The sequence below is a fragment of the Heptranchias perlo genome, chromosome 18 (assembly GCF_035084215.1).
Source record: "Heptranchias perlo isolate sHepPer1 chromosome 18, sHepPer1.hap1, whole genome shotgun sequence".
NCBI lineage: Eukaryota > Metazoa > Chordata > Chondrichthyes > Hexanchiformes > Hexanchidae > Heptranchias > Heptranchias perlo.
This window is the reverse complement of record NC_090342.1, coordinates 56,394,643-56,538,821: the sequence shown is the minus strand read 5'-3', so window position 1 is coordinate 56,538,821 and position 144,179 is coordinate 56,394,643. Positions and strand designations below refer to the sequence as shown.

The 144,179-nt window shown below is 45.6% G+C and overlaps 1 protein-coding gene across 1 annotated transcript; it reads right to left on the bottom strand.

The window, feature by feature from the left end:
• Window positions 1-42,884: 42,884 nt before the first annotated feature.
• On the bottom strand, window positions 42,885-142,352 carry ddx11 (DEAD/H (Asp-Glu-Ala-Asp/His) box helicase 11). Its single transcript, XM_067999940.1, has 27 exons — window positions 142,323-142,352; window positions 136,265-136,408; window positions 129,560-129,805; window positions 128,081-128,167; window positions 109,522-109,676; window positions 108,313-108,355; window positions 105,681-105,788; window positions 102,184-102,271; window positions 98,610-98,821; window positions 96,058-96,210; window positions 91,380-91,426; window positions 89,721-89,800; window positions 89,019-89,063; window positions 87,024-87,091; window positions 84,392-84,430; window positions 83,364-83,493; window positions 73,096-73,230; window positions 71,677-71,789; window positions 64,410-64,482; window positions 60,198-60,301; window positions 59,344-59,493; window positions 56,474-56,542; window positions 55,677-55,777; window positions 47,380-47,464; window positions 44,483-44,558; window positions 43,308-43,462; window positions 42,885-43,066 (listed from the first exon to the last, which is right to left on the bottom strand). Exons 2-27 carry the CDS (start codon window positions 136,403-136,405, stop codon window positions 43,028-43,030), a joined length of 2,742 nt encoding a protein of 913 aa, XP_067856041.1. The 5' UTR covers window positions 136,406-136,408; window positions 142,323-142,352; the 3' UTR covers window positions 42,885-43,027.
• Window positions 142,353-144,179: the final 1,827 nt, after the last annotated feature.

The following is a 144,179-nucleotide window of genomic DNA, read 5'->3' as shown; positions in this document are numbered from 1 at the left end:
TATTCCCCACGGCAGCAATAGTTATTCACCCAACATGGACAGTATTCCACATAGCAGCAATAGTTGCTTACTCAACATGAACAGTATTTCACACTGCAGCAATAGTTCATCACCCAACATTGGATGTATTCCACAGAGCAGCAATAGTTGCTCAACTTAAATGGACAGTATTCCACACAGCCGCAATAGTAACTCAGCCAACACAGACATTATTGCACACAGCTGCAATAGTTACTTATCCTACAAGTACAGTACTTCACCAAGCAGCAATAGATACTCACCCATGAACAGAATTCCTCACTGCAGCGAGAGTTACTCACACAACATGAACAGTATTCCATGTGGCAGCAATCGTTACACAACCAACATGGACAGTATTCCATAAAGCAACAATAGTTACTCAACAAATACACAGTACTCCACACAGCAGCAACAGTTATGTTCCCAACACGTACAATATTCCACACAGCCGCAATATTTACTCACCCAACATGGACAGTAATCCACACAGTAGCATTATTTACGCGCCCAACGTGGACAGTATCTCATGCAGCAGCAACAGTTACTCACACAACATGGACAGTATTCGACACAGCAGCAATAGATGCTCACCCTAAATGAACAGTATTCCACACAGCAGCAATACTTGCTCACCCTAAATGTAGATTATTGCCCTCAGCTGCAATAGTTGCTCAACCAACATGGACAGCATTCCACAGAGTAGCATTAGTTACATACCCAACAAGAACAGAATTCCACACAGCAGCTATTGTTACTCACCCAACATCGACAGTAATCCACACAGTAGCAATAGTTGCTCACCAACATGAAAAGTATTCCGCACAGCAGCAATAGTTATTCACTCAACATAGACAGCATTCCACACAGTAGCAATAGTTGCTCACCAACATGAAAAGTATTCCACTCAGCAGCAATTGTTACTCAGCCAACGTGGATTGTATTCCACAAAGCTGCAATCGTAACTCACCCAAAATGGACATTATGCCACACAGCAGCAATAGTTACCCAACACGGACAGTATTCCACAAAGCAGCAATAGTTGCTCACCAACATGAACAGTATTTCACACAGCAGTAATAGTAACTCACCCAACATGGACATTATTCCACACAGCAGCAATAGTTACAAACCCATCATGGACAGTAATCCACACAGCAGCAATAGTTACTCACTCAACATGGACTGTATGCCACACAGAAGCAATAGTTGCTCGCCCTACATGAGCAGTATTTCACACAGCAGCAATAGACGCTCACCCAACATGGACAGTATTCCACAAAGCAGCATTAGATACTCACCCAACATAGAGAGTATTCTTCACAGTAGCCATAGTTACTCACCATGCATGGACAGTATTCCACACAGCAGCGATTGTTAGTTTTTTTTATTCGTTCATGGGATGTGGGCATCGCTGGCAAGGCCAGCATTTATTGCCCATCCCTAATTGCCCTAGAAAAGGTGGTGGTGAGCTGCCTTCTGGAACTGCTGCAGTCCGTGTGGTGAAGGTTCACCCACAGTGCTGTTACGTAGGGAGTTCCAGGATTTTGACCCATCGACGATGAAGGAACGGCGATATATTTCCAAGTCGGGATGGTGTTTGACTTGGAGGGGAACGTGCAGGTGGTGTTGTTCCCATGTGCCTGCTGCCCTTGTCCTTCTAGATGGTAGAGGTCACGGGTTTGGGAGGTTTTGTTGGAGAAGCATTGGCGAGTTACTCAACCAACATAGACAGTATTCCACACAACAGCAATAGCTACTCACACAACACAAACAGTATTCCAACAAACAGCAATAGTTACTCACCCAACAAGAACAGAATTCCACACAGCAGTTATTGTTACTCACACAAGATGGACCGTATTCCACTGCAGCAATAGTTATTCATCCAACATGAACAGAATTCCACGGAGCAGCTGCTGTTACTCATCCAACATTGGCAGTATTCCACACGGCAGCAATAGATACTCACCCAACATGGACAGCATCCCACAGAGCAATAGATTCTCACCCAATATGGGCAGTATTCTACACAGTAGCAATAGGTGCTCACACAAAATGAACAGTATTCCCCACAGCAGCAATAGTTATTCATCCAACTTAGACAGTATTCCACACAGCAGAAATAGTTACTCACCCAACATAGACAGTATTCCACACAGCCACAATAGTAACCCACACAAAAGAGATATTATGCCACCAAGCAGCAATAGTTACCCAACATGGACACTATACCTTACAGCATTAACAGTTATTCACCCATCATGGACAGTATTCCACTCAGCAGCAATTGTTACTCTCTCAACATTGACAGTATTCCACACAGCAGCAATTGTTACTCATAAACATGGACAGTATTTCACAGAACAGCAATCGTTACTCACACAACATGGACAGTATTCCACACAGTAGCAATTGTTACTCATAAACATGGACAGTGTTTCACACAACAGCAATCGTTACTCATGCAGTATGGGCAGTATGCCACACAGGAACAATCATTACACACTCAACATGAACAGTATTCACCACAGCAGCAATAGTTATTCACCCATCATGGACAGTATTCCACACAGCTGCTATAGTTACTCAACGAACATAGACAGTATTCCACACAGCCACAATAGTAACCCACACAAAAGAGATATTATGCCACCAAGCAGCAATAGTTACCCAACAAGGACACTATACCTTACAGCATTAACAGTTATTCACCCATCATGGACAGTATTCCACTCAGCAGCAATTGTTACTCTCTCAACATTGACAGTATTCCACACAGCAGCAATTGTTACTCATAAACATGGACAGTATTTCACAGAACAGCAATCGTTACTCACACAACATGGACAGTATTCTACACAGTAGCAATTGTTACTCATAAACATGGACAGTGTTTCACACAACAGCAATCGTTACTCATGCAGCATGGGCAGTATGCCACACAGGAACAATCATTACACACTCAACATGAACAGTATTCACCACAGCAGCAATAGTTATTCACCCATCATGGACAGTATTCCACACAGCTGCTATAGTTACTCAACATGGACGTTATTTCACAAACCTGCATTAGTTGCTCACTGAACAGTAATCCACAAAGCAGCAATAGTTACGCACCCAACATGGACAGTGTTCCACGCAGTATCAATAAATACTCACGGTACATGGAGAGTGTTCCACATAGAAGCAATAGTTACTCATACAAGATGTACAGTATTCCACCAAGCAGCAATTGTTACTCACCCAGCATGGAAAGTATACCACACAGCGGCAGTAATTCCTTGTACAACATGGACAGTATTCCACACAGCATCAACAATTACTCAAATTACATGGATAGAATTCAACAAAGTAGCAATAGTTTCTCACCAATCATGAACAGTATTTCGTACAGCAGCAAGAGTTACTCACCCAACATGGACAGTATTCTGCACAGCAGCAATAGTTGCTCACCCAAAATGGACAGCATTCCACAGAGCAGCAATAGTTACACACCCAACATTGACAGAATTCCACACAGCAGCAAAAGTTATTCACCCAACATGGACCGTATACCACCAAGTAGCAATAGTTGCTCACCCAACATGAAAAGTATTCCACTCAGCAGCAATAGTTCCTCAGCTAAGGTGGACAGTGTTCCACAAAGCTGCAATGGTAACTCATCCAAAATAAATATTATGCCACAAAGTAGCAATAGTTACCCAACAAATATCTAATTCCCTACAGCAGTAATAGTTAGTCACCCAATACGGACTGTATTCCACACAGCAGCAATAGTTATTCTCCCAAATTGGACAGTATTCCACACAGCAGCAATAGTTACTTATTCAAAATGGACAGTATTCCACACGGCAGCAATAGACATTCACCCAACATGGACAGTATCCCACAAAGCAGCATTAGATACTCACCCAACATGGACAGCATTCCTCACAGTAGCCATATTTACTCACCCACCATGGACAGTATTCCAGACAGCAGCAATAGTTCTTCACCCAAAATGGACAGTATTCCACAAAGCAGTATTAGATACTCAACCAACATGGACAGTATTCCACACAGCAACAGGTACTCATCCAACATGAACAGAATTCCACACAGCAACTGCTGTTACTCGTCCAACATTGGCAATATTCCATACGGCAGCAATAATTCCTCACACAACATGAACTGTATTCCACAGAGCAGTAATCGATACCCACCCAACATGAGCAGTATTCCTCACAGTAGCCATTGTTACTCAGCCAACATGGGCTGTATTCCACCCAGTAACAATAGTTACTCACAAATTATACAGAATACCATATTGTAGATATTGTTACTCTCCCGACATGAACAGTATTCCACACAGCCACAAATTTACTCACCCAACATCGACAGAATTCCACATAGCAGCAATAGTTACTCAGACAACATGGATAGTATTGCACATAGAAGCAATAGTTACCCAACAGGGACAGTATTCTGCACAGCAACAATAGTTACTCACCCAATATGGACATTATTCCACAAAGCAGCAATAGTTACTGAGCTATCTTAGACTGTATTCCCCACAGCAACAAGAGTTACTCACCAAATACACAGTATTCCACACAGCAGTAAAAGTTACTTTCCCAACAGGGACAGTATTCCACGCAGCCGCAATAGTTACTCACCCAACGTCAACAGTATTCCACACAGCAGCAATAGTTACTCACCCAATAGGGACAGTATTCCACACAGCAGCAATAGTTACATAAAAGTAATACACGCAGCAACAACAGTTACTCACCAAACAAATAGTATTCCACACAGCAGCAATATTTACTTAACCAACATCGACCCTATTACACACAGCAACAAGAGTTACTCACCAAATATATAGTATTCCACACAGCCGCAACAGTTACTCACCCAACATGGACAGCATTCCACATAGCAGCAGTAGATACTCACCAAAAAGTAATCCACACAGCAACAATAGTTACTCAACAAGTACACATGTATTACACACAGCAGCAATAGCTACTTTCCCCACACTCATAGTATTCCACACAGCTGCAAATGTTACTCAAGCAACATTGACAGTATTCCACGCAGCAGCAATAGTTACTCACTAATAAGTAATCCACACAGCAACAATAGTTACTGACCCATCTAGGACAGTATTCCACACAGCAGCAATAGTTACTCACCAAAAAGGAATCCACACAGCAACAATAGTTATTCACCAAATACACAGCATTCCACACAGCAGCAACAGTTACTTTCCCCACACGCATATTATTTCACACAGCCGCAAATGTTACTCACACAACATGGACAGTTTTCCACATAGCAGCAATAGTTACTCACCAAAAAGTAAACCATACAGCAGCAATAGTTACTGACCCATCTTGGACTGTGTTCCATACAGCAGCAATTGTTACTCATCAGACATGGAATCTATTCCACACTGCAGCAGTAGTTACTCAACCAACACTGGCAGCATTCTACACAATAGTTACTCACCCAACATGGACTGTATATCACCAAGCAGCAATAGTTACTCACCCAACATGATCAGAATTCCGCACAGCAGCTCTTGTTACTCACACAACATGGAAAGTAAACCATACTGCATCAACAATTACTCACCCAACATGGAGAGTATACCACACAGCAGCAATAGTTACTCATCTAACATGGACAGCATTCCACACAGCCACAGTAGTTGCTCACCCAAAATGAACAGAATTCCCCACAGCAGCAATAGTTACTCACCCAAAATGGAAAGTATTCCACACAGCCACAATAGTAAATCATACAACATAGATATTATCCCACACAGCAGCAATAATTACCCAACATGGACACAATTACACACAGCAGCAATAGTTACTCATCCAACATGAACAGTACTTCAACAAGCAGCAATAGATACTCACCCATGAACAGAATTCCACACTGCAGCTATAGTTACTCACCCAACATGAATAGCATTCCGTACTGCCGCAATGATTACTCATCCAAAATGGAGAGTATTCCACACAGCAGCAATAGTTACTCAGCCAACATGGACAGTATACCACAAAGCTGCAATAGTAACTCACCCAAAATAGACATTATGCCACACAGCAGTAATAGTTACCCAACAAGGACACTATTCCCTACAGCAGCAATAGTTATTCACCCAACATGGACTGTATTCCACACAGCAGCAACAGTAACTAACCCAAAATAGACATTATGCCACACGCAGCAGTAGTTACCCAACACTGATACTATTCCTGACAGCAGCAATAGTTATTCACCCAACATTTACAGTATTCTACACAGCAGCAATAGTTACTCACTCAACATGGACTGTATTCCTAACAGCAGCAATAGTTGCTTGCCCTACATGAGTAGTATTCCACAAAGCAGCAATAGACACTCACCCAACATGAACAGAATTCCACACAGCAGCTGGTGTTACTCAACCAACATTGGCAGTATTCAATAGAGCAGCAATAGTTCCTCATACAAAATGAAGCGTATTCCACAGAGCAACAATAAATACTCACCCAAAATGGACAGCATTCCACAGAGCAGCAATAGTTACTCAGCTAACATGGACTGTATTCCACACAGTGGCAATAGGTGCTTACCCAACATGAACAGTATTCCCCACAGCAGCAATAGTTACTCACTCAAAATGGACACTATTCCACACAGCAACAATAGGTGCTCACACTACATGAGTAGTATTCCACAAAGCAGTATTAGATACCCCCCAGCATGGACAGTATTCCACACAGCAGCCATTGTTACTCACCCAAGGACAGTATTCCACACAGCAGTAATAGTTACTCACCCAACAGGAACAGTAGTCCCAATGGCAGCAATAGTTATTCTCCCAACATGGACAGTATTCCATACAGAAGCAATAGTTACTCACCCACGCAGCCACAATTGTAACACAGTCAAACTGGACAGTATTCCGCACAGCCACAATGGTAACTCACCCAAAATAGACATTATGCCTCACAGCAACAATAGCTATGCATCATGGACACTATTCCCTTCAGCAGCAATAGTTATTCACCCAACATGGACAGTATTCCACACAGCCGCAATGATAACCCATCATGGACATTATTCCACATGGCTGCATTAGTTACGCACCAAACAGTAATCCACAGAGCAGAAATAGTTATGCACCCAATATGGACAGTGTTCCGTGCAGTAGCAATAGATACGCACGCAACATGGAGAGTATTCCACATAGAAGCAATAGTTACCCACACAAAATGAACAGCATTACACACAGCAGCAATTGTTGTTCACCAAACACATAGTATTCTACACAGCAGCAATAGTTACTCACACAAGATGAACAGTATTCCACCAAGCAGCAATAGTTACTCAACAAACATGGACAGTATTCCACATAGCAGCAGTAGTAACTAACCCAAAATAGACATTGTGACACACTTAGCAGTGGTTACCCAACAAGGACGGTATTCCTCAAAGTTGCCATAGTTATTCACCCAGCATGGACGGTATTCCACACGGCAGCTATTGTTACTCACCCAAGATGAGCAGTATTCCACATAGCACCAATAGTTACTCATCCAACATGAACAGAATTCCACACAGCAGCTGCTGCTACTCATCCAACATTGGAAGTATTCGACACAGCAGCAATAGTTCCTCACACAACATGAACTGTGTTCCACAGAGCAGCAATAAATACCCACCCAACATGGACAGCATTCCACAGAGCAGCAATAGTTACTCAGCCAACATGTACTGTATTCCACACAGTAGCAAAAGGTGCTCATCCAACATGAACAGTATTCCCCACAGCAGCAATAGTTATTCCCCCAAATTGGACAGTATTACACACAGCAACAAGAGTTACTTACCAAACATATAGTATTCCACATAGCCGCAACAGTTACTCACCCAACATGGACAGCATTCCACACAGCAGCAATAGTTACTCACCAAAAAGTAATCCACACAGCAACAATAGTTACTCAACAATTACAAATGTATTCCACACAGCAGCAATAGCTACTTTCCCCACACTCATAGTATTCCACACAGCCGCAAATGTTACTCCAGCAACATTGACAGTATTCCACGCAGCAGCAATAGTTACTCACTAATAAGTAATCCACACAGCAACAATAGTTACTGACCCATCTAAGACAGTATTCCACACAGCAGCAATAGTTACTCAACAAAAAGGTATCCACACAGCAACAATAGTTATTCACCAAATACACAGCATTCCACACAGCAGCAATAGTTACTTTCCCCACACGCATATTATTCCACACAGCCGCAAATGTTACTCACACAACATGGACAGTTTTCCACATTGCAGCAACAGTTACTCACCAAAAAGTAAACCACACAGCAGCAATAGTTACTGACCCATCTTGGACAGTGTTCCACACAGCAGCAATTGTTACTCATCAGACATGAACAGTACTTCACCAAGCAGCAATAGATACTCACCCATGAACAGAATTCCAACATTGGCCGTTTTCGAAAGAGCAGCAATAGTTCCGCACACAAAATGAAGCTTATTCTACAGAGCAATAATAAATACTCACCCAAAATGGACAGCATTCCACAGAGCAGCAATAGTTTCTCAGCCAACATGGACTGTATTCAACACAGTGACAATAGGTGCTCACCCAACATGAACAGTATTCCCCACAGCAGCAATAGTTACTCACTCAAAATGGACTCTATTCCACACAGCAACAATAGGTGCTCACACTACATGAGTAGTATTCCACAAAGCAGTATTAGATACCCCCCAGCATGGACAGTATTCCACACAGCAGCCATTGTTACTCACCCAAGGACAGTATTCCACACAGCAGTAATAGTTACTCACCCAACAGGAACAGTATTCCCCACAGCAGCAATAGTTATTCTCCCAACATGGACAGTATTCCACACAGAAGCAATAGTTACTCACCCATGCAGCCACAATAGTAACTCAGCCAAACTGGACAGTATTCCACAGAGCCGCAATGGTAACTCACCCAAAATAGACATTATGCCTCACAGCAACAATAGCTATGCATCATGGACACTATTCCCTTCAGCAGCAATAGTTATTCACCCAACATGGACAGTATTCCACACAGCCGCAATGATAACCCATCATGGACATTATTCCACATGGCTGCATTAGTTACGCACCAAACAGTAATCCACAGAGCAGAAATAGTTATGCACCCAATATGGACAGTGTTCCGTGCAGTAGCAATAGATACGCACGCAACATGGAGAGTATTCCACATAGAAGCAATAGTTACCCACACAAAATGAACAGCATTACACACAGTAGCAATTGTTGTTCACCAAACACATAGTATTCTACACAGCAGCAATAGTTACTCACACAAGATGAACAGTATTCCACCAAGCAGCAATAGTTACTCAACAAACATGGACAGTATTCCACACAGTTACAAATGTTACTCACCCAAAATGAATAGGATTTCACACAGCAGGAATAGTTATTCACACAACATGGACAACATTCCACCAAGCAGCAAGAGTTACTCACCCAACATGGACAGTATTCCACATAGCAGCAGTAGTAACTAACCCAAAATAGACATTGTGACACACACAGCAGTGGTTACCCAACATGGACAGTATTCCTCAAAGTTGCCATAGTTATTCACCCAGCATGGACAGTATTCCACACGGCAGCTATTGTTACTCACCCAAGATGAGCAGTATTCCACACAGCACCAATAGTTACTCATCCAACATGAACAGAATTCCACACAGCAGCTGCTGCTACTCATCCAACATTGGAAGTATTCGACACAGCAGCAATAGTTCCTCACACAACATGAACTGTATTCCACAGAGCAGCAATAAATACCCACCCAACATGGACAGCATTCCACAGAGCAGCAATAGTTACTCAGCCAACATGTACCGTATTCCACACAGTAGCAAAAGGTGCTCACCCAATATGAACACTATTCCCCACAGCAGCAATAGTTACTCACTTCACATGGACTGTATTCCACAAAGCAGCGTTAGATACTCACCCAACATGGACGGTATTCCTCAAAGTTGCCATAGTTATTCACCCAGCATGGACGGTATTCCACACGGCAGCAATAGTTACTCACACAACATGAACAGTATTCCAACAAACAGCAATACTTACTCACCCAACAAGAACAGAATTCCACACAGCAACTATTGTTACTCACACAAGATGGACCGTATTCCACTGCAGCAATAGTTACTCATCCAACATGAACAGAATTCCACGGAGCAGCTGCTGTTACTCATCCAACATTGGCAGTATTCCACACAGCAGCAATAGATACTCACCCAACAGGGACAGTATTCCTCAAAATTGCCATAGTTATTCACCCAGCATGGACAGTATTCCACACAGCACATATTGTCACTCATCCAAGATGAACAGTATTCCACACAGCAGCTACTGTTACTGATCCAACATTGGAAGTATTCCCCACGGCAGCATTGATTCCTCACACAAATGAACCATATTCCACAGAGCAGCAATAGATACTGACCCAACATGAAAAGAATTCCACGCAGTAACTATTGTTACTCACCCAATATGGACACTATTCCACACAGCAGCAATTGTTACTCACCTGACATGGACACTATTGGACACAGCAGCAATTGTTACTCACCCAACACGAAAGGTATTCCTCACAGCAGCAATAGTTATTCACCCAACATGGACAGTATTCCACATAGCAGCAATAGTTGCTTACTCAACATGAACAGTATTTCACACTGCAGCAATAGTTCATCACCCAACATTGGATGTATTCCACAGAGCAGCAATAGTTGCTCAACTTAAATGGACAGTATTCCACACAGCCGCAATAGTAACTCAGCCAACACAGACATTATTGCACACAGCTGCAATAGTTACTTATCCTACAAGTACAGTACTTCACCAAGCAGCAATAGATACTCACCCATGAACAGAATTCCTCACTGCAGCGAGAGTTACTCACACAACATGAACAGTATTCCATGTGTCAGCAATAGTTACACACGCAACACAGACAGTATTCCATAAAGCAACAATAGTTACTTACCAAATACACAGTATTCCACACAGCAGCAACAGTTATGTTCCCAACGCGTACAATATTCCACACAGCCGCAATATTTACTCAACCAACATGGATAGTAATCCACACAGCAGCAATAGTTACTCACCAAAAAGTAATCCAAACAGCAATAGTTACTCAGCAAATACACAGTATTTCACACAGCAGAAAAAGTTACTTTCCCAAAACGGACAGTATTCCACACAGCCGCAAAATATACTCAGCCAACATTGACAGTGTTCCACACAATAGCATTATTTACTCACTCAACATGGACAGTGTCCTATGCAGCAGCAACAGTTACTCACGCAACATGGGCAGTATTCCACACAGCAGCAATTGATGCTCACCCAAAATGAACAGTATTACACACAGCAGCAATAGTTGCTCACCCTAAATGTAGATTATTGCCCTCAGCTGCAATAGTTGCTCAACCAACATGGACAGCATTCCACAGAGCAGCATTAGTTACATACCCAACAAGAACATAATTCCACACAGCAGCTATTGTTACTCACCCAACATGGACAGAATTCCACACAGCAGCAATAGTCACTCACCCAACATGGACAGTATTCCACACAGCAGCAATAGTCACTCACCCAACATGGACAGTAATCCACACAGTAGCAATAGTTGCTCACCAACATGAAAAGTATTCCGCACAGCAACAATAGTTTTTCACTCAGCATTGACAGCATTCCACACAGTAGCAATAGTTGCTTACCAACATGAAAAGTATTCCACTCAGCAGCACTAGTTACTCAGCCAACGTGGATTGTATTCCACAAAGCTGCAATAGTAACTCACCCAAAATAGACATTATGCCACACAGCAGTAATAGTTACCCAATATGGACAGTATTCCACAAAGCAGCAATAGTTGCTCACCCACATGAACAGTATTTCACACAGCAGTAATAGTAACTCACCCAACATGGACATTCATACGCAGAGGTACAATAGTTACTCACCCAACATGGACAGTATCCCATGCAGCAGCAACAGTTACAAACCCATCATGGACAGTAATCCACACAGCAGCAATAGTTACTCACTTAACATGAACTGTATGCCACACAGAAGCAATAGTTGCTCGCCCTACATGAGCAGTATTTCACACAGCAGCAATAGACGCTCACCCAACATGGACAGTATTCCACAAAGCAGCATTAGATACTCACCCAACATAGAGAGTATTCTTCACAGTAGCCATAGTTACTCACCATGCATGGACAGTATTCCACACAGCAGCGATTGTTAGTTTTTTTTATTCGTTCATGGGATGTGGGCATCGCTGGCAAGGCCAGCATTTATTGCCCATCCCTAATTGCCCTAGAAAAGGTGGTGGTGAGCCGCCTTCTGGAACTGCTGCAGTCCGTGTGGTGAAGGTTCACCCACAGTGCTGTTACGTAGGGAGTTCCAGGATTTTGACCCATCGACGATGAAGAAACAGTGATATATTTCCAAGTTGGGATGGTGTGTGACTTGGAGGGGAACGTGCAGGTGGTGTTGTTCCCATGTGCCTGCTGCCCTTGTCCTTCTAGATGGTAGAGGTCGTGGGTTTGGCAAGTTCTGTCGAAGAAGCATTGGCGAGTTACTCAACCAACATAGACAGTGTTCCACACAACAGCAATAGCTACTCACACAACACGAACAGTATTCCAACAAACAGCAATACTTACTCACCCAACAAGAACAGAATTCCACACAGCAGTTATTGTTACTCACACAAGATGGACCGTATTCCACTGCAGCAATAGTTATTCATCCAACATGAACAGAATTCCACGGAGCAGCTGCTGTTACTCATCCAACATTGGCAGTATTCCACACAGCAGCAATAGATACTTAACCAACATGGACAACATCCCACAGAGCAATAGATTCTCACCCAATATGGGCAATATTCCACACAGTAGCAATAGGCGCTCACCCAAAATGAACAGTATTCCCCACAGCAGTAATAGTTATTCATCCAACATGGACAGTATTCCAGACAGCCACAATAGTAACGCACACAAAAGAGACTTTATGCCACCAAGCAGCAATAGTTACCCAACATGGACCACTATACCTTACAGCACCAACAGATATTCACCCATCATGGACAGTATTCCACACAGCAACAATTGTTACTCATAAACATGGACAGTGTTTCACACAACAGCAATCGTTACTCACTCAGCATGGACAGTATTCCACACAGGAACAATGGTTACACACTCAACATGAACAGTATTCACCACAGCAGCAATAGTTATTCACCCATCATGGACAGTATTCCACACAGCTGCTATAGTTACTCAACGAACATGGACAGTATTCCACACAGCAGCAATAGTTGCTCACCAAAAAGTAATCCACACGGCAACAATGGTTACTCACCAAATACACAGCATTTCACACAGCAGCAATATTTACTTACACAACATGGGCAGTTTTCCACGTAGCAGCAATAGTTACTCACCAAAAAGTAAACCACACAGCAGCAATAGTTACTGACCCATCTTGGACAGTATTCCACACAGCAGCAATTGTTACTCATCAGACATGGATTCTATTCCACACTGCAGCAATAGTTACTCAACCAACATTGGCAGCATTCTACACAATAGTTACTCACCCAACATGGACTGTATATCACCAAGCAGCAATAGTTACTCACCCAACATAATCAGAATTCCGCACAGCAGCTCTTGTTACTCACACAACATGGAAAGTAAACCATACTGCATCCACAATTACTCACCCAAAATGAACAGAATTCCCCACAGCAGCAATAGTTACTCACCCAAAATGGAAAGTATTCCACACAGCCACAATAGTAACTCACCCAACATAGATATTATTCCACACAGCAGCAATAATTACCCAACATGGACACTATTACACACAGCAGCAATAGTTACTCATCCAACATGAACAGTACTTCACCAAGCAGCAATAGATACTCACCCATGAACAGAATTCAACACTGCAGCTATAGTTACTCAGCCAACATGGACAGTAATCCACAGAGCAGCAATAGTTACTCACACAACATGAACAGTATTCCACACAACAACAATAGTTACTCAGTAAATACACAGTATTCCACAAAGCTGTAATAGTTACTCACCCAACATCGACAGTATTCCACACAACAACAATAGTTACTCACTAAATACACAGTATTCCACACAGCTGCAATAGTTACTCACCAAAAAGTAATCCACACAGCAACAATAGTTACTCAACAAATAGACAGTATTCCACACATTAGCAATAGTTACTTTCACCACACACATAGTATTCTGCACCGCTGCAAAAGTTACTCACGCAACATCGAAAGTATTCCACGCAGCAGCAATAGTTACTCACCAAAAAGTAATCCACACAGCTGCAATAGTTAGTCAACAAAAAGTAATCCACACACCAGCAACAGTTACTTACCCATCTTGGAGAGTATACCACAGAGCAGCAATAGTTACTCACACAACATGAACAGTTTTCCACATGGCAACAATTGTTACATACCCATCATCGATAGTATTCCAGACAGACGCAATAATAACTAACACAACATAGATATTATTCCACACAGCAGCAATAATTACCCAACATGGACACTATTACACACAACAGCAATAGTTACTCATCCTACATGAACAGTACTTCACCAAGCAGCAATAGATACTCACCCATGAACAGAATTCAACACTGCAGATATAGTTACTCAGCCAACATGGACAGTAATCCACAGAGCAGCAATAGTTACTCACACAACATGAACAGTATTCCACACAACAACAATAGTTACTCACTAAATACACAGTATTCCACACAGCTGCAATAGTTACTCACCAAAAAGTAATCCACACAGCAACAATAGTTACTCAACAAATAGACAGTATTCCACACATTAGCAATAATTACTTTCACCACACACATAGTATTCTGCACCGCTGCAAAAGTTACTCACGCAACATCAAAAGTATTCCACGCAGCAGCAATAGTTACTCACCAAAAAGTAATCCACACAGCTGCAATAGCTACTCAACAAAAAGTAATCCACACACCAGCAACAGTTACTTACCCATCTTGGAGAGCTTTCCACAGAGCAGCAATAGTTACTCACACAACATGAACAGTTTTCCACATGGCAGCAGTTGTTACATACCCATCATCGATAGTATTCCAGACAGACGCAATAATAACTAACACAACATAGATATTATTCCACACAGCAGCAATAGTTACACATCCAACATTGACAGTAGTTCACCAAGCACCAATAGATACTCACCTGTGAACAGAAGTCCAACAGCATGGACAGTATTTCACATCACAGCAATAGTTACTCACACAATGTGAACAGTATTCTACAGAGCAGCAATTGGTGCACACCCAACATGGACAGTATTCCACAGAGCAACAAAAGTTACTCACCAAATATACAGTATTCCACATAGCAGCAATAGTTACTTTCCCAACATGGACAGTATTACACACAGCCGCAATAGTTACGCACCCAACATGGACAGTATTCCACATAGTAGCAATAGTTATCCAACTTGGACAGTATTTCACACAGCACCAATAGTTACTGACCCATCTTGGACAATATTCCACATAGCAGCAATTGTTAATCACCCAACATTAAAACTGTTACACACCGCAGTAATAGTTACACAACCAACATTGGCAGCATTCTACACAACAATAGTTAGGCACCCAACATGATCAGAATTCCATACAGCAGCTCGTTACTCACCCAAAATAGACAGTAAACCATATTGCGACAATAATTACTCACCAAACATGAAGAATATACCACACAGCAGCAATAGTCACCCAACATGGACACTATTACACACAGCAGCAATAGTTACTCATCCAACATGAACAGTACTTCACCAAGCAGTAATAGATACTCACCCGTGAACAGAATTCCACACAGCAGCTATAGTTACTCACCCAACATGGATAGTATTCCACACAGCAGCAATAGTTACCCAACATGGACACTATTCCACACAGCAGCAACAGTTGCTCATCCAACATGGACAGTATTCCACACAGCCACAATAGTAACACACCAACATAGGCATGAGTACACACAGCAGCAATAGTTACCCAACATGGACAATATACCAGCCAGCAGCAATAGTTACTCATCCAACATTGACAGTACTTCACCAACAGCAATAGGCACTCACACGTGAACAGAATTCCACACAGTAGCTATTGTTACTCACCCAACGTGGACAGTATTTCACATTGTAGCAATAATTACTCACACAGCATGAACAGTACTCCACATGGCAGCAATTGTTACACACCCAACATGGACAGTATTCCACACAGCAGCAAGTTACTCACCAAATACACAGTACTCCACATAGCGGCAATAGTTACTTACCCAACAAGGACAGCTTACCACATAGCAGCAATATTTACCCAACATGGACACTATTCCACACAGCCGCAATAGTTACTTTCCCAACACGGACAGTATTCCACACATCCACAAAGGTTACACACCCAACACGGACAGAATTCAACTCAGCAGCAATATTTACTCACCCAACATGGACAGTATTCCACATAGCAGCAATATTTACCCAACATGGACAGTGTTCCACAAAGCAGCAATATTTACCCAACATTGACAGTGTTCCACAAAGCAGCAATAGTTACTCACCAAAAAGTAATCCACACAGCATCAATAGTTACTGACCCATATTGGACAGTATTCTACACAGCAGCAATAGATATTCACCCAACATGGACAGTATTCCACAAGCAGCTATTGTTACTCACCAAACGTGGACAGTTTTCCACACAGCAGCAATTGTCACTCAGCCAACATGAATAGTATTACACACTGCAGCAACAGTTAATCTAAAAACATGGGCAGCATTCTACACAACAACAATAGTTACTCACCCAACATGGACAATATTCTACAAAGCAGCAATAGTTACTCTCCTAACTTGGACAGTATTCCATTCAGTAGCAATAATTAGTCACCCAACGTACACAGTAGTCCACACTGCAGCAATAGTTGCTCACCCTACATGAATAGTATTCCACACAGCAGCAATAGATACTCACACAACATGGACATTATTCCTCAAAGAAGCAATGGATACTCCCCCGACATGAACAGTATTCCACATTGTAGCAATAGTTGCTCACCCAACATGGACATTATTCCACCAAACAGAAATAGTTACTCACCCAACGTGAACAGAATTACACACAACAGCTATTGTTACTCAACCAACATGGACAGTATTGAACAGAGCAGTAATAGTTACTGACCCAATATGGACAGTATTCCAACAACAGCAATTGTTACTCACCAAACACAAAGTATTCCACACAGCAGCAATAGTTACTCACACAACATGGACAATATTCCACACAGGAGTAATTGTTACTGACCCATAATGGACAGTATTCCACACTGCAACAATAGTTGCTCAAACAATATGGACACTATTTCACACAGCAGCAATTGTTACTCAACTTACATGGACACTCTTGGACACAGCACCAATTATTACTCAACCAACATGGATTGTATTCAACAGAGCCGCAATAGTTATTCACCCAACTTGGACAGCATTTCACACAGTAGGAACAGTTATCTCAAAAACATTAATCCACACAAGAGCAATAGTTACTTACCCAACACAGACAGTATTCCACACAGCAGTGAAAGTTATTCACCAACATGGACAGTAGTCCATACAGCAGCCATTGTTACTCATGCGACATGGACACTATTCAACACAGCAGCCATTGTTAATCATCCAATGTGAATAGTATTACACACAGCAGCAACAGTCACTCACCCAACATGAGCAGAATTCCACACCGCAGCTATTGTTACTGACTCAACATGCACAGTAATCCGTACTGCAGCAATAATTACTCACCCAACATGGAGAGTTTTACACACAACAGCAATAGTTACTGACCCAACATGAGCAGTATTCCACACAGCAGCAATAGTTACGCACCCAACGTGGACAGTATTCAATATAGCAGCAATAGTTACCCAACAGAATTGTTACTCATCCAACATGGACAGTATTTCACAGAGCATCAAGACATACTCACCCAACATTAACAGCTTTCCACACAGCAGCTATTGTTACTGATGCAACATGAACAGTAATCCATACCGCAGTAATTATTACTCACCCAACATAGAGAGTATTACACACAACAGCAATAGTTACTGACCCAACATGAACAGTATTCCACACAGCAGCAATGGTTACTCACCAAGCAGTAATCCACACAACCTCAATAGTTAATCACCCAATGTGGACAGTATTCCACACAGCAGCAATATTTACTCACCCAACATGGACAGTATTCCACGCAGCAGCTTTGTTACTCACCCAACATGGACAGTATTCCACAGAGCAGCAAGACTTACTCATCCAACATGAAAAAAATTCCACATGGTCGCTATTGTTACCCAACATGGACACTATTCCACATAGCAGCAATTGTTACTCATCTGACATGGACACTATTGGACACAGCACCAATTTTTACTCACCCAACATGAATAGTATTCCAAACAGCAGCAATTGTTACTCACCAAACATGAGCAGAATTCCACACAGCAGCTATTGTTACTCATCCAACATGATAGACAGGCGTTTCTGCGGACGCAACCGAGACTCCAGGATGGTATGTTGCCTCCCTGGTGCAAGGGTCAAGGATGTCTCGGAGCGGCTGCAGGACATTCTGGAGGGGGAGGGTGAACAGCCAGTTGTCGTGGTGCATATAGGCACCAACGATATAGGTAAAAAACAGGATGAGGTCCTACAAGCTGAATTCAGGGAGTTAGGAGTTAAACTAAAGAGTAGGACCTCAAAGGTAGTAATCTCAGGATTGCTACCAGTGCCACGGGTTAGTCAGAGTAGGAATGACAGGATAGCTAAGATGAATACGTGGCTTGAGAGATGGTGCAAGCTGGAGGGATTCAAATTCCTGGGCCATTGGAACCGGTTCTGGGGGAGGTGGGACCAGTACAAATTGGACGGTCTGCATCTGGGCAGGACTGGAACCAATGTCCTAGGGGGAGTGTTTGCCAGTGCTGTTGGGGAGGGTTTAAACTAATGTGGCAGGGGGATGGGAACCGATGCAGGAAGTCAGTGGGAAATAAAGTGGTGACAGAAACAAAAGGCAGTAAGGGAGAGTGTACAGAACATGACCGGACAGATGGTCTGAGAAAGCAGGGCAAAGACCAAGGGAAGTCTAGATTAAACTGCATTTATTTCAATGCAAGAAGTCTGATGGGCAAGGCAGATGAACTCAGGGCATGGATGGGTACAAGGGACTGGGATGTTATAGCTATTACTGAAACATGGCTAAGGGAGGGGCAGGACTGGCAGCTCAATGTTCCAGGGTACAGATGCTATAGGAAAGATAGAGCAGGAGGTAAGAGAGGAGGGGGAGTTGCGTTCTTGATTAGGGAGAACATCACGGCAGTAGTGAGAGGGGATATATCCGAGGGTTCGCCCACTGAGTCCATATGGGTAGAACTGAAAAATAAGAAGGGAGAGATCACTTTGATAGGATTGTACTACAGACCCCCAAATAGTCAACGGGAAATTGAGGAGCAAATATGTAAGGAGATTACAGACAGCTGCAAGAAAAATAGGGTGGTAATAGTCGGGGACTTTAACTTTCCCAACATTGACTGGGACAGCCATAGCATTAGGGGCTTGGATGGAGAGAAATTTGTTGAGTGTATTCAGGAGGAATTTCTCATTCAGTATGTGGATGGCCCGACTAGAGAGGGGGCAAAACTTGACCTCCTCTTGGGAAATAAGGAAGGGCAGGTGACAGAAGTGTTAGTGAGGGATCACTTTGGGACCAGTGATCATAATTCCATTAGTTTTAAGATAGCTATGGAGAAGGATAGGTCTGGCCCAAAAGTTAAAATTCTAAATTGGGGAAAGGCCAATTTTGATGGTATTAGACAGGAACTTTCAGAAGTTGATTGGGAGAGTCTGTTGGCAGGCAAAGGGACGTCTGGTAAGTGGGAGGCTTTCAAAAGTGTGTTAACCAGGGTTCAGGGTAAGCACATTCCTTATAAAGTGAAGGGCAAGGCTGGTAGAAGTAGGGAACCTTGGATGACTCGGGAGATTGAGGCACTAGTCAAAAATAAGAAGGAGGCATATGACATGCATAGGCAGCTGGGATCAAGTGGATCCCTTGAAGAGTATAGAGATTGCCGGAGTAGAGTTAAGAGAGAAATCAGGAGGGCAAAAAGGGGATATGAGATTGCTTTGGCAGATCAGGCAAAGGTGAATCCAAAGAGCTTCTACAAATACATAAAGGGCAAAAGGGTAACTAGGGAGAGAGTAGGGCCTCTTAAGGATCAACAAGGTCATCTATGTGCGGAACCACAAGAGATGGGTGAGATCCTGAATGAATATTTCACATCGGTATTTACGGTTGAGAAAGGCATGGATGTTAGGGAACTTGGGGAAATAAATAGTGATGTCTTGAGGAGTGTACATATTACAGAGAGGGAGGTGCTGGAAGTCTTAACGCGCATCAAGGTAGATAAATCTCCGGGACCTGATGAAATGTATCCCAGGACGTTATGGGAGGTTAGGGAGGAAATTGCGGGTCCCCTAGCAGAGATATTTGAATCATCCACCGCTACAGGTGAGGTGCCTGAAGATTGGAGGGTAGCAAATGTTGTGCCTTTGTTTAAGAAGGGCGGCAGGGAAAAGCCTGGGAACTACAGACCAGTGAGCCTGACATCTGTAGTGGGTAAGTTGTTAGAGGGTATTCTGAGGGACAGAATCTACAGGCATTTGGAGAGGCAGGGACTAATTAGGAACAGTCAGCATGGTTTTGTGAGAGGAAAATCATGTCTCACGAATTTGATTGAGTTTTTTGAAGGGGTAACCAAGAAGATAGATGAGGGCTGTGCAGTAGACGTGGTCTACATGGACTTCAGCAAAGCATTTGACAAGGTACCGCATGGTAGGTTGTTACATAAGGTTAAATCTCATGGGATCCAAGGTGAGGTAGCCAATTGGATACAAAATTGGCTTGACGACAGAAGACAGAGGGTGGTTGTCGAGGGTTGTTTTTCAAACTGGATGCCTGTGTCCAGCGGTGTGCCTCAGGGATCGGTGCTGGGTCCGCTGTTATTTGTTATTTATATTAATGATTTGGATGAGAATTTAGGAGGCATGGTTAGTAAGTTTGCAGATGACACCAAGATTGGTGGCATTGTGGACAGTGAAGAAGGTTATCTAGGATTGCAACGGGATCTTGATAAATTGGGCCAGTGGGCCGATGAATGGCAGATGGAGTTTAATTTAGATAAATGTGAGGTGATGCATTTTGGTAGATCGAATCGGGCCAGGACCTACTCCGTTAATGGTAGGGCGTTGGGGAGAGTTATCGAACAAAGAGATCTAGGAGTACAGATTCATAGCTCCTTGAAAGTGGAGTCACAGGTGGATAGGGTGGTGAAGAAGGCATTCAGCATGCTTGGTTTCATTGGTCAGAACATTGAATGCAGGAGTTGGGATGTCTTGTTGAAGTTGTACAGGGCATTGGTGAGGCCACACTTGGAGTACTGTGTACAGTTCTGGTCACCCTATTATAGAAAGGATATTATTAAACTAGAAAGAGTGCAGAAAAGATTTACTAGGATGCTACCGGGACTTGATGGTTTGACTTACAGGGAGAGGTTAGACAGACTGGGACTTTATTCCCTGGAGAGTAGGAGGTTAAGGGGTGATCTTATAGAAGTCTATAAAATAATGAGGGGCATAGATAAGGTCGATAGTCAAAATCTTTTCCCAAAGGTAGGGGAGTCTATAACGAGGGGGCACAGATTTAAGGTGAGAGGGGAGAGATACAAAAGGATCCAGAGGGGCAATTTTTTCACTCAAAGGGTGGTGAGTGTCTGGAACGAGCTGCCAGAGGCAGTAGTAGAGGCGGGTACAATTTTGTCTTTTAAAAAGCATTTGGACAGTTACATGGGGAAGATGGGTATCGAGGGATATGGGCCAAGTGCAGGCAATTGGGACTAGCTTAGTGGTATAAACTGGGCGACATGGACATGTTGGGCCGAAGGGCCTGTTTCCATGTTGTAACTTCTATGATTCTATGATCTATGATTCTATGATTGGCATTCCATACTGCAGCAATAATTGCTCACTAAACATGGAGAGTATTACACACAGCATCAATAGTTTCTCAACCTACATGAACAGTATTCAACACAGCAGCAATAGTTACTCAGCCAACATGATCAGTATTCCACACAGCAGCGACAGTTGCTAACCCAACATGGAGAGTATTCTACACAGCAACAATAGTTACTCAAACAACATATACAGTATTCCAACAAGCAGCAATAGTTACTCAGCCAATGTGAAAAGAAATCTACACAGCAGCTATTGTTAATCAACCAACATGGACAGCATTCCACAATATAGCAATATTTACTCACACAACATGAACAGTATTCCACACAGCAGCAAGAGTTACTCACCCAACATGAACAGTATTCCACTTAGCAGCAATAGTTACTCACCCAACATGAACATAATTCCACACAGCAGCAATAATTACTCACGCAAAGTGAACATTATTCCACACAGTAGCAATTGTTACTCAACATGGACATTATTACATACAGATGCAAAAGTATCTCACTCAACATGGACAGTACTCTACATAGCAACAATAGTTACTCACCCAACATGGACTGTGTTCTACACAGTAATAATTAGTTACTCCACCACCATGTACAGTATTCCACACAGGAGCAAAAGTTACTCTTTTATCAATGGCAGTATTCCACAAAGCAGCAATAGTTGCTCCCCAATGAACAGAATTCCAACCAGCAGCTATTGTTACTCAGCAAACATGGACAGTATTCCACACTGCAGCAACAGTTGCTAAACCAATAAGGACACCATGCTGCACAGCAACAATAGTTACTCACCCAACATGTAGAGTATTCCACGCAGCAGCAATAGTTACCCACCCAAAATGGACAGCATTCCTGTAATTGTTACTCAGCCAACATGGACAGAATTCCACACAGCAGCTATTGTTACTCAACCAACATAGACAGTATTCCACACTGCAGCAATATTTACTCACCCAACATGGACAGTATTCAACACAACAGCAATAGTTACTCACCCAACATGGACAGTATTTCACACAGCAGCAACAGTTACTCACCCAATATGGACAGTACTCCAGGCAGCAGATATTGTTACTCACAACATGGACAGTATTCCACACAGCAGCATAGTTTCTCACGCAACATGGACAGTATTCCATACAGCAGCATTAGTTACTTACCCAACATGGACAGTATTCAACACAGCCATAATAGTTACTCACCCAACGTGGACAGTACTCCACACAGCAGGAATAGTTACCTAACAGAGAATGCATTCCACACAGCAGCAAAATTACTCAAAAACAATAAATCACACATCTGCAAGAGTTACTTACCCAACATGGACAGTATTCCACACAGTCACAATAGTTACTCACCCAACATGGACAGTATTCCACACAGTCACAATAGTTACTCACCCAACATGGACAGTATTCCACACAGTCACAATAGTTACTCACCCAACATGGACAGTATTCCACACAGCCGCAATAGTTATTCACCCAACGTGGACTGTATTCCACAAAGCAGCTTTTTCTACTCACCTAACATGGACAGTAGTCCATACAGCAGCAATAGTCACTCATCCAAAATGAACAGAATTCCACACAGTAGATATTGTTACTCACCCAACATGAACCGAATTCCACACAGCAGCAATTGTTATTCACCTGACATGGACACTATTGGACACAGCAGCAATTGTTACTCACCCAACACAAAAGGTATTCCCCACTGCAGCAGTAGGTATTCACCCAACATGGACAGTATCCCACATAGCAGCAATAGTTGCTTACTCAACATGAACAGTATTTCACACTGCAGCAATAGTTCATCACCCAACATTGTATGCATTCCACAGAGCAGCAATAGTTATTCAGCCTACATTGACCGTATTCCATACAGTAGCAATAGTTGCTCACCATACATTAGTATTCCACACAGCAGCAACAGAAACTGACCCAACATTGACAGTATTCCTCAAAGTTGCCATAGTTATTCACCCAGCATGGACAGTATTCCACACAGCAGCTATTGTTACTCACCTAAGATGAACAGTATTCCACCCAGCACCGATATTTACTCATCCAACATGAACAGAATACCACAGAGCAGCAATAGTTACTCATCCCACATGAAAAGAATTCCACGCAGTAGCTATTGTTACTCACCCAATATGGACACTATTCCACATAACAGCAATTGTTACTCACCTGACATGGAAAGTATTCCACACAGCAGCAATAGTTGTTCACCTAGCATGGACAGTATTCCACAGAGCAGCAATAGTTGCTTAATCACCACGAACAGTATTTCACACAGCAGCAATAGTTGCTCACCCAAGATAGACATTATTCCACACAGCAGCAATAGTTACCCAACATGGACACTATTCCACACAGCAGTAATAGTTACTTATCCTACAAGGACAGTACTTCACCAAACAGCAATAGATACTCACCTATGAACAGAATTCCCCACTGCAGCGAGAGTTACTCACACAACATGAACAGTATTCGACATGACAGCAATAGTTACACACCCAACATGGACAGTATTCTATATAGCAACAATAGTTACTCACCAAATACACAGTATTCCACACAGCAGCAACAGTTATGTTCCCAACATCGACAATATTCCACACAGCCGCAATATTTACTCAACCAACATGGATAGTATTCTGCACAGCAGCAATAGTTACTCACCAAAAAGTAATCCAAACAGCAACAATAGTTACTCACCAAATACACAGTATTCCACACAGCAGAAATAGTTACTTTCCCAACATGGGCAGTATTCCACACAGCCACAAAAGATACTCAGTCAACATCGACAGTTTTCCACACAACAGCATTATTTACGCACCCAACATGGACAGTATCCCATGCAGCAGCAACAGTTACTCACACAACATGGACAGTATTCCACACAGCAGCAATAGTTGCTCACGCTAAATGTACATTTTTGCCCTCAGCTGCAATAGTTGCTCACCCAACATGGACAGCATTCCACAGAGCAGCCATAGTTACAAACCCAACAAGAACAGAATTCCACACAGCAGCTATTGTTACTCACCCAACATGGACAGTAATCCACACAGTAGCAATAGTTGCTCACCAACATGGAAAGTATTCCGCACAGCAGCAATTGTTATTCACTCAACATAGACAGCATTCCACACAGTAGCAATAGTTGCTCACCAACATGAAAAGTATTCCACTCAGCAGCAATAGTTACTCAGCCAAAGTGGATAGTATTCCACAAAGCTGCAATAGTAACTCACCCAAAATGGACATTATGCCACACAGCAACACGGACAGTATTCCATAAAGCAGCAATAGTTGCTCACCCACATGAACAGTATTTCATACAGCAGTAATAGTAACTCACTCAACATGGACATTATTCCACACAGCTGCAATAGTTACTCACGCAACATGAAGAGAATTCCACACAGCAACAATAGTTGCTCACCCAGCATTGAGAGAGTATTCTTCACAGTAGCCATAGTTACTCACCATGCATGGACATTTTTTCCACACAGCAGCTATTGTTAGTTTTCTTTTATTCGTTCATGGGATGTGGGCGTTGCTGGCAAGGCCAGTATTTATTGCCCATCCCTAATTGCTCTTGAGAAGGTGGTGGTGAGCCGCCTTCTTGAATTGCTGCAGTCCGTGTGGTGAAGGTTCACCCACAGTGCTGTTAGGTAGTGAGTTCCAGGATTTTGACCCATCGACATGAAGGAACGGCGATATATTTCCAAGTCGGGATGGTGTGTGATTTGGAGGGGAACGTGCAGGTGGTGTTGTTCCCGTGTGGCTGCTGCCCTTGTCCTTCTAGGTGGTAGAGGTCGTGGGTTTGGGAGGTTCTGTCAAACAAGCCTTGGCGAGTTGCTCAACCAACATGGACAGTATTCCATACAGCAGCAATATTTACTCACCCAACATGAACAGTAATCCAACAAACAGCAATAGTTACTCACCCAACAAGAACAGAATTCCACACAGCAGCTATTGTTCCTCACCCAAGATGGACTGTATTCCACTGCAGCAATAGTTACTCATCCAACATGAACAGAATTCTATGGATCAGCTGCTGTTTCTCATCCAACATTGGCAGTATTCCACACAGAAGCAATAGATACTCACCCAACATGGACAGCATCCCACAGAGCAATAGATTCTCACCCAATATGGGCAGTATTCTACACAGTAGCAATAGGTGCTCACACAAAATGAACAGTATTCCCCATAGCAGCAATAGTTATTCATCCAACTTAGACAGTATTCCACATAGCAGAAATAGTTACTCACCCAACATGGACAGTATTCCACACAGCCACAATAGTAACTCATACAAAAGAGATATTATGCCACCAAGCAGCAATAGTTACCCAACATGGACCACTATACCTTACAGCACCAACAGTTATTTATCCATCATGGACAGTATTCCACATAGCAGCAATAGTTACCCAACATGGACACTATTCCACATAGCAGGAATAGTTACTCATCCAAGATGGACAGTACTTCACCAAGCAGCAATAGATACTCACCTGTGAACAGAATTCCACACTGCAGCTATAGTTACTCACCCAACATGAACTGTAATCCACACAGCAGCAATAGTTACTCACACAACATCAACAGTAATCCACACGGCAGCAATAGTTATTCACCCATCATGGGCAGTATTCCACACAGCAGCAATAGTTCCTCACCCAACATTGTATCTATCCCACACATCAGCAATAGTTGCTCAGCCTACAAGGACAGTATTGCACTCAACTTCAATCGTAACACACCCAACATGGACAGTATTCCACACAGTAACGATAGTTACCAAACATGGACACTATTCCATGCAGCAGCAATAGTTACTCACACAACATGGACAGTATTCCTCACAGCAGCAATAATTACCCAACATTGTCACTATTCCACAAAGCAGGAATAGTTACTCATCCAAGATGGACAGTACTTCACCAAGCAGCAATAGATACTCACCTGTGAACAGAATTCCACACTGCAGCTATAGTTACTCACCTAACATGGACAGTAATCCACAGAGCAGCAATAGTTACTCAGACAACATCAACAGTATTCCACACGGCAGCAATAGTTATTCACCCATCATGAACAGTATTCCACACAGCAGCAATAGTTACTCACACAACATCAACAGTATTCCACACAGCAACTATAGTTACTCAATGAACATGGACAGTATTCCACACAGCAGCAATAGTAACTCACCCAACATAGATATTATTCCACACAGCAGCAATAGTTACCTAACATGGACAGTATTCCACACAGCAGCAATAGTTACTCACACAACATGGACAGTACTCCACATGGCAGAAATAGTTGCTCACACAACATGAAGAGTATTCAACACAGCAGCAATTGTTAAACACCCAACATCGACAGTATTCCACACAGCAACAAGATTTACTCATCAAATACACAGTATTCCACACAGCAGCAAAAGTTACTTTCCCAACATGGACAGTATTCCACAAAGCCGCAATAGTTACTCACCCAACATCGACAGTATTCCACATAGCAGCAATAGTTACTCACCCAACATGGAGAGTATTCCATACAGCAGCAATAGTTACTCACCAAATACATAGTATTCCACACATTTGATAGTCATTTTCCCAACACAAACAGTATCCCACACAGCCACTAACGTTACTCACCCAACAGTGACAGTATTCCACACAGCAGCAATATTTACTCAACCAACATAGATAGTATTACACACAGCAACAAGAGTTACTCACCAAATACACAGCCGCAAAAGTTACTTTGCCAACACGGACAGTATTCCACACAGCCACAATAGTTACTCACCAAAAATTAATCCACACAGCAACAATAGTTACTCACCAAATATACAGCATTCCACACAGCAGCAACAGTTGCTTTCCCCTCACGCATAGTATTCCACACAGCAGCAATATTTATTCACACAACATGGACAGTATTCCACAGAGCAGCAATAGTAACTCACCCAACATAGATATTATTCCACACAGCAGCAATAGTTACCTAACATGGACAGTATTCCACACAGCAGCAATAGTTACTCACACAACATGGACAGTACTCCACATGGCAGCAATTGTTACACACCCAACATCAACAGTATTCCACACAGCAACAATAGTTACTGACTCTTCTTGGACAGTATTCCACACAGCAGCTATTGTTACTCACCCTACATGAACACTATTTCACACAGTGGCAATAGTTACCCAACATGGACACTATTCCGTACAGCAACAATAGTTGCTCATCCAACATGGACAGTATTCCACACAGCAGCAATAGTTACTCATCCAACATTGACAGTACTTCACCAGTAGCAATAGGCACTCACACATGAACAGAATTCCACACAGCAGCTATTGTTACTCACCCAACGTGGACAGTATTCCACATGGCAGCAATTGCTACACACCCAACATGGACAGTATTCCACACAGCAGCAAGTTACTCACCAAATACACAGTACTCCACATAGCGGCAATAGTTACTTTCCCAACACGGACAGTTTACCACATAGCAGCAATAGTTACCCAACATGGACACTATTCCACACAGCAGCAATAGTTACTCACCAAAAATTATTCTACACAACAACAATAGTTACTCACCAAATACACAGTATTCCACAAAGCAGCAATAGTTACACACCCAACATGGACAGCATTCCACACAGCGGCAATATTTATTCACCCAACATGGACAATATTCAACATAGCAGCAATATTTACCCAACATGGACAGTATTCCACACAGCAGCAATAGTTACTCACCAAAAAGTAATCCACACAGCATCAATAGTTACTGACCCATCTTGGACAGTATTCTACACCGCAGCAATAGATACTCACCCAACGTGGACAGTATTCCACACAGCAGCAATTGTCACTCAGCCAACATGAATAATATTACACACTGCAGCAAAAGTTAATCTAAAAACATGGGCAGCATTCTACACCACAACAATAGTTACTCACCCAACATGGACAATATTCCACCAAGCAGCAATAGTTACTCTCCTAACATGGACAGTATTCCACACAGTAGCAATATTTGCTCACCTGAAATGAACAGTATTCCCCACAGCAGCAGTAGTTACTCACCGAACATGGACAGTATTCCACAAACCAGCAATAGTTACTCACCTAACATGGACAGTATTCCACACAGCAGCAAAGGATACTCATCTAACATGGACACTACTGGTCACAGCAGCAATTGTTGCTCACCCAACATCAATATTATTTCATACCGCAGTAAAAGTTACACTCACAACAGAGACAGAATTCCACTAAGCAACAATAGTTACAACCTAACATGAATGTAATTCCACACAGCAACTATTGTTACTCACCCGACATGGACAGGATTCCATACTGCATCAATAATTAGTCACCTAACATGGAGAGTATTCCATACTGCAGCAATAGTTGCTCACCCTACATGAACAGTATCCCACACAGCAACAATAGATAACACCCAACATGGACATTATTCCTCACAGAAGCAATGGATACTCCCCCTACATGAACAGTATTCCACATTGTAGCAACAGTTGCTCACCCAACATAGACATTATTCCACCAAACAGAAATAGTTACTCACCCAACACGAACAGAATTCCATACAACAGCTATTGTTACTCAACCAACATGGACAGTATTGAACAGAGCAGCAATAGTTACTGACCCAACATGGCCAGTATTCCACACTGCAGCAATAGTTGCTCAAACAATATGGACACTATTCCACACAGCAGCAATTGTTACTCAACTTACATGGACACTCTTGGACACAGCAGCAATAGTTACTCACCCAACTTGGACAGTATTCCACACAACAGGAACAGTTACTCAAAAACATTAATCCACACAAGTGCAATAGTTACTTACCCAACACAGACAGTATCCCACACAGCCATGAAAGTTATTCACCAACATGGACAGTATTCCACACAGCAGCCATTGTTACTCATGCGACATGGACACTATTCAACACAGCAGCCATTGTTAATCATCCAATGTGAATAGTATTACACACAGCAGCAACAGTCACTCACCCAACATGAGCAGAATTCCACACCGCAGCTATTGTTACTGACCCAACATGACCAGTAATCCATACTACAGCAATAATTACTCACCCAACATGGAGAGTTTTACACACAACAGCAATAGCTACTGACCCAACATGAGCAGTATTCCACACAGCATCAATAGTTACGCACCCATCGTGGACAGTATTCAGCACATCCGCAGTAGTTACTCACCCAACATGGAGAGTATTGCACATAGCAGCAATAGTTACCCAACATGGACAGTATTCCACACAGCAGCAATAGGTACTCACACTACCTGAACCGTATTCCACACAGCAGCAATAGTTACTCACTCAACACGGACAGTATTGCACATAGCAGCAATAGTTACCCAGCAGAATTGTTACTCATCCAACATGGACAGTATTCCACAGAGCAGCAAGACATACTCACCCAACATTAACAGAATTCCACACAGCAGCTATTGTTACTGACGCAATATGAACAGTAATCCATACCGCAGCAATTATTACTCAACCAACATAGCGAGTATTACACAGTTACTGACCCAACATGAGCAGTATTCCACACAGCAGCAATGGTTACTCACCCAACATGGACAGTATTACACATAGCAGCAATAGTTACCCAACATGGACAGTATTCCACGCAGCAGCAATAGGTACTCACACTACATGAACAGTATTTCACACAGCAGCAATATTTACTCACCCAACATTTACAGTATTCCACGCAACAGCTTTGTTACTCACCCAACATGGACAGTATTCCACAGAGCAGCAAGACATACTCATCCAACATGAAAAGAATTCCACATGGTAGCTACTGTTACCCAACATGGACACTATTCCACACAGCAGCAATTGTTACTCATCTGACATGGACACTATTGGACACAGCACCAATTTTTACTCACCCAACATGAATAGTATTCCAAACAGCAGCAATTGTTACTCACCAAACATGAGCAGAATTCCACACTGCAGCTATTGTTACTCATCCAACATGAATAGCATTCCACACTGCAGCAATAATTACTCACCCAACATGGAGAGTATTACACATAGCATCAATAGTTTCTCAACCTACATGAACAGTATTCCACACAGCAGCAACAGTTGCTAACCCAACATGGAGAGTATTCTACACAGCAACAATAGTTTCTCTAACAACATATACAGTATTCCAACAAGCCGCAATAGTTACTCAGCCAATGTGAAAAGAATTCTACAAAGCAGCTATTGTTAATCAACCAACATGAACAGTATTCCACAATGCAGCAATATTTACTTACACAACATGGACAGTATTCCACACAGCAGCAAGAGTTACTCACCCAACATGAACAGTATTCCACACAGCAGCAAGAGTTACTCACCCAACATGAACAGTATTCCACACAGCAGCAATTGTTACACAACATGGACATTATTCCACACAGAAGCAAAAGTATCTCACTCAACATGGACAGTACTCTACACAGTAACAATAGTTACTCACCCAACATGGACTGTGTTCTACACAGTGATAATAGTTACTCAACCACCATGTACAGTATTCCACACAGGAGCAATAGTTACTCTCCCATCATTGGCAGTATTCCACAAAGCAGCAATTGTTGCTCCCCAATGAACAGAATTCCAACCAGCAGTTATTGTTACTCAGCCAACATGGACAGTATTCCACACTGCAGCAACAGTTGCTAAACCAATAAGGACACTATGCTGCACAGCAACAATAGTTATTCACCCAACATGTACAGTATTCCACGCAGCAGTAATAGTTACCCACCCAAAATGGACAGCATTCCTGTAATTGTTACTCAGCCAACATGGACAGAATTCCACACAGCAGCTTTTGTTACTCAACCAACATAGACAGTATTCCACACTGCAGCAATATTTATTCACACAACATGGACAGTATTCAACACAACAGCAATAGTTACTCACCCAACATGGGCAGTATTTCACGCAGCAGCAGCAGTTACTAACCTAATATGGACTGTATTTCACGCAACAGATATTGTTACTCACACAACATGGACAGTATTCCACACAGCAGCATAGTTTCTCACCCAACATTGACAGTATTCCACACAACAGCAATAGTTACTCACTCAACCTGGACTGTATCCCATACAGTCGCAATATTTGCTCACCCAACATGAACAGTATTCTCCACAGCAGCAATTATTGTTCACCCAACATGAAAAGTATTCCTTACAGCAGTAATAGTTGCTCTCCCAACATGAACAGTATTTCACATGGTAGCAACAGTTACTCACCCTATATGGACAGCAGGCCACACTGCAGCAATAATTGCTCACTCTATATGAACAGTATTCCACACAGCAGCAATAGATTCTCACCCAACATGGACATTATTGCACACAACAGTACTGGATACTCCCCCTACATGACCAGTATTCCACCAAGCAGATATAGTTACTCACCCAATATGAATAGAATTCCAAACAGCAGCTATGATTACTCAACCAACATGGACAGTATTCCACACAGCAGCAATACTTACTGACCCAACATGGACAGTATACAACACAGCAGCAATAGTTATTCACTCAACATGGACAGTATTCCACACAGCAGCTATTGTTTCTCACCCAAAATGGACAGTAGTCCACACAGCTGAAATAGTTACTCATCCAAAATGAACAGAATTCCACACGGTAGATATTGTTACTCGCCCAACATGGACAGTATTCCACACAGCAGCCATTGTTACTCATTCAACATGGACACTATTCCAAACAGCAGCCATTGTTACTCACCCAACATGGACACTATTCCACACTGCAGCAATATTTACTCACCCAACACGGACAGTATTCCACACAGCAGCAATTGTCACTCATCTGACATGGACACTATTGGACACAGCAGCAATTGCTACTCACCCAACATGAATATTATTCCACACAGCAGCAATAGTTACTCTCACAACAGGGACAGTATTCCATCAAGCAGCTATAGTTACTCAACCAACATGAACAGAATTCCACACAGCAGCTATTGTTACTCACCTGACATGAACAGTATTCCATACTGCAGCAATAATTAGTCACCCAACATGAGTCAGTATTCCACACAGCATCAATACTTACTCAACCCACATGAACCGTATTCCACACAGCATTTATAGTTACTCACTCAACATGGACAGAAATCCACACAGTAGCAAAAGTCACTCACCCAACATGGACTGTATTCCCCACAGCAGCAATATTTGCTCATCCAACATGAAAAGTATTCCATACAGCAGTAATAGTTGCTCACCCAACATGTATAGTATTCCACACAGCAGCAATAGTTGTTCACCCAACATGTACAGTATTCCAACAAGCAGAAATAGTTACTCACCCAATGTGAACAGAATTCCACAGAACAGCTATTGTTACTCAACCAACATGGACAATATTCCACATAGCAGCAATAGTTACACACCCAACATGGACAGTATTCCATACAGCAGCAATAGTTACTCACCAAACAGACAGTATTCCACACAGCAACAATAGTTACTTACCCAAAATGGACAGTATTCAACACAACCACAATAGTCACTCACCCAATGTGGACAGTACTCCACACATCAGAAATAGTTACCCAACAGAGAATGCATTCCAAACAGTAGCAAAATTACTCAAAAACACTAATCCACACAGCTGCAAGAGTTACTTACCCAACATGGACACTATTCCACACAGCCGCAGTAGTTACTCACCCAACATGGACAGTATTCCATAAAGCAGCTATTGTTACTCACCTAACATGGACAGTAGTCCATACAGCAGCAATAGTTACTCATCCAAAATGAACAGAATTCCACACAGTAGATATTGCTACTCACCCAACAGGGACATTATTCCACTCAGCAGCCTTTGTTACTTATGCGACATGGACACTATTCCACACAGCAGCAATTGTTAATCAGCCAACATGAAAATTATTGCACACAGCAGAAATAGTTACTCACTCAACAAGCATACAGTATTCCACACAGCAGCAATAGTTACTCACCCAACATGGACTGTATTCCACACAGCAGCAATAGTTACTCACCCAACATGGACCGTATTCTGCACTGCAACAATATTTACTCACCCAGCATGTACAATATTCCACACAGCATCAATTGTTACTCACCCAACATGAATAGTATGCCACACAGCAGCAATAATTACTCACCCAACATGGAAAGTATTACAGCATCAATAGTTACTCCACGTACATGAACAGTATTCCACACAGCAGCAATAGTTGCTTACCCAACATGAACAGTATTCCACACAGCAGTAATAGTTCCTCACACAACATTCTATGTATTCCATATAGCAGCAATAGCTCCTCACCCTCCATGGACAGTATTCCACATAGCTTCGATAGTAATTCACCCAACATGGACCGTATTCCACACAGCAGCAATAGTTACCCAAAATGGACACTATTCCATACAGCAGCATTGGGTTACTCACCCAACATGGACATTATTGCACACAGCATTGCCAGGACATTGCTGCAGGAGATCCTCAGGGCAGTGTCCTAGGCCCAACCATCTTCAGCTGCTTCTTCAATGACCTTCCCTCCATCATAAGGTCAGAAATGGGGGTGTTTGCTGATGATTGCACAGTGTTCAGTTTCATTCACAACCCCTCAGATAATGAAGCAGTCGGTGCTCGCATGCAGCAAGACCTGGACAACATCCAGGCTGGGGCTGATAAGTGGCAAGTAGCATTCGCGCCAGGCAAGTGTCAGGCAATGACCATCTCCAACAAGAGAGAGTCTAACCACCTCCCCTTGACATTCAACGGCATTACCATCACCGAATCTCCCACCATCATTATCCTGGGGGTCACCATTGACCAGAAACTTAACTGGACCAGCCACATAAATACTGTGGCTACAAGAGCAGGTCAGAGGCTGGGTATTCTGTGGCGAGTGATTCACCTCCTGACTCCCCAAAGCCTTTCCACCATCTACAAGGCACAAGGCAGGAATGTGATGTAATACTCTCCACTTGACTGAATGAGTGCAGCTCCAACAACACTCAAGAAGCTCGACACCATCCAGAACAAAGCAGCCCACTTGATTGGCACCCCATCCACCACCTTAAACATTCACTCCCTCCACCACCGGCGCACAGTGGCTGCAGTGTGTGCCATCCACAGAATGCACTGCAGCAACTCGCCAAGGCTTCTTCAACAGAACCTCCCAAACCCACGACTTCTACCACCTGGAAGGACAAGGGCAGCAGGCACATGGGAACAACACCACCTGCACGTTCCCCTCCAAGTCACACACCATCCCGACTTGGAAATATATCGCCGTTCCTTCATCGTTGCTGGGTCAAAATCCTGGAACTCTCTTCCTAACAGCACTGTGGGAGAACCTTCACCACACGGACTGCAGCGGTTCAAGACGGCAGCTCACCACCACCTTCTCAAAGGCTATTAGGGATGGGCAATAAATGCTGGCCTTGCCAGTGATGCCCAAATCCCATGAACGAATAAAAAAAATAAGCAAAAGTTATGCATCCAACATGGACAGTATTCCACACAGCCGCAATAGTAACTCACCCAACATAGACATTATTCCACGCAGCAGCAATAGTTGCTCATCCAGCATGAACAGTGTTTCACACAGTAGCAATAGTTACTCAGCCAACATGGACAGTAGTCCACACAGCAGCAATAGTTGCTCACCCAACTTGAATGGTATTCCACGCAGCAGTAATTGTTGCTCACTCAACATGAACAGTGTTTCACACAGTAGCAATAGTTACTTAGCCAAAATGTACAGTATTCGACACAGCAACAATTGTTACTCTTCCAACATGTATAGTATTCCACACAACAGCAATAGTTACTCACCCAACACGGACAGTACTCCACCAAATAGCAATAGTTACTCACCCTGAACAGAATTCCACACAGCAGCTATACTCACCCAACATGGACAGTATTCCACACAGCAGCAATAGATTTTTTTATTCGTTCATGGGATGTGGGCGTCACTGGCGAGGCCGGCATTTATTGCCCATCCCTAATTGCCCTTGAGAAGGTGGCGGTGAGCTGCCTTCTTGAACCACTGCAGTCCGTGTGGTGAAGGTTCTCCCACAATGCTGTTAGGAAGGGAGTTCCAGGATTTTGACCCAGCGACGATGAAGGAACGGCGATAAATTTCCAAGTCGGGATGGTGTGTGACTTGGAGGGGAACGTGCAGATGGTGTTGTTGCCATGTGCCTGCTGCCCTTGTCCTTCTAGGTGGTAGAGGTCACGGGTTTGGGAGGTGCTGTCGAAGAAGCCTTGGCGAGTTGCTGCACTGCATCCTGTGGATGGTACACACTGCATCCACTGTGCGCCGGTGGTGAAGGGAGTGAATGTTTAGGGTGGTGGATGGGGTGCCAATCAAGCGGGCTGCTTTGTCCTGGATGGTGTCGAGCTTCTTGAGTGTTGTTGGAGCTGCACTCATCCAAGCAAGTGGAGAGTATTCCATCACACTCCTGACTTGTGCCTTGTAGATGGTGGAAAGGCTTTGGGGAGTCAGGAGGTGAGTCACTCGCCGCAGAATACCCAGCCTCTGACCTGCTCTTGTAGCCACCGTATTTATATGGCTGGTCCAGTTAAGTTTCTGGTCAATGGTGACCCCCAGGATGTTGATGGTTGGGGATTCGGCGATGGTAATGTCATTGAATGTCAAGGGGAAGTGGTTAGACTCTCTCTTGTTGGAGATGGTCATTGCCTGGCACTTGTCTGGTGCGAATGTTACTTGCCACTGATCAGCCCAAGCCTGCATGTTGTCCAGGTCTTGCTGCATGCGGGCTCGGACTGCTTCATTATTTGAGGGGTTGTGAATGGAACTGAGCACTGTGCAATCATCAGCGAACATCCCCATTTCTGACCTTATGATGGAAGGAAGGTCATTGATGAAGCAGCTGAAGATGTTTGGGCCTAGGACACTGCCCTGAGGAACTCCTGCAGCAATGCCCTGGGGCTGAGATGATTGGCCTTCAACAACCACTACCATCTTCCTTTGTTACTCACCAAACACACAGTGTTCCACACAGCAGCAATAGTTACTCACCCAACATGGACAATGTTCCAAATAGCAGCAATAGTTAATCACCAAAAAGTAATCCACACTGCAGCAATAGTTACTGACCCAATTTGGACAGTATTCCACACAGCAGCGATAGTTACTCAACCAACATGGCAGCTTTCTACACAAGAATAGTTACTCACCCAACATGGATGAGTATTGTTCATGTTGGGTGAGTAATATGGACAATACTCATCCACCAAGCAACAATAATCACTCACCCAACATGATTAGAATTCCACACCACAGCTATCATTACTCACCCAACATGAACAGTATTCCATACAACAGCAATAGTTACTCACCCAACATGGACAGTATACCACACAGCAGCAATAGTTACTCACCCAACATGGACAGTATCCCACACAGCAGCAATAGTTATCAAACATAGACACTATGCCACACAGCAGCAATAGTTTCCCAACATGGATAGTATTCCACAAAGCAACAATAGTTGCTCACCCACATGAACAGTATTTCACACAGCAGTAATAGTAACTCACCCAACATGGACATTATTCCACACTGCAGCAATAGTTACTCACCCAACATGAACAGTATTCACACTGCAGCAATAGTTGCTCACCCAAACATCAATAGTATTCTACACTGCAGCAATAGTTACTCACCCAACATGGACAGTATTTCACCGAGCAACCAATGAGTGACAACCCAATGTTGCCAGAATTTTTCTGAACTCCGGTAGGTGTGATAAAGATCCCACTCCCTATAATGGTCCCAATGATGAGGGACATTGTTACAGGTAAATTAATTGTCATCTTCAGATAGACAGCCTGATTCTCCGACTCATTTGTCTTGCTGATCTTCACTGTTGCAGCCTCCATTTCAGAAGACAAGTTAAAAGACAAGGAGTACAGGTTCATAGCTCCTTGAAAGTGGAGTCACAGGTGGATAGGGTGGTGAAGAAGGCATTCAGCATGCTTGGTTTCATTGGTCAGAACATTGAATGCAGGAGTTGGGATGTCTTGTTGAAGTTGTACAGGGCATTGGTGAGGCCACACTTGGAATACTGTGTACAGTTCTGGTCACCCTATTATAGAAAGGATATTATTAAACTAGAAAGAGTGCAAAAAAGATTTACTAGGATGCTACCGGGACTTGATGGTTTGACTTATAGGGAGAGGTTAGACAGACTGGGACTTTTTTCCCTGGAGAGTAGGAGGTTAAGGGGTGATCTTATAGAAGTCTATAAAATAATGAGGGGCATAGATAAGATAGATAGTCAAAATCTTTTCCCAAAGGTAGGGGAGTCTATAACGAGGGGGCATAGATTTAAGGTGAGAGGGGAGAGATACAAAAGGGTCCAGAGGGGCAATTTTTTCACTCAAAGGGTGGTGAGTGTCTGGAACGAGCTGCCAGAGGCAGTAGTAGAGGCGGGTACAATTTTGTCTTTTAAAAAGCATTTGGATAGTTACATGGGTAAGATGGGTATAGAGGGATATGGGCCAAGTGCAGGCAATTGGGACTAGCTTAGTGGTATAAACTGGGCGACATGGACATGTTGGGCCGAAGGGCCTGTTTCCATGTTGTAACTTCTATGATTCTATGAAAAGTGCTGCACTATTGGCAATGATTTCTAGTGTTTGGAGAACCGATAATTGAATTTCCAACCTCTGGATAATGAAACATTTAGGCACAGTTTAGATTTGCATTGCAACCAAACAATATCCAAAGCTTTTAGACTTGCAAATCTAGCCAAGTTTTAAAAAGATAAGTTTATTGCAAGTGCAGAACTTGAAACCGTGGACCTATTTCTGTCACATTTGCAATGCCCCCATGATCAGATGTACTGAGATCACCAAACTCAGTGCCGAACAGGAATCAAACTTTAGGAAAAGTGGTGCATTAAGAGACACCACAGAACTCCAGGAAAACCGAAATGTGGTAAGCAAGAACTCGGGGAAGTTCAAATAACATCCTTCCTTTCATCCGCTCTCTGCTTCTTAACCTGGTGTATTTAACCTTACCCTTCCATTATGCATAAAAATACCAACTTCTGTCCCTCTGTTCTCATAGATTTGCATCTTATTACAACATGCAGTGATTATAACTTTAAAGTAGAAAAGCATCCCATGTGCTTGACAGATGCATAATCAGAGGAAGTTTGACACCGAGCCAATGAAGACGATATTAGGAGGGATGACCAAACGATTTCTCAGAGGTAGGTTTTATGGAGGGTCCTAAAAGAGAGCGAGGTAGAGAGGTTTAGGGAGCAAATTTCAGAGCATGAAGCCATAACAGCTGAAGGCATGGCCGCCAAGGGAGCGTTGGAGGGTGCAGGGGATGCACAAGAATCCAGAGTCGGAGTAATAGAGAGTTCTAGGGAGGGGGTTAGTGCTGGGGGAGGTTAGAGAGATAGGGAGGGGCAAGGCCATGGAGGGATTTGAACACAAGGATGAGGATTTTAAATCTGAGGCATTAAATATCTTATCTCCAGAATTAGTTGATATTTCTAATTAATAGCTGGAAATGAAGTCTTGATAACCAAGGACCCTCTTGAATAAGCGATGTTGTCTGGAGATAAAGGGGTAAATTTTAACTTCCAGTCTGGAAGCGAGCGGAGATGGGGGGGGGGGGGGGGGCGGATAAGGAAGATTCCCGGATGTAAAACCCGGAAGTTAAGTGGGCAGGTCGCGACTGCAAAATGAGGCCCATCAATGGCACTTCTGGCTATCAGCCAAGAAGCACAGCTGCGGATCAGAGGGAGGGAGGGATCATAGGCCGAGGAGAAGGTCCAGGGTGGGGGGAGTGGCTGAGGAAGAGATCGGGGGGGCTGAGGAAGAGATGGGGCGGCTGAGAAGATCGGAGGTCGTTGGAGGTCAGGTGAAGAGTCGGAGGTAGGTGGGGTCCAGCATGGGGGTGGGCTGGGGTCCACCATCATAGGGAGGGGGGCATCATTGGTGGGGGGCGGGGGGAAATTGGCTGATCGCAGGGTTAGGCCAGGTGAGCTCGTTGGGCTCCTCCGGGCCCACAAGCAGTGCAATAAAGGCACTCAGCTCATGGATCCAGCCCTTCCCGCCTGCTTTCACCTGACGTGAATGGGAAGCAATGGGAAACCCGAACAGGTAAGGTTAAAATCATTTTATTATTCCAAAACACAAAATATTAAGTACCTCAATTAGCTCAATGAGGTACACTGCCCTTTAAAGTATCAGCCCGCCAGCTTTAAGTGGGGGGTGGAACTTCCTGGTGTCTACTCTCCACCCGTTCTTGGGAGTTAAAAGTTACAGTCTGAACATCTCTAATGCTTAAAGCACTTATATAATTTTAACTGTAGACAAAGTATCACGTGCTTTTTGCATCTTTTGCTTGAGTGACTCCAAAACATAAGAACACGAGAATGCTGGTGACAATCCCTCTCTTATTATAGGCGGTGTCCTGAGGGGTTTCTTAACATAAGCGAGGATAAATAACAGTCCAAGGTGTGGGCTCTCCAGACAAAAGTGAGGGTGCCGTGGTCAAACACCTCAGACTCGGTTGGATTGTTCTGAGGAAGACCATTTGTACCTGAATTGGTCGCATTTACATGGAGATCGACCCGAAGCTCAGCTCCTGACCCCATATCCTCTCCATCACAAAGACCAACTACTTCCACCTCTGTACTATCGCCCGTCTCCACCCCTCTGCTGCTGAAAGTCTTATCCAGATCCTTTGTCACTTCCAGACTCGACTATTCCAATATCCACCTGGCCGGCCTCCCACCTTCCATAAACTTAGGCTCATCTAAAACTCTGCTGCCCATATCCTAACTCGCACCAAGTTCTGTTCACAGATCATCCCTGTGCTCACAGATTTACACTGGCTCCCAGACGAGCAACGCTTCAGGTTTTAAATTCTCCCCCTTTTGTTTAAATCCCTCCAGGGCCTTGACCCTCCCTCTGTCTCTCATCTCCAGCACTAATCCCCTCCTGAGAGCTCCAGCGCAGGACTCTTGTGCATCCCTTCCACCCTCTGATCCACCAATGGGGGCTATGCCTTCAGCTGACTCCAGCATTCACTCCCTAAACATCCCCATCTCTCTCTCCTCCTCTAGGAGGCTCTTTAAAAACCTACTTCTTTGGGAAATCCTTTGGTCATCCCTCCTAATATCTCCTCCTTTGATTTGGTGTCAATTTTTTCCTCTGATTACACATCTGTGAAGCACATGGGATGCTTTTCTATGTTAAAGGCACTATATCACTGCATGTTATAATATGATGCAAGTCTCTGGGAACAGAAGTTGGTATTGTTATGTGTACATGGAAGGCCAAAGTACAGATTAAGGGGACAGCGGAAGGAATATCACGGCCAGACAGATGGACCCTACAGTTATCTCCAAGAGAAACACGAGTGACCAGAGGGGAGCAGATTCCCCCTTTTCTCTACTACAATCAACACAGAAGAATGAGGCTGGATGAATTCCAAGAACATTGTCAAAGCTTACCAGCTATCCTTTGAAATAGACTTTAAATTGACCCAGATAGACTTACTGTCCAAAGTGGTTCACCTATCAGCCAATGTAAGATTGTACAGAGTGTAATTCTACTGAATCAATAGAATGCAGTTAGTGTGACACATAAGCTACACTGGAGCCTGTGTCGATTTAAAGTGACAGTTAATTATATCTACCAAGTGCTTTGTGTACTCCTTAAATCTTAATGTTTTTGTAGATGCATTAATAAAGTAATGTTACTTCATTGCTTTCTGTGCCTGACTGAGTCTTTGATGACTGTGGCAATCCACTCATTAGTGTAATTCATTCTCCAGGCAGTGTCTGCCTGTTAATATAACATGGGTCAGAGATGAGCAGCCAATAAATCTTCGACACAGTGGTTGCGCTTCAGATAGAGGGGTTGGAGCAAAAAGGGGTCAAAGAGTCATCTGTTGTCCTTCGATTAATATTCTTGTGTGATTTATGGATTTACCTTTATCATTACAAAACCTGGGATCCTGAACCCATATTCAATGGCCCTCTGGGTGCTGAGTCCCACCATTTTGCGTGCGTCCCTCTCTTGGGTTTTGTAGTGAAGTTTACATGTTTCTGAGTTCCTCCCTCTCCTGGGCGCAGTAGCCTCTGCTCACACGAGTCACAGTATCACCACCGGGATTTGGACACAGGGCCAGTTACTTTCGAATGATGCAGGTTATACCCGGGTAACTGACATAATCCCCCGGAGGATGGGGAGGCACGATTTCAACACAAACATGGCCATCTCTATCTTTAATTATTCAGAGATTCAGCAAAAGAGAATACAAACATTTCTCACACATCAGTGCAAAGCACTCAACGGGTAAATATCAAACAATCACAAAAAAACTAACAGAGCAGCACAGAAAGGATTAGAATCAACTTTACTTCATTTTCATACAACTGCGAAAGGATTATGTAACTGAATGAACAGCTTGAAGCAGATGAAACTCATGAGTAAGACTGGTGTTAACACGAGAGTCTCACATCCCAGCAACGGTCTGTTGCAGCTACTTTGTGTCTCCACCAGACTTCTTGTCACTGAAAAACTGCAACACAAAAAATACATCAGGGTGACCTGTTAAATATTTAATGTAATTCAAAATATACCACAGCAATACTGATCTAGACTCATTCAAGCAATTACAGGGAGCGTTTATGAAACCACTGAGTTATGTCAATTCTCTACACAATCAATTGGCAATAGTCTCAGCTGGTGGTATCTCCATGTGGCCAGTGTCTGCCTCCTTGTACCCCAGGATGATAAGTGTAATATCTCAGATAACCCACCTTTCCAATGGCTCCAAAGGCAGGTCCAAACGAAGCCTCTGTCTGCGTTCTCCCTCTGATCCAAGTTGGCAACTTGCTAAGAATGCTGGGCCGGGTGTAGCGATGGTCCAAAAGTACAATCGTAGCATAGTCCTCTCGGTGACGGATCGCTCGCCCTGCAAACAGCACAGTGCATGAACAACGGGAATTCTCACACTCTCAGTTTCATTACAAACGTGCTACAAAACACGCAAGTCAGGGACGCTGGGAACCCTATGGTTGCAAAAGCCACTGTCCCCCACCCTGAGATGGCATTGCTTCTTTCAAGCCAGTAAACCATTGCTGATAGGCTACTGCCCAAAATTAAAGGTCTGAGACAGTGGCAAGGGAGCAGTTTGTAGTAAGGGAGTGCTGTCTGTGGTAAGCTCAAAGTCAATGGCTTCAGTCTTCCCACTGTTTAACTGGGAAATTATGGCTCATCCAAAGGTGGATGTCAGACAAACAATCAGACAGCACAGGGGCAGTGAAGGGGCTGAGAGAGGTAGTGGAAGGGTAGAGCTGGGTGTTGTCAGTGTACATGTGGAAGCTGACCCCATGTCTGCTGATGATGTCGCCCAAGGGGCAGCATGAAGATGAGGCAAAGGAGGTGGCCAAGGACAGATCCTTGGGGTACTCCGGAGGTAATGGTGCTGGGGTAGGAGGGGAAGCCATTGGTGGAGGTGCTCTGGTTACGATCAGATAGTTAAGAGGGAAACCAAGTGAAGAGAGTCGCATGGAGCTGGACAACGGAGGATATCTGTTGGATGAGGGCAGTGTGGTTGACCAGGTTGAAAGCTGCAGAAGTTGAAGAGGACGAGAATGGATAATGCAACAGACACAAAGAATAGGGTTACGTAACTGAGCATTAACCATGTACAGTCTCACCGTGACCTTAATATTCCCCACGTAGTCTCACCGTGACCTTAATATTCCCCTCGTACAGTCTCACCGTGACCTTAATATTCCCCTCGTACAGTCTCACCGTGACCTTAATATTCCCCACATACAGTCTCACCGTGACCGTAACGTTACCCTTCTCGTATGGTCTCACTGTGACCATAACGTTACCCAGTACTATGCTGATGCTCTCTAGTTTCCTTTGAAACCACTAACTGAGTTATCCTTTGGCCCTGTTTCCATGTTACACAATCACCTACCTATAGACTGGTTGACAGCTTTCATGCACAGATTTTCCACCAGTACTTTTCCTGGACTCCTCCCATCAGTTTTTGTCTGTAGGATTAAAATATACAACAGCAGGAAAGGACTTTATTTTACATTCAGAGTTCTAGCTAACATTACAAACACTCAGTTCTAAATATTACAAACTGCACCCCCAGTTCTAGATACCATTACAAACTATACTCCCAGTTCTAGATAACATTACAAACATCATTCCCAGTTCTAGATAATACTACAAACTACATCCCAGTTCTACATAACATTGCAAACTGCACCCCAGTTGTAGATAACATTACAAATTACCTTAACACTTCAAGCTGCACCTGCAGTTCCAGATTAAATTACAAACGGCACTTTGAAGATAATCAATACTCTGCAAAACAACCTGCTCATGGCTGTAGGCACAGTATACACAGACATTTTAATTAACCATCCATATTGGGCAACATCCACTGGACACTATATTGTGTTTACTGCTGAAAACAGCATTGAAGGGTGACTGGGTAATGTCTATAGGAACAGGAGGAGGCCATTCAGCCCCAGGAACCTGCTCCGCTATTTAATTAGATCGTGGCTGATCTGCACTTCAACTCCACTTACCCATCCAGCAGCAAAATGACAAGCTCCCAGCCCAAAGGGGCACCAATCTCAGACACAAGGTGCATTCCATGTCGCCAGCACTCAGTGCAAAGTTTCACCAACGGAACCACAAGCTGAGGAACACCCCATGGTTCAGGGCTCCAACCCACACACAATGGGGGAGGGGGGGGGGGGGGGAACGAGGGGGAAAAAAGCTCTCTTATGGAACAAGCAACTGGCGCCAACACCAACCTGGCACAAGAAAGAGCAACTGGCTGTTACAGAAGGACTGAGACAAAGTTCGCAGGTGCAAAGGAAGGAGGGGAGAACAACGTTTGTGATGCTGCAGTTTTAAACAGGCAGCAGGGTGCCGCCGTCAAGTTCCTCAGAGAAAAGTCGTCAATTTTAAAAGGGCCGTAGAACAGTAAAACTGTGACTCCTCTCGTCTGTGATGCTACTGCACCCATCCCAGCAGGTGGAGGGCTGGGCCTGGCTCAACTGATCAAGGTAAGACCGTCCTCTTCATTCCGGTACGCTCCCTGTGCATGGAAACCATGCGCAGAAAACCAGGCCAGCATGTACTTAGGCTGGGAATCGTAAAATTGGGCGACCCAGCAGTTTTTAAATGGCTGCTGCAGTGCAAAATAAAAAGATTGAGAAGAGATTTGATAGAGGTATTCAAAATCACGATACATAGATTGAGGACATAGATTTACGGTGATTGGCAAAAGAACCAAAGGCGACATGAGGAAAAACTTTTTTTTTTGTTACACACACACAGCTAGTGGTTAGGATCTGGAATGCACTGCCCGAGGGGGTGGTGGAGGCAGATTCAATCATGGCCTTCAAAAGGGAACTGGATACGTACTTTAAGGGAAAAAATTTGCAGGGCTATGGGGATAGGGCGGGGGAGTGGGGCTAGCTGAATTGCTCTTGCAGAGAGCCGCCACAGACTCGATGGGCCGAACGGCCTCCTTCTGTGCCGTAACAATTCCACCTGAAAGCAGAAAGTCTCCATGTACTCTAAAGGGCATTTCACTGTTTGTCTGCCTTGCACTGAAGGGAGGTTAGAAAGTCTTGCGTTGCAGAAATGTGTACAATCAGGGCGGCTCTCAGGACTCCCGCATTTGATGATTCCCTTGAGGTCTTGTTTCAGGAGGTACAGCAAAGTAGGGTTTGATAATTCCCACCCATGCTGTTAGAAGCACAAGCTTCGTGGATAGAGTTAACGGAGCAGAGTGATTGCGTTCTCCCAGGTCCGTCATATCAATCAGCGACCTTTGTATACGTGCTCACTCTTTTTGCACAGGAGTAGCCCGAATGTCATTGTTTTTCTTCTGCCTCCTAAGCGACTTAGTATGCAAAGTGCGCAGAGAACATTCAGACCATTGGTCCACACTTCTTCACATAACACAAGCTGCAGGGCACAGTGATACTTTGCACATCGCAGTTCAAAGTTTAACACTCAAACAAATGGCACCAGTACAAACACCATGCAAGCAGAGGGAGGGAGGGAGGTGATCCGGGCACTGAGAGGTTGCGGGTAGCTGCTCATATCTTCCTAAATGTGTTGTGCCTACGGGTGAAGGCAGCACACCACTACTGAGGGGGCACTGGGACACAAGGTGATGGAGTCTCTGTCACAGTATGAGATGGTGGCCCTGGCTTTTGTTGGCTGGGATTGGCGAGGGTGGGTTTAGAGGTGTGGCACTGCCACACAGCAAGAACCATGCATTAGTTAACTGATTTACTTTCTTAATCCTCACGTCAGGGGCTACACTTGTGGCGGCATTTCCTTGATTTCGTTCTTTCTTTGTCAGTTCTTCCTAAAGCAAGTGGCACTTCACAGCCCATACTGATGGCTCGGGGCCGGCCCCTTCAGGGGAGGGGACAGGGAAGGGGGGATAAATATAATATTTACATTTCAAAATAAAATTAATTTGAATAATATGAAGTGTGTGTGAAACGTGGGTCTCAAGGTTACTTGAACTTTTCCCTCGCAGGTTATGGTGGTTTATAACTTGCCCCATGCTGCAAATTGAAAACACAAGTTAACTTATCTCCATTAATACTGCTCAAGAAGCAAACAGTGACGGTTTCAGGATGACGGGAGAGATCATCACCGCACAATGGCTGCAACACAGTGAAAGACAAGGGCTAGAATGGGCTCCTGCGCAGAGGCACAGGAAATGGGCACTTAAACACCACATCTGCAAACCAATGGCACAAGGACCAAGTACTCCAACTCCTGGGCTATTCAGGAGTTTGTGCTGAAGGCCCAACCCCAACATACCATGGTCTTGTCCAGATAAGCCATCTTCTCCTGCAGCTCCGGAGAGTTGATGTTGGGAAACGGCATTCCGACCATCACCACACACCTGTAACACGACACAATCCCGATGTTATGGATCACGACTGGTTCAGGCCAGGTCACAGGAGGTGCCAGGGAGCTGAAACCCTGCCATTTCTAATCTATGGAAATGACCTTGGATGTCAAAAACATGTGAGCTTGTCAAATTGGCAGAAGGGAATAAAATAGGGGGAGCAGTCGTGACAGGATGCACTTTAAGGTCTGTGAAAGGACCCTGATCACTTATGCACCAAGTCCCGTTCTCCTATCATCCCTGTGCGCGCTGGCCTACATTGGTTCCTGGACCATCAATGCTTTGAATTTAAAATTCCCATCCTCGTTTCCAAATCCCTCTATGGCCTCAGCCCTTCCTATCTCTGTAACCTCCTCCAGCTCCACAATCCCCCCCACCCCCGAGATCTCCGCGTTCCTCCAACTCTGGTCTCTTGCACATCTCCCATTTCCTTCACTCCACCATTGGCAGCCATGCCTTCAGCTGCCTAGGCCCCATGCTCTGGAATTCCCTCCCTAAACCTCTCCGTCTCTTTACCCCTCTCTCCTCCTTTAAGACCCTCCTTAAAACTTACCTCTTTGACCAAGCTTTTGGTCATCTGTCCTAATATCTCTATGTAGTTCGGTGTCAAATTTTGTCTGATAATTGCTCCTGTGAAGTGCCTTGGGATGTTTTACTATGTTAAAGACACTATATTAAGGCTTGTCGTTATGCAAATAGACAAACAAACAGCAATGATATTTTCCAGTGATAAATGTGAAGTATTGTACTCTGGGCAGTGAAATGTGCAGTACAGGTATACAATGAAGGGGACAGACTTACCATGGTAAAGCAATTCAAAAATCTCATTGAGATACAGAACCAGGTCACGATGAAAAGTCTCAGGAGTTATGCTGGGGCTTGATGAGGCACACGTCAGACTGCATGCCACATTTAATTCTGATCACGCCACATTGCAAAAAGGGCACACAAGCAGGGGAGCAAAGAATGTTTCCAAGCGTGAAGGGGATTTGAGAGGCGTCAGTTATTCTGGAGCAAAAGTACACAACTACGGACCTAATTGAGGCGAAGATATGACTAAATGTACTGATAAAGTGAACCCAGAATTTTACTTTAGGAAAAGTCAGATCAGTAGGACCATGGAAGTTATATTTAAACCAGTGAAAAGTCAATTTAAAGCAGATTTACTCAGTGAGAAACTTCAGGAGAAATCTACTGGGCAGGGGCACAGACACTGGGGTCTGGGGTGTTCAAAGTGCTTGGGAGGGAGGGAGATGACCATACCTTATGAACAGGAGCAGGCCATTCAGCCCCTCGATCCTGTTCCACCATTCATTCTGCATCTTAACTCCATCTACCCGCTTTGCTTCTGTAACCCATAATGCCTTTGCGTAACAAACATCTATCAATCTCAAGTTTTGAAATTTTCAAATGACCCCCAGCCTCAACAGCTTTTGGGAGAGAGTTCCAGATTTCCACTCCCCTTTGTTTCCTGACATCACCCCTGAGCAGCCTAGCTCTAATTTTAAGGTTCTGCCCCCTTGTTCTGGACTCTCCCGCCAGAAGAAATAGTTTCTCTCTCTCTACTCTATCAACTCCTTTAGTCATCTTAAACACCTCAATCACATCACCCCTTAATCTTCTAAACTCAAGGGAATACAAGTCTCGTTTATGCAACCTGTCCTCATAATTTAACCCTTTTAGCCCAGGTATCATTCTGGTGAATCGGCGCTGCACCCCCTCCAAGGTCAAGAGATCCATCCTGAGGTTCGGTGCCCAGAACTGAACGCAGTACTCCAGGTGGGGGTCTAACCAGAGCTTAATAAAAATGTAACACAACTTCCACTCCTTAGTATTCCAGCCCCCTTGAGATAAAGGCCAACATTCCATCAGCCGTTCCAATTATTTTTATACCTGTCCACTAGCTTTTAGTGATTTCTGTACATGGACCCCTAAATCTCTCTGCTCCTCCACAGCTCCGAGCTTTTCACCATTTAGAAAATACTCTGATCTATCTGTCTTAGGTCCAAAGTGGAAGGCCTCACACTTCCCCACATTAAACTCCATCTGCCACAGTTTTTTCCCACTCAATTAATCTATCAATGAGCCTTTGCAACTTTCTGCTCCCGTCTATACTTTTTACTGTGCCACCTAACTTGGTGGTGTCAGCAAACTTGGATACACGGCTCTCTAATTCCTTCATCTAAGTCATTGATAAATATAGTGAAAAGCTGAGGCACCAGCACAGATCCCTGGGGGACACCACTAGTCACATCCTGCCAATTTGAGTACGTACCCATTATCCTTACTCTCTTTCTCCTACCCCCTAACCCCTAACCAAATCCCTACCCATGTCAATGGGCTGCCTCCAATTCCATGTACTTTCATTTTTGTAAACAGTCTCTTTTGTGGAAATGTAACAAATGTCTTCTGGAAGTCCATCTAAATAACATCCATAGATGCTCCCTTATCTCCCATGTTAGTTACCTTCTCAAAGTTAGGAGTTGGGGGCTAAAGGGTCAGACTTCAACAGGAGAGTTAGAGGACCAGAGAGAGGAGCTTCAACAGGAGAGTTAGGGGACCAGAGAGAGGAGCTTCAACAGGAGAGTTAGGGGACCAGAGAGAGGAGCTTCAACAGGAGAGTTAGAGGACCAGAGAGAGGAGCTTCAATAGGAGAGTTAGGGGACCAGAGAGAGGAGCTTCAACAGGAGAGTTAGGGGACCAGAGAGAGGAGCTTCAACAGGAGAGTTAGGGGACCAGAGAGAGGAGCTTCAACAGGAGAGTTAGGGGACCAGAGAGAGGAGCTTCAATAGGAGAGTTAGGGGGTTGAGGATAAGCTTTGATAGGAGAGTTAGGGGACTAGAAGGATAAGCTTTCATGGGCTGAAGTGGCTATTCTCATCCTTGACCGTTTTTATGTACCCCTTTGAAGATAATGGTATATCCTATCACATGAGACTATCAGAATATTAAACCTTCTCAGCAAAATCCATCTTATTTTACAATGCCTTTCACAGGCACACACCTCCACGTCAAGAGCCTCTCTCCCGCCATTGCAGGAAGAGATTGAGCAAATGTGCAAGTCCCTCCATACTCCAGTGAATCAGGTAAACAAAGGCAAGAAGCAATGGAAAAAGCACCCCTGCCTGGCACCTCTCGACTGTAAATCTGATCTCCCAGTTCATGTCTCAGTGTCCGGATCTCTGTATTTCAACTATTCTGATAATTCTTACCATTTCTCCTGCTTTCAAACTGCAGAATAGTGAAACTCCTCCGTTAAACCATTAGCCCTGATCGGGAAGATCCCGAGTTCCATGTCGCTCCTTAATGACTTCACTAATCTCAGCTGGGGAGATGACAGCTGGCTAAATCTGGCCTCAGCTACTCTGGGTTAGGGAGCTAACAATGACCCTGGGTTTCTGCTCTTGATCCCTAAGCAGTGACTCCTACCACAAGTGTACGATGCGTGGTAATTGGGCGAGTACAGAACTGGACTTAGCTGCAACACCGTCCATGTAACAGTAGCCTCCTCAAACCCACCGTCGAAGCTCACACGTGCTAAATGGCTGACTGGGCGAGAAATCAGAGGATGAAACCTATACCGACAAGAGTTAATGAGCTGTGTTTGGGAAGGCAGGGGGTGAGGGGGAAATGTGTGGCTGTGGGAGTGGGGAGAGTGTGCTCATATTGTTAAAAAACTATCATATGGTGGCCCTCGCCAGAAGACTCGGTTCATCCTACAGTGAATGAGCCCCACTGGACCTGCCGTAAGGGAGCGAGCGAGCTCCACTGATAGATTAGGTGAATGGGCAAAACTGTGGCAAATGGAATTCAATGTAGACAAATGTGAGGTCATCCACTTTGGATCAAAAAAAGATAGAACAGGGTACTTTCTAAATGGTAAAAAGTTAAAAACAGTGGATGTCCAAAGGGACTTAGGGGTTCAGGTACATAGATCATTGAAGTGTCATGAACAGGTGCAGAAAATAATCAATAAGGCTAATGGAATGCTGGCCTTTATATCTCGAGGACTGGAGTACAAGGGGGCAGAAGTTATGCTGCAGCTATACAAAACCCTGGTTAGACCGCACCTGGAGCACTGTGAGCAGTTCTGGGCACCGCACCTTCGGAAGGACATATTGGCCTTGGAGGGAGTGCAGCGTAAGTTTACTAGAATGATACCCGGACTTCAAGGGTTAAGTTACGAGGAGAGATTACACAAATTGGGGTTGTATTCTCTAGAGTTTAGAAGGTTAAGGGGTAATCTGATCGAAGTTTATAAGATATTAAGGGGAACAGATAGGGTGGATAGAGAGAAACTATTTCCGCTGGTTGGGGATTCTAGGAGTAGGGGGCACAGTCTAAAAATTAGAGCCAAACCTTTCAGGAGCAAGATTAGAAAACATTTCTACACACAAAGGGTGGTAGAAGTTTGGAACTCTCTTCCGCAAACAGCAATTGACACTAGCTCAATTGCTAAATTTAAATCTGAGATAGATAGCTTTTTGACAACCAAAGGTATTGAGGGATATGGGCCAAAGGCAGGTATATGGAGTTAGATCACAGATCAGCCATGATCTTATCAAATGGCGGAGCAGGCACGAGGGGCTGAATGGCCTACTCCTGTTCCTATGGCCCTGCCGTAAGGGAGCGAGTCTTGGTGATACCATAGTAAGTTAGTGAATGCTGCTCATCTTACAGCTTAGAATTACACAGAAAATATAGCTAGTTAACAGGTTGCTCAACCGAACCAGGCCGTGTTGGTGTTGATCCTGGCTTGAGTATTTGTCCTAATCCCATGCACCCATTCCGTTTACCAAGACGTGCCCCCCCATGCTCCGAATGCTGCAACTTCCCCGACTCTCGCTCAGAAACTCCACGGTCAGATAAGCTGTGAAGGAGAATCTGCTGTGATGCATGTGTGAAAGGCCCTACGTAACTGCAGGTCCTGTCTTACTCACATGTGACTGACAGTCTGCCCCGTCTCGCTGGGTTTGTGCGAATATCTCCGGACACCTCAGGGACAGAGCCCCGACTGATAATTTGCACTTAAGACTCTGGAGATCAGGCGCCGACAGCAATCCTGCTAATCTATTGCTTCTCAAACAAACGCTTTTATTAGATCCCACAATGGGCAATCCACAGCGGCCAGTCATGGTGCCCTCTCTTCATTCACTTGGTGGGGAGGGGGGAAGCAAAATCCAACATTGTACCAGCAACATTTCCAACTGCTGCTGAAACCCTCATCCATGCTTTTGTTGCCTTTAGACTCTTCTGACCGGCCTCCCATCTTTCACCCTCCGTAAACTTCTCATCCAAAACTCTGCTGCCCGTATCCTAACTCGCACCAAGTCCCATTCACCTATCACCCCTTTGCTCACTGACCTACATTGGCTCCTGGTCCGGGAACACTTCGATTTTAAAATTCTCATCCTTGTTTTCAAATTCCTCCACGGCCTCGCCCCTCCCTATCTCTGTAACCTCCTCCAGCCCTACAAACGTCCATGATCTCTGCACTCCTCCAATTCTGGCCTCTTGCCCATCCCAGATTTTCATCACTCCACCACTGGTGGCCGTGCCTTCAGCTGCCCGGTCCCTAAGCTCTGGAATTCCCTCCCTAAACCTCTCCGCCTCTCTCTTCTCCTTTAAGACGCTCCTTAAAACCTACCTCTTTGACCTTTGATGAATTGACAGCTCGAATAGAAATAAATATGTACGATCTGATAGCCATTACAGAGACATGGCTGCAAAATGACAAAGGTTGGAACCTGAATATTCAAGGGTACTTGACATTTCGGAAGGACAGGAAGCTAGGAAAAGGTGGAGGGGTAGCTCTGTTAATTAAGGATGACACGAGTATAGAGAGAAATGACCTTGGTTCTAAAGACCAAGATGTAGAATCAGTTTGGGTAGAGATAAGAAATAGTAAAGGCAAGAAGTCAGTTGTGGGAGTAGTTTATAAGCCACCTAACAGTAACCACACTGTAGGACAGGGATTACAGGAAGAAATAATGGGGGCTTGTGAGAAAGGAAGTTAAAGATAGTATCAAATTGAAAGAAAAAGCATACAATTCCGTGAAGAGTAGTGGCAGATCAGAAGATTGGACTGAATATAAAAAACTGCATAGATTGACAAAGAATAATAAGGAAGGAGAAATTAGAGTACGAGAGAAAGCTAGATAGAAATATAAAAAGATAGTAAGAGTTTCTACAGGTATTTAAAAAGGAAAAGAGTCAGTAAAGTGAGCATTGGTCCTCCAAAGAGTGAGTCTGGGGAATTAATAATGGAGAATAAGGAAATGGCGGATGAACTGAACAGATATTTTGCGTCCATCTTCACTGTAGAGGATACAAATAACATGCCAGAAATAATTGTGAATCAAGAGGTGAAAAGGAGGAACTTAAAACGTTTACAATCACCAGGAAAAGGATTCTGAAAAAAATATTAGAACTAAAAGCTGACAAGTCCCAGTTCCTGACTGACTTCATCCTAGGGCCTTAAAAAAAGTGGTTGCAGAGATAGTAGATGCATTGGTAATAATTTTCTAAAATTCCCTAGATTCTGGAAGGGTCCCATCAGATTGGAAAACAGCGAATGTAACTCCTCTATTCAAGAAAGGAGGGAGACAGAAAGCAGGAAACTACAGGCCAGTTAGCTTAACATCTGTCATAGGGAAAATGCTAGAATCTATTATTAAGGAGGTTATAGCAGGGCACTTAGAAAATCTCAATGCAATCACGCAGAGTCAACACAGCTTTGTGAAAGGGAAATCGTGTTTGACTAATTTATTAGAGTTCTTTGAGGAAGTAACAAGCAATGTGGATAAAGGGGATTCTGTGGATGTGGTGTACTTGGATCTCCAGAAGGCTTTTATCAAGGTGCCACATCAAAGGCTACTACACAAAATAAGAGCTAATGGTGTGGGGCTAACATATTAGCATGGATAAAGGATTGGTTAGCTAACAGGAAAGGGACAGTAGGCATAAATGGGTCATTTTCAGGTTGGCAAGATGTAATGAGTTACAAGTCACAGGGATCAGTGCTTGGGCCTCAACTATTTACAATCTATATCAATGACTTGGATGAAGGGACCGAATGTACGGTTGCTAAATTTGCTGATGACACAAAGGTAGGTAGGAAAGTAAGTTGTGAAGAGGACATAAGGAGTCTGCAAAGGGATAGAGATAGGTTAAGTGAGTGGGCAAAAATTTGGCAGATGGAGTATAATATGGGAAAATGTGAACTTGTCCACTTTGGCAGGAGGAACAGAAAAGCAGTATTTTATTTAAAGGGAGAGACTGCAGAACTCTGAGGTACAGAGGGATCTGGGTGTCCTAGTACATGAATCACAAAAAGTTAGTATGCAGGTACAGCAAGTGATTAGGAAGGCAAATGGAATGTCATTTATTGCAAGGGGAATGGAATATAAAAGTAGAGATGTTTTGCTACAGTTGTCCAGGGCATTGGTGAGACCACATCTAGAATACTGTGTGCAGTTTTGGTCTCCTTATTTAAGAAAGGACATAATTGCTTTGGAGGCGGTTCAGAGAAGGTTCACTCGACTGACTCCTGGGATGAGGGGGTTATCTTATGAGGAAAGGTTGGACAAGTTGGGCCTGTATACACTGGAGTTTGGAAGAATGAGAGGTGATCTTATTGAAACATATAAGATCCTGAGGGGACTAGAAGGGGTAGATGCTGAGAGGATGTTTCCCCTTGTGGGAGAGACTAGAACTAGGGGCCACAGTTTAAAAATAAGGGGTCTCCCATTGAAGACGGAGATGAGGAGAAATTTCTTCTCAGAAGGTTGTGAGTCTGTGGTTCTCCCTTCCCCAGAGAGCGGGGTAGGCAGGGTCATTGAATATTTTTAAGGCTGAGTTAGATAGATTCCTGATTAACAAGGGAGTCAAAGGTTATAGTAGGTAGACGGGAAAGTAGGGTTGAGGTCGCAATCAGATCAGCCATGATCTTATCAAATGGCAGAGCAGGCTCGAGGGGCCAAATGGCCGCCTACTGCTCTTAATTCCTATGTTCGTAAGCTTTTGGTCACCTGTCCTAATATCTCCTTTGGCTCAGTGTCTATTTTTCTTTGATTACGCTCCTGTGAAGCGCCTTGGTACGTTTCACTATGTTAAAGGCACTATATAAATGCAAGTTGTTGGTGGTGGTTTGGAGGACCAAAATCAACTGCCAGGAATCTTGGAGCAAGCAGATTATTAATTCCTACCTGCCCAGGTCATCTGAGAAGTTGATGCCTTCGCTCATCTTTCCCCCAACCACAGAGAGGAGCAGAGCCCCGGTCACAGGGCCTGGCGATCGGCTCGAGTGCTGTAGGTTACCAGAGAATGAAGTCACTATTGCTGTCATCGAGACTCAGAAAATGAACCGCGAGTTTCGCTTCCCTCTCACTAACAACAGGGACCAATAAACTTCTTCTCAGTCTCTGTTCTTATTCAATTTGAAACCCCATCACCTCCAGGATTTAGTGACGACTCAGGTGCTCCGCAAGAGCCTAGGTTTTTTCTGAACGTGCCAACTCTTGCTGGGGTACAGGTCAGCCCTCCGGTACCTTGCCTAGGCTGGAGATCGTTAACAGGCTGTTCGACTGTGAGGGCGGAAGTCACAGCTAAGTCTAGCCCTGTCCTCACCCAACATCCACATGCCTGCTGCTTCCAACAGGGCTCGATGGATAACAATCAGGAATGGGGATCTCGGCTACTTCCCCCCACTTCCCTTGCAGGGAGGGCTTGAGGTCCAGTTGTAGCATTCCCATCTCCCCCCGATTGAGCACAGGCTGCGCTGGTGCCCTCGGCCGACTTGTACTTTGTTTTGAGCTGCCTGCAGTCTGCTGTGCTCAACAAATCTCATTCAAGAGCTGATTTCAAACTCAATACCCTCCTCAAAAATCGGCCATCTTACCCCACTCTAAGGGTTTATTAGAAAAACCACCACAATCGGAACGGAGTTTGACCCACTCCTGAAGCATTAGATATTGCGGGTTTGGGGGCACTCTCTGGTACATACCTGGATACACCTGGAGTACTCCGAGAGCACCTGCTCCACTTGACTGGTCTTTTTAGGCTCCTGGAAAATCTATGGCATCAAATAAATGAAAGCAACTTAGGCAACAGAAATCACAGCACAGAGCATCACTGCAGAACTCGACGATTTAACTGTGCCGGCATCACTTAAAAGGTAAATACACAATACACACAGCAAAAAGAACAGAATGGAGGTGGAGAATGGGCACAGACTGAGCAACATGAGTAAAATATAACCTCAGTGCGGGCACAAAATGGGCGATAGCGGATAGGCCGCCGGTAACACATTGCGTCCGCTATACCTGCGTCCATCACACGCCCTGCCCGCTACATACCCCGCCCCGTTGACTTCAAAGGAAAGGATAATCGTCCGGAGTGTATAATGGTCGGCCGATCCGCTACAGCCTGCTTTGTGTCCCTGCTGAAGTTGAATTTCACATAAAGTCCTTTCATCAAAGAGATCTTGGCGCCCAATCTGACCCGTAAACACATTCAACCTTCGTTCAGAGATAACCTTCATCTCTCGTGCAGCCTTCAGAAGTAGAAGTAGAAAAGGAGAATGCATATCCAGCTATGGAGGGTGGGAGGGTGGAGTAGGTTTCTAATGGTGAGGGAGAAGTAGAGAGATGGGGGGTGCAGGGAGAGAATTCCAGAGAGGAGACTGAAGGCTCTGCCATCAAGGGTGGGGTAAAGGGGAGAGGGGGAGGGGTGCACAAAAGGCCAGAGTTAGAGAACTGAAAGATGTAAGGGTGGAAGAGATAGGGTGGGCTGAGACCATGGAGGGAGATGAAGATGAGGATTTTGATTTGAACGTGTTGGGGGAAAGGAGCCAATGTCGGTCAGCGAGGACAGGGGTGATTGGATATGACACAGGCAGCCGAGGCTTGGACAAGTTGGAGCTTATGGAGGGTGAAGCATTGAGGCCAGCCAGAGAGTCGAGTCTAGGAAGACAACGCACAGATGAAGGTGGCAGCAGTGGAGAGACCGTGTTGGGCAATGTTTCGGAGATAGAGTCATAGAGTCATAGAGTTAGACAGCACGGATAGAGGCCCTTTGGCCCATCGTGTCCGCGCCGACCATCAGCCCTGTCTACTCTAATCCCATATTCCAGCATTTGGTCCGTAGCCTTGTATGCTATGGCATTTACAGTGCTCATCCAAATGCTTCTTGAATGTTGTGAGGGTTCCTGCCTCCACAACCCTTTCAGACAGTGAGTTCCAGACTCCAACCACCCTCTGGGTGAAAAAGTTCTTTCTCAAATCCCCTCTAAACCTCCCGCCTTTTACCTTGAATCTATGTCCCCTTGTTATAGAACCCTCAACGAAGGGAAAAAGCTCCTTAGTATCCATCCTATCTGTGCCCCTCATAATTTTGTACACCTCAATCATGTCCCCCCTCAGCCTCCTCTGCTCCAAGGAAAACAAACCCAATCTTCCCAGTCTCTCTTCATAGCTGAAGCGCTCCAGCCCTGGTAACATCCTGGTGAATCTCCTCTGCACCCTCTCCAAAGCGATCACATCCTTCCTGTAGTGTGGCGACCAGAACTGCACACAGTACTCCAGCTGTGGCCTAACCAGTGTTTTATACAGCTCCATCATAACCTCCTTGCTCTTATATTCTATGCCTTGGCTAATAAAGGCAAGTATCCCATATGCCTTCTAGAATCAAGCTTCCCCGGTGATGGGACAGCTGTGGGTCGAACAGGATGTTTAGGTTTTGGAAGGACTGGCTCAGCCTGAGTGAGTGCTGCTGGGAGGATGGAGGCAGTGGGAAGGGTGCAGAGTTTACGGTTGGGACCAAAAGGGATGGGTTTGGTCCTCGCAATGTTCAGCTGGAGTAAGCTGTGATTCATCCACGACTTGATATCGGCCAGGTAGTCTGACAAAACAGAGGTGGCTGTGGGGTGGAGAGAAGTGCTGGACAAGTAGAGCTGCGTGTCACCAACGTACATATGGAAGCTGATCCTGTGCTGCAGAAGATGTCATCAAGGGGAAGCTGTAGATGAGGAAGAGGATGGGGCCAAGAATAGACCCTTGTGGGACTCTGGAGAACAGGAAGAGAAGCTGATGCTAGAGATGTTCTAGCTGTATTCAGAGTGAAACCCTATGAGCTGGACAACGGGGGAAGAGGCAATGGAGGACCATGGCATGGTCGAATATATCAAACGCAGCGGAGAAGTCGAGAAGAACAAGGAATAACACACCATGATCACAGTCACTCTGGTCAGGGTCATCTTCGGTGCTGAGAGAGGATGGAATCAGGACTGGAGGGAGTCAGACAGGGAGATGAGCACAAGCTGGGATGCAGTGACACAACTGAGGACCTTAGGGAGGTAGTTGTAAGTATGAGTGGGGGGAGTTTATATGAGGGCAAGATTGAGTAAAGATAGGAGGGCAGAGGAACCAGAGGAGTGGGAAGGATTTGTGCAGCGGTAGATACACAATCCTTCTCACTGACGCCCTGCACCAGTGTGTCTGGGCCCAGTGGGGAATAGCAGCAATAATCACTACAGGTAGGTCCCCCCGGAAGAAATACAGGTGGTAGAAATAGAAAAGGGAGCGACAGAAAGACTTGTGGCTAAATAGTGCTTGATCCCATCACTCAGAAATCTCTCAAACCAGTTTGCACACAGAGATACAGTGAAGTGGAGACCAATGCAAGCAAAGATGAGAGGGGAGTATGGAATTTTGGTGGGGGGTATGAGGAAGGGGCTTTCAGTGATTTGTTCGGAAAAGGGGCATGATAACAGTCTACTGTAAACTTCCAATCGAAAGAAGAAGAAAATGGTTCCAAAATGGCTCCCCTCAGTTGCTAAAAACTGAAGGAGCCACAGAAATAAAGCAATCGAGTTACCTTCTTTTTGGCTTCTAGCTGTGCCAGGACGCCAGTCTTTTCCCAGTGCGTGTACACGTGTTTTTCATACTCATATGATGGAAAGAAGCACACAATACCACCAGGGACCACCTTACACAGATTGGCCAGCACCCGGCCACATTCGTCCAGCTACAAAGAGGAAGAGTTGGTGTTAAAAACAATACAGAGCATGGGGTATCCTGCCCTTATCAGCATCGTGCAGGACTGGCAGATACTGCAAACAATTATAGACCTGGTCTCAAATAACAAGCTGAGCCAGGTGGAGTAGGGATGTCCTGTTTTTCAATGTCCCTTTTAACCAGAAACTTTAAAAGACAAATGCCTTTCAAGCCATTGCTATTTTACAAGAGGGTGAAAACCCATTCAGAAACATCCCAAAGGAAAAGTTTCAGGTTTCTCACTACAGGCAGCTCCGACACCTCAAGAGCTTAAAAACTGCACAGTTTTCACTTCTCAGGTTTGGCCGGGTAGAGGGGAATCACACAACTTGGGGCTTTTCTCAAGTCTAACCAACACTGAGACCTAAAGGTGGACAGCGTTTACAAATGCAGAGGCTATTTTCCAAAGAACCTTCTTGAAAAGCTTACTTTGCTCCCAGACTTCCTACATCTTGTGATTCCTTAACTCATGGATTTTGCATGTCTCCCAATATGCTTATGTTAACAGGACCTCCCACCAGTTTTAAGCACATACACAAGTTTGGCAAAGATGTTCAACCACTAACAGAGGCAGATGGCAGTGGTTTAGACAGAAGCACCATTCTTTATTGAGATTGGCTGAGTTGTTTCAGATTTTGGAGACTGGAATCAGGCTGCCTGGCCTGAAATACCCACCAGCTGTGGCTTGTCCCTCTTCTGATACGTGAATTCAAGCTGATGTCCTGATGGACCACTACATAGGATTATGGGCAAGATGTTTTCTGGTGGAATCACGTGACCTAAGAGGTTTGGACAGAAGAACAGTCAAACAAACAGGAAGATTCACACTAAACTTACCACAAGAAGCAACCAGCTCTTATAAAGGATTTAGCTAAACATTTCTCCATTTTCCCTTCAACAACCTTTGTGAGCACTTATACAACATTTAGCACTCACTGACCGGTTGACTTTATGCTTCAGATTAAAGCAATATACACAAGGAAGGAGTGACTCAGGCTCTTTATAACATTTTTAAGCAAAATTTCAAGGGACAGGATCCTTTCAAGGCACTACTAGTGCCAGAACATCACATTATAAAGGGGCCCATTTTGATCCAAAGGAATAGAGATTTACTCGGAACTGCGAGAACACTGAACAAGTGCTTTGGTGTTACTTAGATTCCAAACACCAACACACTAACAGGGTATCGTCCCTCAAACACCAACACGGTATTGTCCTCCAAACACCAACTAACTGACAGTGTGTTGGTCTTTGAGGGACGATACCCTGTCAGTTAGTTGGTGATTGGAGGACAATATCCTGTTAGTGTGTTGGTGTTTGGAGGATGATACCCTGTTTGGGGGATGATACCCTAAGACCAACACACCAACAGGGTATTGTCCCCCAAACACCAACACACTAACAGGGTATCCACCACCAAACACCAACACGCTAACAGGGTATCCATCAAACACCAACAGGGTATTGACCTCCAGTCCAGGGAATGTCTATGGATATTGTTCATATGGACTTCCAGAAGGCATTTGGTAAGAGTCCATATAAGATTCTGTTAGCTAAAATTAAAGCTCATGGAATTGAAGGCAAATTATTGTCCTGGTTAGGAGATTGGTTAGGCGGTAAAAGACAGAGTGTATGGATAATGGGTATGTACTTGAATTGGAAGGAAGTGCCTAGTGGCGTCCCACAAGGATCTGTGCTGGAGCCTCAAATATTCACTATATTTATTAATGACTTAGATAACACAATACAGAGCCACATATCCAAATTTGCTGATAACACAAAGATAGGTGGCATAGTAAGCAGTGCAAATGGGAGCATAAAATTAGAAAGAGACATTGATAGATAGTGAGTGGGCAAAACTATGTCAGATGGATTTCAACGCAGGTAAGTGGGAAGTCATCCATTTCGGACCAAAAAAGGATAGATCAAAGTATTTTTTAAATGGTGAAAAGCTAGGAACAGCGGAGGTCCAAAGAGATTTAGGGGTCAATGTACACAGATCACTAAAATGTAGTGGTCAGGTACAAAAAATAATCAAAAAGGCTAATGAAATGTTAGCCTTTATATCTAGAGGGCCATCACATAAAGGGGAGGAGGTTTTGCTACAGCTATATAAAGTCCTGGTTACACCACATCTGGAGTATTGTGTACAGTTCTGGGCACTGCACCTTAGACTTGGAAGGAGTGCAGTGCAGATTCACTAGAATGTTACCAGGGCTCCAAGGGTTAAATTATGAGGCGAGATTACATAAACTAGGCTTGTATATTAAGGGATATAGTGCCAAGGCGGGTAGATGGGGTTAGGATACAGATCAGCCATGATCTCATTGAATGGTGGAACAGGCTTGAGGAGCTGAATGGCCTACTCCTGTTCCTACGTTTCAAACACCAGCAGACTAAGAGGGCATCGAGCTCCAAACACCAGCAGACTAAGAGGGCATCGAGCTCCAAACACCAGCAGACTAAGAGGGCATCGAGCTCCAAACACCAGCAGACTAAGAGGGCATCGAGCTCCAAACACCAGCAGACTAAGAGGGCATCGAGCTCCAAACACCAGCAGACTAAGAGGGCATCGTCCGCTAAAGAGATATGTTCCAGGTCTAGGAAATGTATTCTTTTAACCCCAAGCCATGAAATGGAAGCTCAGCGTCTGGGTGAAAGATCTGACCAGGCAACTGAGTAAGAAAGTCCCTCCCTTGACACTGCTTAATTCCAGGATATCGAACAACCATAATGTCTGAGAACAATGGCAAAACACGAAGATCACCGTCACCCATCTGATCAAATATTTTAGAAGACAATGGCGATGAAAGGAAACATGTACAGAAAACATGAATGGGAATGGTAGGCTCTCTCACCTCCACCCTGATCTCTCCACAATCGTTCAACAGATACTGGGCAGTTTACAGAATCATAGAAAGGTTACAGCACGGAAGGAGGCCATTCGGCTGATCGAGTCCATGCCGGCTCTATTCAAGAGCAAACCAGCTAGTCCCAGTCCCCATAGCCCTGCAAATGTTTTCCTTTCAAGTACTTATCCAGTTCCCTTTTGAAGGCCACGATTGAATCTGCCTCCACCACCCACTCAGGCAGTGCATTCCAGATCCTAACCGCTCGCTGTGTAAAAAAATCTTTTCCTCATATCACCATTGGCAAAAGAACCAACACCTTAAATCCATGTCCTCTGGTTCTTGACCCTTCCACCAATGAACAGTTTCTCTCTATCTATTCTGTCTAGACCCTTCATGATTTTGAATACCTCTATCAAATCTGCTCTCAACCTTCTCTCTTCCAAGGAGAACAATCCCAGCTTCTCCAGTCTATCCACGTAATTAAAGTCACTCATCCCTGGAATCATTCTAGTAAATCTCTTCTGCATTCTAAGGCCTGCACATCTTTTCTAAAGTGCGGTGCCCAGAACTGGACACTATACACACTATACTCCAGTTGTGGTCAAACCAGTGTTATATAAAGATTCATCATGACTTCCTTGCTTTTGTACTCCATGCCTCTATTTATAAAGCCCAGGATCCCATATGCTTTTTTAAACCGCTTTCTCAACCTTCAACGATTTGTGCACATATACCCCCAGATCTCTCTGTTCCTGTACCCCTTTTAGAATTGTGCCCTTTAGTTTATATTGCCTCTCCTCATTCTTCCTGCCGAAATGTATCACCTCACATTTTTCTGCGTTAAATTTCATCTGCCATGTGTCGGCCCATGCCACCAGCCTGTCTACGTCCTCTTGAAGTCTATCACTATCCTCCTCACTGTTCACTACACTTACAAGTTTTGTGTCATCGCAAATTTGGAAATTGCGCCTGGACACCCAAGTCCAAGTCATTAATATATATCAAGAAAAGCAGTAGTCCTAGTACCGACCCACTGGGGAACACCACTGGATACCTCCCTCCAGTCCGGAAAACAACCGTTCACTGACAACAAAAATAGGTAGAAAACCTCATGGCCAGAAGATTCCATGGATAATCTCCAGGTGTATCATCCATCCTTGATGAAGAACAGCAGCTCAACACAATGCATTGGCTTTTGTACTGTTCACCTCACTAAGGGCTTGGCCAGGGACTACTACTGAGTGGTTTCTGCATCTGTGGCGTTCCAACAGGGGGCTAGACATAAGTGTGTTGGACAATTGGTGTACTCTGGATGATAGATCATACATCTACACTTGAGGACAAGGTGCAGTCTGCTGGTGTGTGGAGGTGGTCTGAGATGCCTTCCAGCAGTGGAAGGGATGACAACTCCGCAGGACCACGGCTTGTCAATGGGAAGGTGTTGAACATCACAAAGGCTGGTTTGAGGCTCAGGAATAGAAAGCATTTAATCTTCCTCCTCCTCCTCACAGAACACCGGACCAACCAATTTAAAACTAACTACCGTACTGGTGCAGCACTTTCAGACTCAGCCACAAAGGCTGGTTGGCCCAATTCTATTATCCTGGGATAGGCTGGGCTGTGTGAGCACAAGTGGCAAATGGACTAATCAAATGTTGAACGAGGTTGCCCCTAACCTAGAATGGAGAGGTGCTTCCATGCCTGATGCAGTTGGATATTACCGAGCAACTAGAGGCAAAGGAATGAAGATGTCTCTGTGACCAGTGAGAATAAGGAGACTTTAATTCAAGGAAGGAAACCCTACTCAAAAGAGAAGTCCCACACCAATGAGGCTGACTCATAACTACCCTCTGAAGTGGCCTAGTGAGCCATTCAGTTGTATCAAACCGCTATCAGTGGTTCAAGTGTAAGCCCTACTACCACCACCTCAGGGCAACTAGGGATGCCAGCCTTGCCAGCGACGCCCACATCCCGAATAAAAAAAAAGGTCACTATTACAGTACTGGGAGAATGGCACAGATCAGTCTGGACTCACCACACGAAAATTCAGCCAGTCTGTCCGCAGTGACACCCGATGCCAACAGGAGCTGGTCTTTGAAGTCTGCCACCTAGCAACGAAATCAGAAATACCTTATGTATTGTGTGATCAGTAACAGTTCCCCTCTCCCCGCTGTGTTGCAATTAAGACTCACCGCACTCTTGCCGGCTTTAGCTCATTCTTTCCCAGCACCTCAACACTCGAACTTCTCATCTCCCTCGGTATGTCCTTCCTTCTACCATCCTCAGGCTTTCAAAACTCTAGCATGTTTCACCCAACCACACTTCCTGATTTTATCTCATCTTCTTTCCTTCTCTTTGCAGCTTTGATGGTGTTCGGCAACATGGGCCCTGACCTTCACAGGAGATCAGCGATAGAAACAGAGATCAACCCTGCCTCAAGTTCTAATATTTCCATTTGATATCTTTTCAGTTAAGCGGTTGTGAGACTAGCCTGCTGGCATTTTTCAAATGGAGGCCATGGCTGCTGTTTCTGCTAGGTTTCCCAGTATATCCCAGGTATAAATAATAGCCCCAGGATGTGCAAGAGCCCCATTCATTACAGGAATAAGGTTAGACTTCAGTTCACAGGAGATGTGGGCCTGCTTATGAGAGCTGCTTTTTGCTTGGAGTTCAAATAATCATCTTTTGTCCAAACCACTGGCTCTCATCTTTCCAGAATACTAATTGGACCATCTTCCCAAGACACTGGCTCGCTGTTTCTTAATCAAATCTAGTATCCTGTCCTCAACCACTCTTTCTGGGAACCTCTTTAAGCTGATGATCACTTTCTGTGAAAAACAATCTTCTCTATAATTTTTTGAACATTCACACATAATGAGGGAACTGCCTACAACTGGTTCCCTGGATGGCTCTGGATCAGCGTACTTTGGGTATAGAGTGAAAGAAAGACTTACAATAATACAGCGCCATTCATGACTATCTGGACATCCCAAAACGCTTTACAGCCAATAAAGTACTTTTGAAGTATAGTTACTGTTGCAATGTAGGAAACAGCAGCCAATTTGTGCACAGCAAGATCCCACAAACCAACGTGATAATGACCAGATAATCTGTTTTAATGATGTTGGTTGAGGGATAAATATTGGCCAGGACTCCCCTACTCTTCTTCAAATAGTGCCATGAGATGTTTTACATCCACCTGAGGGGGCAGACAGGGCATCGGTTTAATGTCTCATTCGAAAGACGGCACCTCCGACAGTGTTGGCACTGGAGTGTTAGCCTGGAATATGTGCTCAAGTCTCTGACTCATAGGCAAGAGGGCTACCCACTAAGCCACAGCTATCACTCAACGAGAGAAGGTCCTTGGTTCAATCCTACGTGTGTCCTCTATCAGGCTTTTAACTTCGATATGGAGCGAGTAGTGGCATTGCTACGATGGCCTAAATAGCCTCCTGCTGGGCTGAAACTGGAGGTAGGAACCACAGTGTCATCAAATCTGAGATCATTTGGCATCTTGGTATCAACGAGGACTAAAGCAGAAACATACGAGTTCAAGAAAGCAATGGAACGTGGGGGGCATTGAAAGAAACTCGATGGGGTTGCAGAGGTAGGGTGGGGGTGAGGATATGGAGGGATTTGATGAGGATGAGGATTTTAAACGTAATGCTTTAGGGGACTGGGAGCCAGTGTAGGTCAGTGAGGATAGGAGTGATGGGTGAGTGGGACGTGGTAAGTACATTACAGGGGGCTGGGTTTATGGTGGGTGAATGATCAGATACCTGCAGAGGCTATTGCACAAATCGAGTCTAGAGGTGACAAAAACATAGCTATTCTGCCCATCGGGCCTGTGCTGGCTCTTTGGAAGAGCTATCCCACTCCCTTGCTCTTTTCCCATAGCCCTGCAAATTTTTTCCTCTGGTTAAGGTTAAGGTTTTAGTAGCAGTGGGGCTAGGGTGGGGTTAGAAGTGGGAGATACTGTGGAATTGGAAATAAACGCTCTTGCTGATGGATAGGATGTGGGGTTTGAAGCTCAGCTCTGGTTGAACAGGACACACAGTCTGGTTCAGCCCGAGTAAGTGGCTGGGGAAGGGGATGGACTCAGTAGCAAGTAGTGAGTTTATGATGAGGGCCAAAAATGATGGCTTCAGTCTTTCCATTGTGGAGTTACAGAAGATTTTGACTCAGCCATATACACAGGTACATATACACACACACAGACACATACAGACTCATGGACACACATGCAGATACACACTAGTGTTCCCAACCCTCCCGGAATGACCGGGAGTTTCCTGGAATCGGGGATTCCTATCCCGAGCGCTGCCTCCAGCAACCCAGGAGATCAACAATTTAAATTTCCTGTCACTGTGCATCCCCCACTCAGTGACCTCACCAGCTGTTAGAGAAGCCTCCAGCTCAATGACATTATCCAACCACCGGTGCAGAGCCACGACCGCATGGAGCTGGACAGCCTGGAATTGGGGCATCTCGGCAATTGGGTGTGTCAGTATTCAACAACAAATTGTATTTATATAGCGCCGTTAATGTAGTGAAACGTCCAAAAGTGCGTCACAGGAGTTTTGTCAAACAAAATTTGTCACCGAGCCACAAAAGGAGGTATTAGGACAGATGACCAAAAGCGTGGTCAAAGAGGTAGGTTTTAAGGCGTGTCTTAGGGGCGGAGGGAGGGGGAGAGGGGCGGAGGGAGGGGGAGAGGGGCGGAGGGAGGGGGAGAGGGGCGGAGGGAGGGGTAGAGGGGCGGAGGGAGGGGTAGAGGGGCGGAGGGAGGGGTAGAGGGGCGGAGGGAGGGGTAGAGGGGCGGAGGGAGGGGTAGAGGGGCGGAGGGAGGGGTAGAGGGGCGGAGGGAGGGGTAGAGGGGCGGAGGGAGGGGTAGAGGGGCGGAGGGAGGGGTAGAGGGGCGGAGGGAGGGGTAGAGGGGCGGAGGGAGGGGTAGAGGGGCGGAGGGAGGGGTAGAGGGGCGGAGGGAGGGGTAGAGGGGCGGAGGGAGGGGTAGAGGGGCGGAGGGAGGGGTAGAGGGGCGGAGGGAGGGGTAGAGGGGCGGAGGGAGGGGTAGAGGGGCGGAGGGAGGGGTAGAGGGGCGGAGGGAGGGGTAGAGGGGCGGAGGGAGGGGTAGAGGGGCGGAGGGAGGGGTAGAGGGGCGGAGGGAGGGGTAGAGGGGCGGAGGGAGGGGTAGAGGGGCGGAGGGAGGGGTAGAGGGGCGGAGGGAGGGGTAGAGGGGCGGAGGGAGGGGTAGAGGGGCGGAGGGAGGGGTAGAGGGGCGGAGGGAGGGGTAGAGGGGCGGAGAGATTTAGAGAGGGAATTCCAGAGCTTAGGGCCTCGGCAGCTGAAGGCATGGCCGCCAATGGAAGTAACAAAAGGCATGGATGAGGGTTTCAGGAGCAGATGAGCTGAGGCAGGGGCAGAGACAGGTGATGTTACTGAGGTGGAAGTTGGCGGTCTTGGTGATGGAGTCGATATGGGGTAGGAAACTCATCTCCGGGTCAAATAGGATGCCAAGGTTGCGAACGGTCTGGTTCAGCCTCAGACGGTGGCAAGGGAGAGGGATGGAGTCGTGGCTAGGGAACGGAGTTTGTGGCGGGGGCCGAAGACAATGGCTTCGGTCTTCCCAATATTTAATTAGTGGAAATTGCTGCTTATCCATTACTGGATGTCGGACAAGCAGCGTGACAAATCAGAGACAGTGGAGGGGGTCGAGGGAGGTGGTGGTGAGGTAGAGCTGGGTGTTGTCAACGTACATGTGGAACCTGACGTCGTCTTTTTGGATGATGTCACCAAGGGGCAGCTTGTAGATGAGAAATAGGAGGGGGCCAAAGATTGGGGGATTCCAGAGGTAATGGTGCGGGAGCAGGAAGAGAAGTCATTGCAGGCGATTCTCTGGCTAAGACTGCATAGATAAGAATGGAAATAGGTGAGCGCAGTCCCTCCCAGCTGGACGACAGCAGAGGCGTTGGAGGAGGATGGTGTGGTCAAGCATGTCAAAGGCAGCAGACAGGTCGAGAAGGATGAGGAGGGATAGTTTACCACAGTCACAGGGGATGGTATTTGTAACTTTGATAAGGGCCGTTTCAGTACTGTGGCAGAGGCGGTAACCTGTTTGGAGGGATTCAAACATGGAGTTGCGGGAAAGAAGGGCACAGATTTGGGAAGCAACAAAACATTCAAGGACTTTGGAGAGGAAAGGGAGGTTGGAGATGGGGCGAGAGTTTGCAAGGACAGAGGGGTCATGGGTGGGTTTTCTGAGGAGGGGAGTGATGACGGCAGATTTGATGGGGAGGGTGTCAGTATCTGTGGAGAGGGAACCGTTAACAATATCAGCTAAAATGGGGGCGAGGAAGGGAAGTTGGGTGGTCAGCCATTTGTTGGGAATAGGGTCGAGGGAGCAGGAGGTGGATCTCATGGCCAAGATGAGTTCAGAGAGGGCATGAGGGGAGATAGGAGAGAAACTAGAGAAAGATGTGAGTTCAGGGCTAGGGCCGAGGGAAACCTTAGGGGAAGTTTGGCTCAGTGGGCTAGGGGAAGGGAGGGAAGCAGCAGAGGCAGCTGAATGGATGGTCTCAATCTTAGTGACAAAGAAGTCCATGAGCTCCTCGCACTTGCTGTTGGAGGGGAGGGTGGAGGAGGCAGGGGAGAGAAGTTTTAAGAAAACGATTTGTAGTGAAGAGAAGCCGGGGGTTATCTTTGCATTCCAGGATGACCCTGGAATAGTGAGCAGTTTTGACAGAGAGCAGGACCAGATAGTGCTTTATGTGGTCCAGCCAGATCTGGCGATGAATGGCTAAACCAGTTATGCGTCATATACGTTCAAGTCTGCATCACTTGGACTTAAGCTAGCAGAGATGAGGTCAATACCAGGAGGATCAACCAAGGAGAGAGAGAGTAGTGGTTTTAATGGGGACAAGGGCACCAAAGGTGGAAATGAGGGTGTAATTGAGCAGATCGGTAGCTGCAGAAATGTCGTGGTGAACGGAGGGCCAAAGGCTGGGCAATTGGGAATTTGAAAGTGCCGTTGCAAGTGACTTTGGGGAGGCGGGGGGGGGGGGGGGGGGGTGGGTGGGGGGAGTTTTTCCAGGGGCGGACACAGAAGGAAGTGGGGTTGGGAGGAGAGAGGGGGATGTGGGTGGAGAGGGATACAAGGAAGTGATCAGAGATGGCCTTTTCTGTGATTGATATCATGGGAGTAGAGAGGCCACGTGAGATGGCAAGGTCGAGGGGGTGGTCGTGAATATGGGTAGGGGAGTTTATATGGAGGGAGAGATTAAGAGAGGATAGGAGGGCAGTGAACTCAGAGGAGAGAGAGCACGGTGAGTTGAGTGGAGGTTGAAATCACTAAAGACGAGGAGTCACTCAGAGCAGAGACTGAGGGAGGAAAGCAGTGAAGATATCTCGGTGAGAAACTTGACGTGGTACTTGGTTGGGTGGTAGAGAACGAGGATTTTATTGGAGAAGTGAGTGGGATGGAACAAGGTGAGATGTTCAAAAGATGAGAAGGTGCCAAAGGAATAGGGGGACAGACCAAGGTGTGATTTGGTGATAAGAACCACACCACCACCGTGGCAGTCTGGACAGGGCAAGTGGTGGAAGAAATAGCCAGGTGCAGAGGCTTCATTAAGGGGGAAGGTGTCATCACCTGTCAAGGCCATGATGTCGATGCAATCATCCACAATAAGCTCATGGATGGCAAGGGCCTGGTTCACAAGCGAACGGATATTCTGGAGGGAGGTGTGGAGAGGGGTGGCGATAGCTGATCCACTGGCAGAGTCCACAGGGTGAGCGCTGGAAGGGGTTAGTGGGATGGGAAGATGATTGGCAAGACTAGGCCCCAGCGGGCGTGCTGGGCGGTAAGGCTGGTGAGATTGTAGGATGGGGCAGTTGGTGTTGCTGCTTATAAGGAGGCAGTGGCGAGTACCTTGATGGGCCCTTCGGTGGGTGCCAAGAGAGGCACAGAGGGAAGCTGTAGACTTATCTAAGAGGGAGTCAAGCCTGGGATAGTGGCAGGAGAGTAGGAAGGTCGAAGAGTGCTGAAGGGTTGGGGTAGGGACTTGGGGGGAGGGCAGAGTACTTGAGAGGGGAGAAATGAAAGGAGGCATGACGACTGGAGAGAGGGGCCTAGGAAAAGTAAAAAGAGAAAAGGGAAATAGAAATGATGCGCTCGGATCCAGAGCGGAAGCTAAAATCTGCATGTGAATGGACACAGGGAAACTCAACTTATATAGGTGTAATTACATAGACAGATTGGGATAGATATGTCCTGGTAATAAACGGGTAATAAACAGGAGACAATAGGAGGGAGTCCAAGGTTAAGTCAGAGGTCCCGTGGTGGGATAAAGTTGATGTAGATAGGGTGGAGTCAGTTTGGAGCTTCGACGAACTGATCTTCAGGTTTGGAGACAGGTGTGGAGGGTGAGTGAGTCCAGAGTTTGAAGGGTAGAGTATCAGAGGGCGTGTTGCTGGAGTATTTCCCTGGGAATGAAGAGCCAGGATGTGTGTAGAATCGAACGGTGGCGAAGTTGGAGATGACTATAAGATCCAGAAGTGGTGGAGAAATGAACTTCGGCCCAAGTGAGTGAATTTCTGGCCAGGACCCACACGGCGGAAAAATAAAGCTGAAAAGCCAGTAGGACAGTCATAAGCTCAGCAGCTAACAGTATCGGGGAGTCTCGGCAATCGGGGGTGGAGGGGTCTCCGAAATGTGAGGGCCTGAAATGGGGGGAATTCCACGGTTACCTCTCTTCTTCCGCCCTCCGTTTCCCCTCTGCTCACGGGTGATCTCCTGGTTCTTGGAATTTCTCGCACAACAGCTGCTGGGACGAAACCACGAGCAAAAATACTCAATACGGGGACCCGACCTTTACACGGTAAATGCAGTAACATTTATACAAGTCATGTGATCAAATGTCACATGATCAGGCATCACATGGTCAGAATGTCAGGTGATCAAACCTCCAGGAATGCCTCCAACCAGAGTTGGCAACTCTAATACACACACACACACACACACACACACACACAATTACTGGCAGGAATCACTGGACATTGATCAGGAGCCGGAACTCGGAATGATTCCCCCCTCCGTACCCCGGAAGTGCCGAGGGTAACTATATCTACACGGTGAGGGGCTGAGAATAACTGTATTTACATGGTGAGGGGCGTGAAATTAATTTGATGCAATTCACGCAGATGGAACTAATCAGGAAAGAGAGAATGAATCAGGGAGTCGGCAGTCTCCCTAGTTGAAGCATCACGCATGCAGCCAGCTTTAAGCAGCGCCAGGAACCCCTTACCGGCTGCATTGTGCCTCCAGCGATGACCACTGCTCGACACTCCTTCACAACCTCGGCAAAGTGGACTGCCGGGTTCAGCAGCAGGAACTTCAGGCTGCTCTGGGACACGGTACCTGCAGGACAGACAGAGGAGAGTTTAAACATACTCCCAGCTCAAAACAATACTCTGCACCAATCAGTTCAAGACACTGGTTTGCTCCTCCACACCTGTCATTTGGTTCTGTTGAAGATCCCCACCCAAAACTTGGCTTTTCTCTCTCAGGTGTTGATGGATATGGTGAGTATTTTCCTGCCCTTGTTATGATGGGGGAATGTCCTCAGCAATGGAAAATTAGGAGACTGAAGCGTGGAGAAACAGAGGATGAAACAGTAGAGTGCAGGCATGGTCCTCCAATGGTTAATCAAGACTTGGAAGCCTTGCATTTAAACAGCACCTCAGAAATGTATCCAAGTACTTCACGTACAAGGGAATGCTGTGAAGTGCATTGACAGTTGTTGTACAGACAAATATGGCAGATATCTTGTACACAGCAAGATGTGGAGTATGTCAAACCAAGGAAGAGCAAGAGAGAAGAGTTCAGAGATCAAAGATTATAGCAGTACTAATATGAGTGAGAAAGAGGGAGATAAAGAGATAGAGAGCGAGATAAAGAGAGAGAAAAAAGAGATAGAGAAGAAAGGAAAGATTATGATGAGTGAGATTGGAGTGAGAAACGGATCCTCAATCGTTTTTCCTGTATCCCGTCCAGTGGTGTGGGAGATGTTAGAGGAGCCTCCACAGATACAGCAGCAGTACTGAAGTCTTGGATGAACTTGGGCTTTACAGAGCGAAGATCTGTTGACACGGAGAAAGCATATGGCACAAAACGGGAGGTTCGTGGAGGCAGCTTAAGCAATGGAGGAGATGGGATTTCAGATCAGTGGAGACAGTGAGACCAAGTGTACCAATAAAACAAAAGGACTCAGGGCGGAGTCATCACTTGAACTTGGAGATATGAAGAAACTGTCCTCACAGAAGAGCTGGTAGAAGTATTTTCATTCGTTATCTAAGGGTATGGAGATGATCAGGGTGCAGTCATTGGGTGACTGCACTGCAAGGGGAATGGAGGGCAGGCAGAGTGAGTAATCTCAAGGGAGGCTGGATTGCAGAATGGAATCATCAGTAGAGTGGTAGGATTGGTCAAAAAGATATGAAGATGGAACAGGGTGGGCAAGACAGTAGTGCACTGAAGGCACCGATTTTGGCGGAGGGACATTCAGAGGACGAGCTCTGAACTGCAGCAGAGGAAGAACGAGTTGAGGAAAAAGTAACTGAACAGCAAAGAGCGAATAATGTGCTTGCGTTTTCTCCCCCCACCAAAATAAACTGAACTACTGAAAGATCTGGAATTTTTACATGGCTCGGACACTCATTCCCACCTTGTCTCTGAATGACCACTCGTCCATCCTTGTTGGTGTTCGTAAGGGCAAAGAGAAACGCCTCAATATGCATCATCGGCGACACCATGACAGGCTGCTGCTTCTCTAGTGCCTCTCCCTGATCATGGGGTGTAACTGTAACATAAGCAAAATGAAAATCTGGTGAAAACAGACAGGAACCTCAGCACCTTGGCCCACCCACCCGGAACGGGCAGATATAAACTCCAGAAATTTATAGAAATATCTTACAATACTCAAGAAAAATCGTAACTGACAATTTTTTTCTTTCCCTTCCCCATTTTATTTTTGCCTGTCGCCTCCACCAATCTGATTTTTCTTCCAGTTTGCTCTACTCCTATTCTGAAGACACTGACCGGAGCTGGGGTCATTTCCGCAGGCCCATGGCACTGTCCACAACCAAAACTAAGTGACCATCTTTGTGTGTGGCTGTGAACAGTGAGGGTCACAGACGATCTGACCCTGGAGTAGGTAGACTGTTCGCTCACACAATGTCCACACTTTATCCCTAGGCTACTGATACCAACGTAACCCTTACAAAGCAACAACAACTTGCATCCAGATAGCGTCTTTAATGTAGGAAAATGTCCCAAGGTACTTCATGTAAGAATATAGATGTTTTTACATTACTTTTATTTCTAAAAAAAAAACGAACAGTAATGAAGACAGAATTGGTTTAAACTGTGTTCTCATAAACCCCATCTTTTGCCCTCAATGATGCTGATAACATTGGAGAGGATGCGTTTCAGGGCCGAAGGCATTGTACTGTATGGATAGGCACGTATAGATTATTAAATAAATAAGCTAGGTGGACAATATTGAGCTTAAAGGGTTGTTAGGATTGAGGAGCTTCGGCTCAGCGTCATTGAGCTGGAGGCTGAGCTGCAGACACTACGACACGTCAGGCAGGGGGAAAAATACTTGCACATTCGGTTCCAGGAGGCGGTCACACCCCTTAGGGTAAGATCGTCTAAATTGGTCAGTGGTCAGGGACAGGAGGGTGTGACTGAGAGCGAGGCAGATACGAGGGTCGAGAAAGTAGAAGTGGAGGAGCCTCAGTCTTTGCAATTGTCCAACAGGTTTGAGGTGCTTGTAGCCTGTATGGGTGAAAGCGGGGGCTGCAGGGTAGATGAGCAAACTGACCATGGCACCATGGTACAGGAAGCCATTCAAGCAGGGGGAGTTAGTAGGAATGTAGTGGTAGTAGGGGACAGTATAGTCAGGGGGACAGACACAGTTCTCTGCAGCCGAGAACGAGAGTCCAGAAGGCTGTGTTGCCTGCTCAGTGCCAGAGTTCGGGACATCTGCTCTGGCTGGAGAGGAACTTGCAGTGGGAGGGGGAGGATCCAGTTGTTGTGGTCCAGGTACGAACGACATAGGTGGGACGAGGGAAAAGGTTCTGTTTAGGGGGTATGAGCAGCTAGGGGCCAAACTAAAAAGCAGAACCTCAAAGGTAATAACCTCTGGATTATTACCTGAGCCACGAGCAAATTGGCACAGGGTAAATAAGATTATAGAGTTAAATTTGTGGCTCAAAGATTGGTGTGGGAGAAATGGGTTTCGATTCATGGGGCACTGGCACCAGTACTGGAGAAAGTGGGAGCTGTACCATTGGGACGGGCTTCATCTGAACCGTGCTGGGGCCAGTGTTCTGGCGAATCATATAACTAGGGCAGTAGAGAAGGCTTTAAACTAAATAATGGGGGTGAGGAATCAAGTAAGGGAAGATGTGATAAATTAAAGAAAGAAGATAAGGCAAGAGAGCAAGGTAGCAATAAGGGAAATGATAATCATTCCAGTGAGAAAGAATCTCGGGGAAGGAAGTACCATCCGTGGCTAACTAAGGAAGTTAAAGATAGTATCAAATTGAAAGAAAAAGCATACAACTCCGCGAAGATTAGTGGCAGGTCAGAAGATTTGGACAGAAAAAAAGCAAAGAATGACTAAAAGAATAATGAGAGAGAAATTAGAGTACGAGAGAAAGCTAGCTAGAGATATAAAAACAGATAGTAAGAGTTTCTACAGGTATTTAAAAAGGAAAAGAGTAAATAAAGTGAGTGTTGGTCCTCTAAAGAGTGAGTCTGGGGAATTAATAATGGAGAATAAGGAAATGGCGGATGAATTGAACAGATATTTTGCATCCATCTTCACTGTAGAGGATACAAATAACATGCCAGAAATAATTGTGAATCAAGAGGTGAAAAGGAGGGAGGAACTTAAAACATTTACAATCACCAGGGAAAGGGTTCTGAAAAAAATATTAGAACTAAAAGCTGACAAGTCCCAGTTCCTGACTGACTGCATCCTAGGGTCTTAAAAGAAGTGGCTGCAGAGATGGTAGATGCATTGGTATTAATTTTCCAAAATTCCCTAGATTCTGGAAGGGTCCCATCAGATTGGAAAATAGCGAATGTAACTCCTTTATTCAAGAAAGGAGAGAGACAGAAAGCAGGAAACGACAGGCCAGTTAGCTTAACATCTGTCATAGGGAAAATGCTAGAATCTATTAAGGAGGTTATAGCAGGGCACTTAGAAAATCTCAATGCAATCAGGCAGAGTCGACACGGCTTTGTGAAAGGGAAATCGTGTTTGACTAATTTATTAGAGTTCTTTGAGGAAGTAACAAGCAACGTGGATAAAGGGGATTCTGTGGATGTGGTGTACTTGGATTTCCAGAAGGCTTTTATCAAGGTGCCACTACACAAAATAAGAGCTCATGGTGTAGGGGGTAACATATTAGCATGGATATAGGATTGGTTAGCTAACAGGAAACAGAGAGTAGGCATAAATGAGTCATTTTCAGGTTAGCAAGATGTAACGAGTGGAGTGCCACAGGGATCAGTGCTTGGGCCTCAACTATTCACAATCTATATCAATGACTTGGATGAAGGGACCAAATGTATAGTTGCCAAATTTGCTGATGACACAAAGGTAGGTAGGTAGGAAAGTAAGTTGTGAAGAGGACATAAGGAGTCTGCAAAGGGATATAGATAGGTTAAGTGAGTGGGCAAAAATTTGGCAGGAGTATAATGTGGGAAAATGTGAACTTGTCCACTTTGGCAGGAGGATTAGAAAAGCAGTATATTATTTAAATGGAGAGAGATTGCAGAACTCTGAGGTACAGAGGGATCTGGATGTCCTAGTACATGAATCACAAAAAGTTAGTATGCAGGTACAGCAAGTGATCAAGAAGGCAAATGGAATGTTGTCATTTATTGCAAGGGGAATGGAATATAAAAGTAGAGATGTTTTGCTTCAGTTGTACAGGGCATTGGTGAGACCACATCCAGAATACTGTGTGCAGTTTTGGTCTCCTTATTTAAGAAAGGACATAATTGCTTTGGAGGCGGTTCAGAGAAGGTTCACTTGACTGATTCCTGGGATGAGGGGGTTATCTTATGAGGAAAGGTTGGACAAGTTGGGCCTGTATACACTGGAGTTTGGAAGAATGAGAGGTGATCTTATTGAAACATAAAAGATTCTGAGGGGACTAGAGGGGTAGATGCTGAGAGGATGTTTCCCCTTGTGGGAGAGACTAGAACTAGGGGCCACAGTTTAAAAATAAGGGGTCTCTCATTTATGACGGAGATGAGGAGAAATTTTTTCTTTCAGAGGGTCGTGAGTCTGTGGAACAAGCTATAGACAGAGCTAAGCGATTCCACAACCAACAGATCAGATCAAAGCTCTGCAGTCCTGCCACATCCAGTCGTGAATGGTGGTGGATAATTAAACAACTAATGGGAGGAGGAGGCTCTGTAAACTTCCCCATCCTCAATGATGGCGCAGTCCAGCACATGAGTGCAAAAGACAAGGCTGAAGCGTTTGCAACCATCTTCAGCCAGAAGTGCTGAGTGGATGATCCATCTCAGCCTCCTCCCGATATCCCCACCATCACAGAAGCCAGTATTCAGCCAATTCAATTCACTCCATGTGATATCAAGAAATGGCTGAGTGCACTGGATACAGCAAAAGCTATGTGCCCTGACACCATCCCGGCTGCAGTGCTGAAGTCTTGTGCTCCAGAACTAGCTGCGCCTCTAGCCAAGCTGTTCCAGTACAGCTGCAACACTGGCATCTACCCGACAATGTGGAAAATTGCCCAGGTATGTCCTGTCCACAAAAAGCAGGACAAATCCAATCCGGCCAGTTACCGCCCCATCAGTCTGCTCTCAATCATCAGCAAAGTGATGGAAGGTGTCGTCGACAGTGCTATCAAGCGGCACTTACTCACCAATAAACTGCTCAGTTTGGGTTCCGCCAGGACCACTCGGCTCCAGACCACATTACAGCCTTGGTCCAAACATGGACAAAAGAGCTGAATTCCAGAGTTGAGGTGAGAGTGACTGCCCTTGACATCAAGGCAGCATTTGATCGAGTGTGGCACCAAGGAGCCCTAGTAAAATTGAAGTCAATGGGAATCAGGGGGAAAATTCTCCAGTGGCTGGAATCATACCTAGCACAAAGGAAGATGGTAGTGGTTGTTGGAGGCCAATCATCTCAGTCCCAGGGCATTGCTGCAGGAGTTCCTCAGGGCAGTGTCCTCGGCCCAACCATCTTCAGCTGCTTCATCAATGACCTTCCCTCCATCATAAGGTCAGAAATGGGGATGTTTGCTGATGATTGCAGTGTTCAGTTCCATTCAGAACCCCTCAATTAATGAAGCAGTCCAAGCCCGCATGCAGCAAGATCTGGACAACATCCAGGCTTGGGCTGATAAGTGGCAAGTAACATTCGCGCCAGACAAGTGCCAGGCAATGACCACCTCCAACAAGAGAGAGTCTAACCACCTCCCCTTGACATTCAACAGCATTACCATCACCAAATCCCCCACCATCAACATCCTAAGGGTCACCATTGACCAGAAACTTAACTGGACCAGTCATATAAATACTGTGGCTACAAGAGCAGGTCAGAGGCTGGGTATTCTGCGGCGAGTGACTCACCTCCTGACTCCCCAAAGCCTTTCCACCATCTACAAGGCACCAGTCAGGAGTGTGATGGAATACTCTCCACTTGCCTGGATGAGTGCAGCTCCAACACTCAAGAAGCTCGACACCATCCAGGACAAAGCAGCCCACTTGATTGGCACCCCATCCACCACCCTAAACATTCACTCCCTTCACCACCAGTGCACTGTGGCTGCAGTGTGTACCATCCACAGGATGCACTGCAGCAACTCGTCAAGGCTTCTTCGACAGCACCTCCCAAACCTGCGACCTCTACCACCTAGAAGGACAAGAGCAGCAGGCACGTGGGAACACGACCACCTGCACGTTCCCCTCCAAGTCACACACCATCCCGACTTGGAAATATATCGCCGTTCCTTCATCGTCGCTGGGTCAAAATCCTGGAACTCCCTTCCTAACAGTACTGTGGGAGAACCTTCACCACACGGACTGCAGCGGTTCAAGGCGGCTCACCACCACCTTCTCAAGGGCAATTAGGGATGGGCAATAAATGCCGGCCTCGCCAGCGACGCCCACATCCCATGAACGAATAAAAAAAACTCTCTTCCCCAGAAAGCGATGGTCATTGCCTGGCACTTGTCTGGCGCGAATGTTACTTGCCACTTATCAGCCCAAGCCTGGATGTTGTCCAGATCTTGCTGCATGCGGGCTTGGACTGCTTCATTAATTGAGGGGTTCTGAATGGAACTGAACACTGCAATCATCAGCAAACATCCCCATTTCTGACCTTATGATGGAGGGAAGGTCATTGATGAAGCAGCTGAAGATGGTTGGGCCGAGGACACTGCCCTGAGGAACTCCTGCAGCAATGCCCTGGGGCTGAGATGATTGGCCTCCAACAACCACTACCATCTTCCTTTGTGCTAGGTATGATTCCAGCCACTGGAGAATTTTCCCCCTGATTCCCATTGACTTCAATTTTACTCGGGCTCCTTGGTGCCACACTCGATCAAATGCTGCCTTGATGTCAAGGGCAGTCACTCTCACCTCACCTCTGGAATTCAGCTCTTTTGTCCATGTTTGGACCAAGGCTGTAATGTGGTCTGGAGCCGAGTGGTCCTGGCGGAACCCAAACTGAGCAGTTTATTGGTGAGTAAGTTTAAGGCTGAGTTAGATGGATTCCTGATTAACAAGGGAGTCAAAGGTTATAGTAGGTAGACGGGAAAGTAGGGTTGAGGTTGCAATCAGATCAGCCATGATCTTATCAAATGGCAGAGTAGGCTCGGGGGGCTGAATGGCCTACTCCTGCTCTTAATTCGTATGTAAAATACATAGGCTTTTAAAGCACTACCCCTACTGTGCAATATGTTGCTATGGAGCATGAATCAAAGGATGTTTGCAACAAAGCAATGGCTCGGGAAAGGCAACGATAGGAAGTAACAGTATGGTGTGAAATGGCATGGGGCCTCTCATCTCTGATTGGAAAGTTTCGAACAACTGGGTGATCACAGAACATCAGATGGTGTTGCATCCAGCAGGAAGCAGACCATAAAAGCAGACAGTATAAGAAGAGATAGTGTTTTTTTTTAGTTAGGAAAGAGGCTGTTTGCTACCATCGTTGGATTAAACAGGCTTGGAGAAGCCATCTTCACGGTTTCTCATTAAATCCATGCTCTGTATGGGTGTTTAGGGTTAATGTTTTGTCAATAATAAATGAAGTGAATTATCAGACATATTACTGTCTAGCTGTTTGAATCTGTTTAAAAGGGTAAAGGATTTAGCCAACACTTCACAGAGGCGTAATCAAACACCAATCCAAAGAAGATGATATTAGGACGGGTCACTAAAAGCTCAGTTAAAGAGGTAGGTTTTAAGGAGCATCTTAAAAGAGGAGAGGTAGAGAAGAAGTTTAGGGAGGGAATTTCAGAGCTTAGGGCCGAGATGGCTGAAGGCATGGCCGCCAATGGTGAGGCAAAGGGACGCACAAGAGGCAAGAAGTGGAGGAGTGCAGAGATCTCGGAGGGTTGTAGGGCTGGAGGAGGTTACAGAGAAAGGGAGGGACAAGGCCATGGAGGGATTTGAACACAAGGGAGAGAATTTTAAAACCAAGGCATTAGAACTAAGGGGCGTGGTCGCAGGATAAGGGGTCGGTAGTTTAAGACTGAGATGAGGAGGAATTTCTTCACTCAGAGGGTTGTGAATCTTTGGAATTCTCTACCCCAAAGGACTGTAGATGCTCAGTTGTTGAGTATATTCAAGGCTGAGATAGGTAGGTTTTTGGACTCTAGGGTAATCAAGGGAAATGGGGATCGGGCAGGAAAGTGGAGTTGAGGTCGAAGATCAGCCATGATCAGATTGAATGGCGGAGCAGACTGGAGGGGCCGTATGGCCTACTCCTCCTCTTATTTCTTATGTTCTCATGCATTATGGACCGGGAGTCAATGTAGGTCATACAGCACAGGGGTGATGGGTAAACAGGACTTGGTGTGAATTCGGATACGGGCAGCAGAGTTTTGGATGAGCTCAAGTTTATGGAGGGTGGAAGATGGGAGGTGGTCTTGTTGATGGAGCTGATATATAGGCGGAAGATCAGCTCAGGGACAAGTAGGACGCAGAGGTTGTGAACAGTCTGGTTCAGCCTGAGATAGTGGCCAGGGAGGGGGACGGAATTGATGGCTAGGGAATAGAGTTTGTGGCAGGGGCCGAAGACAATGGCTTTGGTCTTCCCCATATTTAATTGGTGGAAATTCTATCTCCTAGATCCTTAGGGGATTCCAGAAGTAACAGAGCAGGGGCGGGAAGAAAAGCCATTGCAGGTGATTCTCTGGCTATGACTGGACAGATAAGAATGGAACCAGGCGAGGGCAGTCCCACCCAGCTGGACAATGGATGAGAGGAGCTGTGGTCAACCGTGTCAAAGGCTGCAGACAGGTCGAGAAGGATAAGGGATAGTTTACCATCTTCACAGTCACATAGGATGTCATTTGTGACTGTGATTAGAGCCGTTTCATTGCTGTGGCAGGGGTGGAAACTTGATTGGAGGGATTCAAACATGGAGTTGCGGGAAAGGGCCTTGGAGAGAAAAGGAAGGTTGGAGATGGGGTGGTAGTTTACAAGGACAAAGAGGTCAAAGGTGGGGTTTTGAAGAAGAGTGATGATGGCAGATGTGAAGGGGTGGGGGACAATACCAGAGGAGAGGGAACCATTTACAATATCAGCTAGTATCGGGGTCAGGAAGGGAAGTTGGATGGTCAGTAGTTTAGTGGGAATAGGGTCGAGAGAGCAGAACGTGGGTCTCATGGACAAGATGAGCTTGGAGAGGGCATGAGGGGGGATAGGAGAGAAACTAGAGAAAGATGTGAGTGCAGGGCTAGGGCAAGGGAGGGAAGCAGCAGAGGCAGCTGAAAGAATGGTCTCAATCTTAGTGACAAAGAAGTCCATGAGCTCCTCGCACTTGTTGTTGGTGGTAAGGGTTGAAGAAGCAGGAGAGAGAGGTTTAAGATGGTTTATTGTGGAGAATAGAAACTGGGGGTTATCTTTGCATTCCAGGATGATTCTGGAATAGTGAGCAGTATTGGCAGAGGAGAGCAGGACCCGACAGTGCTTTATGTGGTCCAGCCAGATCTGGCGATAAATGGCTAAACCAGTTGTCCATCATATTCATTCAAATCTGCATCCCTTGGACATAAGGGAGCGGAGATGGGGGCCGTCCCAGGGGGAATGACCAGTGTGAGAGAGAGTAATGGTGGGCGGAAGAGAACAAGGATTTTAAGGAGAGGCGAGAGTGATTGAGTAGATTGGTAGCTGCAGAAGTATTATGGTGAATGGAGGGGCAAAGGCTAGACAGTTGGGAATTTGAAAGAGATGTTGTAAGTGACTTGGGTGAGAATTTTTTCCAGGAGAGGACACAGAAGGGAATGGGGTTGGAAAGGGATGTGAATGGTGAGGGATACAAGGAAGTGATCAAAGATGGCCTTGTCTGTGATTGAGACGATGACAAGGAAATTATGCTAGCCCTTTATAAAGCAGTGGCTAGGCCCCAGCTGGAGTATTGTGTTCAATTCTGGGCACAACATTTTAGGAAGGATGTCAAGGCCTTAGAGAGGGTGCAGAGGAGATTTACCAGAATGGTACCAGGGATGAGGGACTTCAATTACATGGAGACTGGAGCAGAAAAGGTTAAGGGGAGATTTAATAGAGATGTTCAAAATCATGAAGGGTTTTGATAGAGTAAATAAGGAGAAACTGTTTCCAGTGGCAGGAAGGTCAGTAACCAGAGGACACAGATTTAAGATAATTGACAAAAGAACCAGAGGCAAGACAAGGAGAAATTTTTTTACACAGCAAGTTGTTATGATCTGGAATGCGCTGCCTGAAAGGGTGGTGGAAGCAGATTCAATAATAATTTTCAAAAAGGGAATTGGATAAATACTTGAAGGGGAAAAATTTGCAGGGAAAAGGCATGGAAGTGGATCTAATTGGATAGATCTTTCAAAGAGCCGGCACAGGCACGATGGGCCTAATGGCCTCCTTCTGTGCTGTATCATTCTATGAATAGAGGTGTCACATGAGGTGGCAAGATCGAGGGGATGGCCGTGAATATGGGTAGGAGAGTTTATATGGAGGGAGGACAGAAGGGCAGTGAAATCAGAGGAGAGCACGCAAGGTGAGTTGAGATGGAGGTTGAAATCACCGAGGATGAAAAGTCGCTCAGTGCAGAGGTTGTGGAAGGAAAGCAGTGAAGATATCTTGGTGAGAAACTTGGCGTGGTACTTAGGTGGACGGTAGGGGACGATGATTTTCAGGGAGAGGCAAGAGGGGTAGAACAGGGGGAGATTCTCAAAGGAGGAGAAGGTGCCCGAGGAGTAGGGGGACAGACTAAGGTGTGATTTGGTGATAAGGGCCACACCACCATTGTGGTGGTCTGGGCAGGGTAGGTGGTGGAAGGTATAGCCAGTCAGGGAAGCTTCAGTAAGGGGCAATGTGTCATCACCCGTGAGCCTAGTTTCCGTCAAGGCCATGATGTCGATGCAATCATCCACAATAAGCTCAGAGATGGCAAGGGCCTTGTTCACAAGTGAACGGACATTCTGCATATAATGCTGGTGCTATGTGATCTTAACCAGACAATAAGATCCACTTTCTATTGGCTGAGTTCATTCATAAAAACGGCCATTGGTAAATTATGAACAGTCAATGGCATCTAATCAAATTTCATTTACAGCCACCCAACTCGTTCCCTTGGCCTACTGTGTCTGTGAAGTGTAACAAACTACTACTCAAGTCTCCTGTGGAGATTTGTGCACCACACCACAACCAGACACTCCAAGGTTACACACTGACCTTGTCCACTGGATTTCTCATTGAGTGTGTGAAGGAAATTCTCAAGAGCTGCTGTCTTGGATCCTTTCTGATTCTGCGCATCGTTTGGTTTTGAAGCTGAAACCTGGTACTTTTCCACAAACCCAAAGAGCTGCAGAATGAAGGGAAGCCAGTAATGTATCTGTGGTACACTCACTCTATCACACACACAGACAATAAACAAACAAGGTCTGTATTTAAATAAACACCCCATCATCTCTCTCACAACCATCTCAAAGTTTACCACATACAGGGCTACATTCAATGATCCTGCACTCGAAGGTTTAGAGAACTGGCAGTACAATGATGTGGCCCTGGCTCTAATCTGTACTCTCTGTAGGGTCAATTCATCAAATGCCGTGCTCAGAGATTACTTTGAAGTTCATGTTATGTACGCAAAGGTGGCAGTGATTTTTCACAGGTACAGCACGGGTTAGATACAAAGTAAAGCTCCCTCTATACTGTCCTATCAAACACTCCCAGGGCAGGTACAGCACGGGTTAGATACAGAATAAAGCTCCCTTTACACTGTCCCATCAAACACTCCCAGGGCAGGTACAACACAGGTTAGATACAGAGTAAAGACCCCTTTACACTGTCCCATCCCAGGGCAGGTACACGATGGTTCAGAGAGTAAAACTTCTTCTACTCCAACCCAAATAATATATCTCAGCCTTAACCTCAAAAAGGTGACCCCCCTCCAGCACCAGTGTAACATTTGCCCTCATGACCACATGTCTACAGGCTCTCCGAGTGAGATTACCAATGTTGTGCCAATTTAGGAGCCTTTCTGTGCTGAGGCCCTTCCCCACCAGGACTGGACTGACACTGCTCAAAACCGTTTCAAACAGCTTCCTTATATCCAGCTGGCTGAGATGAGCTAACCTAGCCATGGGTGAAAGTAAGACATTCTAAAATCGTGCCAGTTCTGCTCAGACCTTAGCAAGACTAAAGAGATGTGTGAAAATCTGCACTCCTGACTCTAACAGTGGCCATCAACAAGCACTCACCTTTCGACTGAGCATACTCTTCACGTAGTAATGCTGCACCTGTTTTAAAAAAAGAGAAAACTCAGTACACACACAGCCACTTCACATGCACAGCACGTCAGTGATACAGAAACAACAGGCGGGGAATGGTCCGCAGTTAGGGCTGAGAGCTCGGATCTCAGCCCCAGCTACCTCATCTGATCATCACTGGTCAAACTTTTCTTCCCTTCCTCACTTGAAGGGGCTGACATCTTAGAATCATATAGAACAGATGGAGGCCATTCGGCCCACCGAGCCTGTGCCAGCTCTTTGAAAGAGCTATCCAATTAGTCCCATTCCCCTGCTCTTTCCCCATAGCCCTTAAATTTCCTCTCCTTCAAGTATTTATCCAATTCCCTTTTGAAAGTTACTATTGAATCTGCTTCGACCGCCCTTTCAGGCATCGCATTCCAGATCATTGCAACTCTCTGCGTAAAAAAATTCTCATTCCCCTCTGGCTCTTTTGTTGGGTTACAGATCCGTAGGAGTCCGCAGTAGATGGCTCTTGTCGTGAGCCTCGGTAATAAGTGTCGGCAGGCTTGACCGTCGAAAGCAGGAGGTCTGAGCCCTGTCCTGTCCTCACCTGATATCTCTATACAGGTTCCTGCATGAATTACTCAACACTATAGCCCCGACATTTACAGGGGGGTGCAGCGGCTGGGAAACCCGTAAATATGGGGGGGGGGGTCCAATCGAGGGGGAGGGAAGCAGGGAGGCTTGTTGGGCCGTGGGGGAAGCACTCCTGCTTCTCTGGGCCCACAAGCAGTGCTGGATCCAGCCTTTCTTGCCTCCCTTCAGCTGCCAGGTTTCCTGAGCCCTGGGAAACCTGAAAGCCTGTAAAAATCTGAGGCGCACAGCCTCATTAAAATGTATAAATGACGGACCCGCCTCTGGAAAGCAGATTAGTCGCCCGCCACCCCCCCCAAACCCACAGGGGGTTAAAACTCCCCCTATGAGTCTGCCATGCTAGAAACCAGATTCTTCTTATGGAGTCTAGATAGCTTCTCATAACTAATTGGAAGACATTCTTATAAAAGGTAGCTGACCCGTTACAGACCTTATCATTGTATCTCCGAGATCTCTGCGCTCCTCCAATTCTGGCCTCTTGCACATCCCCAATTTTAATCGCTCCACAATTGGCAGCCGTGCTATCAGCTGCCTGGGCCCTAAGGTCTGGAATTCCCTCCCTTAACCTCTCCCCCTCTCAAGACACACCTTAAAACCTACCTTTTTGACCAAGCTTTAGGTCACCTGTCCTAATATCTCCTTATATGGCTCGGTGTCAAATTTTGTTTGATAATCGCTGCTGTGAAGCGCCTTGGGTCGTTTTCCTACATTAAAGACGCTATATACATGCATATGAATTAAGAGCAGTAGGCGGCCATTCGGCCCCTCGAGCCTGCTCTGCCATTTGATAAGATCGTGGCTGATCTGATTGTGACCTCAACCCTACTTTCCCGTCTACCTACTATAACCTTTGACCCCCTTGTTAATCAGGAATCCATCTAACTCAGCCTTAAAAATATTCAGTGACCCAGCCTCCACCGCTCTCTGGGGAAGGGAGTTCCCCAGACTTACGACCCTCAGAGAAAAAATTTCTCCTCATCTCCTTCTTAAATGGGAGACCCCTTATTTTTAAACTGTGGCCCCTAGTTCTAGTCTCTCCCACAAGGGGAAACATCCTCTCAGCATCTACCCCCTCTAGTCCTCTCAGGATCTTATATGTTACAATAAGATCACCTCTCATTCTTCTAAACTTCAGCGTATACAGGCCCAACTTGTCCAACCTTTCCTCATAAGATAACCCCCTCATCCCAGGAATCAGTCAAGTGAATCTTCTCTGAACTGCCTCTAAAGCAATTATGTCCTTTCTTAAATAAGGAGACCAAAACTGCACACAGTATTCTGGATGTGGTCTCACCAATACAACTGTAGCAAAACATCTCTACTTTTATATTCCATTTCCCTTGCAATAAATGACATTAGTATGCAGGTACAGCAAGTGATTAGAAAGGCAAATGGAATGTTGGAGAAAATGCAAGTTGTTGTTGTATGTATGTTTATATGTACACTGTATTTTTAGTATTTGCTGATTTTGTGCTTTCTGTTACTATTTAGTTGTAAATAAATAGATCAGTTGCTTTAGTCTGTAAAGCTCTGGTCTGTGTAGCAATACCTACCAGAGTCTGGTAGTGTAGGTAACTGAAAGTGGGATAATTATGAGTCCTTCGGGTGTGCAGCTCTGCAGGCGAAGCAAGTCCAGCTTTGGGATAGTGGGAGACGAGGTCCATTTACAAACGTACAAAAATGACGGATCCCAGCCCATCCCATACGCAGCCACGCAGGCAGTGCCAGGGAGCTTTACTGCTGCCCTCTTGCCAGGGGTGGTATATGCCACTTTGGGAGAATTAAACAAATAGGCCTACTGGCATGGTGCACTGCAATCCACAGAAAGCAGAAGGCCCCCGGTTCAGACCCAGTCTCAGCCTGAACCAACACTTGGGTTGCAAAAGTCAGCACCATCAGGAGAGGAGAAAAAAAAAATGGAGGGGATGGGGAAAGGATGCAGCATTAAACAGGGCCCCTCAATGTATTACATATAAACACAACTTACTTTGAATAGGTTGATATTGTCAAATTGAGCACGGAAGAGGAAATCATTGATGGACTGAAGCTCTGTACCTTCAGAAAGTCGAGAGGGAGAGAAAAGCAGAATGAGATTTGAAGTCAAGGTTTCTTTATTGAACAAAAATCAGAGTAATATCCGACAGATTGCACTAAATGTACAGACCTGGAAATACCACTGCTAAAGGTAAGCTGCCTCCCCTCACTCAATCCAGATATTTTCAGTCAAGACCTGAGCCCAACTATTCTAAGATCTTAAAATCCACATCCTCCAGGTTTCCCTGGGCAGGCAGAAGACGTAAAATGTACCTGCAGCACCTCTGGCTCCCAAAGAAGCAACACTAATCTTCTCTAACACCAGGCACTACTACTGGGTGGTCCAGAATCCGGCGATTGTAGCCCAGACCATGGCCTCCCAGCGAAGCCCACTGTAACTTAGTAACGGAGACCAGGGCAATCCCACCAGCCTCCCGCAGAGCCTACACTCACGGGAATCCAAAGACCCCCATTGTCACACTAACCTTCTCAGCCTGAGGTGAGGCTGCAACAATGAGTCCGGTGCAAAGGGACACCCCCAGAAACATATACCTTGAGCAGATTTAGAGTCTGGTGCAATGAAGAGGTTCCCAGCTACACTAGGCCCAGGTTATGCCTTCCCATCAGGCCACATCTGGAGGTACAATCTTTTTTTTAATTCGTTCATGGGATGTGTAAAAAAAAAGACTGTACCTCCAGGTACGGCCTCGTGTCGCCCCAGTTTGAGCCATAGGCTGAACATCACTGTTTCTGATTAGGATGTATCCGGTCGATATTTCCTCGCCTGTTTGTTGTCGGGAGTGTTGTGCTCTGTTACAGTGGGGAGCTGCACCTATGAGAAGCAATCAGTGAGAGTTCTGCCAGCCTGCATGCTGCATGGGGCTCTCAGCACAAGAAACTAGGAGGAGGCCATTCAGCCCCTCGAGCCTGTTCCACCATTCAATCAGATCATGGCTGATCTGTACCTCAACTCGATATATCCACCTTTGACCCCCTATCCCTTGAAACCCATACCAAATAAAAATCTATCAATATCAGTTCTGAAACGTTCAATTTACCCAGCATCCACAGCCTTCTGGGGGAAGACAGTTCCCGATTTCTACTACCCTTTGTGTGAAAAAGTGCTTCCTAATTTCAATCCTAAATGGCCTAGCTCTAATTTTAAGATTATGTCCCCTCATTCTGGATTCCCCCACCCAGAGGAAAAATTTCCTCTGTATCTACTCTATCAAATTCCTTTATCATTTTAAACACCTCAATTAGATCAGAACCTCAACCTTCTAAACTCAAGGTTTAGAAACAAGCCAGGTTTATGCAGCCTGTCCTCATAATTTAACCCTTTTAGCCCTGGTATCATTTTGGTGAATCTGCACTGTGCCCCCTCCAAGGCTAATATATCTTTCCTGAGATGCGGTGTCCAGAACTGAACACAGTACTCCAGACAGGGTCGGACCAAGGATCTGTACAACACCAAAGGCACTCTCAGGAGACTAATTGGCCAGCAGCAGTGAACTGCCTTAAACCAAGGATAGTGATCCCACCCAATAGGGCCACGACTCAGGCAGAACTCCTCGACCTTTCCAATGAGACAATGGATTACCTCAACCTTCCAACACACACTGCTCCTGGGGCAGACGTAGCCATGCCAAGGAAGCTAATGCCAGAATATCCTCCACTCACAACTACACCAGACAGTCAAAATGTACAATGGCTTCACTAAATATATACCAGAGTGTACAGGCTTGAAAATCTCCTGAGAAAGGCCATCCTTACTCCTAATTTCATTGGCCTCCGGTGTAGCTTCCACACCTATTGGAACCGAATGGCAGGGGAGCCCAAGTGATGGGATAACATGCATGCTGGGTACACCCTGAGAGAAAGTCTTTCCATCATGTTCAAAGTAAGAAGCTTAGAGTACTCCAAAATATTGAAGTGTTCCGTCACCTACCTCCCTGAAAAATCTTCTGCGTGTTAGGATTTTGTCCAACTTTTCCTGGTTAATCATAAAATAAGAGAGTTAATAAAAAGGTCAAACCACAAAGAAAACACTAACAATAAAAAAGACATTAAAGGGAGGAACCCGATGTTGCAGTGGGTGAGACACGGGGGTTCAATCCAGACAGCTGGAAGGTCTCCTCTACCTGCTGGCTGTAAAGGTCCCAGGTGATGTGAGTTTGGACAGTCTCTCTCCAGTTCCTAGAAGTCACAGGCCAACAGCAGAAAACTTTCTCGAATTAGGAACTAACTGGCCTAGGATGCCTTGAATGGGAAATGGAGCACGAGGGAGCAGTCTTCTGAGGTTGGGGCTGAGACATGTTGTTGAGGCAGAGCTTTACACTGTGTCTAACTGTACTGTACCTGCTCTGGGAGTGTTGGAAGCAGCAGTGAAGAGCACGTTTTACTCTGTATCTATCCCATGCTGTACTTGACCTGGGGGCGTTTGGCGGGGTGGGGTAGAGGGGGTGTTTGGCGGGGCAGGGTAGAGGGGGCTTTATGTTGCGTCTGAACTGTACTGTAACCTGGCCCGAGAGTGCAGAATGACTGAAACGGAAAGTGCTCCATTCCCCAGCACCCACATCCATCACACTGATGAGCACTAGTCTGACAGAAAAAAAGTTTAAACTGAAGGAAAGCATGAAAAAACACTCACCTCCTAAAACCTGGAGCAGATTAACAAGGATGTAAAGGATCTGTTTGATGTACATCAGGTTTTTTGCTGTCAGTCTGGTTCTGTGCATCGGAAGAAAAACATCTGTCGTCAGGATCATGAGACCACTTTACATCCTGTCCATCACCCAAGGGCTAATTTCATTAGATTCATCAGGATCCTGGTTGATAAAACCATGCACATAATGTGAAAGGGATATGGACTGTGAACTGACTGAGTGGTCACACTGCGGGGTGGAACAGTGAGTGGAGTGGCCCAGGCTGGGGCCCCTACTGTCCCTAACTAAGGAACAAATACCAAAACCAAATCAAACCGGACTCTAAATACAGGAGGGGGGGGGGGGGGGGGAAGGAAGGGTGTCGAGACATCGAAGCGATGGGGTATCACATACAAAGCACACAGAGACGGTTTAGAAATAGCTAACGGTGGAGAGGAGAGTAACAAACAATGGCTGGTACGTTTTGTTGTTTTTATATCTTCCTCCTCGTCCCTTGGAGAACAGTGTGAAGAAGTGGAAGGATTCAATGGCTGATTAACAGTCTAATAGGCCCTGATGTGAACGCTCTTTCCATGGCCATATCCATCATTACACCAGCCGATAGGGTGTTTAATCCTATATGGCGGGAGGGTTTTATGGGTTCCCACAAGTCCAGACGATGAGGACAGGGGGCACCTACACCCACTGGACACGAGTATCCCGCTGGATGGCAACCCAGAATTCGGAGTCAGAGTTCCAGTGCCGAGACTATCTGGAGCAGGGTTCAAACATTGCACCTTCTGACTCAGAGCCAGGGATTCTACCACTGAGCCAAAGGCTCGCTCCACTGGGACAAGTGAATACAGGTCAGAAAATCTCTTGCCAAAATCACACGGAGCCCCGGTCAGATCGCAGCTTGGGGACCAAAACTGAGCACAGTATAAAGACATTCAAACCCTAACAGGGCTGAGCTACAAAGACTGCATTTGTTTCTATTGAGTCTTACACAGATTTAAGGAACAGTGGATTGTTCATTTTTAAATTAGCCCTTTTTCCCCCTCTTCTTTCTGAACCGGTTCCACAGGCACAGGGCACCGTCCAGCGAGTCACCCAAGTGACCACTCCCTCTGCGTGAGCCTAAACTGTGAGGGTCAATGGGCTATGCAACTGCAGTAGCATCACTCAAGCCCGATTGTGTCTCTTTCTCAAACACACACACACACGTGTCATAGGACAGTCATTGACAGCAAACAGTCTGGCTGAATTCTGTCCCTCCCTCCAGGGCAAGGGCGCTGAGGCCAATTGTGGCGGTCAGCCAACTCAGCGGAGACCTGGGACACTTGTGGTGTAGATGACTCGACCACACTGCGTGGTTAATTCAGTAAACGGGCTTGAGTGATGCTACTGCAGTTGCATAGCTCATTGACCCTCACAGTTTAGGCTCACGCAGAGGGAGTGGTCACTTGGGTGAATCGTTGGACGGTGCCCTGTGCCTGTGGAACTGGTTCAGAAAGAGGGGGGAAAAAGGGCTAATTTTAAAAATGAACAATCCACTGTTCCTTAAATCTGTGTAAGACCCTCCACAATCCATTGTCGAAACAGAGTTAACAGGTCACAATGGAGAAGATGGAAGCATGATTTGTGAGACCAGAATCAGACCTTACCTGTACCGCTCCATGTACTGAGAGAGCTGGGAGTGAGCGCAGCACAACTGAGAAAAGAAAAACACAATAAAACATGAAGAAACTCACATCTCACCGGAGAATCAAAGAGATCCCCGTACAACGCTCCCATTTACCTAGCGCCTTCCCAGTGGCAGGTTTACAAACAGGACACAGCCAGAAACTGTTCCAACCAAAGGAAAAAGGGAGCAGTCGGGTACAAAGGAGTCACAAGACTGCCTGGATACCAGGCGGATCTGTGGAGGCTCAACCAACACCTCTCCCCCACTCCTGGACAGGGTACAAGAGGAAACTGGTCAGTAGGTGTCAGCCATAGCTCAGTTAGTTCAAGTCTTTGCCTCTGAGGCAGAAGGTTGTGGGTTCAAGTCCCACTCCAGAGACTTGAGCGCAAAATCTAGGCTGACACTGCAGTGCAGTACTGAGGGGGTGCTGCACTGTCAGAGGTGCCGTCTTTCAGATGAGACGTTAAACCAAGGCCTTGTCTGCCCTTTCAGGTGGATGTAAAAGGTCCCACAGGACTATTCCAAAGAAGAGCAGGGGAGATCGCCCCAGTGTCCTGGCTAATATTTATCCATCAATCAACACAACCAACAGCAGATTATCTGGTCATTATCATACTGCTGTTTGTGGGATCTTGCTGTGCTCAAATTTACCACCGCATTTCCAACATTACAACAGTGACTACACTTTAAAAAGTATTTTATTGTCTGTAAAACACTTTGGGACGTCCTGAGGTCATGAAAGGCTCGATATAAATGGAAGTTTTTTCTTTCTTTTTCTTATCTGATAAGCGATCGCCCTCATCTCCAGCTTCTTCTGACCTGTCACAACTGCACTGGTCTCTACTTTATTGATATTATCCATTGTCAGTGTTCTCTGAACTTTGCTTCTGTGTTGAAATCAGGATTATCACACTTACACTTAATCATTTTGCCTCTAAAAGTCAAGCTTGTCGTCCTCTATTTTTTTTTTTATTCGTTCACGGGATGTGGGCGTCACTGGCAAGGCCGGCATTTATTGCCCATCCCTAGTTGCCATCGAGAAGGTGGTGGTGAGCCGCCTTCTTGAACCGCTGCTTCTTCATCTCCCTTACTCTTCAACCAGAGGACACTGGCCCATTGCCCAGGACTCTCAGTTTAGTAAAAGGGAACAATATTTAATTCATGGATCTCAGGTAGTGCCACTGAACACATGCACATCTGGTAGCCCATGCAACAAGCTAATATCTCCCCCACTTGGTTCACAAAATCTAAACATATGAAAAACAGAAATCATTTCTTCATGTAGAGGGTGGCTAGAATGTGGAAATTCCTGTCACAACCTGTTGTTGCAGCAGCCTGTAAATCCCTTTAACAGGGAATTAGACAGCTGCTTGGAAAAGTGGAGTATTAAAGGATGTGAGGGAGTGAGTAGGAGGGGGGGCATTAAAGGATGTGGGGAGTTGGGTGGGAGGGCATTAAACTGGGTGGGATATTAAAGGGTGGGGGGAGTGAGCAGGAGAGGGGGATTAGACTGGGTGGGAGTAGGGAAAACCGGGGAACTACAGGCCAGTGAGCCTAACATCAGTGGTAGGAAAATTATTGGAAAAAATTCTGAAGGACAAAATTAGTCTCCACTTGGAGAAGCAAGGATTAATCAGGGATAGTCAACATGGCTTTGTCAAGGGAAGATCATGTCTGACTAATTTGATTGAATTTTTTGAGGGGGTGACTAGGCGTGTGGATGAGGGTAACGCAGTGGATGTGGTATACGTGGATTTCAGTAAGGCCTTCGATAAAGTCCCCCACAGGAGACTGGTCAAGAAGGTACGAGCCCATGGAATCCAGGCTGCCTTGGCACTTTGGATACAAAACTGGCTTAGTGGCAGAAGGCAGAGGGTGATGGTCGAAGGTTGTTTTTGTGACTGGAAGCCTGTGGCCAGTGGGGTACCACAGGGATCGGTGCTGTGTCCCTTGCTGTTTGTGGTCTACATTAATGACTTGGATATGAATGTAAAAGGTATGATCAGTAAGTTCGCTGATGATACAAAAATTGGTAGGGTGGTAAATAGCGAGGAGGATAGCCTCAGTCTGCAGGACGATATAGATGGGTTGGTCAGATGGGCGGAACAGTGGCAAATGGAATTTAACCCGGAAAAGTGCGAGGTGATGCACTTTGGAGGGACTAACAAGGCAAGGGAATACACAATGAATGGGAGGACCCTAGGCAAGACAGAGGGTCAGAGGGATCTTGGTGTGCAAGTTCACAGATCACTGAAGGCGGCGGAACAGGTAGATAAGGTGGTAAAGAAGGCATATGGGATACTTGCCTTTATTAGCCGAGGCATAGAATATAAGAGCAAGGAGGTTATGATGGAGCTGTATAAAACACTGGTTAGGCCACAGCTGGAGTACTGTGTGCAGTTCTGGTCGCCACACTACAGGAAGGATGTGATCGCTTTGGAGAGGGTGCAGAGGAGATTCACCAGGATGTTACCAGGGCTGGAGCGCTTCAGCTATGAAGAGAGACTGGGAAGATTGGGTTTGTTTTCCTTGGAGCAGAGGAGGCTGAGGGGGGACATGATTGAGGTGTACAAAATTATGAGGGGCACAGATAGGATGGATACTAAGGAGCTTTTTCCCTTCGTTGAGGGTTCTATAACAAGGGGACATAGATTCAAGGTAAAAGGCGGGAGGTTTAGAGGGGATTTGAGAAAGAACTTTTTCACCCAGAGGGTGGTTGGAGTCTGGAACTCACTGCCTGAAAGGGTTGTGGAGGCAGGAACCCTCACAACATTCAAGAAGCATTTGGATGAGCACTTGAAATGCCATAGCATACAAGGCTACGGACCAAATGCTGGAATATGGGATTAGAGTAGACAGGGCTGATGGCCGGCGCGGACACGATGGGCCGAAGGGCCTCTATCCGTGCTGTATAACTCTATGACTCTATGATATTAAAGGGTATGGGGAGTGAGCAGGATAGGGTGGGGTTAGTCTGGGTGGCACAGACTTGATGGGCCAAATAACACTCTACAATAGCCATGTGGTTTAACAATAATCACCCATTACACCTTGACACTTTTAAAAGAGGCCGCTTTGCTATTTGTTCAGAAGGGGTACTGAGGATTTGGAGATAGCAATAGCTCGTTATTCCTCAGGAACTGGGAAGGAACCATACAGCATTAACAGATGGTGGTGGGTAAGAAGTCCCTCAGATATGGGCTGTGGGTGGAGTGGGTTTGAAGGGCCATGGGCAGCTCAGCCTGTGGCCTGAGAGTACATGTTGCCCTCAAAGCTCAGGCAACCCAGCCCTATTTGTGTTACTATTTCTTATTCGCTGCTTTGTCCTGTTTGAATTTGGTGGGCCTGGTGGTTTGGAAAGGACTGTGTTTAGCTCTGTTGCTCACTGGTGGGTAAAGCCCTGAATCAGACAGGGTGAGCAGTACCAGCAACCTGAGATACAGGTAAACTCATAGAACCTGATGTAAACTTTACACCTAGCCTCGAGGCTCCGATGTCAGCCAACAGGTGTCAGCCAAGGCTCAGTGATGGCATTCTCACCTCTGAGTCAGAAGGTTGTGGGTTCAAGTCCCATTCCAGAGACATGAGCACATAATCCAGGCTGACACTGCAATGCAGTACTGAGGGAGCGTTGCACTGTCGGAGGTGCCGTCTTTCGATTGAGTCGTTAAACCGAGGCACCGTCTGTCCTCTCAGGTGGATATAAAAGGTTCTGTGGCACTATTTCGAAAAAGAGTAGGGGAGTTCTCCCTGGTGTTCTGGCCAATATTCGTCCCTCAACCAACATCACTAAAACAGATTATCTGGTCATTGTCAAATTGTTGTTGGTGGGATCTTGCTGTGCACAAATTGTAGTCACTGTTGTAATGCAGCAGCCATTTCAAAAAAAAATGTAATTCACTGCAAAGCACTGTGGTATGCCCTTAGGTTGTGAAAGGCACAATAGAAATGTAGGTCTATCTTTCTTTTCATGGTGCTGACCCGTTAGGCCATGGTCACTGAAGAAATATAGTGGGCGCCTCCTTTGTTCGTAAAGAAATAAAATAAAGCTCCAACAAGGGCCTAGTCAGCAAAGCTGCTGCCCAGGTCAGCAGTCATGTCGTACAGAAGACAAAGCCCCAGGGATGGCGCCTGGTCTGTACCGAGTTAGCTGATCTCAGCCTGGGCAATGGTTGGAGCCTTATAATCGGTTCCAGCACCCCCGAGCAGGGAGGCAGTAACCAAAATCAGTCACAGTGCTCATTTCTTATTACTATTCATCGGTGACCTCCCCCCGCCCCCCAGAAAAGTGCCTATGTGAAGGATGGTTATGCCCTTCAGGGTTAAATAGCCGACTGCCCCTCACTGTCTAGGCTTATACGGGGTTACTTGGGTGATGCACTGGAGTGGTGCCCATGGAACTGTATCCCAATCAGAGTGAGGAGAGGAAGGTAGAGAATTTGTGGGAGAAGGCAGATGGAAATGGGGCAAGAAAACTCTTTTTAACCCACTTGAGCCGATTAGCAGCCAGGCGATAGTACGCTGTCTAAAGTGTTGCCCCAGGACAATTTCAGCTCCAGTCCATATTGATGGTTTTATTTTCCTGATTTGCCAGGGGACTGACAACAATGACTGAACACAAATGGCCACAATCCTAGTCTCTCTGTGGCAGTACCCACCTGTGACCCCGTCACCTCGTAGCTGTGAATGCCAGTGATGGTATCGATCAGGTTGTGCGCCTCGTCAACTACCACCACCTGCCCCTTCAGTTTGATTCCGGATGCCCGCCTGGTCGAGCTGTGCAGCAGCGTCTGGTATGGCATCACCACCAGCTGTCAGAAGTAGAGGGAACAGGTGAAAACCATCAGAGAGAGAGGGACAGAGTTCATTCACTGTCCACTTTTATCCAAACGTCTGCTTCAACACCCTCCCCCCCCACCAAAACAGTGCTGCAATAATCATTTCACAACTTCATAAAACCCACAAGAAACAAACAGTCGCTGAGCTACGCCAACCAGAAACACCTCCTGGCATCAGCCCCGGCCTGTGCCGAGCTAGTCGATCGTAGCAGGGGAAGCAATTTGAGGCACTTTGATTGACCGTAGGACCCCTCAGACTAAGTGACGGCAGGGGCTGGGAGAGAGAAACAGCTGTCACACATCTAACTGTACAAACCACACAAGTGGTCAGCTTTCAAAGTGACTTGGCTCAAGTCTACGTTTCAAAAAAACACCAGTTCGACTGACCTCGCAGTCCTGCGGCTGGGCTGTGGATTGTAATTGCTGCCAGTTTTAAACCAGCTGCCTTATGTATTGTCACTGGATTTAAAGGGACAGTCATCACTCAGCTCAAACTAAACAAAAATGCTTCATTTTTAATCACCTAGCAACTTTCACTTTGGAGAAAGAGGACCAATTTTTAAATAACACCTTTAGACCAGGAGAAGACTAAGATAATCCCAGCCCAGACAACCCTTCAAAGTCCTTCTCAATAACATCTAGAGGCTGCTGCTTTAGTTGGGAGAGCTGTCATACAGAACAACAAGCAACAGCCTGACACAGTCATACTCAAAGAATCATTTTTATCAGCCATTATCCCAGACTCCTCCATCACCATCCCTGTGTCCTGTCCCACTGGCAGGATAGGCCCACCAGTGGTGAGGACACAGTGACATATGGTCAGGTGGAAGTAGCCCTGGGAGTCCTCAACACTTAAGTCTCATGGCTTCAGGTCAAACAAGGTTAAGGAAACCCCCTGCTGATCACCACCTACCCCACCCTCCCCATCAGCTGATGAATCAGTATTCCTCCATGTTGAACATCACTTGGATGAACAAAGAGCACAGAATATACTCTAGGTGGGGACTTTAATGTCCTTCATCAAGAGTGGCTCATGACTGACCGAGCTAGCAGAGTCCTGAAGGATCTGCCAGACTGGGCCTGCGTCAGGTGGTGAGGAACCAACACGAGGAAGTAACCTACTTGACCTCACCCTCACCAACTTGCCTGTCACAGACACGTCTGTCCATGACCACCGCACAATCCTTGTGAAGACTGAAAACCAACATCTCCACCAAGAGCGCTATTACTGTGCTAAATGGCATAGACTAAGGACAGATCTAGCTGCCCAAAAGTGGGTATCTATGGAGGCGCTGTGGGCCATTATATACAAGAAAAAACAAAATCAACAGAAAACCCTCCAGTGGCTAAATTCATACCTGACACAAAGGAAGATGGTTGTGGTTGTTGGAGACAAATCATTGCAGCCACAGCCATCTTCAGCTGCTTCATCAATGACCTTCCCTTCATCACAAGATCAGGGGTGGGGCTGTTCACTGGTGATTGCAGTGTTCATATCCTCTGATAATGAAGCAATCCATGCCAGCCTACAAGACCTGGATAATATCCAGGCCTGGGCTGACAAGTGGCAGGTAACATGCGCATCACATAAGTAACAACTATCTCAAACACAAGAAAGCTCAACCATTTCCACTTGACCTTAAACGGCACTGCCATTGCTGAACCCACCCCACCATCAACATCCTGGGGGGGCGGTCACCATTGACCAGAGGCTTAACTGGACCAATCTCATCAACAGTGTGGTTACACGAGCAGGGCAGAGGCTGGGTAGTCTGCAATGAGTGGCTCACCACCGAACCTCTCAATGCCTCTCTCTCTGCTACAAGGCACAAATCAGGAATATGATGGAATACTCGCCACTCACCTAAATGGCGCGCATGCTGCAACACTCAAAATTCAACACCATCCAGGACAGAGCAGTTCACTTCATCTGTGCTACTGCCACTGAACTTAACATCCACCAATGGTGCACTGTGGCTGCAGTATGTACGATCTACAGATTGCACTGCAGCAACTCCCCTCCCCTGCAACCTCTACCACAAAGAAGGACAAGAACGGCAATGTTATGGGAACACCATCACCTCCAAGTTCCCCTCCAAGTCACACCCCATCTCAACTTGGAGATATATCAGCTGTTCCTTTATTGTCGCTGGGTCAAAATCCTGGAACTCCCTACTTAACAGCAGTGTGGGAGAACCTTCAGCGCATGGACTGCAGCGGTTCAAGAGGAAGGCCCACCACCACCTTCTTAGGGTTGAGCAATAAATGCCGGCCTTGCCAGTGATGCCCGCATCCCAAGGACGAATTTTAAAAACCTGGGGTTTAATTTTGTGGCCAAGCTATGTTGTTAATGCTGTGAACCTTCCCCATACCTGCGCTGGCGGAATAGCGTAGCGGCTGGCGTAGTACGGACACGCCTTCATCTCCTTCCCCAGCGACACCAGCTGCTCAATGTCCTTCACCTCCACTAGCACCTCATCACGCAGGAACTGCATCTGTTCATAGCTGTAGAATGGGCAAGTCACTCGGCTCTTGCGTTTCCGTTTCGGGGTCTCCTCCTCATCCCCGCTGCCCTTTCTGTCAGCTAATAGAAAAACGTCATTGGGACAGCAGCTCTCGCCTCGAACCTGACCGCGCATCCTTCACTCAAAGCAGCGGCTTGTTGGACCCGATGGACACCGTTTCCAGTGAAAGAAAACCTCCCTCACTCTCATTTACAGTCAATTCAACGATTAATAAATTAGAATCATCTCTTTACAAACCAGACGCAACAAAGTACTAAGCAAGAGGCATTATCAAATCATGTGTGTAAAAACTCAGAGAAACTTTCATGAGAATAAAGGTTGGTGGCAGAAAAGGACTCCAAAACATTTGTAACATATTATATGGTCATTTATCTCATTGCTGTTTGTGGGATCTTGCTGTGCACTAATTGGCAGCCGCATTCCCTCCATTACAACAGTGACTACACTTCAAAGCACTTCATTGGCTGTAAAGCCCTTTGGGATGTCCTGAGGTCATGAAAAGCGCCGTATAAATGCAAGTTCTTTCTTTCTTCTTTAACCTGCTTGAGAGCTTTGCCCCTGTGGATTATAGGATTAACCACATCCCTCAATTGGATTACTATAGCTCTGTAACCCGTTTCAGGACATTGCGACTGCTCTCCCAATAGCCGAGTGGGTAAGGGCACTGCCTGATATAATATGGACCAGGTCAAGGTTCAAGTTCTGCACCATGTTGAGTCAGCAGCAGCAGGTAAGGGTGCTACAATTGGCCTCAGTGCCTCTGGGCTCGGGAGGATGAGGAAAATGTCAATTAGGGCTCCTGCACCCGATCCCTGCCAGAGAATACTGGCTGGTGTATGTGAGGTGAGGACAAGATCACAGTCGAATGGTGCAAATATCATCGAGGTTCACATGTGGTCACGCGATCACAGTAACAGAGGGGTATGAACGTCTAAAGGAACCGCCCTACTGCAGGAGCTCCCACCCTCCCCCCTGTCCCCTCTTCCCAAAGTTAGTGCATCGTCAGGAGGCGAGCAGAAAACAAGAGTGGTGATAATGTGGGACGTGTGGCACTGCTGCCCCCTACAGGACAGCTTCAATTAGCTCTGACAAAAGATCTAAACACAAAAAGTAATCTGCCTTTTCTCCCTCCCGTGCTGAGTGCCCTGCTGTGTAATCTGTTTTTATCTCAGATCTCCAGTATTCGCAGCTCCTTCCTTACATATCTCTGTTTAAATGAGGATGGGCTCCATGTGACTGTACACCTGTAAAATATGCCCAGTGTAGCGCTGAGTCTTACAGACCTGAAGATCCCAGTCTCAACTGCCAGGCTGTGTTCGCAGTAGTTAATGGGCTTACTGAGTTGCTCAGCAAACATGATACCTGTCAGGTGGAAGGTTCTAGACAGACAGGCTGGTCACACTGTGCTCAACTCTTAATAGCACAAAACACAACCAGACAAGGTGAACTTATACTATTAAGAGTCTAAATCACTTCAGAATTGTAAAGACACTGCACTAGGGCAGACGATTCACTAACAGAAAATCATTGAACTCTTCAGTCCCCAGTACAATGTTTCAGGAGAAGCAGCCAGCATCAATCTGGATGAGTTTGGCAGCTGTTAGCTGGACCGCCGGAGAAGAGCAGCTCAAAGAGGAGCGACATCCCAAAGATTGAACTCAGACTAGAAAGGGTAAAATAACAAGGGTATTAAGGGTCACGGAACCAAGGCGGGTAGATGGAGTTAAGGTACGGATCAGCCATGACCTAATTGAATGGCGGAATAGGCTCGAGGGGCTGAATGGCCTGTTCCTATGCAATCCAACACATCGAAATCCAGTCATCACCCAATAGAAAATGCCGGTGAGCATGAGGTCCTGGTATGGATAGTCTCATCATTAGATTTTCCTTTTCCTTGGGCTCAAGGTGGAGGGCAGCGCGTGTACCGCAAGGACTGAGCAGGGAGACACTAAGGGCTGGATTCTCCTCTGCTCTCCTGCCCAAAATTGAAATTAGGTGGTTTAGCGGCGGAAACAGCAGGAAAACGGGGTGGTGAGCAATTTAGACCCCACCCGTTTACTTGCTTAGTCCTCAGTCTCTGCCGAGGCCGACAAGGCGACAGCTCCTGTTATTTTCCAGGCTCTTGTACCTTTGGAAGGCCCTGCGCAGCCTCATGTGCTGCTGCAGCAACGCTGGAATTTCCTCGATGACACTGATGGACTCCCACTTGGTGACAGGATTCCACCCTTGGAGCCCGCCACACGTGGGTAATGAACCCCAAAATAGGAGAATGGGGTGGGTCGCAGCAGCATTGGAGGTACAGATGGAAGTCTCGCCCTGCCGGAATACCCCCGCACTGAGGAAAATCCAGCCCCAAGAGTCACCAAATTCAAGAAGGAACTGAATAATATTTTGGCAAAAGCAATTGAGGTCAGAGGCTGGGTATTCTGTGGCGAGTGACTCACCTCCTGACTCCCCAAAGCCTTTCCATCATCTACAAGGCACAAGTCAGGAGTGTGACAGAATACTCTCCACGTGCCTGGATGAGTGCAGCTCCAACAACACTCAAGAAGCTCGACAACATCCAGGGCAAAGCAGCCCGCTTGATTGGCACCTCATCCACCACCCTAAACATTCACTCCCTTCACCACCGGCGCACCGTGGCTGCAGTGTGTACCATCCACAGGACACACTGCAGCAACTTGCCAAGGCTTCTTCGACAGCACCTCCCAAACCCACGACCTCTACCACCTCGAAGGACAAGGGCAGCAGGTACATGGGAACAACACCACCTGCACGTTCCCCTCCAAGTCACACGCCATCCCGACTTGGAAATATATCGCCGTTCCTTCATCATCGCTGGATCAAAATCCTGGAACTCCCTTCCTAACAGCACTGTGGGAGAACCTTCACCACACGGACTGCAGCGGTTCAAGAAGGCGGCTCACCACCACCTTCTCAAGGGCAATTAGGGATGGGCAATAAATGCCGGCCTCGCCAGCGACGCCCACATCCCATGAACAAATTTTTAAAAAATTGAGGGGTATAAGTATAATGTGCAGCGTTTGAACTTTCAAACCAACTAGATAGCTCACAGCAACCTTTCCCAATCCTGTGGGTTCCTACAAGTCTTGGTTTCAACATGTCAAGGATGTGGGGAGGGCAAAGGGAATGTCGTGTGGTGTGTCTGCAGCTTAGGAGGGACAAGAGTTCACGTCCAAAAGAACATGGGAGGTTGAAAGAGGAGAGAGAACCTGCCAGGAGGAGCAGGGGAGTAACAGACTAGCACTAATTCTGTAAAACAGCACATTTGGCCCGAGATAAAGACGAAAATAATTATTAGCAACAGTTCCATTTTTAAGAGGGGTGCAGAAATTCCCTCAAGATTAGACTGAAATTCAACAAGACAAGTTTTTAGGAGAGAAATACAAGCTCCACTCACCGCGTTTGTTCTTCTGCATTTCCAGGCACCGGTCGTTGATCAGCTGGACCGATCTCAGGCGCCTCACCTCATCATTTACACACATGTTCTTCAGGGCGAGGGGAGGAGAGGAGGAAGAGCCGAAAAAAAAGGAACATATTCTTTTATCCGGTCACTGTTACACAGACTAGCCATTACCAGATGGAGCCTGGGTGCTGGAATTGTAATAAACTACCGAAGCACACAGAGACAGGGGGAGTTTATTTAGAAAAACATGAATTCAATGTTTTAACAAAACACGCTTAGACTGGGCTACTCTCAGTGGGTCAGCTCAACTGTTTTTTGGCTGCGTTCCTGTATTGAGTGACCTGTTAGATCATCTACTGAAGGCGGGAAATAAGAGCATTAGAGTCATAGTGTAGACGAGCCTCCAATGACTCTCCATTTGATGCTGGACTTCAACACAAGTTTCAAAAAAGGTTACAGACAGGTTAAAGTTACGTGTATAAACTAAATAAAAAGAGCTCCTTCAATGGATGAGTGGATAAAGAAACCGCCCAGAGAAGTAATCAAGTTAGACCCCACAGCCTGCACCAAGTTGCTGCTACAACTGACCTCAGCTCTCCTAGTGTTAGTGCAGGAGGGAAAAAAACACAAACGTCAGTCAGGGCTCCTGCTCCCCGCTCCCCACTCCCCATCACTACCCAGTGACACCGCCCAGGTGAGGAAACGCTTGAGCTTGGTTGTGATGCCATCCACGGTGGAACAGCCCTCTGACTCTCACTGCCTGGTGAGGTACTGGAGGGCTGCTGGTGTCTGGGAAGAATCAGCTCCGTCACGAAAGAGGAGAGAGAAAAAAAAGTTAAGGCTTTTTCCGTTCTTGCCTGTAGATTCATCACATTCCCCACTTTTAGTCCCTCAGCACGTGGCTCTCCTCTAACTGGGAAAGCAAGAGTCTGAGCCGAGGTGTGAACATGGAAAGATGGGATAGATGAAGCTGAAGAACATCACCCCTACCCACCACTCCTGAAGACAGATGAGAATACAAGGCATGCCAAGTGACTTCTTTCAAACCTTTCCCTTTTCTAGTTTAATCAATACTCATTCTCCTCTGGTCTTTCCCCTTGTTACTCCCGAGCTGCAAGCACAGTCCTTAAATGCTCTAACTCCTGCCTGTATCTAAGCCAAGACTCTCTGCACCATCTCAAACTCATTCTTTTGCAGGACCTGAATACAAGTGAGCTCCTGGACTCCCTCAGTCTTCCCTTCCTCCTACAATCTTCAGGCCTTTAAAACCGTGGCTTGGCAACACCGAGTCACTACTTCCCGATTTACAACATCTCCTTGTAATAAATTGGATAGCCAGGTGGTGAAGGATAGAATACTAGAGCCCAGTCTTCAGTTGCTTCTTTATTCACAGAGATCAATATTACACACACCCCACAACCCAGATAAGCTCTTATATCAATGGATACAAGAGAGTCCCAATTGATAGGCAATTAACACTCCTCACCTACTCTTTTCAGCCCTGGTGAAGTCCTGCACTATGGGCCTCAACCTTTCATCTTGGCCTCCCAATTTAAATAAAAGGCAAAACTGACCCACTAGGAGCAGCCTGGTTCTATTCCCAATTTCGGCATGTTTTCCCACAAGACATTCCCCACCTGAGAAGCAGCACCGAGCTCCAAGTCCTCTGCTAATGGCACTCCAGCAAAGCACTAGAACCATGAACTCATGGAGGCAGAGGGCATGGCCGAGGTACTAAATGAGTACTTTGCATTTATCTTTACCAAGGAAGATGCTGCCAGTAAAGGAAGATATAGTTCAGATACTGGATGGGCTAAAAATTGATAAAGAGGTACTAGAAAGGCTAGCTGTACTTAAAGTAGACAAGTCACCCAGTCCGGATGGGATGCACCCTAGGTTACTGAGGGAAATAAGGGTGGAAATTGCGGAGGTACTGGCCATAATCTTCCAAACATCTGTAGATATGGGGGTGGTGCCAGAGGACTGGAGAATTGCAAATGTTACACCCTTGTTCAAAAAAGGGTGTAAGGATAAACCCAGCAACTATAGGCCAGCCAATTTGACATCAGTAGTGGGGAAACTTTTAGAAATGATAATCCGGGACAGAATTAACAGTCACTTGGACAAGTGTGGATTGATTAGGGAAAGCCAGCACGGATTTGTTAAAGGCAAATCGTATTTAACTAACCTGATAAGAGTTTTTTGATGAGGTAACAGAGAGGGTAGATGAGGGCAATGCAGTTGATTGGATATATATCGACTTTCAAAAGGTGTTTGATAAAGTGCCACATGGTAGGCCTATCATCAAGATTACAGATCACGAAATAAAGGGGGCAGTAGCAACATGGATACAGAATTGGCTAAGTGACAGGAAACAGAGTAGTGGTGAACGGTTGTTTTTCGGACTGGAGGGAGGTGTACAGTGGTGTTCCCCAGGGGTCGGTGCTGGGACCACTGCTTTTCTTGATATATATTAATGACTTGGACGTACAGAGCACAATTTCAAAATTTGCAGATGACACAAAACTTGGAAGGGTAGTAAACAGCGAGGAGGATAGTGATAGACTTCAAGAGGACATAGACAGGCTGGCGACATGGGCGGACACGTGGCAGATGAAATTTAATGCAGAAAAATGCGAAGTGATACATTTCGGTAGGAAGAACAAGGAGAGGCAATATAAACTAGAGGGCACAATTCTAAAAGGGATACAGGAACAGAGAGATCTGGGGGTATATGTGGTCAAATCGTTGAAGGTGGCAGGACAGGTTGAGAAAGCGTTTAAAAAATCATACAGGATCCTGGGCTTTATAAATAGAGGCATAGAGTGCAAAAGTATAGAAGTCATGATGAACCTTTTATAAAACACTGGTTCGGCCGCAACTGGAGTATTGTGTCCAGTTCTGGGCACCGCACTTTAGGAAAGATGTGAAGGCCTTAAAGAAGGTGCAGAAGAGATTTACTAGAATGATTCCAGGGATGAGGGACTTCAGTTACGTGGATAGTCTGGAGAAGCTGGGGTTGTTCTCCTTGGAACGGAGATGGTTGCGAGGAGATTTGATCGAGGTGCTCAAAATCATGAAGGGTCTTAGACAGAGTAGATAGAGAGAAACTGAGAAACTGTTCCCATTGGCGGAAGGGTCAAGAACCAGAGGATATAGATTTAAGGTGATTGGCAAAAGAACCAAAGGTGACATGAGGAAAAACTTTTTTTTTACACAGCGAGTGATTAGGATCTGGAATGCACTGCCTGAGGGGGTGGTGGAGGCAGATTCAATCATGGCCTTCAAAAGGGAACTGGATAAGTACTTGAAAGGAAAAAATTTGCAGGGCTATGGGGTTAGGGCATGGGAGTGGGACTAGCTGGATTGCTCTTGCTTCGAGCCGGTGCGGACTCGATGGGCCGAATGGCCTCCTTCCGCGCTGTAACCTTTCTATGATTCTATGTGGATCCAAGACTTTAAGGTGTGGACCAGCCCTTTCCATTACGTACCTGCCGAGACCCAAGCGACACCAGCCTGATCTCTTTGCCAAATGGACTTTTCTGAACTTCGTGTATGAACTGAGCGAGCTGAGAGTGCGTGCGACTGCAGTAATAGATCTGAGAACAGAGAAATAGTACGAGGTCAGCTCAAAGACAGTGGGTGCTCTCAGTTCTCAGCACTCTTGGTGCTTACTGACTGTCTTTTAGTTCACGGCAGCTTAATCCTGCCCAAGTTACCAGACACTTGACCCCCGTCTGATGATAACAGTCATGATGATTACCACATACAAACTAGCCTTGAACTCACACACTTTGTAGAATCTTACAGCACAGAAGGCGGCCATTCAGCCCATTGTGCCTGCTCTTTGAAAGAGCTATTCAATTAGTCCCACTTCCCTGCTCTTTCCCCATAGCCCTGCAAATGTTTCCCCTTCAAGTATTCATTCAATTCCCTTTTGAAAGTCACTACTGAATCTGCTTCCACCACCCTTTCAGGTAGTGCATTCCAGATCATAACAAATCGCGGCGTAAAAAAAATTCTCCTCATCTCAGGTCGTCTACTTTTGCCATGGTGGGACAACGTAATTCCCTATGGGATTGTAATTAAGCTGCTCCCATCAACTCCCCAGAATAAATGAGTTTCTAAAATTCAAAGTTTCAGCACCATCCATGGCTTTGTGAGGACCTGCACCAGGTGGTGAGGTACAAAGCACTACAGAGTAGAAGGTGCCAGGTTCGATTCCCAGTCTGTGCTGAGTTCGCTGATCGCAGCGAGGGGGATGGTAGGGGTGCTACAATTGGCCTCAGCGCCAAGGTAACAAATAATAACCAGAAAGTGTCCTTCTCCTGATCACTACTGCTGGTTGTGGACGTCCAGTGACAATGGGAGTATGAGAATCTGCCCTCCAAAAATAGTCTACCAAGGCTCACACATGAAGAATGGGTAAACGGAATGATTACTGGGCAGTGATCTCCTTGTGGGGGAGGGGGGGTTTGAGATGATTATCAAATACATTTGCTAATCTCACCATAACCCTTCAATGAGGTTACAGCTTGATCTTAACTCCAAGTACCCATTACTTTCTGTATAATTTTTTTATGGCAAACTTGCCATGTTTGTTCCATTGTTTATCTCTCCAATATTCTCCTCCTAAGGGAAATAACCTTTCTCTGATATCTTACCCTAGAGGCCATTCTTCACGTGGAGGCCTAAACAATGAGTGTCTGCAGACTCGAAGACTGTGGAGCAGAGGGATTATCACAGTTTAGCTTCAACCTATCCTCATCTATGGTCGTACATCCCCATGTTCCAGCATGTGTCACTGGATAATGATCAGGAGCGAAAAAACTGGCTGGCTTTTCTCCTCTCTACTCCAGGATTAAAACTAAGTGCAAGAACAGAGAGTCCTGGGGGTATATGTGCACAAATCTTTGAAGGTGGCAGCACAGGTTGAGAATGTGGTTAAGAAAGCATACGGGATCCTGGGCTTTATAAATAGAGGCATAGAGTACAAAAGCAAGGAGGTTATGACGAACCTTTATAAAACACTGGATCGGCCACAACTGGAGCATTATGTCCAGTTCTGGGCACCGAACTTAGGAAGGATGTGAAGGCCTTAGAGAGGGTGCAGGAAGCATTTATTAGAATGGTTCCAGGGATGAGGAACTTCAGTACTTCAGTTCCGTGGATAGACTGGAGAAGCTGGGATTGTTCTCCTTAGAACAGAGAAGGTTAAGAGGAGATTTGATAGAAGTGTTCAAAATCATGAAGGGTTTAAATAAAGTAAATAAAGAGAAACTGTTCCCATTGGCGGAAGGGTCGAGAACCAGAGGACACAGATTTAAGGTGACTGGCAAAAGAACCAAAGGCGACACAAGGAGGAGTTTTTTTACGCAGCAAGTGGTTAGGATCTGGAATGCGCTGCCTGAGGGGGTGGTGGAAGCAGATTCAATTGTGGTTTTCTAAAAATAGTACTTGAAGGGAAAAATTTGCAGGGCTACGGGGAAAGAGCGGGGAAATGGGACTAACTGAGTTGCTCTTACAAAGAGCCGGCAAGGGCTCGATGGGTCAAATGGCCTCCTTCTGTACTGTAACCATTCTATGATAATTGAGCCTGGGGTTGTATTACACAATTGTGTGTGCAGCTCCTTTAGGGAGATTAACCAGGATAGAATACCAATTAAGACGAAGGTCAAGATCAAGGGTTTAAGGGAAAAAAATCTCAAACCTGCAAGTTGAGGACCTTTAAAGTGCTTTTATGTTAATGCCAGAAGTATCAAAAACCAAATACTAGAACTTCAGTCTTATGCAGTGCTAGAGAAACTAGATATTATAGATATTTCTGAAAGCTGGTTGGATGTAAATGGTGAAATCCAGCTTAAAGGTTGTGAGTGTTTCAGGAATGATGAGAGAAAGGAAGAGATATAGCTATATTTGTTAATGAAAGACTAACTGCTGTAGAAAGAGATGATTTTAGTGCACAAGCCGCAGCAGCTGAAGCTGGTTGGATTCAATTAGTTCAAGCGAATGGTTCCAAATTGATCATTGGCACTTGTTAAAGGATACGGAGCCCTTTGTGATGAAGTATATTGAGCACAAATTACTAAAACATCTGGATTAGGCAACTTCTGTCCTCCAAACCTTTGTCACGTGCTCTTCCTCCAAATCATCCTCGTCAGAAAGGCTGAAAAAAATTAAAAGGGAAGAACCAGCCATAAAACATCGTAAAAACATCTGCTCACACAGTGCCACACAACAGGGGTAATTTTCCATGGACTTTCCTAAGTTGATGCCTTCAGAGAACAGACCTCTCCGAGCCCTGTACAATTCTTCTCTCTACACTGGTCTCCCATTTGTTTGGTCTGTTTTCTGCCTGCTCTCCGGAAGGCGCTCCATTTGCAGTTCCATGGAGACTGGCAGCCCTCCCATGATTTCCCCGTGTGACCATTTTCACCCGAGTGGAGGCCAAGCCTGTTCTCGTCCAACATCTGCAACACAGACTTTCCGCCGGGGATCGTTGGCTAGAGATCAGGAGCGAGAACCCTAGCTGATCTTTCTCCTCTCTAGCCCACTGGCACTGAGGGCAGTTGTAGTTTCAGCTGCCAGCCTGGTTGAGATCAGCTAACTCAGCACAGACCAGGGATTGCTGCTTGGACCTCCTTAACTATGTGGCTTAGTTATTGTCACCATATTGTTCCTTCACCCACAAGGACATTGGGGGAAGCTGTGAAGTTTAAAAATTCAGGTTGGTGTCATTCCTGAGTACCATTGTAATGTAGTCACCATTTAACTGAGGTCACTAGGGCACTCAATCACAGCGACAGGATGAGCACCATCGGCACGGCCTCGCGGTCCCACAGCTGAAAATCTCCATAGCAACAAAATCAACAGCGTCAGCCGTGGCTCAGTGGTATCACTCTCGCCCTTAAGTCAGAAGGTCGTGGGTTCAAGCTCCACTCCAGAGACTTGAACACAAAATCCAGGCTGACACTTCAATGCCAGTACTGAGGGAGTGCTGCACTGTCAGAGGTGCCGTCTTTCGGATGAGATGTTAATCCAAGGTTCTGTCTGCCCTCTCAGGTGGTCATGAAAGATCTCATGGCACTATTCGAAGAAGAGCAGGGGAATTCTCCCGGTATCCTGGTCAATATTTATCCCTCCACCAACATGTAAAACTGATTATCTGACCATTGATATGTACAAATTGGCTGCCGCGTTTCCCACATTACAAATATTGAAGTGTAGTTACTGTTGTAAAGCGCTTTGGTACGTCCCAAATTCATGAAAGGCGCTATATAAATGCAAGTTTGTTCATTCTTTCTTAGAGGCAACGCCAAGACCTCCACCTACCCAGAATCCTTCGGTTTCTTTTCATCATCACTCTCATAATCTGCCAGAATGAAACTCTCGTCCTCCTTGTCCAGAGGTTCTGTGCTCGACGCTTGCTCAGGAGTCACCACTTCTCCACTCATCTCAATGAGGCGCTCAGTATCAGCGTCATCTCTCTGGGACCAAGCACAGGTTAGATGGACAACAATCCATCAATCCCTTGTCAGAGAAAAAGTATTGTTACTATATCCCACAGTGTGCAGTGTGTACCATTTACAAGATGCACTGCAGCAACTCGCCACGGCTTCTATGACAGCACCACCCAATCGCACGACCTCTACCACCTAGGACAAGGGCAGCAGGCACATGGGAACACCACCACCTGCACGTTCCCCTCCAAGTCACACACCATCCCGACTTGGAAATATATCGCCGTTCCTTCATTGTCACTGGGTCAAAATCCTGGAACACCCGACCTAACAGCACTGTGGGAGAACCTTCACCACATGGACTACAGCGCCTTTTCAAGGGCAATTAGGGATGGGCAATAAATACTGGCCTTGCCAGTGACGCCGACATTCCACGAAAGAATAAAAATAAGCACAGGAAGCGCTAGATACAGTGATTCAAGACAACAGGCTAAATCTCTCAGAGGTGGAGGCAAAAAGTTTCAGCCTTTTATCAAGCAACTATAGGGGATGTAGGACATGTTAGACCAAGGGGACTCAAAGATCTGGGAGAGGACCACAATCCTGAGCAGCGACTTCCCTCAGGACTGCTCTGACATCATTACCATTAAGTAACTCCATCTTATTCTTTCAATTAACACACCCACCTCTCTCCTCTCCTGAATCTCAGCCCCTGCACAATCGTACTGCTACTGGGCTGCATACGGAGAAATGTCTGCGGGAGCCACAGGTGAGGGCGTAGTCAGGTTATTGGTGTGCAGGGGAGAAAAGTACCACAAGCCAGTACAGGACATTAGATTGAGACTTAGAGACCAGAGCACCGTCTAAAGGCACCTGGGGTCAGTCTGATATGTTAGGACAGCTGACACTTTGTCAAGGAACAGCAGTAGTGGAGCATAAGGAACACGTTCTGACACTTTGACAGAAACAGTAATGTTTTGCTGCACGAACAATGTCCCAGTATAGAGCTGGTAGAGATTGCAGAGATAGGGCGGGATGGGGAATTACTACTTTTCACAGAGATAGGGCAGGATGGGGAATTACCACATTACACAGAGATAGAATGGGATGGGGAATTACTACATTACACAGAGATAGGGCAGGATGGGGAATTACTACTTTACACAGAGATAGGGCAGGATGGGGAATTACTACTTTACACAGAGATAGGGCAGGATGTGGAATTACTACATGACACAGAGATAGAATGGGATGGGGAATTACTACTTTTCACAGAGATAGAATGGGATGGGGAATTAGTACTTTACAGAGATGGGATGGGGAATTACCGCTTTTCACAGAGAGAGAATGGGATGGGGAATTAGTACTTTACACAGAGATAGAATGGGATGGGGGATTACTACATTACACAGAGATAGGGCAGGATGGGGAATTACTACTTTTCAGAGATAGGGCAGGATGGGGAATTACTACTTTACACAGAGATAGGGTGGGATGGGGAATTACTACTTTACACAGAGATAGGGCAGGATGGGGAATTACTACTTTTCACAGAGACAGAATGGGATGGGGAATTACTACATTGCACAGAGATAGAATGGGATGGGGAATTACTACTTCACACAGAGATAGAATGGGATGGGGGATTACAACATTACACAGAGATAGGGTGGGATGGGGAATTACTACTTTTCACAGAGATAGGGCAGGATGGGGAATTACTACTTTACACAGAGATAGGGCAGGATGGGGAATTACTACTTTACACAGAGATCGGATGGGATGGGGAATTACTACTTTACACAGAGATCGGATGGGATGGGGAATTACTACTTTACACAGAGATAGAATGGGATGGGGAATTACTACTTCAGACATAGATAGGGCAGGATGGGGAATTACTACTTTTCACAGAGATAGGGTGGGATGGGGAATTACTACTTTACACAGAGATAGGGTGGGATGGGGAATTACTACTTTACACAGAGATAGAATGGGATGGGGAATTACTACTTTACACAGAGATAGGGTGGGATGGGGAATTACTACTTTACACAGAGATAGAATGGGATGGGGAATTACTACTTTACACAGAGATAGGGTGGGATGGGGAATTACTACTTTACACAGAGATAGGGTGGGATGGGGAATTACTACTTTACACAGAGATAGAATGGGATGGGGAATTACTACTTTACACAGAGATAGGGTGGGATGGGGAATTACTACTTTACACAGAGATAGAATGGGATGGGGAATTACTACTTTACACAGAGATAGGGCAGGATGGGGAATTACTACTTTACACAGAGATAGGATGGGATGGGGAATTACTACATTACACAGAGATAGGGCAGGATGGGGAATTACTACTTTACACAGAGAGAGAATGGGATGGGGAATTACTACATTACACAGAGATAGGGTGGGATGGGGAATTACTACTTTTCACAGAGATAGAATGGGATGGGGAATTACTACATTACACAGAGATAGGGTGGGATGGGGAATTACTACTTTACACAGAGATAGCATGGGATGGGGAATTACTGCATTACACAGAGATAGGGCAGGATGGGGAATTACTACTTTTCACAGAGATAGGGCAGGATGGGGAATTACTACTTTTCACAGAGATAGAATGGGATTTGGAATTACTACTTTACACAGATCGGGCAGGATGGGGAATTACTACTTTTCACAGAGATAGGATGGGATGGGGAATTACTACTTTACACAGAGATAGAATGGGATTTGGAATTACTACTTTACACAGATAGGGCAGGATGGGGAATTACTACATTACACAGAGATAGGGCAGGATGGGGAATTACTACTTTTCACAGAGATAGGATGGGATGGGGAATTACTACATTACACAGAGATAGAATGGGATGGGGAATTACTACATTACACAGAGATAGGGCAGGATGGGGAATTACTACTTTACACAGTGATAGAATGGGATGGGGAATTACTACATTACACAGAGATAGAATGGGATGGGGAATTACTACTTTACACAGAGATAGAATGGGATGGGGAATTACTACATTACACAGAGATAGAATGGGATGGGGAATTACTACTTTACACAGAGATAGGATGGGATGGGGAATTACTACTTTACACAGAGATAGAATGGGATGGGGAATTACTACATTACACAGAGATAGAATGGGATGGGGAATTACTACATTACACAGAGATAGGGCAGGATGGGGAATTACTACTTTACACAGTGATAGAATGGGATGGGGAATTACTACATTACACAGAGATAGAATGGGATGGGGAATTACTACATTACACAGAGATAGGATGGGATGGGGAATTACTACATTACACAGAGATAGAATGGGATGGGGAATTACTACATTACACAGAGATAGAATGGGATGGGGAATTACTACATTACACAGAGATAGGGCAGGATGGGGAATTACTACTTTACACAGTGATAGAATGGGATGGGGAATTACTACATTACACAGAGAGAGAATGGGATGGGGAATTACTACTTTGCACAGAGATCAGGTGGGATGGGGAATTACTACATTACACAGAGATAGAATGGGATGGGGAATTACGACATGACACAGAGAGAGAATGCGATGGGGAATTACGACTTTACACAGAGATAGAATGGGATGGGGAATTACTACTTTACACAGAGATAGAATGGGATGGGGAATTACTACTTTACACAGAGATAGAATGGGATGGGGAATTACTACTTTACACAGATAGGGCAGGATGGGGAATTACTACTTTTCACAGAGATAGGGCAGGATGGGGAATTACTACTTTTCACAGAGATAGAATGGGATGGGGAATTACTACATTACACAGAGATAGGGCAGGATGGGGAATTACCACTTTACACAGATAGGGCATGATGGGGAATTACTACTTTTCACAGAGATAGGGCAGGATGGGGAATTACTACTTTTCACAGAGATAGAATGGGATGGGGAATTACTACATTACACAGAGATAGGATGGGACGGGGAATTACTACTTTACACAGAGATAGGGTGGGATGGGGAATTACTACTTTTCACAGAGATAGAATGGGATTGGGGATTACTACATTACACAGAGATAGGGCAGGATGGGGAATTACTACTTTACACAGATAGGGCAGGATGGGGAATTACTACTTTTCACAGAGATCGGGCAGGATGGAGAATTACTACTTTTCACAGAGATAGAATGGGATGGGGAATTACTACTTTTCACAGAGATAGGGCAGGATGGGGAATTACTACTTTTCACAGAGATAGAATGGGATTTGGAATTACTGCATTGCACAGAGATAGAATGGGATGGGGAATTACTACTTTACACAGAGATAGGATGGGATGGGGAATTACTACTTTACACAGAGAGAGAATGGGATGGGGAATTACTACTTTTCACAGAGATAGGGCAGGATGGGGAATTACTACTTTACACAGAGATAGAATGGGACGGGGAATTACTACTTTACACAGAGATAGGGTGGGATGGGGAATTACTACTTTACACAGAGATAGAATGGGATGGGGAATTACTACTTTACACAGAGATAGGGTGGGATGGGGAATTACTGCATTACACAGAGATAGGGCGGGATGGGGAATTACTACTTTACACAGAGATAGGATGGGATGGGGAATTACTACATTACACAGAGATCGGATGGGATGGGGAATTACTACTTTACACATAGATAGGGCAGGATGGGGAATTACTACTTTGCACAGAGATAGGGTGGCATGGGGAATTACTACATTACACAGAGATAGGGCAGGATGGGGAATTACTACTTTACACAGAGAGAGAATAGGATGGGGAATTACTACATTACACAGAGATAGGATGGGATGGGGAATTACTACATTACACAAAGATAGGGCAGGATGGGGAATTACTACATTACACAGAGATCGGATGGGATGGGGAATTACGACATTACACAAAGATAGGGCAGGATGGGGAATTACTACTTTTCACAGAGATAGAATGGGATGGGGAATTACTACTTTACACAGAGATAGGATGGGATGGGGAATTACTACATTACACAGAGATAGAATGGGATGGGGAATTACTACTTTACACAGAGATAGGGTGGCATGGGGAATTACTACATTACACAGAGATAGGGCAGGATGGGGAATTACTACTTTACACAGAGAGAGAATGGGATGGGGAATTACTACATTACACAGAGATAGGGTGGGATGGGGAATTACCACTTTACACAGAGATAGGGCAGGATGGGGAATTACTACATTACACAGAGATAGAATGGGATGGGGAATTACTACTTTACACAGAGATAGGATGGGATGGGGAATTACTACATTACACAGAGATAGGATGGGATGGGGAATTACTACATTACACAGAGAGAGAATGGGATGGGGAATTACTACATTACACAGAGAGAGAATGGGATGGGGAATTACTACATTACACAGAGATAGGATGGGATGGGGAATTACTACATTACACAGAGATAGGGCAGGATGGAGAATTACTACTTTACACAGATAGGGCAGGATGGGGAATTACTACTTTTCACAGAGATAGGGCAAGATGGGGAATTACTACTTTACACAGAGATCGGGCAAGATGGGGAATTACTACTTTTCAGAGATAGAATGGGATGGGGAATTACTACTTTACACAGAGATAGGATGGGATGGGGAATTACTACATTACACAGAGATAGGGCAGGATGGGGAATTACTACTTTACACAGAGATAGGATGGGATGGGGAATTACTACATTACACAGAGATAGGATGGGATGGGGAATTACTACATTACACAGAGATAGGGCAGGATGGGGAATTACTACTTTTCACAGAGATAGGGCAGGATGGGGAATTACTACTTTTCACAGAGATAGGGCAGGATGGGGAATTACTACATTACACAGAGATAGGGCAGGATGGGGAATTACTACTTTTCACAGAGATAGGGCAGGATGGGGAATTACTACTTTTCACAGAGATAGGGCAGGATGGGGAATTACTACATTACACAGAGATAGGGCAGGATGGGGAATTACTACTTTTCACAGAGATAGGGCAGGATGGGGAATTACTACTTTACACAGATAGGGCAGGATGGGGAATTACTACTTTTCACAGAGATAGGGCAGGATGGGGAATTACTACTTTTCACAGAGACAGAATGGAATGGGGAATTACTACTTTTCACAGAGATGGGGCAGGATGGGGAATTACTACTTTTCACAGAGATGGAATGGGATTTGGAATTACTGCATTGCACAGAGATAGAATGGGATGGGGAATTACTACTTTGCACAGAGATAGAATGGGATGGGGAATTACTACTTTCCACAGAGAGAGAATGGGATGGGGAATTACTACTTTACACAGAGATAGGGTGGGATGGGGAATTACTACTTGACACAGAGAGAGAATGGGATGGGGAATTACTACATGACACAGAGATAGAATGGGATGGGGAATTACTACTTTACACAGAGAGAGAATGGGATGGGGAATTACTACTTGACACAGAGAGAGAATGGGATGGGGAATTACTACTTTACACAGAGAGAGAATGGGATGGGGAATTACTACTTTACACAGAGAGAGAATGGGATGGGGAATTACTACTTTACACAGAGATAGGATGGGATGGGGAATTACTGCATTACACAGAGATAGGGCAGGATGGGGAATTACTACTTTTCACATAGATAGGGCAGGATGGGGAATTACTACTTTTCACAGAGATAGGGCAGGATGGGGAATTACTACTTTTCACAGAGATAGAATGGGATGGGGAGTTCCTACTTTACACAGAGATAGAATGGGATTGGGGATTACTGCATTACACAGAGATAGGGCAGGATGGGGAATTACTACTTTTCACAGAGATAGGGCAGGATGGGGAATTACTACTTTTCACAGAGATAGAATGGGATGGGGAATTACAACTTTACACAGAGATAGGGCAGGATGGGGAATTACTACTTTACACAGAGATCGGGCAAGATGGGGAATTACTACTTTTCACAGAGATAGAATGGGATGGGGAATTACTACTTTACACAGATAGGGCAGGATGGGGAATTACTACTTTTCACAGAGATAGGATGGGATGGGGAATTACTACTTTACACAGAGATAGGGCAGGATGGGGAATTACTACTTTTCACAGAGATAGAATGGTATTTGGAATTACTACTTTACACAGATAGGGCAGGATGGGGAATTACTACTTTTCACAGAGATAGGGCAGGATGGGGAATTACTACTTTTCACAGAGATAGAATGGGATTTGGAATTACTGCTTTACACAGATCGGGCAGGATGGGGAATTACTACTTTTCACAGAGATAGAATGGGATGGGGAATTACTACTTTACACAGAGATAGAATGGGATTTGGAATTACTACTTTACACAGATAGGGCAGGATGGGGAATTACTACTTTTCACATAGATAGAATGGGATGGGGAATTACTACTTTACACAGAGATAGGATGGGATGGGGAATTACTACTTTACACAGAGATAGGGCAGGATGGGGAATTACTACATTACACAGAGATAGAATGGGATGGGGAATTACTACTTTACACAGAGATAGGATGGGATGGGGAATTACTACTTTACACAGAGATAGGGCAGGATGGGGAATTTCTACATTACACAGAGATAGAATGGGATGGGGAATTACTACATTGCACAGAGATCAGGTGGGATGGGGAATTACTACATTACACAGAGATAGAATGGGATGGGGAATTACTACATTACACAGAGAGAGAATGGGATGGGGAATTACTACATTACACAGAGAGAGAATGGGATGGGGAATTACTACATTGCACAGAGATCAGGTGGGATGGGGAATTACTACATTACACAGAGATAGAATGGGATGGGGAATTACTACATTACACAGAGATAGGGCAGGATGGGGAATTACTACTTTACACAGAGATAGAATGGGATGGGGAATTACTACATTACACAGAGAGAGAATGGGATGGGGAATTACTACTTTGCACAGAGATAGAATGGGATGGGGAATTACTACTTTACACAGAGATAGAATGGGATGGGGAATTACTACTTTACACAGAGATAGAATGGGATGGGGAATTACTACTTTACACAGAGATAGAATGGGATGGGGAATTACTACTTTACACAGAGATAGAATGGGATGGGGAATTACTACTTTACACAGATAGGGCAGGATGGGGAATTACTACTTTTCACAGAGATAGGGCAGGATGGGGAATTACTACTTTTCACAGAGAGAGAATGGGATGGGGAATTACTACATTACACAGAGATAGAATGGGATGGGGAATTACTACATTACACAGATAGGATGGGACGGGGAATTACTACTTTACACAGAGATAGGGTGGGATGGGGAATTACTACTTTTCACAGATAGGGCAGGATGGGGAATTAATACTTTTCACAGAGATAGGGCAGGATGGGGAATTACTACTTTTCACAGAGATAGGGCAGGATGGGGAATTACTACTTTTCACAGAGATAGAATGGGATGGGGAATTACTACTTTACAGAGATAGGGCAGGATGGGGAATTACTACTTTACACAGAGAGAGAATGGGATGGGGAATTACTACTTTACACAGAGAGAGAATGGGATGGGGAATTACTACATTACACAGAGATAGAATGGGATGGGGAATTACTACATTACACAGAGATAGGGCGGGATGGGGAATTACTACTTTACACATAGATAGGGCAGGATGGGGAATTACTACTTTTCACAGAGATAGGGCAGGATGGGGAATTACTACTTTTCACAGAGATAGAATGGGATGGGGAATTCCTACTTTACACAGAGATAGAATGGGATGGGGAATTACTACATTACACAGAGATAGAACGGGATTGGGGATTACTACATTACACAGAGATAGAATGGGATTGGGGATTACTACATTACACAGAGATAGGGCAGGATGGGGAATTACTACTTTTCACAGAGATAGAATGGGATGGGGAATTACAACTTTACACAGAGATAGGGCAGGATGGGGAATTACTACTTTTCACAGAGATCGGGCAAGATGGGGAATTACTACTTTTCACAGAGATAGAATGGGATTTGGAATTACTACTTTACACAGATAGGGCAGGATGGGGAATTACTACTTTACACAGATAGGGCAGGATGGGGAATTACTACTTTTCACAGAGATAGAATGGGATGGGGAATTACTACTTTACACAGAGATAGGGCAGGATGGGGAATTACTACATTACACAGAGATAGAATGGGATGGGGAATTACTACTTTACACAGAGATAGGATGGGATGGGGAATTACTACTTTACACAGAGATAGGATGGGATGGGGAATTACTACTTTACACAGAGATAGGGCAGGATGGGGAATTACTACATTACACAGAGATAGAATGGGATGGGGAATTACTACTTTACACAGATAGAATGGGATGGGGAATTACTACTTTACACAGAGAGAGAATGGGATGGGGAATTACTACTTTACACAGAGAGAGAATGGGATGGGGAATTACTACTTTACACAGAGAGAGAATGGGATGGGGAATTACTACATTACACAGAGAGAGAATGGGATGGGGAATTACTACATTGCACAGAGATCGGATGGGATGGGGAATTACTACTTTACACAGAGATAGAATGGGATGGGGAATTACTACATTACACAGAGATAGGATGGGACGGGGAATTACTACTTTACACAGAGATAGGGTGGGATGGGGAATTACTACTTTACACAGAGATAGGGCAGGATGGGGAATTACTACTTTACACAGAGATAGGGCAGGATGGGGAATTACTCCATTACACAGAGATAGAATGGGATGGGGAATTACTACTTTACACAGAGATAGAATGGGATGGGGAATTACTACTTTACACAGAGAGAGAATGGGATGGGGAATTACTACTTTACACAGAGAGAGAATGGGATGGGGAATTACTACTTTACACAGAGAGAGAATGGGATGGGGAATTACTACATTACACAGAGATAGAATGGGATGGGGAATTACTACATTACACAGAGATAGGATGGGACGGGGAATTACTACTTTACACAGAGATAGAATGGGATGGGGAATTACTACTTTACACAGAGAGAGAATGGGATGGGGAATTACTACTTTGCACAGAGATAGAATGGGATGGGGAATTACTACTTTTCACAGAGATAGAATGGGATTTGGAATTACTACATTACACAGAGATAGGATGGGACGGGGAATTACTACTTTACACAGAGATAGAATGGGATGGGGAATTACTACTTTACACAGAGATAGGGCAGGATGGGGAATTACTACATTACACAGAGATAGAATGGGATGGGTAATTCCTACTTTACACAGAGATAGGGCAGGATGGAGAATTACTACTTTTCACAGAGATAGGGCAGGATGGGGAATTACTACTTTTCACAGAGATAGAATGGGATGGGGAATTACTACTTTACACAGAGATAGGGCAGGATGGAGAATTACTACTTTTCACAGAGATAGGGCAGGATGGGGAATTACTACTTTTCACAGAGATAGGGCAGGATGGGGAATTACTACTTTACACAGAGATAGGGCAGGATGGGGAATTACTACTTTTCACAGAGATCGGGCAGGATGGGGAATTACTACTTTTCACAGAGATGGAATGGGATTTGGAATTACTGCATTGCACAGAGATAGAATGGGATGGGGAATTACTACTTTACACAGAGATAGGATGGGATGGGGAATTACTACTTTACACAGAGAGAGAATGGGATGGGGAATTACGACATTACACAGAGATAGAATGGGATGGGGAATTACTACATTACACAGAGATAGAATGGGATGGGGAATTACTACTTTACACAGAGATAGGATGGGACGGGGAATTACTACTTTACACAGAGATAGGGTGGGATGGGGAATTACTACTTTACACAGAGAGAGAATGGGATGGGGAATTACGACATTACACAGAGATAGGGCGGGATGGGGAATTACTACTTTACACAGAGATAGAATGGGATGGGGAATTACTACATTACACAGAGATCGGATGGGATGGGGAATTACTACTTTACACATAGATAGGGCAGGATGGGGAATTACTACTTTACACAGAGATAGGGTGGCATGGGGAATTACTACATTACACAGAGATAGGGCAGGATGGGGAATTACTACTTTACACAGAGAGAGAATGGGATGGGGAATTACTACATTACACAGAGATAGGATGGGATGGGGAATTACTACATTACACAAAGATAGGGCAGGATGGGGAATTACTACTTTTCACAGAGATCGGATGGGATGGGGAATTACTACTTTACACAAAGATAGGATGGGATGGGGAATTACTACTTTTCACAGAGATAGAATGGGATGGGGAATTACTACTTTACACAGAGATAGGATGGGATGGGGAATTACTACATTACACAGAGATAGAATGGGATGGGGAATTACTACTTTACACAGAGATAGGGCAGGATGGGGAATTACTACTTTGCACAGAGAGAGAATGGGATGGGGAATTACTACTTTACACAGAGATAGGGTGGGATGGGGAATTACCACTTTACACAGAGATAGGGCAGGATGGGGAATTACTACATTACACAGAGATAGGGCAGGATGGAGAATTACTACTTTACACAGATAGGGCAGGATGGGGAATTACTACTTTTCACAGAGATAGGGCAAGATGGGGAATTACTACTTTTCACAGAGATAGAATGGGATGGGGAATTACTACTTTACACAGAGATCGGGCAAGATGGGGAATTACTACTTTTCACAGAGATAGAATGGGATGGGGAATTACTACTTTACACAGAGATAGGATGGGATGGGGAATTACTACATTACACAGAGATAGGATGGGATGGGGAATTACTACTTTACACAGAGATAGGATGGGATGGGGAATTACTACTTTACACAGAGATAGAATGGGATGGGGAATTACTACATTACACAGAGATAGGGCAGGATGGGGAATTACTACTTTTCACAGAGATAGGGCAGGATGGGGAATTACTACTTTACACAGATAGGGCAGGATGGGGAATTACTACTTTTCACAGAGATAGGGCAGGATGGGGAATTACTACTTTTCACAGAGACAGAATGGAATGGGGAATTACTACTTTGCACAGATAGGGCAGGATGGGGGATTACTACTTTACACAGAGATAGAATGGGATGGGGAATTACTACTTTACACAGAGATAGGATGGGATGGGGAATTACTACATTACACAGAGATAGGATGGGATGGGGAATTACTACTTTTCACAGAGACAGAATGGAATGGGGAATTACTACTTTACACAGAGATAGAATGGGATTTGGAATTACTGCATTGCACAGAGATAGAATGGGATGGGGAATTACTACTTTACACAGAGATAGAATGGGATGGGGAATTACTACATTACACAGAGAGAGAATGGGATGGGGAATTACTACATTACACAGAGATAGGATGGGACGGGGAATTACTACTTTACACAGAGATAGGGTGGCATGGGGAATTACTACATTGCACAGAGAAAGGGCAGGATGGGGAATTACTACTTTACACAGAGAGAGAATGGGATGGGGAATTACTACATTACACAGAGATAGGGTGGGATGGGGAATTACTACTTTACACAGAGATAGGGTGGCATGGGGAATTACTACATTGCACAGAGAAAGGGCAGGATGGGGAATTACTACTTTACACAGAGAGAGAATGGGATGGGGAATTACTACATTACACAGAGATAGGGCGGGATGGGGAATTACTACTTTTCACAGAGATAGAATGGGATGGGGAATTACTACTTTACACAGAGATAGGATGGGATGGGGAATTACTACTTTACACAGAGATAGAATGGGATGGGGAATTACTACTTTACACAGAGATAGGATGGGATGGGGAATTACTGCATTACACAGAGATAGAATGGGATGGGGAATTACTGCATTACACAGAGATAGGGCAGGATGGGGAATTACTACTTTTCACATAGATAGGGCAGGATGGGGAATTACTACTTTTCACAGAGATAGGGCAGGATGGGGAATTACTACTTTTCACAGAGATAGAATGGGATGGGGAATTCCTACTTTACACAGAGATAGAATGGGATGGGGAATTACTACATTACACAGAGATAGAATGGGATTGGGGATTACTACATTACACAGAGATAGAATGGGATTGGGGATTACTGCATTACACAGAGATAGGGCAGGATGGGGAATTACTACTTTTCACAGAGATAGAATGGGATGGGGAATTACAACTTTACACAGAGATAGGGCAGGATGGGGAATTACTACTTTACACAGAGATCGGGCAAGATGGGGAATTACTACTTTTCACAGAGATAGAATGGGATGGGGAATTACTACTTTACACAGAGATAGGATGGGATGGGGAATTACTACTTTACACAGAGATAGAATGGGATTTGGAATTACTACATTACACAGAGATAGGATGGGATGGGGAATTACTACTTTACACAGATAGGGCAGGATGGGGAATTACTACTTTTCACAGAGATAGAATGGGATGGGGAATTACTACTTTTCACAGAGATAGGATGGGATGGGGAATTACTACTTTACACAGAGATAGAATGGGATTTGGAATTACTACTTTACACAGATCGGGCAGGATGGGGAATTACTACTTTTCACAGAGATAGAATGGGATGGGGAATTACTACTTTACACAGAGATAGGGCAGGATGGGGAATTACTACATTACACAGAGATAGAATGGGATGGGGAATTACTACTTTACACAGAGATAGGGCAGGATGGGGAATTTCTACATTACACAGAGATAGAATGGGATGGGGAATTACTACTTTACGCAGAGATAGAATGGGATGGGGAATTACTACATTACACAGAGAGAGAATGGGATGGGGAATTACTACTTTGCACAGAGATAGGATGGGATGGGGAATTACTACTTTACACAGAGATAGGGCAGGATGGGGAATTTCTACATTACACAGAGATAGAATGGGATGGGGAATTACTACTTTACGCAGAGATAGAATGGGATGGGGAATTACTACATTACACAGAGAGAGAATGGGATGGGGAATTACTACTTTGCACAGAGATAGGATGGGATGGGGAATTACTACTTTACACAGAGATAGAATGGGATGGGGAATTACTACTTTACACAGAGATCGGATGGGATGGGGAATTACTACATTACACAGAGATAGGGCAGGATGGGGAATTACCACTTTACACAGATAGGGCATGATGGGGAATTACTACTTTACACAGAGATAGAATGGGATGGGGAATTACTACATTACACAGAGATAGGGCAGGATGGGGAATTACCACTTTACACAGATAGGGCATGATGGGGAATTACTACTTTACACAGAGATCGGATGGGATGGGGAATTACTACATTACACAGAGATAGGGCAGGATGGGGAATTACCACTTTACACAGATAGGGCATGATGGGGAATTACTACTTTTCACAGAGATAGGGCAGGATGGGGAATTACTACTTTTCACAGAGATAGAATGGGATGGGGAATTACTACATTACACAGAGATAGGATGGGACGGGGAATTACTACTTTACACAGAGATAGGGTGGGATGGGGAATTACTACTTTTCACAGAGATAGAATGGGATTGGGGATTACTACATTACACAGAGATAGGGCAGGATGGGGAATTACTACTTTACACAGTTAGGGCAGGATGGGGAATTACTACTTTTCACAGAGATAGGGCAGGATGGGGAATTACTACTTTTCACAGAGATAGGGCAGGATGGGGAATTACTACTTTTCACAGAGATAGGGCAGGATGGGGAATTACTACTTTACACAGAGAGAGAATGGGATGGGGAATTACTACTTTACAGAGATAGGGCAGGATGGGGAATTACTACTTTACACAGAGAGAGAATGGGATGGGGAATTACTACTTTACACAGAGAGAGAATGGGATGGGGAATTACTACATTACACAGAGATAGAATGGGATGGGGAATTACTACATTACACAGAGATAGAATGGGATGGGGAATTACTACTTTACACAGAGATAGGATGGGATGGGGAATTACTACATTACACAGAGATAGAATGGGATGGGGAATTACTACATTACACAGAGATAGAATGGGATGGGGAATTACTACATTACACAGAGATAGGGCAGGATGGGGAATTACTACTTTTCACATAGATAGGGCAGGATGGGGAATTACTACTTTTCACAGAGATAGGGCAGGATGGGGAATTACTACTTTTCACAGAGATAGAATGGGATGGGGAATTCCTACTTTACACAGAGATAGAATGGGATGGGGAATTACTACATTACACAGAGATAGAATGGGATTGGGGATTACTACATTACACAGAGATAGAATGGGATTGGGGATTACTACATTACACAGAGATAGGGCAGGATGGGGAATTACTACTTTTCACAGAGATAGAATGGGATGGGGAATTACTACTTTACACATGGATAGGGCAGGATGGGGAATTACTACTTTTCACAGAGATCGGGCAAGATGGGGAATTACTACTTTTCACAGAGATAGAATGGGATTTGGAATTACTACTTTACACAGATAGGGCAGGATGGGGAATTACTACTTTTCACAGAGATAGGATGGGATTTGGAATTACTACTTTACACAGAGATAGAATGGGATTTGGAATTACTACTTTACACAGATAGGGCAGGATGGGGAATTACTACATTACACAGAGATAGAATGGGATGGGGAATTACTACTTTACACAGAGATAGGATGGGATGGGGAATTACTACTTTACACAGAGATAGGGTGGGATGGGGAATTACTACATTACACAGAGATAGAATGGGATGGGGAATTACTACTTTGCACAGAGATAGAATGGGATGGGGAATTACTACTTTACACAGAGAGAGAATGGGATGGGGAATTACTACTTTACACAGAGAGAGAATGGGATGGGGAATTACTACTTTACACAGAGATAGGGCAGGATGGGGAATTACTACATTACACAGAGATAGAATGGGATGGGGAATTACTACTTTGCACAGAGATAGAATGGGATGGGGAATTACTACTTTACACAGAGAGAGAATGGGATGGGGAATTACTACTTTACACAGAGAGAGAATGGGATGGGGAATTACTACATTGCACAGAGATCGGATGGGATGGGGAATTACTACATTACACAGAGATAGAATGGGATGGGGAATTACTACATTACACAGAGATAGGATGGGACGGGGAATTACTACTTTACACAGAGATAGGGTGGGATGGGGAATTACTACTTTACACAGAGATAGGGCAGGATGGGGAATTACTACATTACACAGAGATAGAATGGGATGGGGAATTACTACTTTACACAGAGATAGGGCAGGATGGGGAATTACTCCATTACACAGAGATAGAATGGGATGGGGAATTACTACTTTACACAGAGATAGAATGGGATGGGGAATTACTACTTTACACAGAGAGAGAATGGGATGGGGAATTACTACATTACACAGAGATAGAATGGGATGGGGAATTACTACATTACACAGAGATAGAATGGGATGGGGAATTACTACTTTACACAGAGATAGAATGGGATGGGGAATTACTACTTTTCACAGAGATAGAATGGGATTTGGAATTACTACATTACACAGAGATAGGATGGGACGGGGAATTACTACTTTACACAGAGATAGAATGGGATGGGGAATTACTACTTTACACAGAGATAGGGCAGGATGGGGAATTACTACATTACACAGAGATAGAATGGGATGGGTAATTACTACTTTACACAGAGATAGGATGGGATGGGGAATTACTACTTTTCACAGAGATAGAATGGGACGGGGAATTACTACTTTACACAGAGAGAGAATGGGATGGGGAATTACTACTTTACACAGAGATAGAATGGGATGGGGAATTACTACTTTTCACAGAGATAGAATGGGATGGGGAATTACTACATTGCACAGAGATCGGATGGGATGGGGAATTACTACATTACACAGAGATAGGATGGGACGGGGAATTACTACTTTACACAGAGATAGGGCAGGATGGGGAATTACTACTTTACACAGAGATAGGGCAGGATGGGGAATTACTACTTTACACAGAGATAGGGCAGGATGGGGAATTACTACATTACACAGAGATAGAATGGGATGGGGAATTACTACTTTACACAGAGATAGGGCAGGATGGGGAATTACTCCATTACACAGAGATAGAATGGGATGGGGAATTACTACTTTACACAGAGAGAGAATGGGATGGGGAATTACTACATTACACAGAGAGAGAATGGGATGGGGAATTACTACATTACACAGAGATAGGATGGGACGGGGAATTACTACTTTACACAGAGAGAGAATGGGATGGGGAATTACTACATTACACAGAGATAGGGTGGGATGGGGAATTACTACTTTACACAGAGAGAGAATGGGATGGGGAATTACTACATTACACAGAGATAGAATGGGATGGGGAATTACTACATTACACAGAGATAGGATGGGACGGGGAATTACTACTTTACACAGAGATAGAATGGGATGGGGAATTACTACTTTTCACAGAGATAGAATGGGATTTGGAATTACTACATTACACAGAGATAGGATGGGACGGGGAATTACTACTTTACACAGAGATAGAATGGGATGGGGAATTACTACTTTTCACAGAGATAGAATGGGATGGGGAATTACTGCTTTACACAGAGATAGAATGGGATGGGGAATTACTGCTTTACACAGAGATAGAATGGGACGGGGAAGTATCACTTTCAGATGAGATGTTAAACCGAAGCCCTGTCTGCCCTTTCAGGTGGAGGTAAAAGATCCCATGGCACTATTCGAAGAATAACAGGTGAGTTATTGCAGTATCATGGCCAACATTTATTTCTGAACCGATTATCTGCTCATTCATCACACTGCTGTTTGTGGGAGCTTGCTGTGTATAAATTGGCTACCACCTTTCCTGCATTCCAACAGTGACTACACTTGAAAGAATACTTCATTGGCTATAAAGCGCTTTGGGGCATCCTGAAGATGTGAAAGGCGCTATATAAATGTTAGTTTTTCTTACTTCTCATTACACAGAGTAATGAGCCACTGGAATGGATTACTAGGATGAGTGGTAACGGACAGCACTTTGATCTCACTGAAGGAAAAAATATAATGGTGCAATGGGAAGGCAATAGCATGACCAATGCGTCTTCTTCATCCAAACGCTTTGTGATCAACTGACTGCCTGTCTGTCTCCACAAACCCAAACACCTTCCTCCGCAGCTCTAGTTTAAAGAAGAATTCCTACCTTGCGTTTCAAAGCATATTTAAGCTGCACATTGTTACGCATTTGCTCCAAACGTTCCTCTCTTTTCTTTCTCTTTAATTCTTCATCCTTAAAAAAAAAAGTTTGGAAATATCCACGATTTTAGAATAAGTTCTGTACAAGTACAGCCATTTGCTCCCCTCATACACCTCAAGTTCCCGGGGAGGCCAGATTCTCTGTGACAGTTCCCGACGTTATAAGTAGACTTCCTGACTGCGGGGTTCCAAACAGGAAAAACACTCAAGGTGTGAAACCCCTGTCCACTACAATTAGGGGAAATGGGAGTATAAAGTGGGGAAGCTCCACTGTTTACTAATGTACATTATCATTAAAATTAGCAGAGACAGGAATTTCACTCGTGGGCCTTAATAAGGAGCCAGTGGTGAGAATATCTGGTCTTCCACCAATTCTACTTAAGTCGCTCTGTCTGATGGTTCTTTCTCCATCAATCCAGGGTTCCCCAGAGTTCTCTCCTCTCTCTCCCACCGTTTCTTCATCAGATCAATGACCTCCTTATTCAACCGTGTCCAATCTTTTGCTGATGATTCCACTCTATAATCATCAGCTTCTTTCTCAACGTTCACAATGTTTGAAACTTTACATTTTGATCTTCTCCACAGCCATTGATGAGGTGCTGAACATCTGGTTGTTTCCAATCCTACAAGGCAGTTTCCTCGTACCCCTTGTCAAAACACCAACAGCTCCCAACACCCACCTTTAATGGTCCTTCATATATTGACATTCCTCCAATTCCACTGGAATTCCCACATGTCTCCCACTACTAAAACTTCCAAAAAGCTACAACATAGGGCTACCTCCATTCTAAAACACCAAAACAGCTGGTTGTAGACAAGAGCTAAGCGGTCTCAATACCAACGGATCAGAGTAAAGCTCTATAGCCCTATCACATCCAGTCAAGAATAGTGATGGACAACCAACCAACTAAAAGGAGGAGGAGCATCTCCATCCTCAACCAAGGTACCGCCCAGAATGTGAGACAAGAGACAGGGGCACCGAGGTCAATAGTAGCTCCTCCAACTGTTGCCCAGGTGAGACCAGCCAGCTCAGGAACTGAACCTGGGATCTTCTACTGCGTGTGGGTTAGTGCAAGTCTGCAAAGCATTTTACAACATCTAGGGCACAACATTTCTGCATCAATTTTCTCACCTCACACATTTGACTCCTTCAGTCTGTTAGTGGCTTCCTAATAGATGGAAGTACTTCAAAAGAGAGAGAGAGAGAGAGAGAGAGAGAGAAAAAAAAAAGAGAGAAAACAATTTGGAACCTGGGCTGTCTGTACTACCCACTTCCGCATACACCAGTTGGGCCCTCAGAGGTGCAGGCAACCCCACTGTTTGAAGAGTTAGGTTTGTTAAGTTTGAAAATCCAAATGACATGGCTTGCAATAGCAAATAAAGATCATCAAATGTAAAAACTCCTCAAATCTATGGCTATACTGACCTTTAACTTGTCGACCAGATCCCGCTCAGCCTTCTTCTGCACAAATTCAGTGATCCAGTCTAACTCGCCCCCTGAGGCCTTGGCTTCTGGTTCCTTGGAGCCAGCACCTGAGGAATTCTGGAGATCCTTGGACTGGCCTTGCTGTGGCACACGGTCTTCCAAAAGCTGGGCTGCTTCCAGTTTTTTTTTCTCTTCAAAGTCTCTGAGCCAAGTGAGTGCTCCACAGATAAGACTGAGTGACTTCCCCTGGGGGAGTAACGGCAGCCATATTTAGTACATCAGAGGCCACATTGAGAAAATACATCAATAAAAAGTATAATAAAGGCCTTACATATAGAGGGCACACTTACTGCTAATGTCACACTTACTTCCTGTAAAACCTTCCCTCTCGCACTGAGAGCGCCCTTATTGTTATAAAAAGCATGCGCTCGAACTGCAAGCAATGGCATGGGTGATCTGCTAATACATTCACTGTCACTCTAGCAGATAGAGCTATTATGCCATGCACTGCACAATGCATTAACGGAGCACTGATTTACAGTGACAGAATAAAACTGTTTTTCATTACATGGTATTCTGGGACTTTTCCCATTGTTTTGGGGATTGAATTTCATGATTCTGCCCAGCTTTCTGTGAGAACTCTAAACCAGTAGCTATTATTGGAGAGTGAGTTCCTTTACTTATGCACTCAATTTTGATCTCTTACCTTTATAAGCCCAGAACATACAGCAAGGTAGGCAAGATATTCCTATCCTTATAAAACACCTCCTGTAACAATGTGAGGGGCGCCACGGAAGGGTGACGAGTAACATTGTGAAAAGCTACTAATAGTGCACATCTCCTGTCCGCCACACTTCAAGTGTCAACTTTCTGCCTGATGTCTCAAAGAAATGTATAAAGAAGTCCTCCAGAACCAGAATGTCTAATGTTCGTAATCGTCATCTATATAGAATCATAGAAAGGTTACAGCAGGAAAGGAGGCCATTCAGCCCATCGAGTCCGTGCCAGCTCTATGCAAGAGCAATCCAGCTAGTCCCCGTAGCCCTGCAATTTTTTTCCTTTCAAGTACTTATCCAGTTCCCTTTTGAAGGCCATGATTGAATCTGCCTCCACCACTCCCTCGGGCAATGCGTTCCAGATCCTAACCACTCGCTGTGTAAAAAGTTTTTCCTCATGTCGCCTTTGGTTCTTTTGCCAATCACCTTAAATCCATACCCTCTGGCTCTTGACCCCTCTGCCAATGGGAACAGTTTCTCTCTATCTACTCTGTCCAGACCCCTCATGATTTTGAACACCTCTATCAAATCTCCTCTCAACCTTCTCTGTTCCAAGAAGAACAACCCCAGCTTTTCTAGTCTATCCACGTAATTGAAGTCCCTCACCCCTGGAATCATTCTAGTAAATCTCTTCTGCACCCTCTCTAAGGCCTTCACATCTTTCCTAATGTGCGGTGCCCAGAATTGGACACAATACTCCAGCTGTGCCCGAACCAGTGTTTTACAAAGGTTCATCATGACTTCCTTGCTTTTGTACTCTAAGCCTCTATTTATAAAGCCCAGGATACTGTATGCATTTTTAACCGTTTTCTCAATCTGTCTGACCACCTTCAAAGATTTGTACACCTATACCCCCAGGTCTCTCTGTTCCAGCACTTCCTATAGAATTGTGCCCTCCAGTTTATATTACCTCTCCTCATTCTTCCTACCAAAATATATCACTTCACATTTTTCTGCGTTAAATTTCATCTGCCGTGTGTCCGCCCATTTCACAAGCCTGTCTATATCCTCCTCATTGTTCACTACACTTCCAAGTTTTGTGCCATCTGCAAATTTTGAAATTGTGCCCTGTACACCCAAGTCCAAGTCATTAATATATATCAAGAAAAGCAGTTGTCCTAGTACCGACCCCTGGGGAACACCACTGTACACCTCCCTCCAGTCCAAAAAACAACCGTTCACCACTACTCTCTGCTTCCTGTTACTTAGCCAATTTTGTATACATGCTGCTACTGCCTCCTTTATTCCACGGACTTCAATCCTGATGACAAGGCTATCATGCAGCACTTTATCAAACGCCTTTTGAAAGTCCATATTCACCACATCAACCCTCTCTGTTACCTTATCAAAAAACTCTATCAAGTTAGTTAAACACAATTTGCCTTTAACAATCCGTGCTGGCTTTCCTTAATCAATCCACACTTGTCCAAGTGACTGCTAATTCTGTCCCGGATTATTGTTTCTAAAAGTTTCCCCACCACAGAGGTTAAACTGACTGGCCTGATCCTTACACCCTTTTTTGAACAAGGATATAACATTTGCAATTCTCCAGTCCTCCTGCACCAACCCCGTATCTAAGGATGTACCTCCGCAATTTCCAACCATACTTCCCTCAGCAACCAAGGATGCATCCCATCCGGACCAGGCGACTTATCTACTTTAAGTCCTGCTAGCCTTTCCAGTACCTCCTCTAGCATTTTTTAGCCCAATCAATATCTCAACTACATCTTCCTTTCCTGATACTCTGGCAGCATCTTCTTCCTTGGTAAAGATAGAAGCAAAGTAGTCATTTAGTACCTCGGCCATGCCCTCTGACTTCATGAGTAGATCTCCTTTTTGGACCCTAATCAGTCCCACCTCTCCTCTTACTACCTGTTTACTATTTATATGCCTATAGAAGACTTGGATTCCCTTTTATGTTTGCTGCCAGTCTATTCTCATACTCTCTTTGTCACTCATTTCCTTTTTCACTTCCCCTCTGAACTTTCTATAGTCAGCCTGGTTCTCACTTGTATTATCAACCTGACATCTGTCATACGCCCCATTTCCTGCTTCATCTTACTCTCTATCTCTTTTGTCATCCAGGGAGCTCTGGCTTTGGTTACCCTACCTTTCTTCCTCATGGGAATGTACCTGGACTGTACCTGAACCATCTCCTCCTTAAAGGTCGCCCATTGTTCAATTACAGTTTTGCCTGACAATCTGTGATTCCAATTTACCCGGGACAGATCTGTTCACATCCAAATGAAATTGGCCCTCTTCCAATTGAGTATTTTTACTTTAGAATGGTCCGTGTCCTTTTCCATAGCTTTTCTAAACCTTATGATACTATCATCGCTGCTCCCTAAATGTTCTCCCACTGACACTTGCTCCACTTGGCCCGCCTCATTTCCCAGAACCAAATCCAGCAATGCCTCCTTCCTCATTGGGCTGGAAACGTACTGGTTAAGAAAGTTCTCCTGAACACAGTTCAAAAATTCCTCCCTCTCTATGCCCCTTATATTACTATCCCAGTCTATATTAGGGTAGTTGAAGTCCCCCATTATCACAACTCTATAGCTTTTGCACCTCTCTGTAATTTCCTTGCAAATTTGCTCCTCTATCTCCGTCCCACCAGTTGGTGGCCTATAGAATACACCCAGTAGTGTAATGGCACCTCTATTGTTTCTTAACTCTAACCAAATAGATTCTGTCCTTGACCCCTCCAGGACATCCTCTTTCTTCAGCACTGCAATATTCTCCTTAAATTAATACTGCCACCCCCCCTCCCCCTTTCTTCCCTTCCCTATCTTTCCTGAACACCTTGTATCCAGGAATATTTAGTACCCAATCCTGCCCTTTTTTGAGCCAGGTCTCTGTTATCGCCATGTGGCTATTTGCACCTGCAGCTCACCAACCTTATTTACCATGCTTTGTGCGTTTCCACACATGCACCGCAAACCAATCTTAGACTTTCTTGTACTCTCTCTTAGTCTGATCCCACCTAATAACATACTATTTCTTACTCTAGTGACGTCTTTCTCTCCCAATCCTTTGTGCACGTTGTTTCTCCTTTCCAATGCTACATCCTGGTGCCCATCCCCCTGCCAAATTAGTTTAAACACCACCACCACCCCCAACCCCAAACAGCACTAGTGAACCTCCCCACCCCCCCCCCCCCGCCCACCCCTGGAGGACATTGGTCCCAGCTGCATTGAGGTGCAACCTGTCCAGCCTGTACAGGTCCCAATGCTCCAGGAATCTAAAGCCCTCCCTCTTGCACCATCGCTCCAGCCACGCATTCGTCTGCTCTATCCTCCTATTTCTATACTCACCAGCGCGTGGCACCAGGAGTAATCCGGAGATTACTACCTTTGAGGTCCTTATTCTTAATCTATTTCCTATCTCCTTAAAATACGTCTGCAGGGCCTCATCCCTCTTTCTACCTATGTCATTGGTACCAATATGGACTACGACCTCCGGCTGTCCACCCTCCCTCTTCAGAATGTTCTGCAGCCGCTCAGTGACATCCTTGACCCTGGCACCAGGGAGGCAACATACCATCCTGGAATCACATCTGCGGCTGCAGAAATGCCTGTCTGTTCCCCTAACTATAAAATCCCCTATCATTATTGCTCTCCTGACATTCTCCACCCACCCCCTACCCCCCGGTACAGCTGAGCCCACCAATGGTGCTATGGTCTTGCCTCTAGCTGCACTTCCCAGAGGAACTCTCTCCCTCACCAGTATTACTGGTTAGAGAGTGAGATGCCCTCAGGGGACTCCTGCGCTACCTGCCTGGTCCTCCTTGTCTGTCTGGTGGTCACCCAGTCCCTCTCTGCCAGCACTCTCTTAAGCTATGGGATGACCACCTCCAGAAACATGCTATCCACGTAGCTCTTAGCCTTGCGGATGCACTGCAGTGACGCCGAAATCCGGAGCTCGAGCTCCTCCAGCTGACGACACCTCCTGCACCAATGGTTGTCCAGGACACAGGAAGCATCCTGGAGTTCCCACTTGGCATAGGATGTGCATTGAATAGATTTACTGCTTAATTGACCATTTTATGAACCCAATATTTACCTGAAGTCAGTTAGTTTGAGACACACAACAACACTTTACATGTGATTAAAATTCTCATTCCTTGTTTTCAAATCCCTCCATGGCCTTGCCCCTCCCTACCTCTGTAACCTCCTCCAGCCCTTCAACCCTCCGAGATCTCTGCACTCCTCCAATTCTGGCCTCTTGTGCATCCCGGATTTCCTTTGCCCCACCATTGGTGGCCGTGCCTTCAGCTGCCTATGCCCTAAGCTCTGGAATTCCCTCCCTACACTTTTCCGCCTTTCTCTCCTCCTTTAAGACACTCCTTAAAATCTACCTCTTTGACCCCCGTCCTAGTATCTTAGCGTGGCTTGGTGTCAATTTTTGATTACGCTCCTGTGAACCGCCGTTGGACGTTTCACTACATTAGAGGTGCTATATAAATGCAAGTTGCTGTTGTTCTGACACTTCTGATATTATGATGCATCACATCCTCTAACCCATCACAAACAATGCCATGGGAGATTTGCTAGTACAGTGAGCTGGACCAATTCCTGACTGGGGCAGGGATCACACCAAACTGAAGGTAGGTGGAATAATCAGTAACATAAATTGCAGTCAAAGTGCTCTACTGAACTAGTTTTAATCATGTAAGAGAGAAATATTCCAGATTTTTTCTCCTTAAATAGGACTTTGGTTTTTCAATCTATTTTTATTGCCTCTCCCAGGAGATCACATGGCTGCTGGTGGCTGGGTAGTGTTGCAAATTCCGATGCTTAGGGCATCATGGCTGTATGGGGCAGGATCGATGGACCAGCTGGTTTTTCCTGTTCTTTGTCTTTCGTATATTTTGTGTATTCAGAAGCACGTCAGCACGCACAGACCTCACACTCTGACAGGTACAGGTCTATATTCAAGGTGCTGCACATTTTCGGCCAGAGTGTCCTACTGAGGGTCACACTCCAACTTGCAAAGTTGCTTGACTAAACAATTAAACTCTTAGCGGCTTGAACAATTTAAGTAACAATTAGACTGTGGTTTAAAGGGACACAGATCCACCCGAGCAGCAGAATATTACATTCTGCCCTCAGCAAATCAACTGACCTACTGTGAGTAACTGTGTGGGAGATCTGTAGTATTATCCATACATTAATAAATCTTACCTCTGCACCCTTCCTATCCACAAAACCTTACTTCCTGTTGTCTTTTTGTCATACTTTTGTCTCAAGTATTTCCGATTATAAATTCCTATATCCACATCTATCAATGGAAACACCAATGTGAATTTATTAACCCGTAATTACACTCTCCTGCCAGTGGCAATGCTGTAATACTGGTCTCTCCCTCCCACCCACCTCTCCCCCCCCACCAGCTCCTGAACGCTTTATTGGGAAATTCACACGTGCTGACGCACATCAGAGGAGAACAGGCTAAGGCTCCACTGTGTTGCAAAATGAAGACAAACTTGCTCTGTTATATGGTACAATTACACAAGTAAGCCTCCCTCGGTGAATTAATGAGCAAAGGCACCACTTGGTATAGCAATAAAAGCCGTGGAGACAGGAGACCCTAAGTTCAATTCCGGTCTGTGCTGGGTTAACCAATCTCAGCCAGAGCAGCAGTGACAGTACTACCATGGGCCTCAGTGCCCCAGGCAGGGACCAGAGAAAAAATTGCCAGGGCCCCTGGCAGTTAACCTGAGTGGAGAGAGTGTGCGCAGACATTAGGGTGAGCTCAGGACCACACTCTGCAATGATGCTGCTCATGGTCAAATAACCTGCCAGCAGTCACAGGTGAAGAATGGCCGCTCAGGTGCTTGGCACTCTTGGTATTACACCTGGACACGAGATAGCGCCTGAGAGAGAAGGGAACAAATAAAAGAACCACAGCCTTTAATATTAAAACATACCGTTCCAGTGGGACTCTCAAATATTCCAATCTTTCCTGCTTCAAGCACATTGTACAGCGCAGTCATGAATTCCTCCTGGATAGAGTAGGGTTTGAAGGGAAACAGAAACCTAGAGGAAGCTTGGGACTTCTCTTCAGCCATATCCTGCGAGAGAGAGAGAGAGAGAGAGAGAGAAAAAAAGTATCAGTTACACAGCAATTGTAAGTTCAAATCTGGCTACAGTAGCCTAGTGGTTATGATCCCAGACTAGCAATCCAGAAGCTGAGAGTTCAAATCCCACCATGACAAGTTATGAAATCGATTTCAATAAATCTGGTAATAAGTGGGCCGGCACCAGAAAAAGATGATCATGAAAAGTTGTAAACGCCCAACTGGATCACTAATGGGAAGCTACCACTCTACCCGGTCTGGCCGATATGCGACTATGATTTGACACCATGTGTTTGACTCTTATTGCCCTCTGAAGTGGCCTAGCGAGTCTCTCGTTCGTAAAATAATTGCTACAGAACAAAATCATGAACTGCAGCAGTTCAAGAAGGCCCACCACCTCCTTCCCAGGGCATACCAGGGCCACCCACGGGGGTCCCCCCGCCCTCACCAGTCAGCAGGGGGTCCCCCCCACCCTCACCAGTCAGCCAACAGGGATCCGCCCCATCTATCAACAGGGGATCCCACCACAATAAACAGGAGATCCACCCCCACAATCAGCGGTGGATCCTCCCCACAATTGCCATGGGATGCGCCCCATCTGTCAGCAGGGATCAACCTGTCAATCAGCAGGGTCCATCTCACCAGCAGGGATCCACCCATCGATCAGAAAGGAAACACCCAACCAGCAGGGATCCACCCATCGATCAGAAAGGAAACACCCAACCAGCAGGGATCCACCCATCTAGCCACAGAGATTAACCCCCACAATCTGCACGGGTTTTTGCCACAATCAGTGGGGATCAACCCCCACAAACCGCAGGGGATACAGCCCATGTCAGCAGGGATCCATCACACCACAATCCGCAGCCGATCTCCCCCCGCCCCACACGCAATCGGCCGCCGATCTCCCCCCGCCCCACACGCAATCGGCCGCCGATCTCCCCCCCCCCCGCCCCACACGCAATCGGCCGCCGATCTCCCCCCGCCCCACACGCAATCGGCCGCCGATCTCCCCCCCCCCCCGCCCCACACGCAATCGGCCGCCGATCTCCCCCCCCCCCCCCCCCCCGCACGCACTCGGCCGCCGATCTCCCCCCGCCCCACACGCATTTAGCAGACGATCTTCACCCCCCCCCCACCAAAACACGCAATCAGCAGCAGAATCCCCCCTCCCCCCCCAACAGAACCAGCAGCCGATCTATTCTCAATTTGCCCCTCTTATTTCCTTTTTCACTTCCCCTCTGAACTTTCTATATTCAGCCTGGTTCTCACTTGTATTATCAACCTGACATCTGTCATATGCCCCCTTTCTCTGCTTCATCTTACTCTCTATCTCTCTTGTCATCCAGGGAGCTCTGGTTTTAGTTGTCCTACCTTTCACCCTCGTGGGAATGTATCTCGACTGTACCTGAACCATCCCCTCTCTAAAGGCCGCCCATTGTTCAATTACAGTTTTGCCTGACAATCTGTGATTGCAATTTACCCGGGACAGATCTATTCACATCCCATTGAAATTGGCCCTCTTCCAATTGAGTATTTTTACTTTAGAGTGGTCCGTGTCCTTTTCCATAGCTTTTCTAAACCTTATGATACTATCATCGCTGTTCCCTAAATGATCCCCCACTGACACTTGCTCCACTTGGCCCGCCTCATTTCCCAGAACCTCCTTCCTCTTACTGGTCAAGAAAGTTCTCCTGAACACATTTCAAAAATTCCTCCCTCTCTTTGCCCCTTATATTACTATCCCAGTCTATATTAGGTTAGTTGAAGTTCCCATTATCACAACTCGTTTGCACCTCTCTGTAATTTCCGTGCAAATTTACTCCTCTATATCCTTCCCACTAGTTGGTGGCCTATAGAATACATCCAGTAGTGTAATGGCTCCTCTATTGTTTCTTAACTCTAACCAAATAGATTCTGTCCTTGACCCCTCCAGCGCATCCTTTTTCTCCAGCACTGCAATATTCTCCTTAATCAATACTGCCACCCACCCTCCTTTCTTTCCTTCCCTATCGTTCCTGAACACGTGTATCCAGGAATATTTAGTTCCCAATCCTGCCCTTTTTTGAGCTAGGTCTCGGTCATTGCCACAACATCATATTCCCATGTGGCTATTTGCTCCTGCAGCTTACCAACCTTGTTTACCACACTTCATGCGTTTACACACATGCACTGTAAACCTATCTTAGACTTTCTTGTACTCTCTCTTAGTCTGGTCCCACCTAATAACGTACTATTACTTACTCTAGTGATGTCTTTCTCTCCCAATCCTTTTTGCACCTTGTTTCTCCTTTCCATTGCTACATCCTGGTGCCCATCCCCCTGCCAAATTAGTTTAACCCCCCCCTCCTCCTCACAGCACTAGTGAACCTCCCCGCGAGGACATTGGTCCCAGCCCCATTGAGGTGCTTCCTGTCCGTGTTCCACCTTCCCCCAGAACTGGTCCCAATGCTCCAGGAATCTAAAGCCCTCCCTCCTACACCATCTCTCTACGCATTCGTCTGCTCTATCCTCCTATTTCTATACTCACCAGCGCGTGGCACCAGGAGTAATCCGGAGATTACTACCTTTGAGGTCCTTATTCTTAATCTATTTACTATCTCCTTAAAAATCTGTCTGCAGGGCCTCATCATTGGTACCGATATGGATCATGATCTCCGGCTGTCCACTCTCCCCCTCCAGAGTCCAGTCAGCAGGGGATCCGCCCCCACTGGATGGACCCTCAGGACTCTCCCACGATAAGCAGGAACCCACCACGCCATGATCCGCAGGGACCCACCATTCCACGATCAGTACGGGGACAATCCCATCAGTCAGCAGGGATCCACCCCATCTGCCGACAGAGGGTCCCAACACAATCAGGTCTCCATGATCATACTAAGCAGGAGATCCTCCCCAATGATCAGCAAGAGATGCCCCCCAAACAGCAGGGATACAGCTCGTCAATCACTGGGGACCAACTCTCAGTCAGCACGGATCCACCCCATCCATCTGCAGGGATCCACTCTTGCAATCAGTGGGCGATCGCCCCTTGCCGCCCCCCCCCCCCCCCCGCAATCAGTGCAGGATTCTCCCCCACAATCTAACTAAGGAAAGAAGAGGTCCTATTAGAAACCAAAAAGGTAACCTATGTGTGCAGGCAGAAGATGTGGGTATGGTTCTTAATGAATATTTTGCATCTGCCTTTACAAAAGAGGACGATGCAGAGATTGTAGTTAAGGAGGAGGAGTGTGAAATATTGGATGGGAGAGGAAACATAGTGAGAGAGGAAGTATTAAGGGGTTTAGCATCTTTGAAAGTAGATAAATCGCCAGGCCCGGATGAAATGTATCCCAGGCTGACAGGGAAGAGAGGAAATAGCTGAGGCTCTGACCATCATTTTCCAATCCTCCCTGGCTACCTGGTGCTGGAGGATTTGAGGACTGCTAACATTGTACCATTGCTTAAAAGGGAAAAAGAGATAGACCGAGTAATTATAGGCCAGTCAGTCTAACCTCGGTGGTGGGAAAATTATTGGAATCGATTGAGGGACAGGATAAACCATCATTTAGAAAGGCACGGGTTAATCAAGGACAGTCAGCATGGATTTGTTAAGGGAAGGTCATGTCTGAGTAACTTGATTGAATTTTTTGAGCAGGTAACAAGGAGGGTCGATGAGGGTAACATATTTGATGTAGTGCACATGGATTTTAGCAAAACTTTCGATAAGGTCCCACATGGCAGACTGGTCAAAAAAGTAAAAACCCATGAGATCCAAGGGAACGTGGCAGGAAACAAGAGGTAATAGTTTGCAACTGGAAGGCAGTTTCCAGTGGGGTCCCGCAAGGTTCAGTACCTGGCCCCTTGCTTTTTGTGGTATATATTAATGATTTGGACTTGAATGTGGAGGGCTTGATCAAGAGGTTTGCTGATGATACAAAAATTGGCTGTGTGGTTGATAGTGAGGAGGAAAGCTGTAGACTGCAGGGAGGTATCAATGGACAGGTCAGGTGGGCAGAAAAATGGCAAATGGAATTCAATCCACAGAAGTGTGAGGTAATGCATTTGGAGAGGGCAAACAAGGGAGTACACAATAAATGGGAGGATACTGAGAGATGTAGAGGAACAAAGGGACCTTGGAGTGCATGTCCACAGATCCCTGAAGGTAGCAGGACAGGTAGGTTAGGTGGTTAAAAAGGCATATGGAATACTTTCCTTTATTAGCCGAGGCATAGAACATAAGAGCAGTCGCCACATTACAGGAAAGATGTGATTGCACTGGAGAGAGTACAGTAGAGATTTACGAGGATGTTGCCAGGGCTGGAGAATTTTAGCTATGAGAAAAGATTGGATAGGCTGTGGTTGTTTTCTTTGGAACAAAGGAGGCTGAGGGGAGATTTAATTGAGGTGTATAAAATAATGACGGGACTAGATAGAGTGGATAGGGAGGACCTATCTCCCTTAGCAGAGGGATCAGTGACCAGGGGGTATAGATTTGAAGTGATTGGTAGAAGGATTAGAGAGGAGCTGAGGAAAACTTTTTCACCCAGAGGGTGGTGGGGGTCTGGAACTCACTGCCTGAAAGGGTGGTAGAGGCAGAAACCCTCAACTCATAAAAAGTACTTGGATGTGCACTTGAAGTGCCGTAACCTACAAGTGCTGGAAAGTGGGACTGAACTGGATAGCTGTTTTTCGGCGCAGGGGATCCTCCCCCGCAATCGGCGCGGGGATCCTCCCCCGCAATCGGCGCGGGGATCCTCCCCCGCAATCGGCGCGGGGATCCTCCCCCGCAATCGGCGCGGGGATCCTCCCCCGCAATCGGCGCGGGGATCCTCCCCCGCAATCGGCGCGGGGATCCTCCCCCGCAATCGGCGCGGGAACAATCCCATCAATCAGCAGGGATCCGCCACACTTATCTGCAGGGATCCGTCACATGACAATCAGCGGGAGATCCACCCCCACAATCAGCTGGGAGTCCATCCCATCAGCAGGGATCCACCCCATGTTAGCAGGATCCACTACACCACAATGAGCAGGGGTCCACTCCCAATCATCATGGATCCACTCTCAATCAGCAGGGGGACAGTTCCATCAATCAGCAGGGATCCACCCCATCTGTCTGCAGGGATCCATGACCACAATGAGATCCACCGCCACAATCAGGAGATCCACCCCACTCCCCAGGGACCCACTCTTAGTCCCTAGGGGGTCCACCCCATCAGTCAGCACGGATCCAGCCCATCTATCAGCAGGGATCCACCCACACAATCAAAGGGGGAACCTCCCCGCCAATCAACAGGGATACAGTCCGTCAATCAACAGGAACCCACTCTCACAGTCACTAGGGACCCACTCTCAGTCACCAGGGATCTATTTTCACAATCAGCAGGGCGTCCACCCCATTTCTCAGTAGGGATCCACCCCATCTGCCAGCAGGGATCCATTCTCACAATCAGCAGGGGGACAAGCCCATCAGTCAGCTGCGACCCACTCCATATATCTGTAAGGATTCATCACACCACAATCACAAGGGATCCATGACCACAATCAGCAGGGGATCCTCCCCCATCACCCACAATCAGCAGGGGATACACCCTGTCAATCACAGTCACGAGGGACCCACTCTCAGTCACCGGGGATCAACCCCATCCATCCGAAGGATCCACCCCACAATGGCAAGGGATCCACGGCCACAATGAGCAGGAGGTTCACCCCCACAATAACCAGAGGATCCCACCATCAGCAAGGAGCCACAACCACAATAAGTAGGAGATCCTCGCCCCCAGTAAATAGGAGATCCACCCCCAGAATCAGCAGAGGATCCATTCGTCAATCAACAGAGAATGCACTGCCCCTTAAAGGCAGGTCCCGCCCACTCAGCAGAACCACGGTGAAGGTGCAATGCGGCAGGAGCGGGCCCGTCACTTACAGCACACTTGGGCGACCCGACTCGACCGACCTGGCTGGCCCGGCCCGGCCCGATCGCTGTCTCACGGTTCCCGAGGCCCCGTGCCTTCAGTAACTGCCCCGGCCCATGGTATCGATCTCCCCGAACCCGCTCTATGACCTGAGCCGATATAAAGGCCTGCCGCCGGGTGTGTTGGGGGCCCTGAGTGCTCGGTGCTGAAACCCGGCAATACGTAACTACTCCCAGGCCGCGGCTTAGGCCTCCGCTCGCACCGCTTCTTCACCGTTCAAAGAGCGCGCGAACAAAGGCGGCCGCGGGGCGGGGTTACATCACCGTGACTGACAGCTCCGCCCCACCAATCGCCGGAGTTCTAGGCGCCCAATCCAAATCGTTCATTGGCGTGAGGGCGGGGCCAGCTCTCGCGGAGAGCCAATGGGAGCGCGGAAAGGAGGGTCCCATGAGTCGTAACCCCCCCCCAATCCCGGTTAGAGCGGTCGGCCTCAGCCAATCGGGTGCGCCAACCAACGCCCGGAACTAGCCAATCAGAGAGCTCATCCATCGACCGGAAGCGTCAATGGCAGAGCGATAATTGAATATAGCGGCCAACCGTCAGAGAGGCGCGCGGGGGAGAGAGAGAGAGGGTGAGAGCGAGGAGAAAGGGGAGGAGGAGGAGGAGAGAGAGGGGGAGAGAGAGAGAGAGGGGAGTGAAGGGGAAAGAGGAGAGAGAGAGAAGGGAGAAAGAGAGAGAGCGAGAGAGGAGTGAAGGGGGAAAGAGAGAGAAGGGAGAAAGAGAGAGGAGTGAAGGGGGAAAGAGAGAGGAGTGAAGGGGGAAAGAGAGAGAGAGAGAGAAGGAGAAAGAGAGAGAGAGAGGATTGAAGGGGGAAAGAGAGAGAGAGAGAGAAGGGAGAAAGAGAGAGGAGTGAAGGGGGAAAGAGAGAGAGAGAGAAGGGAGAAAGAGAGAGAGAGGAGAGAAGGGAGAGAGAGAGAGAGAGAGAGAGAAGGGGAGGAAGAGAGAGAGAGAGAGAGAAGGGGAGAAAGAGAGAGAGAGGAGAGAAGGGAGAAAGAGAGAGAGAGAGAGAAGGGAGAAGAGAGAGAGAGGAGAGAAGGGAAGAAGAGAGAAGAGAGAGAGAAGGGAGAAAGAGAGAGGAGAGAGAAGGGAGAAAGAGAGAGAGAGAGAGAAGGAGAGAGAAAGAGAGAGAGAGAGGATTGAAGGGGGAAAGAGAGAGAGAGAGAAGGGAGAAAGAGAGAGAGAGAGGATTGAAGGGGGAAAGAGAGAGAGAGAGAAGGAGAAGAGAGAGAGGAGTGAAGGGGGGAAAGAGAGAGAGAGAGAAGGGAGAAGAGAGAGAGAGAGGAGAGAAGGGAGAAAGAGAGAGAGGAGAGAGGAGAGAAGGGAGAAAGAGAGAGAGAGGAGAGAAGGGAGAAAGAGAGAGAGAGAGAAGAAGGAAGAGAGAGAGAGAGGAGAGAAGGGAGAAAGAGAGAGAGAGAGGAGTGAAGGGGAAGAGAGAGAGGAGTGAAGGGAAAGAGAGAGAGGAGTGAAGGGAGAAAGAGAGAGAGGAGTGAAGGGAGAAAGAGAGAGAGAGGAGTGAAGGGGGAAAGAGAGAAAGAGGAGTGAAGGGAGAAGAGAGAGAGAGAGGAGTGAAGGGAGAAAGAGAGAGAGAGAGGAGTGAAGGGGAAAGAGAGAGGAGGAGTGAAGGGAGAAAGAGAGAGAGGAGTGAAGGGAGAAGAGGAGAGAGAGGAGTGAAGGGGGAAAGAGAGAAAGAGGAGTGAAGGGAGAAGAGAGAGAGAGAGAGGGAGAGGTGAGGGAGAAAGAGAGAGAGAGGAGTGAAGGGAGAAAGAGAGAGAGAGAGAGTGAAGGGAGAAAGAGAGAGAGAGAGAGAA

Bases quoted from the DNA above. Each gene is read 5' to 3' on its own strand.
- ddx11 (XM_067999940.1), bottom strand. From the start codon at position 136,405: ATGGCTGAAGAGAAGTCCCAAGCTTCCTCTAGGTTTCTGTTTCCCTTC. The intron at 83,494-84,391 runs GTGAGTGCTTGT...TTCATTCTGCAG, and splicing joins AGAGTATGCTCAGTCGAAAG to CTCTTTGGGTTTGTGGAAAA. The intron at 43,463-44,482 runs GTAGGTGATTGT...TGCTGTTTGCAG, and splicing joins AGCTGTCAACCAGTCTATAG to GGCGAGCGATCCGTCACCGA.